The sequence below is a fragment of the Rattus norvegicus genome, chromosome 7, assembly GCF_036323735.1.
Source record: "Rattus norvegicus strain BN/NHsdMcwi chromosome 7, GRCr8, whole genome shotgun sequence".
Classification (NCBI taxonomy): domain Eukaryota; kingdom Metazoa; phylum Chordata; class Mammalia; order Rodentia; family Muridae; genus Rattus; species Rattus norvegicus.
Window position 1 is genome coordinate 109309540 of NC_086025.1, and position 138685 is coordinate 109448224.

The 138685-nt window shown below is 49.1% G+C and overlaps 3 protein-coding genes and 1 non-coding gene across 9 annotated transcripts; 2 read left to right on the forward strand and 2 right to left on the reverse strand.

Annotated features, from left to right (window-relative positions):
* Positions 1-3481: 3481 nt before the first annotated feature.
* Positions 3482-6274, reverse strand: Mafa (MAF bZIP transcription factor A). Its single transcript, NM_001399773.1, has one exon. It carries the CDS (start codon positions 5878-5880, stop codon positions 4795-4797), a length of 1086 nt encoding a protein of 361 aa, NP_001386702.1. The 5' UTR covers positions 5881-6274; the 3' UTR covers positions 3482-4794.
* Positions 6275-11883: 5609 nt separating this feature from the next.
* Zc3h3 (zinc finger CCCH type containing 3) lies at positions 11884-96702 on the reverse strand. Of its 5 annotated transcripts, NM_001134865.1 has the most exons (12): positions 96550-96633; positions 93890-95201; positions 92171-92367; positions 64626-64776; positions 40885-41069; positions 35017-35059; positions 34781-34939; positions 34618-34687; positions 32156-32287; positions 15007-15191; positions 14075-14421; positions 11884-12402 (listed from the first exon to the last, which is right to left on the reverse strand). In NM_001134865.1, exons 1-12 carry the CDS (start codon positions 96593-96595, stop codon positions 12371-12373), a joined length of 2859 nt encoding a protein of 952 aa, NP_001128337.1. In that variant the 5' UTR covers positions 96596-96633; the 3' UTR covers positions 11884-12370. The 5 variants fall into 5 exon arrangements, with proteins under 5 accessions (NP_001128337.1, XP_063119345.1, XP_063119346.1 ...); XM_063263275.1 differs by having other exon boundaries at positions 11888-14421; positions 96550-96702; XM_063263276.1 differs by having other exon boundaries at positions 11888-14421; positions 93890-95231; positions 96550-96661.
* LOC120093992 (small nucleolar RNA SNORA17) lies at positions 17335-17469 on the forward strand. Its single transcript, XR_005487694.1, has one exon. It is a non-coding gene; the product is annotated as a small nucleolar RNA SNORA17 (small nucleolar RNA).
* Positions 96703-113669: 16967 nt separating the features above from the next.
* Positions 113670-118232, forward strand: Gsdmd (gasdermin D). Of its 2 annotated transcripts, none has more exons than NM_001400993.1 (11): positions 113670-113988; positions 114673-114896; positions 115110-115302; positions 115830-115998; positions 116241-116343; positions 116578-116631; positions 116923-117012; positions 117139-117311; positions 117386-117530; positions 117620-117696; positions 117831-118232. In NM_001400993.1, the coding sequence occupies exons 2-11, from the start codon at positions 114677-114679 to the stop codon at positions 118071-118073; spliced, it is 1467 nt and encodes a 488-aa protein (NP_001387922.1). In that variant the 5' UTR covers positions 113670-113988; positions 114673-114676; the 3' UTR covers positions 118074-118232. The 2 variants fall into 2 exon arrangements, with proteins under 2 accessions (NP_001387922.1, NP_001387923.1); NM_001400994.1 differs by having other exon boundaries at positions 113670-113888.
* Positions 118233-138685: the final 20453 nt, after the last annotated feature.

The window sequence follows — 138685 nt, forward strand, 5'->3', positions numbered from 1 at the left end:
TGGGTTCATACACACTAGGGTGTCACACAATGAAAGTGGGGCTCATCTTCATCTATTCCTCCGAGACTGCCCATTAATCTATACATCCGCCAGTTTTTGCTGCACCCCAGTTCCCTCTGCATGGGAAGTTCTTCCCTGGCCACGCCATCCTAGTTCTGACTCTCTGTATATTCCCCTCCCCCCATCACTCCATCCTGCACATCTGCCTCTCAAAGAAGGAGACCTCTGGGTTGGCTCTGTCATGTCCAGAATGGTCCACCTTCTAAGAGCCTGCATCACACTGTAGATGCTCGATCAATGCTCTCCAGGCCCTCTCACTTTTTCCAGGACATACCTGGCAGGAGGCAGGGGCACGATTGTGATGGTGGGTCATAGTATGCCCCACCATCTTACCTTGGCCTGGGCTGGGCTTGAGTCCGGGAGAGTGGGTGGCAAAGACTCAGTCCCTCCACCTAACAGGGCTCCCCTGGCTTCTAGCCTGACTCCATGGCCTCTGGAACTGCTGACTGGGCAGCTCAGATCTGAGGACAGGGCTGGAGCGGGGTGAGCAAGAGAGCTGTAGGTCCTGAAGGACTGGTGTCCCTTCACCATGGCTTCCATGGCTGAAAGAAATCCCTACCTTGAGGCCTGGGTCAGCTTCTTCCTTGCACTTGCCCCATCCAAGCAGCAACTACATGCTCAGGGCCAGGCACCGGGGGACCATCACACATGAAACCCCTGCTCTTCCCCCTTGGCTACTGTGTGAGGCTCGTGGGCCTCATCTGCTGGTGTGTACTCAAGGACCTAGGCCCTTGCTTGGAGTCAGCCTCCTGCATGTGCTGGGATGGGAGGTATCTGTATGCACATTTTCTGCACCCACATGTGTGGCTCTCTGCATGCACATACATAGTCATGTGTGCTGGGGCAATGTCCATGTATGTACACAGCGTCATGTCGTGGTGTGCCTCTTTGTGGGGTGGTGGGGACACTTGGGTCTTGTCTTGCCCCAGCCTTAGAGCCATCTATAGATAAGAGACAGGGGACAGGCTTCAGGGCTTCAGTATGCAGAGGCGGGAGTGGAGGAAGATAGAGCAGTGCCCAGCTGCAGCAGAGATGAGATGAGGGGAGTCCCCAAGTGGCAGCTCTGGAGCTTGTAAATGGGGGGCCCAGAATTATCCAGGATCCAGGGTCAAGATAGAGCTACCTAAAGCACAGTAAGTCTGCTGGATCCAGGTTTACAGACTTTTCTGTGAGGTTAGTCTTCTGGGGTCCACGCTGGGTTGTGAGATCTTTGCAGACCACAGGAAAAGGCTAGGCAGCCCCAAACCTTCCTCTAGGTCACTGCTGTGCTCTCATGCTAGGCTTGCTGTCAGTCATTTTAGTCCCCGTTGGTCCAGAGGAGGCAGGTGGAAGGATGTGGGGTGGGGGGTGTTGCTTAGGTGCAGGGTGTGAGTATAGGCTGAGCAGATCTTGTCTTCAGGCAGCCTTGTCAGTGAGCTATCTCCCCACCCCAACCCACGCCTTGTCCTCAGACTAGAATGGCTGATGGGAGAGGACTGGGGGCCTGATCTGCTCTGAGGCTCAAGAGAACCAGGCTCATGACTGCGTCTTAGAGCATCTACAGCACAGGCGAGACTCTGGATGAACAGTGAACAAAGTTGAATGAAGGCTAATCCCATTGCCTACACTATGGTCACCTTTGCCTTAGTCCCGTAACCACATTGTCCTCTAGCCCAAGCGGTCCAGATAGGTCCTGGTACAGCTATTGCCCTGACACACCAACACAGAATGGGCAAGCGCACACACAGGCACAAGCATGCACGAGTGTGTATGCATGTGTGCGCGCACGCACACACACACACACACACACACACACACACACACACACAGGGCACCTGCAGGACTCTCAAGCCCATCTTAAATAGAGCTATAAGGCTCCCTGATGTCCCTGACAGCCCACCCCAACCTCCAAGCTAGGAAATAGGATGTCTGAAACCCTTCTATCCTCAGCAAGCTCCTCAAAAACACACTGAGACTTCCAGAGAAAATGGAAGCCCTAAGCTTGGTATGGTGGCTCCTTCCCTTAATCCCAGCACTTGGGAGGCAAAGGCAGGTGGGTCTCTATTTCAGGACAGCCTGGTCTACAAAATGAGTTCCAGGACAGCCAAGGCTACACAGAGAAACCCTGTCTTAGAAGATGAAAAAGAAAAAGGTGGCAGCGGGAGGGCTTTGTGTGAGAGTACCCATGTTCTTGTCACAGGCCAGGACTTCCTTCCCTGTGCAAGACAAGGGAAAGCCAAAGGAAACTTCCCACACGTGGGGTTTTCGCCCCGGGTTTCAGAACTCCTCAAAAAACTTCTAGAAAAAACCATGTCTGAACTCCATATTCATTTGTATGCCTCATTAGTCCTAGAGAAAAAGCAGGGTAAAGAGAGAGAGGTAGAGAAGGTAAGTAAACTCAGATCTAGTCCCTCACAAATGAGGCAGGATCATGGGGCAACCCTAAGCCCACAACAGCATCCTGTGGCCCCTGAGTACCACACCCAGCAGCGCTACAGCAGAGTCCCAGATGCTCAAATGGGACAGAGGAAGCCTTGGAGTACTGGACGCTGAGAGGCCAACAGGCCAGTGTGCTGAGCAGGTAGGGTGGAAACAGCTATTGCAATCTTTCCCCAAAAGAAATCCAGTGGAGGTCACTCGTGCTGGACCTGTCTCCGTGTGTCCTCTAAGAGAGAATGGTTCTGTAACAGCTCTGTGGGTCTATGTAATGACTCTTCTGTTCTTAAACAGGACCTGTCTTTGGGCCCTAGCAGCCAAGTTGCCCTCAACTTAGATCCCTTCTCAGGGAGACAATTTTTGTGAACTTCTGCAGCAAGGCTGGCTGGAACCTGCTCTGAATTAGTTCTTATAGCTCAGCCCCCAGGTTCCTTCCCTCTCCAACATTTTCTGCCCACAAAAAACTGCAGTTGCTTGAGCAACTGATGTGGACCTTCCGACTTCCGACTGAGAACTGAGATCGAGGCAGGAGCCTGGCTGGCTCCAAACTTGCCAAATTCAGAACTTTACACTCTGCTCTGATGGAGGGAGGGAACTGTCATTTCAAAGTTTGCAGCTGCCCAGAGAGCAGGGTGAGGTTTTTCAGAGCTCTCTTAACTACCCAATCTCCATCCTTTGGAGAATTGAAGCTGGGCCGCCCCTCGGGAAGGAACAGCTAGCAAGAATGGCTGGGACTGCTCAGGCCATCAGGACACAACTGCAATGTACTTGGAGTCACCACCAAGGCCGCCTGGAGCCTCTGTCCTGACCTGCTTCGATGGGAGCTCCTAGCCGGCCAGCCACAGAATGTCTTGGTTGCTGACAGACACATTTGCCTCTTAGTCAATTCCTCCCTGCTTTTGCCTATCTGGACATGCCAGCTCCCGTAAAACCCAATCCAGAGACTTTTGTATTTTTCTATTCCAAGAGAAACATGTACAAAAATGAAAGTCACAGACACAACAGGTTCCAGTGACTTTTGGATCTAAACAGATTTATTTTTTTTAATTTCTTCCTTTCCTCAGTTTTGTAACAAATGGAAAAAAAAAGAACACAACAAAAACCAACAACACAAAAAATTTTCCCCAACGATTTGTCTAGCGTCCTGTTCAGAAGGCTCAGCAGGAGCCACCTGGGAGCAGCAAAGGACGAAGGAGCCTCAGAGAACCCGGGATCAAGCCAGAGCTCAGCCGGTGCAGACGCGCCCATCTCAGAACACCCTCCACCGGGCCTCTCTTCCGGCTAGTCCAAAAAAGCGACCAAGCTTTAAAAAAGATTCCACAAACGAAACACAATTTAAATTAAATAAAAACACCTTTCCACCCGCCCATGCCAGGAGGTTCAGGCCTAAGCCTCCTCTTTAAAAAAATTTTTCTTCTAGAACTGTGCATTACTTTTTAAATTCTTTCACTTCTCTGGAAGGTTAAAATAAGATATATTTCCCCAGGAGTCATAAATACGATCTGGTGCATAGAGAAATAGCAGCGCGGGAGTCCGGGCCAGCCCCAACTCGGCTGAGCACGGCCACCCCCCACCCCCCTCCCCCAGTCGAGTATAGCAGGACAGTGGGACCAACACGCAGGTAAGTTCCTCGGCTTCCTCTACAGGGAGCAGCGAACAGGGTGGGGACAAGCGGGTTGGAAGGCAGGCAGGGCCGGACCCTTCAGAGCAAATGAGCGAGGAGGGGGGCACATGCGGGCACTCGCCGACCTCCGAGGGCGCACGGGGACCAGGGAGTTCCTCCGGGTTTTCTAATTACCAAGCAAAATAAATATTAATGTTGCGAAAATATGACCGCTTTAAAAAGGAGGAGTAGGAGTAAAAACAGGGCAAGAAAACGGAGGCAGAAGGAAAGACGACAGAGGAGCGCCGGGCCGGCGGAGGCTACCGGGAGCTGGTGGCGGCGCGGCCCCGCTGCGGCTGGGCTGAGGTTGGGACGCAGAACTGCGCTCCACGTCTGTACAAGTGGAGGCTGCCAAGGAAGTCAGATCTGGCTCGGGCTTCCCTTAAGTATTCACCGTTCTCGGGGCGCCGTGGGACCCCGGCAAAGTCTAGACGGCGACCCTGAAGACGCTCGGACCGGGGCCCGGTGGGAGAGGCGCACCGCGGTAAGTACCTGGAGCTGGGGCTTCACGGCGGGGCGCGCAGGGCGGACCGGAGGACCCGGGCTGCTGCGACTGCACCGCCGGAGCGCGCGTCCCGGGCCTCAGAGTCCGAACCGAGGCCGGGGCGGCCTGCGCAAACTTGTCCCCGGCGGCGACGAGGCCCAGGGTCCCGCGCTCACAGAAAGAAGTCGGGTGCGCCTTTGGCTGCCCCGGGGCCAGCCTGCGCTGGCGAGGGCTCCCGAGGGAAGCCGGCCCCGCCCGCGCCCCCCGGCCCGCCCCGGCCCGCCAACTTCTCGTATTTCTCCTTGTACAGGTCCCGCTCCTTGGCCAAACGCCCCACCTCCAGCTTCAGCTGCTCCACCTGGCTCTGGAGCTGGCACTTCTCGCTCTCCAGAATGTGCCGCTGCTGCACCCGCTTGAAGCGGCACGACTGCGCGTAGCCGCGGTTCTTGAGCGTGCGCCGCTTCTGTTTCAGTCGGATGACCTCCTCCTTGCTGAAGCCGCGGAGCTGCCGGTTCAGCTCCCGCACTGACATGGACACCAGCTGGTCGTCGGAGAAGCGCTCCTCCAAGCGCACGTGGTGGCCCGCGCCGCCTCCACCGTGACCCGCGCCTCCACCGTGGTGGCCAGAGCCTCCGTGGTGGTGGTGGTGATGATGGTGATGGTGGGCAGAGTGGTGGTGGTGTGCAGTGTGGTGTGCGCCGTGGTGGTGGCCGGCACCCATGTCGTCCGCGCCGCCGCCGCCGCCGCCCGCGAAGCTCTGGCCCCGGAAGGCCTCATAGGCCGCAGCAGCCGCTGGGTGATGCGCGCCGTGGTGCGCGCTGTGGTGGCCGCTGCCGATGAGCGCCTCCACCGCGTCCTCCGGCGTCAGGTTGAGCGCCTCGGGGTTCAGGTGGTGCTGATACCCGCTCATCCAGTACAGATCCTCCAGCACCGCTTTTCCTGAGGCGCCCCCGACAGTGCCGGGGCCTCCACTCGGCGGCCCCGGGGCGCCCCCGGCCTGAGCCGCGCTACCCCCGCCGCCCGCGCTGCTGCCGGTGCCGGGGCTGGGTGCGCAGAAGCTGGGCGAAGAGGGCACCGAGGAGCAGGGCGTGCTGAGGGGCGTCGAGGATAGCGAGCCGGGTGGCAGGCGGTGGCAGAAGCGCTCGGCCTCGGGCGGCTCCTTCTTCACCTCGAACTTCATCAGGTCGAAGTCGTTGACGTACTCGATGGCCAGTGGGCTGCTAGGCAGCTCTGCGCCCATCGCCAGCTCCGCGGCCATCGCCCGGGGCCCCAGCCCCGCCGCTGCCGCGCCGGGCCGCGCCCCGACGGGCGGCGGGGGAGCGTGGGGGGAGCCGCGGGCTTCTCTCCCCCTAGCTCCCCCCGGGCCGCGGTGGGTGCAGGCTCTGGTCGCGCCGCCGAAGGGCGCAGCAAAAGTTTCGTGCTGTCAACTCTGCGCTGCGCTCAGGGGACGCCGCGGGCCAGGCCTCTCGGGCGGCCCCCCGGCCCGCTGCGGGCGGGCGCAGGGCCCCGATCTTGCGCTCCTCCTCCTGCTCCTCGGCTGTCCTGGCCTGGAGGGTGCAGAGGCCGCGCCCCGGGCTCTGCCGCGCTCGGGGCTCTCCCGCTCGGCCCCGCCCCGTGCCCCACCCGCGCTGCCGGCCGGCCCCGCCTCCCTCGGCCCAGCGCAGAATGGCACAAGCCTTTATAGAGACGCGCTTCTGGGCCCGCCTCCCCAGGTGGGGGCCGACGCCCCCGGGCCAATCGGAGCCCCAGACCTGCCGCCTTCATTTGCCTATCCCCATGGCAACCCGGAGCCCAGCTGTCAATCTCCTGCGGGAAACAGCTGTGGGGTGGGGAAGGGCCGCTGGCAAGAGGAGTGGGCAGGGCCCCCTGGTGGCCGCCGCATGGGACTGCACAGCAGAGGGCGCGAGACCAAGTGTCAGAACCTGAGGTTCCAGGATCGCAGTGGAGCGCAGGAGAGCTGGGGAGGACCTCGTCCAGGGGACTCCCTCGGTGTCTGGGATCCATTAAGTGGCCTAGCTGGCTGTGTCCTGTACCAGACCCAAGTGGCCTGGAGTCCCCAGAACGGGGACCTCTAGCTATCTTGACACCGGTGACTCCGAGCTGCCCGGGAGCGCCGGCTATTTTTATCCTGTGGTTGGGACCGGTTCAGGAATTCAGTCAACAAAGTTGCTGGCACCTCGGGCGGCGGGATGCTCGGTGGAACCGCAGGCCTCTGAGCCACGGTGTGGTAGGTGGAGTGGGATAGACGCCTGTGGCCACCACGGGGCTTAAGGAGCAGGTCTTGGAGACTACCTGCGTAGAGGGCCCATTGAATGCATGGGGCTGGTGTCTCTGGACGCCTGCGGAAAGGCCTGCAAGGAAGCTCAGACACAGCTGCCCACTGGGAACGTTTAGAGGGGCCTTCCTGGGTGGGCGCGAGTCGAAGTGACACGTTGAACACAGATTGCTACCCTCACACTTGCTGAATGTCTCTACACACCTACTAGGAGGCCAGCTCAGAGCAAAAGAAAGCCAAGCCACAAGGAGAACACGGAGGGTGGGTGACGAGATGTGAGTTCTGTGACCCTCCCAGAATTCCAGATCCAGACCGAAGATAGAAAGGGAGTGCACTCAGGAACAACAGCTGGGCATGCCCCAGAGTGGGTTTTTCTCCTCTGGGTTATCTATATTCTTATATGCTGTTGACTATTAAAAACATCAGCCGGGCAACGGTGGTGCAGGCCTTTAGCTGCAGCTCTCCTGAGGTAGAGGCAGGAAGATTTCTGAGAGTTCAGGCCAGCCTGGTCTACAGAGCAAGTTCCAGGACAGACAAGGCTACACAGAGAAGCCTTATCTCGAAAAACCAAAAATCAATCAGTCAATCAATCAATCAATCAATCAGTCCTTAAATATAAACCATTTGTGTACAGAAAAAAAAAAGCCTAAAAGGATAATCACAGGATTCCTATCCCAGGACGTCATGGTGCCAGCAGCTCTGCCGGCTCCCTCTGCAGGTGCCTGCTATTTTACAGGGGATGCCTGGGAGCTAGGAGTGAATAGCTCCTTCCCTCAGTGTCTGGACACTCCTCACCTTCATATTCATCTCTGCAGGGCTTGGTTTTCAGGAACAAACAAACAAAAGCACAAGGAAACCCCTACAAGAGTCTCCCCTTGGCCTGTTCCAAAGGAGGTTTCAGGGGGCCATTGGTGGAATGTTTATCTTTGAGGCTCTACAGTGCCTAGGTGGGAGCTACAGCTGTCAGTGTAATCGTGCCCTTTCTACGGAGGAGAAAACAAGGCTGTGAAAGGTAACTGGCTTTGTCCAAGATGACCTGTGGCCAAAGGGGAGCCTTTGAATTAGAGCATGAAGTCTCATCAAGTGAGCCAGCGTTTCAGCTCTCTGTCTCCTGCAGCATGGCAAAGGCATTGGACCAGGGAACTCAGCCTGAGTCCCAGCTCAGGGCCTGAGGACGAGCTGTGTCCGGGTACAGCATCCCATGTAGTCTTGGGCACACTAAAAAGGGTCCAGAGGAAGGAGACGATGAGATTGGACAGCCTGCCTTCTCTGGGCCCCACTCCTGGTGTGGGTATGGGAGCACACACCTTTAGTCCCAATACTTGGGAAGCAGAGGCTTGCAGATCTCTGAGTTCAAGACTAGCCTGGTCTACAGAGTGAGTTCCAGGACAGCAAGGGCTACAAAGAGAAACCCTGTCTAAGAAAAGAAAGGAAGGAAGGAAGGAAGGAAGGGAGGGAGGGAGGAAGGATGGACAGAAGGAAGGAAAAGAAAAGAAAGAGGAGAAAGTTGATGTGTTGATTCCCTTCCACTGTGCCATCACAAGCTTAGCACCTCAAGAAGAGCATGTTCCCTCACTGTTTCAGGGTGTCAGGTCAGGAACCTAGGAAGGGCCCAACAGGGGCTTCCCTGTTGGCATTCCCCAGGCTGCGGCGAGCTGTGGTTCATCTAGGACAGGGTATTTTTTTTTTTTTTTGACTCCAGGACAGTTGCTGACTTGCTGTTGGCTGGTAGCTGCTGAGTTGGCTGAGTGAAGTGTGGGGAGAGCAGAAGAGGCAGGGGAGCCTCAGAAGTGAATGAGGGAAGGATGAGCCCTGAAAACAGGGGTAGGAGCCTGGATTGGGAAGGACCGCTTGGCGGAATGGTAGGACAGGTAGACTAAGGCTAGACTTGCAGGGGTTTGCCGAGGAGGAGCCTGAGAGGCCGTGTGTGGCTCAGGGATTCCCCAAGGGCTCTGGACAGAGGGGAACTGGGCTGTGAAAAGTGATGGGGACATTGGGGTGCCCGTCAAGCCACCCACAACAACCAGTACCTTCTACTTCCTACGAGTAAGTACCTAGTGCTGCTGGTTGCTATTGGCTTGTTTTGGGCTCACTGCCCGAGGGGCTCAGCTCAGCAGATCCAACAACTACTGGATGGCACCAGCCACGTACGGTCATTGCACGGGGCGTGAGTCACAGGCAGAGCTGATCTAACTTCCACGGGAGGTAGAATTTCTAAACATCGACCCAGCAGAAAGCACTGTGATGTGTGCAAGTGTGGCCTGTCATGCTGGATTTAATTCACGGGAACATGGTCACTGAGTGAGGCAGTGTCAGACTACCCAGAGCCCAAACTACACTTTGCCCCTTGTTAGAAAAGCTCTTTGTAAAACAGAGTTTTAATTTTTCTTCTACCTGCGGAATACTGGGGTTACCGTAACGTACCACCATACCAGGCCAGAAAGTTCTAAACTTCTGTTTCAGGTTAGAGATCTGGCTTAGCTGCTTGTCTGTCATACATGAAACCCCGGGTTTGATCTTCAGAATCTCAAAGCTGGGCATGTTGGCACAGGCCTAAAATCCCTGCTCTCAGGATGTGGGGGCAAGAGGGCCGGAAGTTCAGGTCATCTCATCTACATACTGAGTTCAAGACCAGACTGGGACAAATGAGGCCTTGTCTCAAAACAGCAAAAATATCCTGTCCCACAGACACGCTGAGTAGTTTCCCGGTGGAGGCTGCACAATCCCACGGCAGCTAAGATGAGGAGACCTGCTAGGGACCATTTATAAAGAAACAGACTGGGCTGTGGAGACGGCTCAGTCAGTTAAGTGCTTGTCTTGTAAGCATGAAGACCTGAGGTTGAATCACTGGAACCCAAGTAAGAAGCTATGTGGGGTGATACGCTTGTGACCCCAGTGATGGCCAGATGGAGCGTGGAGGAAGAGCCCTGGAAACTTGCAGGCCAACTAAGCCTGAACTACATGATAAAGTTATAGACAAGGACAGAATCTGTCTCCAGCAAAGGGTGGAAGGCAGCATCCCAGGCTTCTGATGAGTCCTTGGCTTGGTCATTGCTCTGCCCCATCCTTATCCCCATTCCTGGCTATAATCCAGGCACCATTAGTGGGTGCACACTCCATAAGGAATATAAAGGGACACCAGTTGGGAGCAGTAGGCCCAATCAAGAGGCCCACTGGCAGCCCCCAGGTAGCAGCCAGTGACACCCCCTCCCCGCACCCCCAACCCATATTCCCATCCCTGGTCCCCATGGCTTCTTCTAAGCACATAGAAGCAGACCTCTACAAATACACCTCTGGGCACATTCTCTACCTTAGGGCCCTCCACTTAGAGGAAGAGAAGCCGTATCTGGGCCCTCTGATCAGTGTAGCTGCAAGGCTCCTCAGCTGGGAGGTAGACAAGCTGTCTGGCTAGTCTCAGGGGACCAGCTTTGGAGCACATAAATTCCTGATGTGTGGTTCTGTCCAGCAGGCCCTGCCCCTGGGGCTGCTCACATACACCAATGTCTCACTAAGTTCCTTGGGACTTAGAGCATGTAAGGATTAGCTGCATGCTGCTTCTGAGGTGGAGCCCCTCCAGACAATGCAGTATGGTCTGTTGTATGCAACTCTTGTCAGGTGCTTGCTAAGTGCTGAACACAAAGGATGGCTCCACCATGGCTGTCTCAGGCTATGTCAGAAGTAGGTACCCATTCAGGACCCCTACCTATAGTGATGCTCACTGGGGAAGTGAGGGTGTGCTCGCTTAGAACTTACCTATGAAGCTAGAGTGCTCAAGGATCCTAGCCTGAAGCCAGCCATGTCCTTTTGCCAGCCCATGGAGCATCAGCCATAGGGCAAGAGGTGGGAGCAGGGAATGGGTGAGTGCCACAGCCTGGTATCCTGCAGCTCTGCTTATTTCTACTTCTACCCAGGAAGAGGAGGGAGACCAGAAACTTTGTTCTCATAGGTGGGAACCCCAGAGGCATGGGGAGGATGATGCAGGCCCAATGGTACTGGATGGCTGTGGTATAGATGCTTCATTTTGGTGGACTTAGTGTCTCACATTCTAGGCAAGCATTCTACCTCTGAGCTACACACTACCTCCAGAAGGCCCACCCTGCCCATGAAACTCCAGGGCTCCAGTATCAGGGGACTCCAATCCGTTCACCGACAGGTCTCGTGCTTTTCTTCTAGACTGGTCTATGTTGCTAAACTTGCTACAGCAGGCCCTTGATAAAGTGATGCAGTGATGGTGAGGGGTCTCTGCGTACACGGCTAGACCTTCCAGTGTTGGACATTTTCATGGCTTGGCCTCAGTTTTTTTATTGCAGCCTGGGTGATGGAACCCCCTCCTGGGCAGGGGCTGTGGTAGAGTGTGAAACAGCGTACCTATACCTCCTACAGTCTTAAGGGCAGACAGAGGTCACTGCCACCTGTGTGTGGGGTGGGCACTAGGATCCTGAAGGACAGACTTGGTACAACAAAGGCTGAGGGGCTTGGGGTATTAAGTCACTGCAGGGCGTATTGGACTCAAGCTACTACAGGGCAGCGTGAGGCAGTAGCTGACTGGTACAAACATCAGTACAGACACCAGGGCATGGCTGGCCTGCATCACTGCAGGCCTGTAAACAAATTCTTTGATGATACATGTCTCATCCTTGGAAAGGCCACTTGAATGACCCTGTGTCTCCAGTCTTCCCCATCCAGCATCTCTGTGGGAGGAAACAAGATCTCAACCCAGTCTTCTAGAAGACACCTGCAGAGGGGAGGTCTATCCAAGCCATGCCCTTCCCCAGGGTAGCCAGGCCTTCTCTTCCTGTGCCTCAGTCCCAGCCTGTCCCATGTAACTTGACGATAACCTGCAACCCAGAACACCCCATTTACACTGACCTGGCCAAGGGGAAAGGTTGCCTCTGAGCCCCACAAGAGTTGGCAAGAGCAGGCCATACTCTTGTGTCCCTGACATGTCCACAGTCCTGTGGTTGTGTGGTAGTCAAGACAGCCAACTAGACACAGGATAAAACCTTTATTGCTGAACATAAAATGCCCACCAGAGAGGCCTGGCCAGTAGCCTCTTCCCTGGGCAGGAGTCCTGGGTAGGGAGGGTTGGGGACACCAGTCCTACAACTACTGCCACTGCCACCACCACAGGAGACAGGCTAGGATGAACTCACATGGCATCCTTATGGGTGGGGAGCCAGGGACAAGTCCTAGAGTGAGGCTGGGTGCCTTGGAGGGGAGGAGGGGAAAAAGGGAAGAGGGGAAGGAGAGGAACAGGGAACGGACAGGGCCTTGGCTTGAGGGAGAACAAGGCCTGGGCACACAAAGGCCTCCAGCGGCTGTGAGCCAAATGGGAGGAGCTATGTATCCCTGCTTTTAGCCCCAGCTGGGCTCAGTGGCAGGCTGCTTCTCCTCAGGAGCAGTGGTGGGTAGAGCCTCCATTCTCTCCAGGGGTGAGGGTCTGAGGTAGGTGCGGGCTGGTCCCCAGGGAGCCTCACAGGCGTGGTTTGATGTGTAGCGGCTTCCCTATATAGAGAGCAAAGGTCAAGCATCAAGCCACTCTAACCCAGCAGGAACTTCCCCACTTCAAGTTTCTGGCTGAGGCTCAGGCCTCTCGGAAAACTACCAGCCCAGGCCTGTCCAGCAAAGGTCTGCAAGGAGCCAGCCCCAGGTCTTATCTACCTCCTCAGTTCCTGCAATGAACCAGGATCTGAGGAGAGGAGCAGAGAGAGAGGAAAGGGACCAGGATTCTGCCAATTCAAGGTCTTGTTGGGCTAAGTGGCAGCTTAGGAGGGCCAGGCAGCCCTTGTGCAGTGGGCGGGCCCACAGGTAGGAGCCACAACACTCTGCAGGCTGAGCTATAAATACTGGTGCGCGCAGACACGCAGGCACATGCCACACTCACACCTGGGAGCAGGCTGCCAGACACAGGCAGGGCAGGTGTGCTTTCCACAGGGAAAACTGAGGCGTATGAGAGCAGGTGGCCCCAGACGGTGGGCTGAGTAGACCAGTAGAAGCTGACAGGTCTGAAGGCAGGAAGGTCCCTGGGGTGCAATATACTGAGGGCTCCTGCCTGGAGGGAGCTTTCTTTTCATAAATGTTCTGTGTCACTCTCCCAGGTGCCAGTGTCCTGATGGTCACAGCTATTTCAATGTGGCTCTGTGGCATGGCCCACATGTCCCTGTAAGGCCTCTCTCATGGCGGGGTTCCTTTCTCCAGGGCTGTTAATTCCATTCACTGTTCAGCCAGCCAAAGACAGGAGTGAGGCCCAGCAGCTGGGCCCAGGCCTGCAGAGTCAACAGCCTCGGCCAGGTTAGCCCCCATTTGTCCCCTGGGCTGCAGCAACAGGCACAGCCAGGCTTCCTGCCAGAGGCTGTCCCAGCGCAGCTGCACTTGCCCCTCCAGCTCCCTTCCTGGCTGAAGAAGCCTCAGGAGTTCCTGGAGCCCTGTGCTAGTCTGCCCAGCCTACACACAGGGTACTCGCACCCTGTGATTCCTTTCCTCCTGGGATTAACTTCTGGGTTCCTGCTCTTTAAGAGACACATGCTGCCTCAGAGTCCCCAGCTGCTCCCCAGACAGTACCACCTACACGGAAGGAACTGTTGTCCACCTAGGTTCCAGGTGGGCAAGGGCCTGGCATCATCTACTCTGCACCCAAGAAGGACGATGTAACCAGGAGGCAGCCCCTCCAGCAGGCACTTCAGTGTGCTCAGTGGGGCTGTTAGAGAAGCCTGCAGCAAGCATCTTCCATTAACATTACGGCCGTGAAATATGACAATAAAATGATAGCCGTATGGTCGCAAATTTGCAGCCCGCCGAGCTGCGTGGGGTTTATCGTCACTCAAACGCGCAGAGAGCTGTAAAATGTTTACAGAAAGGGTCGTTTGCAGCCATAAAATCCTCTTTTCTCTCCTAAACAAGGCTGAGTGGGGCCATTTACCAGGCCCCAAACGCTCATTGGGGAGAGGAACATCTGTTCTCTCCAGGAGTGTGCGGTGATCTTCCAGAACAAATTAACAGAAATGGGTGCTTTCTAATTAAATCAGCCCTCGCTGGGGTGGTCTTCAAGGCGGCCACTGCTGTGCTTGCTCCTCAGTGGCCTGCCCTGGGCACCCGGTACACTAGTTCCCAGGCCCTACCCAGAGATGCCATTCTGAGTGTACATTTAAAAAGACCCAGGAGGGGCCAGACTGCTCACCTGAGTCCTTCGGGCGGGGGCTCCTGGGGGCCTGGGGCCCAGTCTGGCCTCCTGGGCTTGGAGAGGAATGCAGGGAGATAAAGGATGGTAGCTTGCAGAGGCTGCCAGAGCCTGTTCCTGAGCCTGCCCCGCCTGTCCCAGAGACAGCTTCTTCCTGATCCAAGGAAGGGGTGGAGGAACCAGTGGAGGGAGAAGAGGAAGGAGAGGAGGCAGCAGTGGCCTTTGAAGACAGGGTAGAGGTGGAGGCTAATACCCTTGGGGAGGGGGGAGGGGAGGCTGGGGCCTCCGTTCTGGAAGCCAGACCACTGGACATCTGTCTGGCAGGGCGCGGAGTAGTAGTGGGCTTCCTGCGGGAAAGGGGGAACAAAAGTGAGGGTGAGCAATGTTGGAGAGAGAGGGTGCTTGCCAATTATTTACATGATACCGATCCTATAATAGGGCTCCCAGTCCCTGACTGCCCTACCTAACCCTAGAGGCCACTGGGCATGTCTATACAGATCTAAGGCTGGCCTACAGTCCAAGGACATGCTGGTTTCAGAGACTTTCACCTGAGGCAGATGGGGCTAAAGCCTGTGAAATTCCAGCTCTATTTCTCATCTTCTAGAGCCCAGGGTTCATCTGTAGGGAATCCCTAGAATCCATAGGCTATGGGCACAACTCTGATAGCCCTGTCCTTCAGGGGCTCATGCCCTTTCTTGTAGAGTGGGTCTCAGAAAGCCTCCATGCATGGGGGTGTTTGTGAGTCTGCACACTCAGGGATCCAGAATGTAGGTATCTTAAGGCTCTTGCCTCCAACTGAGATTCCCTTTTGGATCTAAAGCCCACAGTGTTGGAGGAAGACTTTACCAGAGGGTCCTAAATGTCCTTAGAGCAGGAATGGGCCACCTCCAGCTCACATAAACTCACATATGCAGCACCCACTGATATGTCACCTGAGTGCATGGCCGGCTGAGGCCTTGCTTCTGGGGGTTCCATCACTGGGCCCTGGGATAGGAGGTGCAGCTGTCCGCCGGCCATGTCGCTTCTGGTTACGATGAAGCAGCTGGCACTGGGTGCCACGGGGACAAACACCCCTGCGGGCAAAGTCAGGACACAGCAGTGTGTGCTTCTTCTTACACTAGGGGAAGAATTAACAGTTGATAGGACTGTGGATACGAGGCTACACACGGAGAGGAGGGCCAAATACAGCCCAGTGAGAGCCCACTGACCCTGTAAGCTGCCCACCAAGTCTCAGATCTAAAGGCGGCTTGCTGGAATGATGAGGCCACCAGGCTAGAGCTGTTCCACCTGGACACGCACTGAGGGCAGGGCCAGGGCCAGCACCTGCCTGGGGATTCCCAGAGTCTGAGGCCAGGCTACTGCTGGGGCTTTGCCTGTCTGCTCTGTCTGCTTGTCTCCACTCCAGTGGGTGTGTTTAGGGCAGAGGAAGGTGGGCGGGGCTTGAGGCCTCAGGGGACCTCATGGGATAGGGTTTGGGCTAGGAGCCCAGGCTAGCAGGGAAAGCAGGTCGGCTGAGGCCGGGCATCACTGGGTTAGGGCTGGGCCAGGCACTCGATCCATGGCACCTGTCATGGGGCTAATTATACCAGTGTAGAGGGGAGGGGGAGGGCCATGCCAGGCAGCAGGTGTCCCAGGCCAAGGCTTAGACTCAGTTCTGTCTACCAGACCATATCAGGGCCTCCAGAAGCCTCTGCCCAGGGTATAGTGGCAAGGCCAGCCAGGGGGAGACTCAGGGATGTTGACTGGAGCTCAGTGCACCTAAGCTCTACTCTGTAGCCCTCCTGCTACAAATCCAAAGCCTCTGCAAAGGAGGGGTTCCCTCTCCTCATAGTTCAGATAGGCACAACTTGGCAGAGAGAGCCAAGTCTAATTAATTGTGGGCATCCAAATTATACCTTCCATTGAACCAGGAAACAAGAAGCCACAGGTCAAACTGAAACACCCCCACTGGACTCATGGGATTTGCCAAGAATTAAAATCCAAAATCTGACATGATACCGGCGCAGCCCAAGTCATGGCTACAGAATGGAAGGCCAGCAGGAAGTAGGTCTCACAGTCTTAGAGCCACATCCTCACGGGTCTTATGACCTCCCTATTGGAATGTATCACATGAGGGAAGGGGTGTCCCTACCCTGCTTTCAATAAGTAGGACAAAGCCTGGCAGAGTGCCTCACACAGAGTGGTATATACACTTCTCCACAGGTGTCCGGCTGCAGTGAGAGGAACTGGACAGAGCATGCACCCTAGAATGATTTACTCCTGTCATGTGGGTACCCCACCTGCTCCACAAGCAGGCACAGGCAAGGTTCCTCCCTCACAGACTCACTTATTCATTCTTAAAGGACGTGAGCTCCTATGCACCAGGCCCAGCCGGCAACCTGGGCCTTAAAACTAAGGGCAGCTTGACAGGCAGAGGGAATGGAGGCCGGGACGGCCAGACTTGCTACCAGCACGAATGTGAGCATGTGGCCACGTGAGCCATCGTGGGTGTGTCCGATGTAAACAGTCACATTAGAGTGGTGCCAAGTGCCCCACAGACATGCTTTGTCAAAGCTATAACAGACCACCAGAGCTTGGCTCCGAGGCAGGCTGGGCCCTACCGCTCTGTACTACGACCCACAAGCACCTAAAATGGATGTCAGCAGAAATGCACTGCAGAGGTCAAACATGATTGACCTTACAGTATGTACAATATGGAATTATATTTTCCATTGATTACATGTTAATCTTTGATAGATTGAATGAAAAATAACTTAGTTTCTCCTCCCTTCACATTTTTTTTACACATGTGCATTCTTCCCTGAAAGTGTTTTAAGCTAGTCTAATACTCCTGAAAAACTCCTAAAACTCTAGGAAAAAAGTGAAGAACTTCCTTACATTATCCAAGAGCTATGATGAAAATTCTTAGGTAGCAGAGGCAGGGACCACCTCCCTCCCAGGCTGCAAAGGCCTGACCAGCAATCTAAGCGAGGACCTGGGGTTAGGCTCTCACTATTACATAAGCAGAAAAATGAACCAAAGAAATGAGAAGGAAAGAAGTAAAACACAGCAGGAATAAAAGCCAAGAAACTCAAAAGGTGCACCTTCTCGTGACTAATAACCAGGAAGCAAGGCATGAGGACAGAAGCAATGGCAGCACAGGAGCGAATCCCATCCAGATGCTGGGGTGACACAGAGATATGAGGCAGGCCACAGCTCACTGGCAGAGCGTAAGCCATGTCTGTAAAGTCAACCATCTACACTAAAAAAAGAAAAGACCACCTGCCCCAGAGGCCTTGCAGGTGTGGCTGCTGTGTCATACGTGCGGCGTGTCAGTAGGTGGCAGAGAGAAGGGACACGATGTTCATGCTCTGGGTTCTGACCTCTGACATCTGAATGATTAGTAGTCTAATATTCCCTGAAAAGAATGAACCTAAGACATTTTGACACTTCCAGTCATCCAGGACAGAGAGCAAGTAGAGACTAGAAGATTCCCACCTAGGACCATGGCTCCAGGTAGGAATGAGCTCAAGACAGATGACCTTTGCAAGGGTCACTCAGGCAGACCGAGCAAGGAACAAACCAGTGCCATGGGGGTCTGGACAGGGTGCCAGCCTGTGATGAACACCAGTCTGGTGCCACACAGGCCTGTGGGGGGAGGGGTGGCAGACCACTCCCCAGATGACCCCTGTCTGGCGCCATACTGCAGAAGTGGGACAGAGCACTCCCGAGATGACCCCAGATACCCCAGGCACCGCTAAGAGGAGCAAGTAAGTGGTAGGAGATGGAAGAGAAAGAGAAACAGAAGGATGCGGGCACAATGAAGAGAGACAGAACTGGAGATTCAAGGGTAGTGAGGAACAGCCTGATGTGAGTAGCTAGCTGGTGATGCCACCTGGGACTATAGTGGGGTGCTGTCATCAGGAGCCACATCTGGGTCCATGGTTCTGCAGCAGGAAGAGTCTGTTACCACCAAGGGCCAGACAGGCTTCCCTGCTCTGGGCTGCCAACTTGGACCATGTTGATGTCTGAGGGCTGCACAGAGCTGGCTCCACTCTTCACCTGGGCACTGTCGGAGAGCTTGCCCCGGGGGCATGAGAGCAGGTAAGCTTTCCCTACGCCTCACTGGCTGTAGCACTTGGGAGAGTGGGCCCTGTACCTTGCCTGGGTACCACAGTAGAGCTGGCCCCAGATGTAAAGGTTGTCAGTGAGCCACCCCTGAGGGTGTGAGCACAGGAGAGCTGGCCCTGCATCTCCTCCACTCCCTCACCCCTCACCATCTATGGCAGAGGAGAGCTGGCCCCAGGGTCTTGAGAGTGGGAAAACTGGCTGTGTCCCTCACCAGCTGTAACATCCAGGAGAGTGGGCCCTGTACCTCGTCTGGGCAGCAGGGTAGGGCTGGCCCTGGTTGTGGGCATTGTGGTGAGTAGGCCTTGAGGTCATGAGAGCAGGAGAGCCAGCAGGGTCAGATCAGACACCTCTCAGGCCCAGATCCAGGGCTTTGAGCTGGCCCACCCCAACATCTACCCCATCCATGGACCGCAGGAGGGCATGAGGTGGCCAGGCCTACAGATCCGAAACTAAGGATCTCCATGGCACAGGGCAGCAACAGGAGGAGTCCAAGTGAGGTTCCAGTATTTACAGTGTAGCAGAAGCCAGAAGCCTCAAACCAGACCAACCAGTCATTGCAACGAGAATTTGCAAGTGAAGAAATGTGGACAAAGACTACACTGTGGGACACTGTGACGCCACCGCTTCCCTGATGGGATTGTTCTTCTGTTGGGGGTGTGAGCTGCAAGGGTGGGTACAAGGGGAGGGGGAGATGAGTGGGATTGGGGTACATGATGAGACATTCATAAAGAACCAATAAAAAGTTAAAGGGGAGAGAGAGAGAGAGAGAGAGAGAGAGAGAGAGAGATCTCATTGTTAAGCTTTGTGTGGCCATCAATCTGAATACACAGGTAAAATTAACAAGGAATAACAAAATTTGGATGTTCTTATTGCCATAAAGGAACTTCAATTAAGATTTAAGAAAGTTCCAACCCCAGGGGGTTTTCATTATAGTTTTCCAAGAATTTACAAGGCGATCCTATTTCAGGAACAAATCAAAGTCATAGAAGTTCGGAAGAGAGAAGAACCACTCTCTATGTGGCCAGAACAGTCTTGAAGAAAAGAATTTGTCATGAGGAGATCATCTGGGCCCACACTGAGCATCAGAAGCTGCATGAAGAGACCTAACCTACCAGGGCCTCGAGGAAATCAAACAAAACAACCAAACAAAAGGCAGAAAGCTAGTTAAAGACAGACTTGGGGATGGCAAGATGGTCCTGTGGGTAGAGTTGGCCCGGAAGCCTGACAGATTGAGTTTAACTGCTGGAACCCACAAAGGCTTGGAATGAGAGACCTAACCCATGGAGGCCATCTGACTTCAACATATATACCATCACAAGAACAAAAACACCAGGGCTTCATGTATGCTAAGTGAGAGCTCTACAATTGAGTCACATCCCCAGCCCATTCTATTCTATTTGTAATAGTAACAGTGTCACTTTAGTGGCTGGAAAGCACAGTGATAATGGCCTATGTCCACTCTCACTGCCCTGATGCACAGACGGAACTCCCAGTGTGCCAGGGGTGGGAGGTCCACCTGTGATCCCATCACTCAGCAGGCTGAGGCAGGAGACTCCTGAGTTTGAGGCTAGCAAGACTCTGCTTTCAAGAAAAATATAAAAATAAAAAATAAAAAAGGAAACCAACGAGCAAATAAAACAACCCAAGTATCTTTTTAACTTGACAAAGTGGGGTTGGGGATTTAGCTCAGTGGTAGAGCGCTTGCCTAGCAAGCGCAAGGCCCTGGGTTCGGTCCCCAGCTCCGGGGGGAAAAAAAAACTTGACAAAGTGACTCTCAACTTTACATCCTGGATCAGTGGTATTACACCTGCCCAGCACAGGAAAAAGGAATGAATGAGTGAATGAAGGGAGAAAAATATACTTTTGGAAGAATGAGGGTGAATATAATGAAAACTAGCTGGTGTGGAGGCACACAACTTTAATCCCAAAATCGGGAAGCAGAGGCAGGTGGATCTCTCTGAGTTTGAGGCCAGCCTGGTCTACAGAGTGAATTCCAGGACAGCCAGGATTACACAGGAAAAACTGTCTCAAAAAAAAAAATTTTTTTTTTGTTCTTCAAAAATATGCCAGAAAAATAAATGAAATAATATTTTTTTCAGAAAAAGAAAAACATTCTAATAAGGAAATCACACAGGGTGAGTCATGCCTGTGTTCCCATCCGTCAGAAAGCTAAGGCAATTGAGTCTGAGCAAGCCTGGGCTATGTAAGAAGACCCTGTCTCAAACAAACCAAGCTGCACCAAGAGGGAAAGGATGGCTAGCAGCAGGGAAGAGAGAAGGTGAGCACTCGCAGTGAAGGTTCGCGCTAAGATCACATCCAGGATGCTTAGCGGCTATTCTTACAGGCCTATGTCCATGTGCTAGCAAACCTCTTCCAAGTCAGTAAGGCTAAAAACCCAAAGGGAGACTATACATTTGAGCAAAAATTATCAGAAAGAAAGGCACACAGGGCTCACAAAGCAAAACAATCATCAGAGAAATACAGCTTAACAGTCCAAGAAAACTCCCAATGCCTCCAGTGGTTGGAAGGAAATGCCAACATCTGTGAGGCTGCCCAGAGAGAAGCTGGCAGAATGCTGGCTGAGCATGTTTATGGATGACAGAGCTGGGTGCATACACCCTGCCCATTGTCCTCTGCCTGCAGCTTCCCACAATGGCTCCAGGCTGTCCTATATCCAGCTTACCCTATGGAGAATGTGCCACAGTGAGGGCCACTGCCCATTCCCCACAACTGCCCACTCTAGACTAGCACAGGCATGGCGGCAGTTTTACTAGCAGGCAGCTTGCACTCCTGTAGCTACTGTGAAGGGTGAAAGGATAAAGATCTGTATAGAATGCTTCCCTGCAGCCAAGAACAGGCTGTCTCCACAGGCCTGTGGACAACAACTGAGCTGCCCGTACCTCTAGTTCCTGACGTCTACATCTGCTAACTTTTCCTGAGACCCAGCTTGCAGTCATGGCCAGCACTCTCTCCACCAGATGGCTTGCTCATGGCCCCTATCCTCAGAGAAAGCTCTAGCCTCATTCCCACCATCTAAAATTAGAGCTGCATCCACACCTTAAAGCTCAGATGGACCCTCTGAGAGCCCTGTCCATTCTTGCTGTCCTGTCCTAGTCACAACCACTCACCCAGCCTCCTTCACCTGAAACTGGTGAATAAACGCAGTGGAAGATGGGTGGGAAGCTGAAGAAGCCCACGTGAAGTGTGTTCAGATGGTGACAGAGGCTGGCAGCAGCAGGTCACATAAATGGAGCAGCAGGCCTCTCTAATGGGCTTTTGGTTTGTTCCACAAGTTCCTCCTAGCTGCTGACCAGACATGGGTACAGAGGTATCAGCAGCAAAGGAGCCACGAGTGACCACGGGATCTTTGCATACCTTTGGTAAATCTATAATGATTCCAGAGTAAAAGTTTATTCATCATGTAAGTGTCTATTGGCACCAGGTTTGGGAGAGCAGGGAACAGCAGCAGCAGTGTGGGAAGTGTACTCGAATCACAAGTACAGCCTTGAGACGGGCCCAGATTCAACCAGTACTGGAGAACACCAGAGCACCAAAGCCCCACAGGGCAGGGTCTGAGTTTCACATCAGGAACAGTGCATGGGGCAAAAGGAAAACTGTGCTTCTTAGGGACTTCCAGGTTCAAGGCCATTAGATATGGATAGCTGATGAGAGTGTTTCCTGGAACTATCTACTTCCAGATGGGGCTGGGCTGTACGGTCCCTAGGAAATGAATTGATGTTCTAGAGCAGAGACTGAGGCCTTTGGCTGTGAGGGAGGTGCCAATTTGAGTGAGCTGGACATGCAAGATCAGCAGGGTCTGAGGAAGCAGGCAGAGGGCAGTTGTGTATGTGATGGGGAGAACAGCAAGGGGTTTAGAAGAAGAGAACCCAACAAGGACATAGGACTCTGCCAAAGGGACATCACAGGAATGACAAAGTAAAAAAGTTAGGTAGAAGACCAAGATGAGGGGAGAGGCTGTTGTTAGGTATGGCTCTGGGTTGAGGGGCAGTGTGCAGAGACATTTTGTTTATTTTTGAGGCAGGGTCTCCTGTAGCCCAGGCTGGCCTGGAACTTGCTATTGCTATGTAGCCAAGAATGACCTTCAATTTCCAGTCCTCTACCTTTTAAATAAGTAGTTACAGACATGTACTTCCATGTATGGCAAACTCAGGGCTTCCGACCTACTGAGGCAACACCCCCAGAAGCTTCTGTCTTCAACTAAGGAGGACAGTAGACAAAGAAGACAGAGCAGTCAGCAGTTTTACCCCATGTGATGATAGCGAGGAGACCTAACTGCCCTGTAGTAGAGGACACAGAACGGAAAAAACAAACAATAAACAACAACCCCTCAAATACATAGTGCAAGAAGTATAGTGAACTCCAAACTGGACAGGCTAAGAAATCATCCTAGAATGCATGATGATCAGACCTCATACAAGTTGAAGACAAAGAAAGACCCCTGAAAGCAACCAAAGAGAAATAGCATAGCCTTCTTCAAGACAAAAATGAAATAGTGCTAAGCCAGAATCTGTCTGTCTGTCTGCTTTCTGAAACAGGGTCTCACTGTGTAGCCCTGTTTGTCTTGACCCTTGCTATGTAGACCAGACTGTCCTCAAACTCAGAGATCAGCCTTCATTTTTTGCCTCCTGAGTATTTGGAATTAAATGCATGCTCTACTATGCCCAGCTTTCTGTCCTCTTTTGAGCTTTCTAAATTGTGTTTGAAATGAAAGTTAGAGTGTTGAGTGTGCTTTAATTTTTATTTACTTATTTTGCCTCAGGCAGGGTTTACTATGTAGTCAAGCTTTCCACAGGCCAAAAGCAAGCCTGCTCCAGCCTCTTGAGTGCTGAGATTTCATGTTTGACCCTACATATTAAATATAAATGGTACAGACTCACTAATTTAAAAAAACAAATATTGGCAGAATGCATTTTAAAACATGACTTAGTTTCTGCTGTCTATAAAACTGAATAGACAAGCTAAAAACACAAATATGCAAGTTGGGTGTGGTGGTGTGTACTTTTAATCCTAGCACCTGGGAAGCAGTGTGAGTTCAAAGCCAGCCTGCTATAGCCAGCCAGGATTATATCATTAAGGCTGGTTGGTGTGTGTGTGTGTGTGTGTGTGTGTGTGTGTGTGTGTGTGTGTGTGTGTGTGTGATCTCTTGTGTAAGCAACACCTGCCAATAAAAAAGCCCAGGCAGGAAACAGGAGGTAAGACGCCGGCAGGAAGAAAGGATTCTGGAAAATAGTGAGAGGATAAGAGAGAGATTCAAGAGAGCCCCAGAGAAATGGGCATAAACCACCAAGTAGCTGAACTCAGGCTATCCTGAAAAGACTAGAGAGAGATCTGAGACAGCCGCAGAAAGTTGAACGACATAAAGCAGCAGGTGGATGAACTCAGGAAGACGCTGACAGAGATGCTGAGGAAGAAACTAAGGAAGAAGTGGGCCGAGACTGAGAGAGGCAACTAACCAGGTGGTAAACATAGAATAGTCTGAATGGGTTAAAAAAGTTATGAGCTAGTCAAGAAATGAATCAAAGCTTATGGTCTATGCATTTAATAAATAATTAGTCTCAGAGTCATTGCTGATAGAAACTAAGTGGCCAGGAAGAAAACAGTTAGTTTTTTTTTAAAACAAACACACACACACACACACACACACACACACATACACACACACACACACACACGTGCACGTGTATATATACAGAGAGGAATTAGAGAGATGGATCAGTGACTTGGAGTATGGGCTGCTTTTCCAGAGGACCAAAGTTCTGTTCTTGGTGCCAATGTTAGGTGGTTCACAACTATCACTCTAGCTCCAGATAAATCTGATACCTCTGGCCTCTATGGATACCTGCATTCACACGTACACACACACACACACACACACACACACACACACACACACACACACACACACAAGTTACATGATTAAAAATAAAATGAAAATGAAAAAAGATGTGTGGATGGGTGCACGCTGGAGAGATGGCTCAGAGAGGTTAAGGGCACTGGCTACACCCACAGAGCAGCCTACAGCTGTCTGTAGTATAGTTCCAAAGGGTCCAATGCCCTCTTCTGGCCTCACAGGGAGTGGCTCACAGGGAGTGGCACTAAGACACTACATGCATGCAAGCAATGCGCAGACAGACAGACAGGCAAATACTCAAGACACACACAGTAAAAACAAATAAAACCAGTGCTAGGTGGTGGTGGTGCATGCCTTTAATCTCAGCACTCAGGAGGCGGATGTCTGTGAGTTTGGGTCCTGCCTGGTCTACAGAGTTTAGTTCCAGGACAGCCAGAGTTACACAGAAAAAACCCGTCTGGGGGGAAAATCAAACAAAAACAAAACAAGCAACAAACAAATTTTTGATAGACACACATACATACATTTGATAGACACACATACAGAGAGAGAGAGAGAGAGAGAGAAGGGGGGGGGGGAGGAACGGCTACAATCCAGTCTGAAAGGGAGGCCGCAGATCGAGGAAAGCAGAGCCAAAAGGCCTTACACAATGATAAAAGGACAATCTCTAAGAGGGAGCGGCAACTCCAAGCATGCGGCCTGCCTGGCGTGCTTGCACTTGCCTGTAATCCCAGCACTGAGAAGCAGGAGCAGAACCACTACGAGCTGGAGATGCGCCTGCTCTAAATAGTGAGTTCTAGTCCTACACAGACATCCTGTTTCAACAAGCCCAGCCTAATAAAGTAAAACTCAAAAGGCAAATGTACCAAACAAAAGAGCTTTTTCTTAAAAACAAAACACTTTATGTGTATTAGTGTTTTGCCTAAATGTATGTATCTGTATGATGTGTATGCTTAGTGCCTGCAGAGGTCAGAAAAACAGCAGATCCACTGGAACTGGAATTACCAATGATCATGAGCCAACATGTGGGTGCTGGGAATCAAACCCAGGTCTTCCAAAGGAGCAGCAAGTGCTCTTATCTGCTGAGCCATCTCTCCAGCCTTATAAAAGAGCTACATGGGAACTACAGAGACGGCTGGTGTGGTAAAGCACTTGCAGTAGAAGCTGAAGAACCTGAGAGTTTCTCCTAAAACTTACATATAAAGCTGGGCACAGCAACATGCTTATAATCTCAGTGACAGGAAGGCAGAGACGGGATGATCCCTAGGGTTTACAGATGTGCTCCAGTTTCAGTGAAAGGCCCTGTGTAGTGGTTTCAAAGAAAATGGCCCCCATAAGCTCAAAGGGAGTGGCACTATTAGGAGGTGTGGCCTTGTTGGAGAAGGCGTGGCCTTATAGAAATAAGTGTAGTGTTGGAGAAAGTATGTCAGGGAGTTGGGCTTTGAGGTCTCAGATGCTCAATCCAGGCTCGGTGTGGCATTTACTTCTACTGCCTGTGGATCGAGATGTAGAACCCTCAGCTCCTTCTCCTGCACGATGTCTGCCTGCGCTTCACCATGCTTCCTGCCATGATGATAATGGTCTAAACCACTATTTTCCATTATATGAAATGTTTTCCATTATAAGAATTTCTGTAGTCATGGTGTCTCTTCACAGCAACAGAAACTAAGACATCTTGTCTCAAAAACTAAAGAGCAACCAAGGAAGACACCCAATGTCACTCTCTGGCCTTTACATACATATGCACACATGTGAACTCATGCCAGAACACACACACACACACACACACACACACACACACACACACACACACACACACACATGCATATGTGTATACACAGCAACCACAACAAAATCGACTGACGCAAAGGAGAGATGAACTTGATACAAAGGGCTAAGGACAGTCAATCGGCAGAATGCTTGCCTATTATGCACAATGCCCCAGGTTCTGGTCTCCCATGCCACATAACTCAGGCAAGGGGACACATACCTGTAATCACAACCCTTTGAATATAGAGCCAGGAAGATCAAATGTTCAAGACCATCCTTAGCTACATACTGAGTTAGAAGTCTAATTGGGCTACAAGACACCCTGTTTCAAAACAAGAAAGGAAAGGAAAGAGAAAAAGAAAGCTAGACAAAAACTCAGAAAGGATTCAATACAGAACTCAAAATATCTTTAGGACCAGCAAGACAATTCAGTGGGTGAAGGAGCTTGATGGTACAAACCTGGCCACTTAATAAACATACACGATACAGTCGTACATACATACACATACAATAATAACAAATTTTCAAAAAAAAAACTTTCAACAGCAAAATCTATTATGCAATCACAGAATGTTTTATCCAACAAAAGAACAAGACATATTCCCCCAGGCACCACAGCACCTCCTTTTTCCTTACATGGTGATGTTTGTTGAGGCCTAATGTTCTCACAGAACAAAAGAAAACTGGCATTTGTGGTCTAGGATGTTTTGAAGCACAGCTGAGACAAACTGTAGTTTCATCATTGGAAAACAAATAGGTTTGAAGTTTGAATTTAGTCTTGGCTACATAGTTAGATTTTTGTCTCAAAAAAAAAAATCCAGTATAAAATACACAAGGAACACAAGGACACAAATGGACAACGTATCTGAGACTACAGGTGAATCGCTAGTTGCTTCTAACTCAAGGTCAGCAAAATAAGCCACGTGTTTTGGTCAGAAACCAGCAGTTAAGAAGGGAAGGTGGGTCCTGGGACTTACACTTTCCCATCCTGTTCTAATAGAAAAAAATGCAAGACAGCTCATTCCCTGAGCTACAAAAACAGGCCCCAAAAGCCAGGCTGTGGTGGGGCATGCCTTTGATCCCAGCACTTGGGAGGCAAAAGCAGGCAAGTCTCTGTGAGTTTGAGGCCAGCTTGGTCTACAGACTGAGTTCCAAGACAGCCAGGATGAAATAGAGAAACTCTGCCTCGGAAAAAAACAAAAACAAAAACCAAAACCGAAACCAATCAAGGAAACAGGCCCAAAGAAACACAAATAGTTGGGGATATAAGGTTACTTAGGGTAGAGCATTTAACTAGCATGGGTCTGAGTCCAAGCTGGATAGAGGATGGGGCAGAGAGGAATACTAAAATTATGCAGAGTATATTCTTTACTATAGGGGCATTGAATCAAGGCCAGAAAGACAACAAGAAACATTTCTAGAATCCTGAAAACTGAGCAGTACACATCTAAATAACCACGGGTCAGAAAGCGGCAGCACAGAGACAGGCAGTCCTGCCTGAGAGCACAGCAGGACAGCGCTGGGGACACAGCTAACCAAATATACTTAGACAAAGGGAAAACTCAAGCACCTAGAGGAGGAAAAGGGCAAAATAAATGCCAAGCAAGCAGAAATAAAAACGAAAAGAACAAAAAGCAGTGAAACTGAAAAGGGAAGAAAGCCCCAACAGAACAGTCAATGAGCCAGAGAGGTTATGTGGAAGTCTAGGGGATCAGCAAACTCCAGCCACACAGGTGAGAGGGAAACACACCAAGTTCAGGAAAGGGGTACTCATTAGACCCTGGACACCACAAACAGAATTAGAAAACACTTCAATCACACACACATTTGACATGATGAAACTAGTCCATTTCTAGAAACACTTTCTATTGACATTGACTCTCACACAGCACTGAGTAAAAATACTTCCCCAGGGAAAGCCTGCGACTGCAGACTGTAGGCCCCACTGGTGAGCTCTACTACATCATTTAACAAAGAATCAGCACTAATTTTTCTCGAACTTTCCTAACTGGCAAGAAGGACATATCTAAACTTCTCCCATAAGGTCAGCTTTACCTAGAAACCACCACATCACACTTCAACAGAAGCCCACGGCCAGCAGCACACCCAGTGGCAGAAAATAGGAAGAGGGCTCCCCTGGTACCACCTTGACTCCACAGGATTGACTTTCCAGCCAGAACAACCAGGCAAAGAAAAGAAACAAAAGGGGTTGGGATTTAGCTCAGTGGTAGAGCACTTGCCTAGCAAGCACAAGGTCCTGGGTTCGGTCCCCAGCTCCGAACAAAAGAACCAAAAAAAAAAAAAAAAAAAAAGAAACAAAAAGCCTTTTGATTGAAACGGGAGCAGTAACATTTTGTCTGCCTTCAGATGATAGATCTTATGCTTCAAAAATCCTAAGGAACCCATAAAAAATATTAGCGTTAACAAATGAATTCACAACATGTGGTGGGGAAGATGCCCTGTTTATAGAAATATGAAATCGTCCAGTCACCATGAACCCAGTTTGGCAGGTCTACAAAAAGACAAATATAGGATTGACATATGATCCAGCAAGGAAGTAAAAGCAGATATTGTATGCCAGTGTCCGTTATAGCATCATGCATAGCGGCCAAAAGGTGGCACTAACTCATGTCTATTTACAGATATGCAGGGATGAACAGAGGGCCTGTCCACGTGTGATGGAATATTATTTGGCCATAAAAAGGAATGAAGTTAATATATATATATATATATATATATATATATATATATATATATATATATATGAGAACCCTGAAAACACTATGCTGAGAAAGAAAAAGAACCTACATGCCAGACACGGGAACAAATACTGCCCGAGTTTATCATGGAGAATGCCCAGACAAGGCTGCCAGAAGCTGGGGATAGGGAGGAAAGGGAGCTGCCGCTTACTGTATTTACAGCCTTTCAGTCTGAAGTGCTGAGAAGGGCCTGACAATATTGCACAGTGGTGGTGAATGCAGACTACTGTGAAGAGTTATTTACTTTTGAGATGGACCTTGTCACCGTGGCTGGCCTAGAACTCAGTATGTAGATCAGACTAGGCATAAATGTGTATTGATCTTCCCAAGTCTACACCCCAAGTGTTGATTCACTATTGTAAATCTAATTAATCAATGGCAATTGTTGCCTTAGGAATGGATAAAATAGCAAGCCTTGCTATGTGTGTTATAACACAGACTTGTTTGGGGTTCTGGGATTCACACCCGGGGCCTTGCTAATGCTAGGCAGGCTCTTTACTATGGAGTTACATCCTAGCTCTGTTTCACTTCATGCCATAATTAAAAAACAAGACACAACAAACCATGAATGACAAGGGCTCATTTCTGTGGTGAAGTGCTTGTAGTGTGCATGAAGGCCTAGGCTCAATCCTAAGCACTGAAAAGAAACAAAAAATAATACACCAAAGGCCATGACACCGAAACAAGTGGGCGCGCTGTGTGAGTTACAGGTCAATGAAGCTGTGCTTTCCGCTAAGGGACAGGAAGACAGGTTAGAATGTCATTTGAAATACATGCTCACTACATAAAGACGCACTGAGTGCAGGCCTCATGAGATAAGCAAATCAACAACAGCGCGTCCCCAGGGTGTGTGGCAGCCTTCACTAGAGATGGTCAGCTACCATATGGCTCTTTCACCAGCACATGTAGGAATTAGAACCCACAAGAGGAAACATCCCTAGTGTCATGACCTATGCAGGGTCATGGCTGCAAGTGGCAGTGCAAGCTGGACTGGGGTCTGACCCCTCCTTACCCACAGTCACCTCAGCACAGCTAGTGGAGTCAGCAGTACCAAACATGGTTGCTCACTACGATTATAGCTGAAGATAAGCCCTTCAACAGACTCGGCATACAGACTATGGGGAAAATGGAAGGGCTGCACACAAAGTAAGGCTCTGGGCTGACTGAAGGCAGAGACAACAATGGGCAGGGAAACCAAGGATGCTGTGGGAGGACTCGGTGCTTCAGTAGCCATGAGTGTTGGGGATGGATTAGTGCAGGTGGGAACCCAACTCTCTGTCCCGGGGCCTGAGCACATGCAGGGGATGAGGGAGTAGGAGGCACTGACTGGAGAGTGGGGAGCCGAGTGGCAGGTTCAGCAGGAAGTGGAAGAACCTAGGACACACATTCTGTCTACACACATGCACATACAGATAGAAGGATGGTGCCCAAAGGCCCACACATACCAAATACACGGGTAAACATTATACAGAAAACAGATTCCCATGCCCTGGAGCACGCGCACACAGCACACTCATGATCCAAGGAGAGCCATGGTGAAGCAAAGCTGGCACCACACCCAGCTGAGTGATGAAAGTGTGCCCTAGGTCACAACCAGGGGCAGGAAGAAGTGACACAGTGCCACCCTTGCCACTTTCTACTACAGTGAAACCCTGACCATGACGGTGAAAGGCACACTACAAAACAGGCAGCAACCTGCAGTTACCAATCTGTCCACAAGTCCAAGAGGGTTGGCTGCCAGCTGGCAGAGGCTACCCTCTGAGTGGTAGGACCTGGAACAGCCCCGTGGTCCCCAGAAAGGGAAGGAGCAGAGACTTACTCCCAGCTAAATTATTCAAAAGGAAAGGGAACGTGCCTCTTTAACAAGCCCTGGCTTTATGAAGCAAGGTTAACAGTTTCACTTGATTCAGTGGAATATTATAAACTCTCCAGGGCCCATTTGAGGACTTCTACTTCAGGCGCAAGGTGACGACTCAGCACTTTTTATATTATTTAGAGAATAAAATTAACCCTCACAGGCCCAGACTGCTGCCTCCCCTCCTGCTGGATCTGGCCTGCTCAGCGCTTTCCCCCATATATAATTACAAGCTGCTATCCATCATGCAGCAGGGACGCAGCGCTGACACGCCGAAAGGGACGCAGTAAGCACTTCCACTAATAGAAGCAGGACTTAAATATCGCTCTGATATCTTCATTTAAATTGAAATATTTTACAATAATCAGCTGCAGCCTCCATGGGGTCTTGCCCCTCACCTGGGCCAGCACCTAAAAGTGCCCCTGCCAGGGCCTGCCAGTCCGCACCTCCCCGGAAGGGCTTCCTTGCCAGGGATCAGTGCCCTTCAAGGTGACCTAACGGCTCCTGTCATGCTATGGTATCAGTGGCAATACTGAAGCATCAGTGAGCTCAAGGAAGTCATTTCTTGTGTCCCTGGAAGGGAGTCTCGAGCCACTTTGTGGGGGGGCAGGATAAAAGACAGAAAGCATCAAAGAGCTCAAGCAACTTTATGCCCAGGTATGATGGGGCACATACACTGTGCTTCTGCTGCCCCCTGTGGCGTGAAGCTCCTAACAGAGAGCTATCCCGTGCCACAGGGTTTGAGGGATAGGGGCTGGCCTTGCACTTAAATACCCTACACTGGCTGTTAGTCTTGATTTCACTTCACTGGCAAAGTGAGGTTGGGGACAGGAAAGACAGCAAAAGCGTTTTCCATAGGTCCTCGAGTGGTATGTAATGGCTCTACTGTAGGGTACTAGGGGCTAAAGGACACTCTCCAAGAGTACTTAGCCATGTTTAGGCCCACCTCAGGCATAGAGCCTCAGTATGAGGAGCTGAAGTATAAGAAGCATGGAGAAGAGGGTTAGGCTCCTGGGGCTCTTCTGAAGATGTGCAGTTGGTAAGATCTGCTGGCTCAGCTATAGAGTTTCCTGTAAGAGCAGGGAGGTAGGCCTGAGCTGCCTGGGCAGCCGAGTAAGTAGTCTTGTGCATCTAGGAGAGGGCAGCATGCCAGCTTCCCAGGCATATGGTGGCAGCCCTCCTGACCATTCCCTAACCCTTAACTCCATATTGGGTATGTATCTCCAATGGGCAATGGAATCCAGCCCTAGCCTCTTGGATAGAGGATAGCTGCCCTCTATCAAAGGTGAGATGGAAGTGAGAGATGTACACACACGCGCACACTCGCGCGCGCACACACACACGCGCACACTCGCGCGCGCACACACACACACACACACACACACACACACACACAGCATCAGGCAGTCACCTCAGTCCTATAGAGCTTCTAACATTTGACATCTGCTTCAGTCACTACTAGCCTTAACCCTCAGCAGTCTCCTTGGGTTTGGCTGTCTGAGCCACTATATCTCTCTCATAACTCCTTGTTGCCCCTGCAAGAGACCCTGGGATACTGTGGCCCTGGGGGACTCTGGGCAGTTTGGTGCACCTCTCAGTCCTTTGTGAGATGGATGGAATTACAGTGACCACCTCAAAGCTGAGCAAGACTACAGAAGCCAATGCAGAAGGAGGCACAGTTTATCAATCTGTCCCATGCCAACGGCAGACCTCACCTTCGCACCCAGTGGGCAATAGCCTTTGAGGAAGTCACCGCAGACTTCGGCCTTGCGGGACACATACACGTGGCTGTAGGGGCAGTTGCTGTTGCTGCAGATCCCCTTCAGAAAGTAGGAGCACACAGGCATCTGTGGGGAGAGGGGAAGAGAAGTGGGCACCCAAAGGTACTTTGTACCATACTCACTTTACAAGTCAAAATCCCACAATTTGTAGGCCCTTGAGAGGGTCCCACACCTGGACAACAGCCACCAAGAATCTGCCGGAGATCATCACCCCAGCCCTCCTGAGGGAGAAATGAACACAGGGCTGAGTGTAATGGCGCACACTTTTAATCCCAACACTTGCAAGGCAGAGACTCAGTGAACCTCTGAGTTCCAGACCCACCTGGTCTCCTCAGCAAGCGCTAAGCTAGCCAGGGCTGCATAGTGAGATTTCAGTGCATGGAAGGTGGGAGTGACAAAAAGAAAAAGAAAGAAACACCCCACAAGAAATGAACACACATGCCAGGCAGCAGCAGCTGGAGGCCAGGGAGCCACCTCCCCATAGCAGACCTCCACTTCCCTCACCTGCTCTAACTTTATACAAAGGAAGAGCTAAGCAGTCTGTAGCTGTCACTTTCCCAAGGTGTGCTATTCTCTACATGTGAGCACAGGAAACAGGGCTCCCAGCCACGGATCCGTAGGGGCTCTGGGAACTGCGCCTACTACCTACTTGGGGCATAGTTGAAGCTGGACATCCAGTACATCAGGCTAGGTACTGGCCACTTGGTAGCACTAAGGCCTAACCTATCAGTAGGTTGGGTCCTGGAGCAAGCAGTCTGGACGCACCCTAGCAGCTGTGGTAGACAGGCCTGGGCAAGCAACTCGACCCAGGAACTAGATATACCCTGTTCCTTTCTCAGAAGAGAGCTCCAGCAGCCCTGGTGACTGCTGGCCACAGTTGCATGTGGCCTAGAAGGGGAAGAAGGGCAACCCAAGATGAGCAAAACCTGTAACACAGGTCCTGGATTGAGACCACCCACAGTAGAAACTACCTCTGAATTTTCCAGGCAACTTTGTACCTTCCCTTCCTGTGGGACATCCACCAGCCCTCCCTGGACTGATTGGAGAATGGCATTGTCACTGTCCTGGCCCAGCATGTCCTCCTCCGCTGCAGGCAGTCACTTACACCACACACTGCACACCTCAGCCTTCTGACAGGCAGTCCACATTTGGACTAGCAATGGGTCTGAGGAGTGCTTCCCTGTCCCAAGGAGCTCGTGGACTTTAAAAGTCACTTTTCTGGGGCAAGGTGGGAGGGGAAGGCAGGAGCCTATCTGAGGCTAAGGAAGAAGAGGCTGGGGCAGCAGTCCTGGAGTAGAGAGAGGAGGGGAAATCGAAGAAACAAAGGGTGATTTACTGAGCAAGAGTTTATTTTTAATTGTCTTTTAACTGCAGCCACAGAGGGGAGAGGGGCTGGGGGCCCCGTTTGGGCTGGTGCTGGAGAAGCTATAGACAATTCCCTTAATGTGGTTTTTGATATAGAGCCCAAATTAGGTCTAATAAAAAGGGATAATAAAGCCAACTCTTGCACCAAACAGAGCTCCTCCTGGCTGTCAGAGCGGGGCCGTTACCAAGAGGAAACTGCGTTCTCATTTCAATTAACCTTGTTTGCACCCCGCCACGTCCACACAAATAACAATAACATTAATTCAGGGCGCTGGTGCGGCCCACACATTAGACAGCTTGGAGTGCGCACGGGCTTTGGAGCTGGCGCTTAATGAACCTGAAACTCGACGTGAATTTCCAAATTGCTCACGACAGAGTTTCGAAGCTCGATTAGGGAGAAAAATGCTGATTCTCTCCAAGCTTCTCAAGGGGAAAAGCTGTCGGAGCAGCAGCAGACCTCACCCACCCAGCTCCTCTGTACTGCGGCCCTGGCCCCAGGCCCTCCCTCACACTCACAGCCATCTTCTCAGAGGGCAGTGGGTAAAAGGAAGGTCAAGTGGTCTGTGACTAGCACTGGGCCCTGACTGCAGTGCTCTCAGGCTTTCCAGGCTGGGCACACCTGCGCATGGCAATCATGGCTATGCTGCCATGCTCTCCCGACCATTATGCCATCCATGGCAGGAGCTGGTTGAGACCTTGGTCCCATAGTCTAGGAGCATCTATTAGGCTTCCCTCCCCTGTGCGTGCGGTGGAGCTGGGAAGCAGTGTGGTACCAATGCAGGACCTGGGGCAATGGTGACGACAGAAGTAGACTTTGAGTGTGGAATGCTGGGGCCCAGGCCTGGTGCTACTTCCAGCTGACGAAGAGGCAACACAACACAGCCAGGGCATGGCAATGAGCAGGGGTCGGAGGGACACATGAGGAGGGAGCCTCTAACTCAAGACCCCGGAAAACCACACAGTGCAATCTGCCTGGAGGCTGGCTGGCACGCTGTCTGGAAGAGAGGGCCTGCGGACCACACAACACTCACCTTTTCCTTGGACACATGATGAGAGAAAGGGCAGGACCCATCTGTCTTCTTGCACGTGCCTCGGACAAATCTGCAGCATGGGATAGGGTTTGGGGAGGGCTGGTAGCAGGTTCTGCCACAACACCCCCTCCCCCCAAGTTGTCAGGAAAGTAGGACAGGGCACCTGGTGCACACGGCCACCTTCTCAGGGTCATGGATGTAGGGGCAGCATTCGCCACGGTTACACCTGCCAAAACGGTTGTAATACATGCAGTACTCTCTTTTCTTCTCTTTCTTCTGCTTCGCCTGCCGGATGATAGCCAGACTCCGCTGGATGGCCCGGCTATACACAGGGAGAGGGGTTTGTAAGCCCATAAGTGGGCAGGGAAGCCCTTACCTTCCCAGCCTCAAGGGACGCACCTGGCCAAGGAACGACTGCTGGTAGTGGCAGGGTCCAGGCGTCCTATAGAGAAAAGGAACAGGCCCCATCAGGCCACAGGCCAACTGTAACCCTTACCTACCCTTCCCTGGCTGGCTCACACCTTCTTCCTATCAACCCATCTTGGCAAAGAGTTCTGAACCCCCAGCGCTTAGCCCAGGCATAGATGCTTCCTCCAGGAGCCCTCCCTGAGGGCCGAAGTAGCAAGAGTGGGGGAACTGCTGGGCCCTGTGTATGGCTTATGTCAAAGGTGGGCAGCCTTGGATGCCAGGACAAGGACTAGAACAGTCTGCCAGCCCCTGATGCCTTCAACCAGCTAGGCTCCCTAAGATCAATTTGTTGCTTACTGGTTCCCTACTGGCTTCCCAACTTCCTGCTCCCCTCAGTGTCCAGGTGGCTCATGGGGCAGGTTCTTGGACTGAGGTAGTGGCTGGCCATGGAAATGTTTCTAGGCTCTATCCTTGGCCTGGCTACCAAGGAGGCCACTGTGCAAATGACAAAGGGTGATGGCACCTCACTTTGTCAAGCCTGGGAAAGAAACAGAAAGGGCGGCTTATATCAGGGTAAAAAAGATGGACCAGGATATACAGGAGAAAAATTGGTTTTAGACTTAGAGGGAGAAGAGAAGAGGAAAGAGAAGAGAGGGAGAAGGAAGAGAGGAGGGGGAAAAACAGGAAACAAAGGAAGATGGTAGAAGAATGGGAGGAAGAGGGGAAGGATGATGATGGGGAAACAAAACAGGAGGAGGAGAGGGAGGAGGGAGAGGGGAAGGATGATGATGGGGAAACAAAACAGGAGGAGGAGAGGGAGGAGGGAGAGGGGAAGGATGATGATGGGGAGACAAAACAGGAGGAGGAGAGGGAGGAGGGAGAGGGGAAGGATGATGATGGGGAGACAAAACAGGAGGAGGAGAGGGAGGAGGGAGAGGGGAAGGATGATGATGGGGAGACAAAACAGGAGGAGAGGGAGGAGGGAGAGGGGAAGGATGATGATGGGGAAACAAGACAGGAGGAGGAGAGGGAGGAGGGAGAGGGAAAGGATGATGATGGGGAAACAAAACAGAAGGAGGAGAGGGAGGAGGGAGAGGAAGAGGAGAAGGAGGAGGGAGAGGGGAAGGATGATGATGGGGAAACAAAACAGGAGGAGGAGAGGCAAGAAGGAGAGGGGAAGGAGAGGGAGGAAGGAGAGGAGAAGGAGAGGGGGAAAGGGACAGAAGAACAAGAAGAGGAGGAGAAGACTGAAGAGAGAAGGGGATGAGGGAAGGAGAGGAGAAAGACACAGCACAGTGGTTGCAGACAAGGGTGTCAGGGTCTGAGGTGTCTGTGTGGCGTGAAGAAGACAATGGCATGGGGATGAGGATCCCTGAGAACTTCCAGGATCCACAGGGAGGGGGATGCCCAGGCTCACCGCACAGCTTTGCCCACTTCTTAAAGACACAGGCCAACCCCAGGATCACAGGGCAGGCAGGGGAGGACCTGCTCAGGATGGCTTCCCTGGTTCCTCAAATACGCACATGACCATTCCCAGACCAGATCCAATTTCCTACAGAACAGCTGCTGAAATGAATACAGCACTAAGAGGCACAAATGACATCATTCTGAAATTCTGAGGACCTGAGGTGATGACAAAGCCATCTAGGTTTTAAAAGGGGATGTTCTAAAGCACCTGAAGCCACAGAACCAGGACCTGCTCCTCCATGAGAACATGTGATCGGCTCCAGAGCTGCACTCCTCAGTCTACCCCAGATCCACTGCGGCCCTTCACGCCTCACTGGTTGAAAACTCAGACCCTCTCCCTTGGAAACCCTGGAAGCTACTTGGCTCTGAGAGCTCCTCACACTCTTTTAACATCCTCCCTAGGCAGGGCTGGGTGTTCTGCTGAACCTTGATACCTTAGGAACTTTGGGCCTAAGACAAGACCAGACTTACTAGGGAAATCTGCCCGGTGCTAGGAAGTACCTGGGGTATCTGCTTAAATGAACTACGAGTCTGGATAGTGCCCTCCTGGGATTTTGTGGGATTCTTTGGCCAGAGGACAATTGTCCTATACTTAATCTCGGTGCCCTTGAGTTTGAAAAGAGCATCTGTGGGGTCCCAGTGGGAAGCAGAGACCCTGTTGAATAACTATGCCAGCTCAGGCAGTTGGGGCATGGATGTAGGTAGGTACAGGGAGCTGAGGGCACAGGAAAGACTACAGGGTCTGAGGAGAAAGCAGCAAGGAGAAAGGAAGGAAGACCAGGCTTTCAGGGCATGTAGAGGCAAAGCATTTAAGGTGGCCTCTATTTCCAGTGAAGGACACCTGTCCTCAGGGTGGCAGTGGAGTACTGTCTAGGTGGCACAGACACACACTCACACCTGCCAGTCTTTGTAACCAGTGACGTGCAATGTGATAGTCTGTCAATGAGCACTGGCTCCCGGGCTGTCGCCCAGCCTGCTGGTGGCACTGGCACCATCTGCTCCCAGACAGGGACACGCGGGCATCACGTGCCACCTGTCAGGACCTGGTAGGGAGCTGCTTTCTCCTCTTTCCACTTTCTGCTTTTAAAAACACATCAGCGTGGGGTTCACGGTGGGAGTTTTGACAAGGATAGGAGGCACCTTTCCAAATGCTTTGCAGTGTTAAAAATGCACATAAAGTAGCTGGCTTGAAAAGAAGCAGCCAGAGGTGCAAAAGGCATAGCCCTGACCTGGGAGCACAAGCTGCTGCTTCTGCTGTGCACTCTGGAGCACTTTCACTTCCTGAAGCTTCCCAAAATAAATACTGGCTCCCTCCAGCTCCACCCTCGCTTAGTGCCCTGTCTGTTCTCTGGTCCTCAAAGGGAGCTCATCTTTCTGAGAGGTCAAAGCCTCCTTAGCATGTGGCTACCACTCTGGCAGAGCCCCTCAGGCAAACAAGGGACCAAGCTCAAGGTATTTGCTTGAGTTCCATTGCAGAGCTGACTAGTTGCTCCCAGGAGGTTAAAGCAAGGGCCTCCCGAAGCTCAGGTCTGCTTGGCTGACATTCTGCCAGGTCCAGGCAGGGCACATCCAACAAAAGCACAGAGCTGCAGTCTTGGAAAGAAAACCAAAATGGCAGAGGAACTGTCAGTAGGAACGGCATATGAGCAGGTTCTCCATGACCCAGCAGTTCTGCCCCCCTGGAGCGCAGCTGACAAGGCTTCCTTCCCTGCATGTCCCTCTATATAACCTCCTGGCACCCAGGCAGGGCAAAAAAATTAGCTACAGAGGGCTAGGTCTGGTGGTACACATTTTTAATCCCAGGACTCAGGACGCAGAGGCAGGTGGATCTCTGTGAGTCTGAGGCAGGAGTTCCAGGGCCTCCAGATCTATATAATAGAAGGACCTATCTCAAAAAACAAAAGAAAAAGTTACAGATACCTCATTTGCTCAGGAACGTGTAGGTAGCTAGTCAGCAGCGAAAAAAATACAGATCACACACCTGCCTTTCTCTGGCCTGAGAACCCAGGAGTCCCTCAAGAAGCCAGGGCTAGCCTGAGACTAGACTTCTTTACGTCCCTCACTGAAGGAGCTGACAGGCTCTTTGTGCCCTCAGCAAGTCCAGCCAACCAAGGACACAGGTCCCAGGCCAAATTACAGGGCAAGGGTGCAGGAACTGAGCCATCTGAATAGCAGGTAAACCTGAGAAGGTGGGCTAAACCTCAGAAAGTCAAGAAAGCCATGGCTAATGCTGACTCTGTCCTTAAGGGGCTGGAGGGGGGCCAGGAGAGGAGTCAGTGCCCCATCCCTCCTGTGAAGGGTTGTACTTTCTTGAAGTCAAAGGTTTGCTGACACTAGGGAAGGAAATTTATTTCTTTAATTATGACTACTGTAAGTGGGCCAGTCAGCAGTAGTACACAGTTGGGAGCAATATCCCTTCTTCACTGTGGGGTGGGGGGTCTATGGAGGGGTTGTCTGGGCATCAGGTGCTATCCAGCCCACAGATCATCTCCCCTGGCTCAGAAGGTTTTGCCAGGCTGTGTGTCTCTTATCCCATTCCAAGGAGGGAAAGCCAAGCCCCAGAAGGGTCCCAGAGTGGCTGCCAAGGCTTGGTCAGGCTGGAAAGTCGGGGACCATGATAGTCTTGACTGCAGCAGGTTGAGGCCTTGGCAGAGCAGGGACAGGAGTAGAGATAACAGTAGAGAGGCCCACTGGGACTCCCAGCCTGCTCTTATCACGTTCCCTTAGGTAACTGGTTGAATGGAGACAGGCTCTGGGCAGATGCTCAGGTATTGGGGAACACGGCTCCAAGGGCTCATGGGAACACAGGTTCCTTCATAGCTGGGTCTATAGCAAAAAAAGGGCCAAACAGACAGACCCAGAAGAACTGCTCACAGCACAGTGATGTGGATGCTCTGAGTGTGGAAGACAGAAGGACAGAGTCAACAGAACTCAGCACTGGCCCCTGGGTCACAGGAGCAGACAGCTTCCCAGTAAGGAGTAAGAGGGAAGCAGCCCAGCCCTCTTTGTAGCTTAGAACCCAGTGAAGGACACGACTATGAGGGGCCAAATCCAGCACAGCCATCTGCCCTCCAGAATTTACATCTCTCGTCTCCACCTGCCCAGACAAGGGAGGCAAGAAGCTCAGGTGGCTAGTGTAGCCCCAGGCCCTAGGCCCATCCAGCCTGACGCAGTTTAAATCAAGATGCAGCACAAGATAGCCAGTCCAAGTATCTGAGGACGGGATCATACGGCAGTCACTATGGTGGTCACTACAGGGAGAGAGATGAGAGGGCTTATTTCCCAGCTCAAGGTTCTTCCTAACCCAAGCCTGGTGCTTAGGAAGCTAGAGTACGAGGCAGGGCAAAGTCACAGGCACAGGGAGACCACAGTGGGTACTGGTAGGGAGGCAGAGACCCAAGGGCATGTCAGAGTCAGGGCAGGAGCCCAGGCTACTACCACAGCTCTCAAGTCAGTCTATCAGCCCCACCCCACCTCCATCCCCCCAAGAATACACCCAAGGGATACACCACAGTTGCCATGTTCCCTGTGCGTCATGTCCCAGAGAACAGCACCTGGAAACACCTTTCCTCAAGAGCAGCTTTCAAGCACAGCTTGGCAGGGACAGAGAAGCCGGCTGCCCCAAATGGAATGTGTCTCCTGCCCTGGGCACTGCTGTCTCCCGGGTTGAGCCTTGCTCCTTTCAGCCCCTCTGGTGAGCAAACAGGACTACTGGGCACAGCTGAGCCTCTGCGATCCCATAGCAATCCACAATCTTGCCATATTTTTTGATGGGCAAAAAAAGAGGGTAAAATTGGACTGAAACCAAAATACTTTTCTCGTTGATTTGTACAATAAGCACATCCAAAGCATTTCCTTCTCCTCAGCCTGTCCCCAGGCTGCGGGGGGCTTGCAGCAGTGGTGGTGCCTGCCTCCAGATGCAGTTGGTGAGGCATCACCAATGTGATTAAGGGTGCCATGGCCCCAGGTGTTCGCTCACCCGGGCATGTTTACTATACCTGGTTCATCCTTTGTCCAAAAGCAAAACACAGGCGCTCCTGCATCGTCTCCCATAGAAAATCTAGGGCTGCTCAGCCAAGCAAGAGGCAAGCGCCATTCTGACTCCCAGGGGGCACTAGGGTTGCAGGGCCTCCAAACACTGCCCCACTCTGGCTGCCCCTTCAGTTTCATAAGGGAACGTTCCTAAAGCCCTGTGTCTATCCAGTTCTCTGGGTCTATCTGTTCTTTAGCTGAGACGTTCCAGGGCCCTGGCCTCATGCTCCTTACATGGTTATGCCCACAGCTGAAAGCTTCAGGGTAGAACCAAGGTCCAGAGAAAAGAAACACTAACATTTGGTGTCTACTCCACCCCTCACCCCACCCCCTTACTCTTCACCATCCCAGCTCACTCACCTGTTCGGAGGAGGGCCCTGTTGCTGTCACTGGGCCTGCTGGAGGTCTTGGAGAGCTTGTTGGCAGACACCTTGTACAGAACCCCTCCAATGCATCGGTAGCCTTTGTTACGCCATCGAGGGGAACCAGGTGGTGCTTTCCCTCCCCCAGTGATTGTTGGACGAAGGCGGTTCAGCACTAGAGACCTACAGAGACAACAAACTGTTTATCAGACACGGCCCAGAATAAGCTCTAGATCTGGTAGTTAGGGCTAAACCCAGCCTGAAGCACTTGCTGTATTGTAGTTGGGAGTGGCTGGGGGGGGGGGTCTTTGGTCCAACTGTTGCCAAGAGACTTCTGCCCCCTTCCCTCTCATAGAGACACTTCTGTAGCAGTAGCCAAGGAGTTCCAAAGCACAGTATTATACAAGCTGGCTAGGAAATCATGAGCTCCCAAAGGGCCCCAGAGGGGAATGGAGTCTTCCAACACACTCTGTCCTTGGAGACTGTCTCCTAGCCTGGCCACTAGTGAGGATCCCTATACTGGGGAGGTTCCCTGGGCACAAAAGAAGGCAGATGTCTGGGCACCTATATTTTGAAAAGTTGTGCAGGGCCTTGGCCCCAACACCAGTATATGACACCTACTTGGGCTTCTGCCAAGGTTGGTGCAGACCCTGCCCCAGGACAAGAGATGCCATGGGACCAACAGGGACTACTGTTCATTATGCCCTTCTCTTTACCCACTGCTTAGAGAACTCTGTGCTGACAATGTATGAGGGCAGTCCCACCACCCTACAGGCCCACTATACAGAATAAAAACTACTGTTCAAGCCAGGCAGTGGTGGCACACACCTTTAACTCAGTACTTGGGAAGCAGAGGCTCACAGATCTCTGAGTTCAAGGCTAGTCTGGTCTACAGAATGAGTTCCAGGACAGTAAGGGCTACACAGAGAAACCCTGTCTCAAACAAACAAAAGAGGTGGGGGTGGGCGGGAAGGAAAGAACAGGGAAGGAACTGCTATCCCAGAGTCTGAAGTAGCTGTAGGTGGACCTCAGAGGCCTCCCTATTGCCCTTTCCAAGATTTCAGGTCTACCAGACACCCTAGGACCCCTGGAGGGTCAAGCACTAAACAAGATGAGGAAGGGCCTTAAAGTTGCTATCACTTGGGGAGAAGGCCTCTGTCCTCCACCAATGTGACACCCCCTGCTTAACTGTGATTCGAGCAGAGTGTCCCCAGGGAGGGAGGGAACTGTTTTGGTGGTGTCTTATTTATGTAAATCAGACACTACTTATCACATGATCACAACTTGCAATCACTGCCCTCTAGTGGCACGTGGGAGCAATGGGCACCAGCTATATATCAGCAGAGCACACAGAGGTCTTCATAACAGCAGTCCCCATTCCCCAGAGAAGAGCTAAAATTGAAGGCAAGGCAAGCATATCCTGCCTGGTACAAGGCTGTGACCCATCTCTTCCAGATCTCACAGGGTACTCCCACTGTCTCCCATGGCCCTGTAGCCTATTCAGGCCTAGCTCCTGAGAGGTCTGAGATCCCACAGCTGTAAAAAAAAAAACCTACCTTCTCCAGCAAACTAGGGTCAAGGAGGTTATCCCCAGAGCTGAGCTGTAGAGTAATAGCCAGAGGGGGTTTGCTTGCCTGCCTTGCCAAGACACCTGCAGCACTGTCCACCATAGCCTACCCTGCCACCCACAGTGGGAGCTGCCCAGAAAGAAAATCACTAGGGGAGGGTAGCCATGTACTTGGACTCAGCCACCACTCTAACGTTCAGCACCATACCCACTTCTTTGAGCGTTAGTCTCCTCCTGCCAGCCAGTAGCCTCAGAGGGCTCATTAGTGAGATAATGTGAGCAAAGCGAGGCAGATATCAGGGGACCAAAGCTGCGGTGTAAGTACAAACACAGTGGTGGGGAGGCCACAGAAGGCACTTAACCCAGTTTCTCTTAATTAAAATTCAAGTTCACAACCACCAATCTTGGAAAGAAAGAGGTCTCCAAGAAGCCAGGCAGTAGTGATCAGTCTGCTTGGCCTTTCCCTGCCCCACTATCACACACTTCACTGGCCCTGTAGTGGGTTAGATGGGGAATCCTAAGAGGCTGGGACCTCCAGGAGCTAGTCTATCAGACTTTGTACCCTTGGCTGTCACTGAGTATGAGGAAAGGCCCAACCACAAACGATTTTCTACTGTACCAGCCCCTTACTTGTCAGTCTTAGAGGCTTAGTGGTATGCAGGCCTTCCCATCAGATCTGTGTCCACTTCACAAAGGGATGTTCAACTTAATTTTCAACACTCAGTTAGAATAAACTGGGACTAGAGCAGCAGCTGATGGGAGTCTGGTCAACCTGAATACAGGGAAAATATCCCTGCACCCACCAGGCTGGGGCTAGAGTAGCATTCTGAGGAAGAGGAGACTGGGGACTGGAGAGTACCATTCTGTAGTGGTGACTTCTCACCAGGCTTCTGGCCACCCTACAACTGGAACTAGAAGCCAGCTCTGATCCTTACCAAAAGACTGATGAGTCCCTGACTGGACTCTATGCAGGCTCTCTTCTCATAATACTTCTCCTAAACACTCCATCCCTATAGCCATCTATATGAGCAAATACACAGCCACCAGAAATACAAGGGTCAGAAGATAAGCACACTCATGCTCAACTACAGTCTTGGGTCCTGTGAGAACATACCTGATGCTCTCCCTCTGGAGGCTTCTTAGAGGGCTGTGCTAATGCACAGCGAGCCCTGAATGGGATTCCCATCTACTCTTCCCTAGATATAGCCACAGAAAAGGACCACAGGCTAAAACATTGTGAGGCAGCCTGAGACCTAGGCAGGTCCAGCCAGAACTGTGGAGTTCCTTTTCTTTTTCAAGGATTTGCTTAAGAAGGAGGCCTGAAGTCCCTCCCTTATGCATGAGGAAGTCTTGAGTTGGAGACCGTCAAGAACCTGCCTCAAAGAAACAGGAGTCAAGAGCCAGCATGGGTATAAGGTTGGGCTAGGAATGCCTCAGCTCAGACCTGGTTCCCTCTGCCTTCACCCTGAGGTTGAACATGATTGGTCTTGAGAGCTGTGGTTACAGTTCTTCCCAAAACAGTCTTAGTTATTCTACCTGTTTATTTTGTTTTGGTTTGCATTGATTTTTTTGAGACAAGGTCTTACTGTGTAGGGCAAGATGACTTCAAACAAGAGACATTTCTCCCTCAGCCTCTTGAGTGCTGGAATTACAGGTATATACCATGTATGGCTTGACATGTTTAAATTCTTATTGATGATCAGGAAATATCCATTTGTCTCTTTCTCTTCCTTTTTAAAAAACAAACAAACGAAACACTGCTCATTATGTAGTGATAACAACTGTGGGCTATATGTGGATCTCATTGGACAGGATGCAGAACAGCAGCCCCTCTGTTCTTATCCCAGTCTCTGTGTGCAAAGGTCTGTGAATCCAGGTTCTGCATGGAACAGGGACAGGTACTACCTGCTGCTTTGCTCAGCCAAGAACCTGGAAGCCTTGTACGGAAAAGGCTACATTTGGGGCGTTGATGTGGATGAGCACTCAAGGAGATCTGGCTGGACCCTGGGGCTTAACCCGGCAAGGCAAAGGCCTTTCCCTCACCCAACCACCCACACCCCTGCTAGCTCACTGGCTTTGGAAGCCACAACAGAGGGCGCCAGGTGGGGCCTTGTAGCTTTTTACTGCCACGGGTGTCACAGCACTCCAGTAAATTGTTACCCTAATGGAGAGGACAGCCTTTGGAAACGAACTGTACAGAGAAGAGGGGATAAAATTAATGAGATAATAGCAGGGCCAAGGACCCTGCAAGCGCCTGCCCTCACGGCACGGCTCTGTAATTCCTTTTCTGCAATAGGAGCCGCAGATCTAAAGGCTTCTCCCATCCGTCCAGCAGGCCCATGCCGCCAGGAAATTTCATTAACGCTGGAAAATAGGAAAGGTATTAAGCGTGGATAATGAAGGCCAGGGAGGGAACAGTGCCTTAAGATAGTCTTCTTTCTCGCCTTTGTAATGGGAGGCATGAACTTTCCCTTCAAATCCATTTCTAATCCATTTGAAATACTACAGCAAATTATCTTTCCTTCAGCCCGAAAGCGGCCAGCCAATTTACTCCGAATAGAAGTGACAATGCCCCAGGATTTATCACCATAACCTTGACTACACCAGGGTGAGGCTGGGCCTCCCCTCTTACCCTTGGGGGGGCACACAAAGGATGGGGCAGGGGAAGATAACATTTTAAATGAAAAGCAGTGATAATGGGGAGAAAGACACACACCTCAAAAGTAGGTTTTTCTTTCTTTTTTCTTAAAAAGAAAGAAGGGGGGGGGAGTGCTGTGTCCACTTCCTTATGAGCAGTGGAAACTTCCAAGCCTGAAGCTGACTGGCCTGGCAGAGAGGTAGTGATGTGGTGGGGGGTACTTGGGTGGCTAAGCCTGGCATTCCCTAGCCTTTATAGGATCTGCACACAACAGGATACTCCAACTCTTGAATAAGCAGCAGCAGCCTGAGATCAGTGGACAGGTATCTGGCCAACAGCTCTTCCTAACAACTGTCTAGACCCTCCTAGGCAGCCTGGCCTCTGCGACCCCACACTCTGGGCACTATTCTCCTGACTCTGTAATCTCATGCATGGGACTTCCACATGCAACACATCCCTCTCTCTTAGAGACCAGTGTGACCAGTACAGTTAGTAAGGAGGCCAAGGACCTCTGGGCAAGGGACAGTCAAGTGACATGCAGAGGCCCAGGCCACAGCCAAGTAATTCTAAACTCGGAAGCCTATACACACCAGGTCCGATGGCATCTTTGAACAACAGATACTGAGATCAAAGCCAGGTCTCTACTGTGACTAGTGCTGAGGGAAGAGACTTACTCTAATAGCTGAGGCAAGTAGTATGGCTCTTATGGAGAAGAGGCCCTGAGTGGCAGGGGAAGGGAACTAAGATTCATTTCCTTCCAGCATACCAAACTGCACAGATAGAAGAAATCCGACCCCTAACAGTAAGGGTGAAAACCACGAAGAGTTCTACCCAGAACCTTCCTGTCCCGCCCAGCTCTGCCCATACTCACTCTCTTGCTCTAAGCTGTCCACTTCCATCCCCAGTACCTTTTGCCTCCCAAACCTCTAAGAAACAAAGGCCTTGCTGCTTCCCCTCCAACCCCAGGCCTCATCTATTTGTCCTCTGCTGACGCCCTAGAGCCCAGCCTGGCTTCCAATGAGTCAGGTTAAGGGTCCCTTCATCCACTCTTCCCTGACCATTTGTTTGAAACTACACAGTTGATAAGGTCCCTTCACTTTCCTCAGTCTATGTATTTCACAAAGGGTCCACAGGGCTGGGCTGTTTAGTCCTTGCTAATCATGTTCAGCACCCACCCCTCCCCAGTCTAGAAAGTCAGTTTTCCTAGAAAGTGCAGAGCCTACGAAGGATTGTACTTCCTGGTACTGGACCTCATGATGTCCCTCTGCCTAAAGTCATGATTAGATCTGGATCCAAGCTCAGGTATTATGTCCCTGAGGAAGCTTTTCCTCAATACCCAGTGACAGTGAGACACTCCCAGACTAGGAAAGACATGGGTTCTACCTAGCTATTTGTCTGTCATCTAGGACTCACAGGGGACAGGGCCTATGCTGTGTGGAATGTGGGAAGCTCTAGAAATCTGTGCTAATGGACACATGTCAGATGGAGCAGAGGTATATAGTATGGGGCTCCCAGGATATCTCAGGAAGGGCAAGGATCAGGGCATCTCTGAAAGCTCTAGTCAGTTATAGGCAGGGATAGCAGGAGACAGAACAAGGAGGACTTGCTAGAGAGGGCAAGAAGATCTGGCAAGCAAGGTACCCATCTGTGCATCAAAGGCTAAGCACCAAGGAAGCAATAGGCTGGGAAAGAAGAGGAGGAGGGTCAGAGGACACATGAGGGCAGAATGGTGACCCCACCACGGCTAGCCAGAGAATGTGGGACCAGACTGCCCAAGCTGGTGGTGATGGAGCAGGAGTTAGGCAGGCTGGCTGGGGAGCAGAGAAAACAACCAGGGAAGCATTTTTCAGGAAATGGAGCACGGTTTTTGAAGCTTGGAGCTGAGCGATAGAGAGTGCGCAGTCAGCAGAAGAGGCAGCTTGCACGGCGAATCCCCAAGTAGGTCAGGCGGAGCCGCCGTGACAGGCACTAAACTGCTTAGCAGGGCTTTCCACCAGAAACAGACCGCCCCACCCGAGCCATTCAGCTCAGGAGAGTGAGCTAGTATGTGTGCCCATGTGTATGCAAGTACATGAGCATGGGTGGGGGAGGGGGTAAACACTCCTTTTCCCTAGTGCTGTCCTACCTAAGGGTTTCAGTGTCTGCACATCTTGGGCAGGGCAGCACGTGAAATGCTCTGGAAGACAGAAGCCTTGCTCAATAGGCTTAGCTCAATGACTTGGACAACTCAGCATCTCAGGTTCCCAAAATGGGACAGTCCTGGGAAGAAGAGTGCCAGGGCCATGAGGTTTGGGGTGACTAAGAAGACTTATTATTATCTCTGGGGTACAGGTACCATGTACAAAGGAAAGGAAGGGGCACTCTTGCCCCAGAGGGCCACAGTGAGGGTAAGGATGTGCATAGAGAAGGCTGACTGTGTGTACTGTACCAAAGGAAAGAACTCAACCTGGGACAGGTGAGACCACCTGGTAGGCGGGGATGCAGGTGGATGCTGTTGGTGAAGGAGGTGGAACAGAGTCGGCTAATTAGGGCCTGAGGCTGACCCATGAACTGGGCTCCAAGGAAGAGCTCTACTCTGTCACCCAAGGACTCTTCAGGTGTCACTCCTTGCAGGATCCTGCTCCACCCCAGTCTCACACTCACACTAATGAGTAACAGTAATTCAGGGGCACCCCTTGCCAGCCCAGCCCAGTGGTGGTGGGTAAAGCTAATTGCACTGCCTCCATTACAAACACCACTGCCCTATTACGAGGGGCTGGGCGATTTTATGTACTTTATGTGCTCACATCTATTCAATTGGTATTTCGATCAATGGATACATTACAAGCTTTCCCTTTAAGAGCCTAATAAACAACAAGATGGAAAGTAAAATTCTCCATAAAATGACACTTTTAAAAATCCATTTCAGCTGAAGCCATTGGTGTTTTGTATGTTAGCTGCAAAAAACAGGTATTGCTAGGCCTTAATAGCCCTACTCAGAGTGCAGAGTTCAGCAACATGGGTAAAGAGGCTGGAGCCCAGTGGCCAACACAATTATCCTTGGTGGTAATGGCTGGCACATACCACAGGCAATGCTCTCCATCCTCTGCAACTTGGCACCAGTTTTCCCACATCATCAGCACAGGACTCACTCAATACCGATGTGCCAGATGCTGAGGGGCATGGCTAGGCCCTCAGGCATCCACAGGTCATACTATTTAAGTTGACCATAACAACGCTCTTCCACTATGCCATGGGAGAAGCCCTCCAAGACTGTATAGCAAATCCAGTTGGCTCCCTGTATGAGGGGAGCCTCCTGAAGAAGTGGCTTCTATAGCAACACCAGGGAAAGACCACAAGGCTCAACAATAAAAACTCATTAGAATTTGAAGGATGAGCGGGTAAATGTATGTGAGAAGCAATATCCTTCCAAGATTCAACAAAAACCAGGTGGAATACAGAAGAAAAAGTAGTAAGAACTCAGAAGAACTTCACAGCAGGTGTCAGGCCCACATGGGGGGGGGGCACAGAGGCACCGCCCCCTCCCCCCTCCCCCCGGCAGCACTGACAACAGGAAACACGCACAGCAAGGCAGAGCTTTCCAAACTGTGCAAGAAGCAGAACACTAAGAAGAAAGTTTGGTTTTGAGGATGGTTGTTAGGGAAGGCTACAAACAGGACCTAGTATACTTAAAGTTCACCTGAAAGAACAGTGTTAAGGAATGATTTCAAGGACAAGGCATCTATTGGTAAAAAACAGAGAGCATAACAGTCCTAGTGTTTAAGAGCCTAAATGAAAGCTGAATCCCATGTACTTGGGTGAGTTAAGGGAGCTCCTTTTTCTATTTCCTTTGGGAGACAAAAGAGAGTTAACCTACCCCATAAAATAAAACTCAGTCCAAGAAGGATTATAGACTTGGTTGTGACTTCCAAGTTTCTGGAAAGAAATATGACTGTGGATAGGCTAATTTTTCTTAAACAGGATACAAAGAGCACTATTCATAAAAGAAAAGAATGATAAATCAGAGCATTCAAAAGCACCCTCTCAGACTGCTGGTGTAGCTCAGCAGTAGAGCGCTTTTCTAGCATGTGCAAGAGCCTAGCTTCATCCCCAGTAATACAAAACACAAGTTTTACAATACAAGAAGACATCTAGGAGTAAGTATCCATAACATACACAGTACTTTGGCAAATCAATAAAAAGGCAAACACATACAAACCCAGGAGAAAGACTTGACGAAGCTCCATGAAGAAGGACCACCACAGGATGCTAACTAAGTGTGGAAGGCACTCTGCACCATTTACTTGTCAAGATGTACAAATGAAGACCTCAGGGAAAGGGCTGGCAAGATGGCTTAGCAGGTTAAGGCTCGTGCTGCCAAGCCTAACAACCTGAGGTCAATCCCTGGAACTCACACAGTAAAAGGAGAAAATAGAACACCACAAACTGTCGTCTGACCTCCATTTGTGTACACACACACACACAGAGTGAGATGCTACCACATGCCAGCAGCATGGCCACATTTATGCTATAGTTGACTGTGCTGTGGGCCGGCAGCATAGGAGCTAATTGTCTCATCTACTAATTCTTTCATCCACCCCAAGGCTGAGCCACAGACGTGAAGGTTCTCTGTCACCTAAGACATGCCCAGCAAGGCTGACAGCAGCTCTGTGGGCAGATGCCAAGGCAAAAAGTAACCAAGACACCCATCAATAGCAAAATGGACAAGCCATGAGAGAAAGCTAGTACCACACACAGCACCTTGGACAGCCTGAGGACCAGTGAGTGGTAAGGTACCTTCCTCAGGTTGCCCCACAGAATGCTGCAGCATGGGTGCTTCAACAACAGAAACATGCTTTCTCCTGAAGCTGAGAGGCCCAGACCCAGGTGCCACTGACTGCTCTCAGGGGAGATCTCCCTTCCTGGCTCTAGAAGGAACCTTCCCACTGTTGTCACCTGGCTTTTCTACAGGTGTGCATCTGTGTCTCTTCCTTTTCTTATATGACACCAGTCAGACTGGATTAGAACATGTGTGACCCCTATTATTACTCACACCCAGAGACATCTTCTCCGAATAAGGTCACATGAGGGTCAGGGCTTTACCTTATGAATTCCAACAGGACACAATCCAATCCACAGCAAGGGGTAAAAAGAAGTAACTTTGTAGGCTGCTGCATGTTTCTAGTCCCAGGACAGGAGATCAGAGTGTAATAGGAAGCAGATGGGTGGGTTTCTACAGAGCAGGGAAGGCTGCTCTATAGAAACTGATGCATGGAGTCTTAGGAAGCAAACTCCACAGCATAGAAAACAGGACCTTCTGCCAGATGACCTTAAACTGAAACTGAGGTAAATGGCAAAGATGGCACCCTGAACTCTAAGAGGGCCCTACAACTCCATGAGAAACAGGCAAGCTAGACACATGTGAGTAATAAACAAGGTTGAATTCAAGATCCAAATCAAACCTCAGGAATGTACATTTACAGTGGCAGTGGCCAACAAAGACAGGGCAGAACAGTTCTGCAGGACATGTCCACCTCCTGGCTCCCAAAACTAGAATAGCCCTGCACCAGACCCTACAATAATGGCCCAGCCAATGGCACTTGCCCTAGCCAGAGCCACTGCCATCACACGAAAGTGCTTGTGGGAAGAGGACTGCAGGAAGATGAAGAATGGTGACCTTAAAATCAGACCTCAGGGGAGCTCAGCTGCCACACAAGCAGGGGGACAGTCCTCCTCTGAGACGGTTTCTTCGATGCAAATACCAGAGGACAGCATCGGGTGTGGAATAATTTGCTCTAGCAAAACTCAGTCCTGTTCTGTCACTCCTAATGATGACATACAAGGGCTATTCTAGCACTTCATGGCACTGCTGGCCCACTCTGCTAGGATTACCCAGACTTGGGACAAACAGCCAGGAGGAAGGGCTAGGTCATCCACCAATCTCCCTGTAGATGAGACACTTGAGACCACAGGTCAGGACCATCAGAGCTGTCCCTCCAGCTGCTGCTTAGGCTCTATGGTGAGGCCTTACCCCGCCCAGGCCCAACCACCCTGACCCAATGTGGAGGGGAGGAGGGACCATAATTTATGCTCCCACCTATGCTTTATGGCTTTCTTAATTCAGCTCCTGCTACTATTAATGTAGTTAATGCTGAGATTATATCTATTTTCTGGCGTCAGGCAGAGATTTATTCAAGCCATTTTTCCGGTGGAGGCTCCCACGCTGTTAAATCAAGCACCTTGCCAATTAAGTGCTGACTTGGGAAGTGGACGCAATCTTAACAGGCATCCCACTGCAAATTACACAAGGGACTACAGCTTTGAGGAGGGGCGGTCACCCACCACAGGCACCCTGCTGACTTGGGGAAAGCCTTCAAGAGCCTGGCCTGGTACTGGCAGTTCAACATGAGTTGGGGTCCCAACCTACCCACACACCTGCAGGCTGACCAGGGTACCTGTGCCTGCTCCTGATACAAACGTCTACTCCAATCCATATACCAGGTCGATGATGTCACCAGCAAAACACACCTCAGGCCACCATGAGCCTTAGCTGCCCAGGAAGCACATGAAGTACTAAGACCTCCAAGAGCCAAAGCAAATACCAGAGAGAGACAGGTGCTGTGGAAGTCAGAAACTGAAGCACCTAGGAGGAGGCTCTCCCACAAGAGGCCTCAGGGTAGAGACAGGATATCACCCAGATCCCACATCCCCAAACAAAGCATTAAAAGGGGGTAAATACAAACGAGAGATGGGGAGGCAGGCGAAAGAGACAGGACAAAGAGGGCCTCACTAGCCTGAGAGCCCATGCCCCCTGGGGACACTTACACCCCATGGAAGTGTCACTTTGTCTTGGAAGTATTGTAAAGATAGAGCTGCCAGCCCTGGCCACCCTCCTCCCCAGCATGATACAATGGGGTCACAGGGTGAGTCCACCTGGATGAGCACCTGACAGGGAGCACAAGAAACAGCATGATCCCTTCAGATAGTAGCTATCGTGGGCACCTATCCATAGAAGTGCCAGTTTCTCAAGTTCTAAGGTAAGGTCACTACCTACCAGACCCAGCCATGAGAGGTGAAACATGTTTTGAGGTAAGATCAGCTGGAGGATGATTTATGGGAAATTAGATATGGTATTGATTATTTGAATGACACTTTACTACCACCTCTAAAAACTGGCTAAAAGAGGTATTTAAAACAGCATTTAATGATGTAAGACACCCAGGTGGCACTGAGTGACAAAGATACTTTTTCTCCCTGTTAGAATAGCATCTCCAATTTTTCTGCTGTATGTATGTCTAAAACTGTCTATTCATCCACAATAGGAAGAGGGACAGCCATCCACAAACCAGAAAGTCATTCCTGTCTGATTGTGATGCTCTTAGCCATAGGCCTATCACAACAGACAAAACGTTAGTCACCCAAACCAATAAGAAGGGTAAAGAAGGCAGACACTTTACACCTTCTAGATCAGGTTCTACCTCATGGAGCTCAGGAACAGAGGCAAATCCCAGTGTCTTAGAAGGCAGCCCCAATCTGAGGTCCACTAATTTCTCAGTAGGTACAAAGAAAATCCCATGACCAATGCCCTAGCCTTCTGTCAGCACCCTAACCCAAGGAGACTGCCCATGTGCAGTAGAGCTGTAGTAGTTTACTCCCATTGGAAGGGAAACCGCTGGGCTGCAAGGTTTCTACAGAAGGCTTGGGTCCAGGGCAGATTGGAGGAGGCTTGAGCCTCCCACTTGTGCTATCCCTCAAGCCTGCACTCAAGAGAACATCATCTGGGGCTAAGGAACCCAGGCATGAAAATTGCTCTTGAAAATCTGCTGGGAAGGCCTTAGCCTCCTTGTGCCTGGCAGCATATTCTGGAGAGCACCTCCCACTTGTGCACAGAGCCTCAAGGTCAGACACAGTTTCACTTAGACAAAGAAGCAAACGTGAAGGCAAGAGAGAGCATGTCACAGAGGGGCATGAGCAAAGAGAAAGGAGGAAGGAAAGACACCACATGTAACTAGCAGGCAGTCATAGGACACACCAGACTGAGATTGAGTCAAGAGACACAGACATCCACAATGGCCGGCAGGAGACAGAACCCATGAGGGGTGTCAGCGCAGAACCCTGAGCAGGGAGAATATGCAGGTTCTACTTTTGTATGGCTTATTGTCCTACCACCTCCCAATGTCCTCATGCTGGTCTATCTATTATCTATCTTCAGTGCTTCACTAGAGGGACAGAGAGACCATGGATGACCAAGTGACACAGGGGAACAGATCATTGTTGCCTGCCCTACCTTCCTTCTGTCCCACAGGGCCTCAACATGGGACCACTCCAAGTCCAAGGCCCTGGACCTATATGTCCAGAAGACTCTTACTTGTACCTGTACCCCTAGCCTGGGAGCACAGGAGCACTGAAGTCTCCTAGGGAATTTTCATGTCTTGGTCATAGGGCCATTCCTTAGCTCACCCAGAAGCCATCACTCAGATGTGGAGTGACTAAGCAAAGGAACAGACCTGAGTGCAGAAGCTCCAGTTGGCTTCCTGCTCTGAGGCCAGCATCTAGGTAAGGTACCTGTTGGGAAAGCACAGTGTTTATGTACTGCTTGTCAGAACACTAAAGAACAGAACAGTAGTAACCAATTCAGCCATCAGCACCAGCTGAGCCCAGGCACCCAAGGGGCTCAAGACTTGAGTCTTGGCTCTATCCCACCAGTTAGCAAGGGCCGAGTTTAAAGATCTCTGAGAAGGGGTAGAAGAGACGGCTCAGTGGTTATGAGGACTTGTTGCTCTTGTAGAGGACCAGAGTTCAATTTCTGGCACCTACATGGTGGTTCCCAATGGTCTCTAACTCCAGTTCCAGGGACTCTGATGCCCTATTTTGGTCTCTACAAGCACCAAACATGCAACTGATACATACACACACATACAGGTAAAGCTCCTTATACATAAATATAATAAAGTAACAATAAACAAGAAGATCTCTAAGAAAGTGTTGTTTTCCCTTCCTGGGAATTGTGTATCCCTCAGGCATCTCCCAGCCTCAATGTTAGTCAGGGGCGAGAAGCTGCCCTTCCAAGACAACTCTCCTGCCAGTCCCTCCTTGAAAGGCTTTGAAAGGGTGTGGGCCTCAGCTCTAGTGGAAGCAGCAGGTGTCCGGCTCAGGAGGATGCCACTCAGCCTTGCAACCGAGGACACAAGCTCAAAGGCCTGCCTGCCTCAAACAGAAATAAATAACCAAGGCATGCTTTGAAATGACTTCCAAATTAAGAGTTGCATCCGTGCTGTCAAACCCCTGCTAGCAACTTCTGTGGCACCTTCCGTGCAAAAACGTATCTCAGCCCATTTATTAGAATGATGAAGGCAAAGGGATCTAAAAATTGCACTCCTTCCTTAATGAGCAGCCGAAGGGATCGGTAAGCATAATTTCAGAAGCCAGTAATATTTTATATAATCGCCGAGTGGTTTAAATTGAAAACCCCCAACTGAATCAATATTTACTGCATTGAAACGAAATGAATAGTAATAAGTCACTAAGCTCCCTGTCCTGTTTCATAAAATAAAAAATTATAAAAATGAGCACAGGCGCAGGGAGGCCATCACATTAACTTTTACAGCACTTGGGGAGCTGTAACCGCCTGTTCTCATAAAATAAAATTCTAAAAAACCTGCCGGAAGAGGCCTCCTTCAACACCACGTGGGGAAGCGTGTTGGGGCCAGAGCAGGAGGAGAGGAAGACTCCAGGACTCATCCTCAAGAGCCCTCCCCTGGCCAAAGAGAATCCAAAGCTCTCCTACTACAGACTGACACCTCGTGCTTGCTTAGCTCCCACACAGAGAAGAACTGCCTAGAATGCAACTCCTGTTCCCCACAGGCAACATCCTACTTTGGCTTCTTTACCTATGTCTAAAATTTCAGAACATCAAATGGGATATAAGTGAGCAGTCAGACAGTGGATACAGGGCCCAAACAGATTCGGTCAGGCCTGCATCTCTAACCAGCCTAGGAAGGGACATGAGTGAGCTGGCAGGGGTGGGACCCAGTCAATGTTCCTTGAGGTCTAAGCGTGGGATCACGGCTTAGAGCACAATGGTGCTAGCAGACAGCCTGCCTGCAAGGGAAGTGTGTGCAGAGTACACTCTGTGTGTGTGTGTGTGTGTGTGTGTGTGTGTGTGTGTGTGTGTACGCGCGCACACGCATGAGACAGGTGAGGGGGAGCAGGTGGGACACACAGGGGGGACAAGCACAAGAATGGGGTCCCTGAAGCCACAGCCTTCTTGTTTCCTCAGCCTCAGCCAATCCATGAGGCTGAAGAAGAATAGGGGAGGGGAGGGGAGAGACATGGTGCTATAAAAAAACCTAAATGTACCCCCATAGCTTAAGAATAACCAAGCTTGAGTAAATGCTCAACATTATGGTCACCAGGGGATGGAATGAGACTGCCACACACTGAGAGTAGAAATAAAAACCCAACCAAAATAAAACAAAACCTAATAATATTAGATATAAGGGGACAGAAAGGATCCTACCCTATGGAAGGAAGATGAGACAATTCCACATACCTAAACACATGTCTTCTCCACATTCCAGCAATCCCCACTACAGGAAAGGGAAGCTCAGGTGTGTACAGCTGCTTAGCAGCCTTCATTTACACCTCTCAAACAAGAATCAGCTCAATGCTCACCCATGGAGAATTCACATCAGTGTGGAATAAGCAAAAGAATGTACAGAAGCCAGAGATGATGTAAAACAGATCCATTGCTCTGTGCAAACAAAGTAAGGGACAGTCACATATGTCTCATTCTAACCCAAATTAATGAGTCCACAGGAAGAAAAGTTGGTTGGGGGGCTGGAGAGATGGCTCAGTGGTTAAGAGCACTGACTGCTCTTCCAGAGGTCCTGAGTTCAATTCCCAGCAACCACATGGTGGCTCACGACCATCTGTAATGAGATCTGATGCCCTCTTCTGGTGTATCTGAAGACAGCTACAGTGTACTCACATATAATAAATCAATCAATCAATCAATCAATCAATCTTATAAGAAAAAAAGATAAAAGAAAAGTTGGATGGGAGCTGCTGGGTTTGGAGGCACTGGAATAGGCATGAGACTGACCGGGGCAACATACAGGAATGTGTCTCTGTACAGGAAAGCACTGTACATACAGCATTCAGCAAGACCCACAAATTCCTACATTTATAGTTCTATATTTCTCCACATGCCAAGAACAAAGTGGAACTCTACTGAGTAAGCTTGCTTTTCTCAGTGCTTAGTTGAAAGAATGAAACTTGCATTCCAGGTGTGAACAAATGAACATCCAAGCACAAGCAGATACTGAGCAGATCAGAAATCAACATGGCTGGGCTGGAGAGAGGGCTCAGCGGTTAGAGCACCCAACTGCTCTTCCAGAGGTCCTGAGTTCAATTCCCAGCAACCACATGGTGGCTCACAACCATCTGTAAAGAGATCTGATGTCCTCTTCTGGTGTATCTGAAGACAGCTACAGTGTACTTATATATAATAAATGAATAAATCTTAAAAAAAAAAAGAAAAGAAAAGAAAAAGAAATCAACATGGCATGCTGTGTCACCCAGAACTAAATTTCAACACTACTAATACTTGGTCACAGGAAGCTTCTACACACTGCAAAGACTGGTCAAATGTTGACATACCATAAGAGGCAAAGTTTTGTAAAGAAGTGACTGATTTAGGACCATAGAAGGGAAAGTCCAGGGTGAACCTGGAGCACCTTCAGTCCACTGAAAGTCAGTGTCCAGGGAATGATAAGGACTGCTGAGAAACCCAACCCAGTCTGAAGGATAAGACTAACTGAGGACCTAAATAAATAATGACAGAAACAGATTACAGCCTACTTAACAGTGTGAGTTCAGGACCACAGCATTATAAACAAACAAACACACACAAGCAAGGGGTCACTACTTACAGGTAGAGTTCCATCAACCCATCAGGATGAAGGAGGGACTGGAAAATCACTAATAGATCCAGATGATTGGACAGCAACAATTCGACAGGGAGCATGAGTCTGCCAAGTCTTCACAATCTCCTACCAATGGATCAGAGTAACATGCACAACACAGGCCAGCCAAGAGCTCCTGGACCATGTGGCTCCTCCACTGAGCAAGCCAAGAACACATAAGAACCTCTACAACATTCCCGCCCAACAACAAATCTACACAGATTCTAAAGAGACATTAAAAAAGCCCAGTAAAGGAACATTCCCACAACACCTGGGCCTTTGCTCTCCAAGTACATGAGCACAGAGACCAAGTTAGGCCTCAGACATCCCTCCTGCCTAGAGACTTGTGCAGGACCACAAAGACAGTCCTTAAGAACCAGTAGTAAATGGTCAAAATGAAAATAATTGGTAGGCGTGGGTAAAGAATATTAGAATACTTTATTATTTCTGTGCCTTTTCTCTAAGTATAAACATCAAAATAAAAAAAAGTTATTCAAAGAAACTAAAAGTAAAAAACTAGTTAGGAAAGAACATGTGAGCCATGAACTAAGGTAACCTCTCTCTCCCTTTCCTGGGCACTACTGACACAGGAGCAAGGAGGAGGCAGCCTGTGGTCCACTGGGAGAGAGGTGAGGAACAGATTCAAAACAGCTTCAGCCCTAGACTAGTACCACTTCTAGCCCAGGCCCAGCAGCTGTGGTTTTAGACCTGCGGGCAGCCATCAACAGGCCACCTCACAGGCCCAGGGGGCAGTGCATAAATGTCAGCAGGGCCCTGCACAGGACAGCGGCTACATTAAGCCCATTCACAGCTATTATAAACACATTGTCACTGTGTAGCAAAAGCCGGGACTGGGCAGCTGGCTGGCACTATCTAGGCCCTCTTGGCCCCTCCAGGGCCCCATAGTAATTCTCTAAACCCAGACTCCTTACTACAGACCCAGCTGAGCATCTGCATTGGTACTTCCCTAGCCTCCCTAGGCTCTCCCAAACTAGCCTGTGCCATTTCCCCTGCAAAAATCCTCTACTATGCCTGTGACCTTTCACATTCATGTTCAGGCTGGCTTCTGCTGGGCTGTAGCTTCCAGGTAGGCAGGTAAGGGAACACACAAGCAGTGATAAAAAGAGCAAGGCGGAACCTTTTAACCATCTGGGCTTTAACTCAGGTTGTCAGGCGCTTCCAATCTAGTTCCTAAGCAGAGAGGAGTCACCCACCTGTGGCCTGCCTGCAACACCCACTTAAGGGAGCTCAGAAGAAAAGTCAGGAAGACGCTGACCTGAGCCACAACACCCACACAGTCAACAAGTAAAATATGGGTGTCAATCAGGTGAATAACCCCAACCCACATGATCACCATTCTATGCTACCGACCAGAGAGCATATACTGCAATACTGGACACTCCTCTTCTGCTGCTAGCCTTGCGTGAATCAGGAAACTTCTAGGCACAGGGTTGCCTGTACCTAGGATCTCCTGACCTGTTTGCATACATGTAATCCAATGCCTCCCGATCACTCCCAATACTGACACTAAGGTGAGGAAAGGGAGTCAGAGCTGGGTGTAGTGGCTTCCAGGATAAACGGTAATCCTTCTAACTACTGTACCCACTATCTGCAGCACCACCCTAGGGATCTTCTTTTGTTACCACCTCTCTTAACACCCATGCTGTAGGGACTGAGCACTCATGCAGGAGTATCAGGTATTCTAAGGACTCTAAGAGTGAGTCTTAGAGCTATGGCCCAAATGTAAGTCATTGTCTTACTGACAACATGCATGGCCTCTGGATGAGGTCCTCACAGTCAGACATTGAAGCTCAAAGCTGCAAAAGCAGAGCAAGTACCTGGTTGTAGGGGAGCCTGACAGTAGAAGAATTGGTTGTCTTGAGACAGGAGGACACGGTGGTCCAACAGTCATCAGCACTGTACTAGCATCAGTCTCGAGGGCCAAAGCATGGCCTGGGCTGAAAGAACAGTCAGAGGGGACCAGCTCTGCCCTAGCGGGAGGAGGGCTATCTTGAGTGGCCCTACCTTTTTCTCCACTACAGCCAGAAATAGGGACACCGTTCACCTGCAGAGCCAGGGGGCAACCCCCAAGGAGGACTTGCAACAGTGCTGCCTCACTGGCAAGCTGCTCCTCACCTGTGGAGGGAGTAATGCCCCTTCTGATACCCCATGATACCCACCACTGGGTTGGCCCAGGAGCAGACCCATAGGCCCCTGCCTTGCACACTAGCCCCTTTCCTCTTAGCACTCTAAATTCTTCTCCAGGCCACAGAAATGCCCTGCTGCTGTGGCCTGTGCTGCCTTTGCCCTAACTCCTGAAAGGTTTACTTCCAGATGGGTCTTCCCTAAGACCAAGTCCCAACCCACCATTTTTGGCAGATTTCAGGGCCTCAGTGTGCCCTACCAGTGGCTACTCACAGAACCACATGTCTCATTTGTCCACGTGCTTCCTGACTGCCATCCTCACTAAGACCTGGGTCCCAAGAGGCCCCTAACCTAATATACCCTTAGCTCCTTGGCAACTAAGACCATCAGTACGAACAGGACCCCATACTGAGCTGAACTAGGGTCTTCGTAAACTCCTAGAGGGCTGTTCAAGACCAGGCGGAGGATGAGGATGAAAACTATCTGAAGAAGAGAGCACTGGCCTCGTAAGAAGTCACTCCAAGCACCTCTCACTCCCGCACTCCCTGGGAGTCAGGAAGCTGTGGGAACTCCAGCTCTAGCTGACAGTGGACCATCCCTGCCATGGATGGACGGATGGATAGTTGTACCCTTCAAACCTCCATGCTGCAGCCCTAGCTTTAAGAAATGTTATTTGGAGGTAGGGCTTTTGGAAGTCTATTCAGAGTCAGATTAAGTGTAAGGATTAAGGCCCTCAGGATGGGACCAGGGTCCTCTAAGTGAAAAGACCAAATAAATTGTCATGAGCTCTCTTCTTCTCCCTTATATGAAGATGTCCCCCAGAAAGCCAAGAGCAAGCCCTTATCACCCTGATCTCAGACTTTGACCTTCAGAAGAGAGAGGCAAATACACACTTCTAAGCCATACACATGGTGACAGTTTGTTGTGGCAGCCCTGGCAGTGACAAGACAGTACCCTGCACTGAGAGCAAGCAGGAGGCAGAACAGGGCAGTTGCTGGTAGCCAGGCTAGTGCTTGCACCTGCTCATTAAGGAAACACATCGAGACAGAGCATAGGAACCAGCCGTGCAGTTAGAAATGCCTCCCATTCTTGGCTGAATCCTCTTTAATGAGACGTCACTTTGGAGAAGCGTTTCACAGCCTTTCAAAATCTTGGCCTAAACCTCGTCAAACTGCACAGAGATTACTTAAGATTTACCGCACAGGCACAAAATAAAATAAAATAAGGCAACCCAGCAAGCAGCAGCTCTGTGACAGGACCATTTGTAGTAGGGCTGGAAAAGCCTCTCGATTCATCTGCTTAAGCACAGTGGCTTCTGTTTATTTCGCACTTTCATGTCAAATGAATTTGGTGAAAGAAAAAAAGTGACAGGCAGTTTAGGGATATAAGTCACATCAGCTTCAGTTCAGATTAATGAACTTGCTGAAAGCCACAAGGACACAGGCAAATCCACAAATCTTAGGGAAAAAAACCACCTGCCATGCAGATGTGTGCCTCTGTTCTGGGATGGCTCCTCTCTGAGGGCCCATTCAATTTCTGCCTCTGCATCTTAGAGCCTAGGACTGAGCAGCATCCTTTGTGTGACTTGGACTGGTTCCGGGCCTGAAACCCCGAGGGACAAGCCCTATTCCAAGACATCAGTGTTCTGCAAGTCTCAAGGATTGCTCTGGGAGGCTGACCTGGGGCCAAGACAGCATGTGCAGTGGGGGCTCCCAGGACCCTGGACTGAACTAACTGAACAACTGTTCCACCCTGCTGGCTCCCCTGGGCATGGGCTGAACAATACATTCAACAGAAAACCTCAGAGCTGAGCCAATAGCCATTGCCAAATACCTGAAGACAGAGATCAGAACTACAGACACTACCCTCAAAGTCAGAGTACCAGAGAGGCCTTCTGTTATGGGCCTTTATGCACTCCCCTGGACAGGACAGCAGGTAAGCTTGCCAACCACAGCCTCAAGGGGCATGGCCATCCTCATAGACCCTGAATGGGAATACCTCAAAGTTCTAAAGGCTTTGCTCAGCAGCCTCCCAGCCTTCTGTCTGGACAGAGACAAGCACTAATCGAAAAAATCTGAGGCCATGAGCTTACTCCCAACATGCCCAGCCCAGAGTGTGCAGCAGCAGAACTCCCCTCCTGTGACTACTCTAAGTATATGCCTGCCAGTTTCTCATGGCCTCATAGTGATCACCTCATACCATAAAATGTATTCAGAGATGGGATGGGAGTTCCCCTACACTGCCACTTTAGGCTCCAAGGAAAGGATGTATAGAACTTCCCAGAAGGGAAGATGGTCACTCCTGCTCTTTCCCAGAACAGAAACATTGCTAACAGCCCAGGGTGTGGATGGCAGGGAGGGAAGAGCATAGACAGGAAACCACAGGATGTGGGAGGGAGGCATAAATCATGGCATTGCCAGCTTGCCCACTCCATCATCCTGGTGACCTAAGGAGGGCAGAGATGTAACCAAGCTATCTGGCTGTCAGGTGGCACAGGCTCACTCAGTCCACTCACTGAGAAGCCCTGCTTAGGATGAGGGCAACAAGTTGTTGTCTGTTGAAGACCTTCCTGAACCCTGGAGCCTCCTTGCCACTCACTATCCATGTCTTCTACACCCACTATCCCGTTTCTTACACTTCAGAATAAATAATGCCAATTCAAGAGCAGATTAGAAACTGAGGCTTCGGGGGTTGGGGATTTAACTCAGTGGTAGAGCGCTTGCCTAGCAAGCACAAGGCCCTGGGTTCGGTCTCCAGCTCCGAAAAAAAGAAAAGGAAAAAAAAAAAAAAAGAAAAGAAAAGAAAAAGAAACTGAGGCTTCAGGCCAAGGTCATTTAGATCAGAAGTAGCCAAATCTCTACCCACAGTATCTGCAAAGGATGAATGAGAAGACGCCATCTCATGCCCATGCTTAGTCACCCCACCACATGTGTTTACCAGGCTTCAACTATGTCCATCAAAACTTCTAAGACTACTAGGGCTACCTACCCGAGTAGGGAAGATGCCCTCCCTCCTTCCCAGGGTAGTTGTCAGCTATGGGCCCAGAAAATCGCACTGCAGCAGTCCTTAGTCTGCAGTGGCTTGAATCCAACCCTGTCCCAATCCCTCCTGTTACACAAGGAGACCTGAGAAGGCTTCAGGGTGAGGGGCATGGAACAAGCCTGGTTAAAAAAAAAATCACTGTGGCCCCGGCTCTGACAGGGCACAGGCAGCAGGCAGCAGGCACCAACTCTACCACTGGCTTTAAAGACACCCTCTTTCTGTTGCTTCAATAAGCCAAGCCCAAGTGTATGCAGCCGACAGAAGCAAGTCAGGCAACTGGCTGGCAGCCACTCTGCTGAGCAGGCAGTGACACTAGGGAATGGGTGACCTTGGGTAAGAGAGGTCTAACCTGTTGGCCACCACTCTCTCTAAGGTTCCTGAGAATTGTACCCATAAGCTTAGTACCCTTCCAAGCCCTAGGCACAGAAGTCATGACCCCCCATGAGTTTCAACTATCTGGCAAAGGATTAAAAATGACCAGGGCGAGTGGTCAGGAAAAAGTGGAAGGGCCCTTTACATATCTTCAACAACTGTATCCAAGCTGAACTGTTCCTCTGAGTACAGGGAGAGCACTGAGGCCTGGAGTCCATAAGAGCTAGCCAGCACAGCAAACACATGAAGTCAATCCAGGCAGGCACCCATTGCTGTGGGACCTGGGCTGTCAAAAGGCAGTATCTACCCCACCTCCTGCCCACACATACAGTTGAATCACACCGGGTACCACCCAGGTAGGACAGGAAGTTTAGAGACAAGAGCCAGGTTGACTTGGTGTTCTTTACCTCCTAGACCCCACAACAAACTCTGTGACATGCCCGCTGACTGTGCACCCCTCACCTCAACAAATACCTCCCTTTTCCAGGACTCAGCCCACAGGAGCCAAGGCACAAGTTTCTACATAGTAACTCCTTTAGAGTCCTCCTAGGAGACCATACTGAACTGAAACTTGGAGCCTGTTTGGCTCTCCAAGGATGGAGGGAAAAGATGGCTGGGCCCCAAGGAGCATTACCTTGGGCCCCTATCCATGCCCTACAAGAGGAGGGATTCAGGCCTAATACTGGCTGCAGGAGGGGGAGGTTCTCACTAGCTAAGAATCAATAAATCTGAACCTCATTCACGATGATCTGGGGCTCTTATTAAGTAAATTAATTTAAGTTAATTTAGCTCGATCATGACTCCCGATCACAGTGATTTAGTGAGGGGGAAATTGCATTAGGAAAGGCCATGCTCACCAGATAGAGGAACGGAAGAAAATTAGATCCACTTAGCAATGTGAATTAATATGGAAATAGCAGGTGTAAATTTAACCTTATCGAGAGAGTAAAAATTATCTTCATAAATTTGTAGAAATAGCCCCCAAGTTGCGTATAAATCTATTTAAAACAAAAATATTACAAAAAGTGCAGTAAAATTAATTTAAAATATACTTCCAGCTATTGCCTCCAGAAAAGTCGGTAACAGGGCCAAACCTGGTATGGCTGGTGGTAAGGGAAGAGGCTGGTTAGCCTTAGACATACAAGTTAAATAGGTTTACCCACCATAAGCCCTAGAGTCAGGCAGGACTGTCCACACAGCATGATGTACCTCTGGCCTCAGTCCCGGAATCCTCTGGGTAGCAGCAGGAGCAATAACCAAGCGGGACTATGGAGGGCGGCAGGCTGTGAAACGCACTGCTCAGCAAGTGGGCCTGCCCAGTCTCCAGACCCACATCTCCTCCAGGGCCATGCTCTGCCACTTCCCGCTCCCTACCTACCCAGTGGGATGCCACCCCTTACTGTGTCTGGAGTAAGACACTTCCACCTAAAGTAAAAGAGGAGTGGGAAACCATGTTCTAAAAGACCCAGCCTTCTCCTGGGACCCAGAGGGAGCCCCAAGAATGCCAGATACATTGCTGCGGACTGATACGGTAGCTCCAGCAAGGCCAGTGCGTTTTGAGGGAAGACTGTGTAAGATGGCCAAGGCAGGTTACTAAGGAACCTACATCACCATTCTTGACAGACAACATGTTGGTAGCTTTCAGTCAGGGTGCTCAGGGCCTGGCTTCTCACAGCAGGATATCCATGGGCAGCTCATATAAAGGACCCAAATATATCTTGGGGGCAGCTGTTTCCACGGTGCCTGAGGTCCCACCAATTAGTAGGCATGCTGATATCAGCAGTGGACATATGCCCACACGTACCTTTGTAAACATGCAATATAAGCAAGTTGGCCATGTATATGGTATAGAAACTGCTAAACAAATGAAAAAAAATTAAGCTGTTTGCTACCCAAGATGTTGTCCCCAAAGTGGTTCCTTGAGGGAAACTGAGATCCTATAGCCCAAAGGCCTCGATCTTCAGTCCTCAATGTCCAGACAGTGAACACAGTACAGAGGTTTGCAAAAGCCTAGACAAGGTCTTCCCTACCTTGATAACGAGATGCGCCGGGCCCGCCAGGAGGGTATAGATGAGGGGAAGGACGGAGCACCAAAGGAAGAGCTTGGGGTCTTCTTGACAATGCGGTAGCGGGTCTTGATCACCTTATTGGAGGGCGGAATCCGTATGTGCGCATTGGAAGCTGCAAGGAAAACCCAGGTTTTGCACAGGTCAGCAAGAGCTAGACTATCCTCCGAGTTAGAGGAAATTTCTATCACACCCTGCCTCCAGCCTCACTCCTTATACACACACAGATGTAGCCTTAGCTACCTCTCTCCTTAGCCTGGCAGAGAAGGCTTTAGGAGGTGGCTAGTGTAGCGTCCAGGAGAGCCTAGAACATCCTCACAGCCACCAAAACAAGATGGGGACACTTAAGAGCAGAAGTCCAGCAAGTGAGCCCTGGGCAATAGAGAGGCCTCACAAGTGAGAGTTCATACTAGGAACCCCCAAGACTCCAAACTCCAGGGGTCCCAAAGGCCAGAGCAGATAAGTCCAGCATGGGAGGGCACCAGAACACACACTTCCTCTGCAGTCCCTCCCAACAACATGCCCAAATAGATTTATGTACTTAATCACTGTTTTCATAACATTCTGTGGGGTGATATCCACGATGGCTTTTTCTTGCTGAATGTTTCTTGCAATTAGTAGGGATCTGTTTTGCCTGAGTTCCCTTCCACTTGATAGCCAGCAATTTCTCCATAGCTTCAAGGAACACGCCTAATTGCCCGACTTTCATAATGTACAGCTCTAACTGCCCAGATAATTAAAGCTAACACGGCCGCCTCTCATGGCTGCTCCCCTCTGACATGAGGCACAGGGCCCTAAACAGAGCCGAGTCAAACGTAGCCAGGTGGGCTGACCCCCCTTGGTCTGTGCCTAACTCCCTCTTGCCCCAGGACCCTCAAAGACACTACTCTGTCTCTGCTTAGCCCTTAGGCTAGGAGTAGCTCTGGGTGACCCAGCAGCAACTGTGACAGTCCTGAGATCAGCAGAGCTCCCACATCCCAACCTCCTGCGGTAGCACCTCAACCACACAGCCTCTGGAAAGACCAGGGAGAGGAGCTCACAGGCCCACTGTGCCCACACCACAACTGCCCTTCTTCTTTTAGATATAAGCAAAAGCCCCCCCCCCCACCACCACCTCAGACACTGATTGTCCCACTTGCAACCAGTCACTTACTGAAAAGTCTTCCAGGGCTTCCTGAAAGTCTCAGGGTCACTTGGTCAAAGCCTCTGGGTTGTGTTGAGGTTGAGTGACCCTCAGAGTGACAGTTCAAGAGCTATTTGGTTCCAGAGAATAGAGGCAAATGCCAGCCAAAACAATGCCATCACAGCATCTAGAGGCCTCATCCCAAACATCTTCCACCTGCCATCATGCCCTTGTCAAGAGTTTCTCTTCTCTTTTCTTTTCTATTAAAATACTGGTAAGAGTGCATTACGTTTATTTATTACCTGGGTAGGTGTCTGCACACATGCACATGAGCCACATCACCCACACGGAGGTCAGAAAACAACTTACGGGAGTCTCCTTATACCACGTGGGTCCCAGGGATCAAATTCAGGTCCTCACGTTTGGCAGCAAGTGCCTTTACCCACTTATCCACCTCACCAGCCTTCTGACTTTCATTTTTTCCTCCCCCTTCTGGTTCTCTCTGTTCCCATCTTTATCTGTCTCAAGGAGACCAAGGGGAAAACAGGAGTTCAGAGTTCAGGAACCAACCAAAAAAAAAAAAAAAAAAAAAAAAAAAAGCAAAAAGGGGCTGGGGATTTAGCTCAGTGGTAGAGCGCTTACCTAGGAAGCGCAAGGCCCTGGGTTCGGACCCCAGCTCCGAAAAAAAGAGCCCCCCAAAAAAAAAAAAAAAAAAAAAAAAAAAAAAAAAAAAGCAGAGTTCAGGAACCAAAGCATTAGAGTGGAAAAGAGGAGTCAGCAGCTAACAGCACACACTATTCTTGCAGAGGACCTAAGTTTGGTCTCCAGCACCCACATCAGGCAACTCACAACAACCTATGACTCTAGCTCCAGAGAATCTGACGCCCTGTCCTGCCCTTCATAGGCACCTACACCCTTATGAACATACCCAGACACAGACAGACACGCACGCACACACACACACACAAGATACGTCTTTAGTCTCAGCACTCAGGAAGCAAAAACAAAGGTAAGCAGATCTCTGAGTTCAAGACCACCCTGGTCTACTAGTGAGTTCTAGATCAGTCAGAGCTACATAAGTGAGGCCATCTCTCAAAAAACCTAAATAAATAATACATCCAAGACAAGCTGCATCACCTGGAATTCTGTGATCCTGAGTTACCCAAACGAATGTGCAACTCTGAGCACTGCCCGTAACTCACCATGTGAAAGACGCAGGGGAGAGCCTGGTGTGTAGTAGGTATCATTAAAAAAATGTTTGTTGAATCGAATTTTCAAGGTCTTAGGAGCAAGGAGAGGCCAACAATCAATCAATACAAGCTTGTTTCAACTAAGAGCTCAAGAATACAGGCATTCTCATTGTCAATAGCCCCAACATGACTTCACCGCCTGCAAGCCCAGCCCAAGGCTCGCTGCTTCTTCTGAGATGAGAATGTGGCCTACTGGAACCATTCTTTCCTTACATGATGCCAGTGCTCCCAGTAGACAGGGGCAAGTCAGCCAGAGCAATGCTCAGGTCCTACCTGTTTGCTCCCTATGCTAAGGTTCCCCATAAAAAACGGCTACAGGGTTCCCAATTAGTAGCTAGCAACTTCTGTTCAAACCCCGCTCGTGGGTCTCCTGAGCCTGCATAGCTGAGGTACAAATCCTAAAACCCTCCCACAGCCTAGAGCCAAAGCTTAGTCCTATAGCCCATGTGCTCCACAGCAGTCCAAGCTGGACTGGACTATTCCGGAACCCAGACTCCCTCTGACACCCTGGATTAAATCAAAACCAGCTCTGATTCCATTCCATGGCCATCTTTTTAGCTAAAAAGCTTTTCTTATCCAGCTTCCTCTAGGACGTTTTACACCCCCACTGCCCACAGGACTGAATTCTATGCAGCAGCTCAGAACAGTCAGCACTCTGGGTGGCAGTGGCTTCTGCTGGTCTCATCCCTCCTGCTAGCAAACCTGGGGTCAAATTTCTTCACTAACTTCCTGTATTACACTTAGTAGTGACCAACTGTCACATCAAGGAAACACAAGGTAGACTCTGACTCACTGACCTTGGATCACTGTAAAGCAAGGTGGGGTATTTTCTTACAACCTCACACCTACAATGGTCCCAAGGGACAATCCTCCCATGAGAGTGAAATTATTTGAGGGGTTCACAAAGAGGATTAGTCACTCAATAGTTAGTTGGGTGACATCTCCCTAGTCTGGCCACAAACTACTCTCAGTCCCTGGCCTTTTCCAGATGGACGGCTCAGATATATTCATAACAATGACCCTGGGGACACAGGGCAAATTGTCAGACAGATGGGCTACAGGAAGGAAAAACCTCAGATGTAGTAGCAGCAGGAGAAAGAGTTTCTAAGACTACGCTTAGCACACAGGGACCAGACAGGCTTAAAAGAGGATGGGCCCCTCCCTGGTGGACAGGGGATAAAGACTTAGAGCTACTGGGCAGCCAGACTGACAGTCAGGAACAGCCTCAGCCCTCCTCCCAGAGGACACAGGTGGGGGCAGCCCACCCCGCCTTGCTGGCTGAAGGGTTTTGTGTAGATAATCATGTTATTTAGATAGGATGTTGGTTTAATTCCCTTCATTACAGACTCCCAGGGCTGTAATTTTTTTTCTCCGCATGATGTATCCCCTGTGGCACGCTTCACTCAAATCAAGCCCCTCGCGCCTTTATTGCCTACGCTGCCCTAGCTGTGTTATCAGGCCCACACATGCAGCCCTCTCCGTCCGCCGTCCAGAGGTCACTTCTAATGACTAATCGAACTCATTAGCTTTCCTAATTAAAAACTTTACTACCGCAATGGAAGACAAACTACAAAAAAACTGCTGGCATCATATTTGAATGGGATATGAGCCCCATCTATCAGCAGGGCTCCAGCTCCTGTCCGAGACTGAACCTTCTGGCAGTAAGGTTCAACACCCTCATTCCCAGGCTGGGAGCTGGTCAGGGGCAGCTCAAGGGTACCCTCAAGAGCATGGTTTGTACCCTCATCCAGGGACATCCTACCAGGAGGGAAGGAGGGAGACCACTCAGCCCAGGAAGTCTGGACAGCTCCTAAGTGGATGAGCAGAGGGCCTAGGAGTCAGTCACTGTCCAGCAGCACTGCCCTCATTCTAGAATGCTCCACCACAAATGGCAGAACCCTCCAATGGACGTCATGAGGCAGGAATTGAGAAGCTGTTCAGACTTTTATGGAACTTCAAAGGGAAATGACTAGGAAGAAAATAAGTCGCTAATTTCACAACCAGTTAATAAATAGGATAGTTTAAGAATTAGCATTTTATGCAAAGAAATGCCTAAGGTAGCCCAGGAAAAAGCTGCTTCCCCACCTCTTGCTCCAGCTAGCTGAAGAGTCAAGGTGACTGTCCTCACCACAAACCCCACACAAACTCCCTTCAGGAAAAGGGAGGACACTTAAATGGAACCTGCCCTGACAGGAGCAGAGTGCAAAAGACTTCTGAGCATGTCCAATAGTAGTGTCCACCAACCCCTTAGCTGGGGCCCCAGAAACAGGCAGGTAAAACATCAGCAGCTTCTATGGAGGTGGCTAACACAGGACAGTAGGAATCATCAGTGGCGTAAGAAAAACTCCTTCTGCTCCAACTGGATGAGGGGGTCAGCTAAGGAAGAGACCAGAGATTGGCACCTGAACACAGACTGTGCCCGAGTCAGAGTGAGGCAGACAGGCCGGTGGACAAGTAGGGCCTACAAAGGAGAATATGACCTTGTTGACAGAACCATGAAAATCTCTCCAAGTTCTTGACATTGGGACGCTTGGGAGTTGGCAGGCAGGGGTCAGATCCGCTGGGAGACTGCGTGAGGATGCGTGAGGACAGGGCCGAGACCCGAGGTTTTCTGGGGCTGGCTTCTCAGAGCTGTTATAGTACTGCCCAGGTGGAGGACAGGCCACAGAGATGGCTACAGGACTGAGGGCATCTTGCCCAGTCAGGCTCTCTGCCCCTAATTCTGTACGATTCAACTTTCTTCCTATATTGCCTAATCTGCTTTTTATCAGCAGCTATGCTGACACTTCTTCGATATCTTCAAACTGCCTATACTCTTCGCTGGCTGATGACAACTCTGAGAAGTCATCATGGATTAGCCCTTGCAGAAGCCACATTGATTTCTACTCTGCCCCATAAACCATGCTCCCTTCCCATTCGGCTCACCGGCTACATGTCCTGTCTGCCCATCAATAGTATCTTCTTCCAGGTCCCCAACAGCTCTCAGTGGCACTCGCTAAATTTATACATCCAACTCTCTTCTGTATAACTCTTATCATAGTTTCTGGTGAGGTGCAAGCTCGAGGCTAGCTCAGGATCTGTCCTGATGCACCTGGCCTGAGACAGCAAACATGAGCATGTGGCAGAAAGGCCCCGTCAGCAGGAACCAGTCTGACCCTTCTCTAGCATGGACAGGTGGTGGTGAGCTACAAGAGCCTTCAGGGACATGTTGACAAAGATGCGGCTATGCATATCACCTTGGCCTGGCAAGTGCTCCCTAATAATGTGACCCAAGACTAGCACGGGCCTTCATGCCCACCCATCTTCCTATAAGCCCTTTTCTTCTCCCTTATGCATTATTCTTGCCATCCTATAGTTCATGTGCATGAGTCCCCACAACTGCCGAAGGGCTCCAGAGCTAAGGCAGAGGCACTCTCCCGTGAGAGCAGACTTCTCACAATTAATTGCCTAATTAGTTGTGTTACAATAGATGGTGTTCCAGTGCCATATGTACACACAGCGGGCAAGACAGGAAACATCATTCCAGATATTACAGAACAACCTCTGAACTGGTTCTGAAGGGGCAGGAGTAGCCATGGATTACAGTCACAGGCCAGGAATAAAAAAGGGACTTCTTCAAGCAGGGACAGTTCTAGACAGCAGAACCCTAATCCCTGGTTAAAGAGAGAGACAAAAAGAGACAGAAAGACAGAGAGAAACTAGAGATTGACAAAAACGAGAGCATACTGGTGGGTACTCAGAAATACTTGACAAGTCAGGAGTCTTTAAGCCTGGAAGTCCAGCTCATGTGAGTGTCTTGTCCCTCCTGCTGGACTAGGAAATGGCTAAAAGGCAAAAAGGTCCAGCAGCGGAGGGGCAGGAATGGATCCCTTGCCTGTCTGGGATGAACAAGATCCAGAGAGCAGAGGTAGTGAGAAGTCATTTGAGCTTAGTGGCATCTGAGCAGACTCTCAGCTGAGACAGCACAGTGGGAAAGGGACACCGTCATATCCCATCCAATTCCACTTCCCAGAGGTCCCTCTCTTCTGCTGCAGTCAGCATGTGCCCTAGGATACACCAGTCCTCTCCAACAACTCATCCCCCCTCAACAACCCCTACAGAAAGGCTACATGTTACACAGAGATGAGCCTAAGAGGCCAACACTCAGGTCCGACTCTGTAAAGCCGGTAGAGTGCACCCTGTCAGCACAGGGCCCATCAGACTGCCTCTTCACAAACAACTGCTGAATTGCACTCTTGGGGAAATGGCCACAAAATTCTAAACAGAACATGCAGCACACATTTCTGAAAGGCCTCTGCTCCTACATTTAAAACCGTGACGTACCTCTGAGCTGTCTGCAAACCCCATGAGCCTGGAAGGAACACAGTGCCCACTAGTGCAGCAGGAGGGAGCAGAGGCAATGTCAGCAGGACTTTCTGTCACTCACAGAAAGCAGGGCAGGCAAGAGCTGCTCTGGAGTGAGAAGGCTCTTCCTGGCTTATGCAGGCATACCCTACCCTGTAAGGCCTGGGGATGGGACCTTACAGATATACAACACTGTAGTCCACACTGTAGCCAGGTGGCATAGTCAGTGACCAGAGCTTGGGGACATAGCAAGAATTAACCAAAACGAGGACTGGAAAACCAGCCACTTCTTAACCAGAAGAAATCGCCTCAGCCCACAGCTCATCACTCTTGGGGAATCCAAAATCAGGACCATATATGATGGGTGTGTGTGTGTGTGTGTGCACGCAAGTTTTAGCCCCTGAAGTAGCTGAAGGTCAGACAAGGTAGGCTCTGGCACTCCTGTGCCCTAATGGAGAGAGAGGATCCACAAGAGACTATTCTCCTTGGGGATCCCCAAGCCATCTAAATCCATTCCCGTGAGACTTGGAACCTTCTCTGGCTCAAGACTATTTCTCTCCCATTTCTGATATAACAACACATGCTTAGAACCAAAGCAGAGTCAAATGCCCTATCTCAAGTGCTGCCTCAGTTCCTCACCTCCCAGTGTCAAATTCTGGCTCTACCACATAGGCTTCCTCCAGCACAGACATGCAACACACACACACACACACACACACACACACACACACACACACACACACACAGAGCACACACAGCATACACACAGACACATGCACACATGTACACACATGCACAGCACACACAGCACACACATGCACAGCACACACACATATAAACACACAGCACACGCACACACACACACAGCACACAGCACATGCACACACACATACACAGCACACACACATGCACACACACACATATATACATACAGCACACACACACATGCACAGCACACACATATACACACAGCACACGTACACACACATATACACACACAGCACATGCACACACACATACACAGCACACACACACTCACACACACATGCACAGCACACACACATATACACACACAGCACACGCACACACACATACATAGCACACACACTCACACACACACATATATACACACACAGCACACACACACATATATACACACACACAGACACACACACACATATATACACACACAGACACACACGCGCACACACAGTACACACACACACACAGACACACTATAATTTCCTTTTTCCGTAGCTCAGTACTATGACACCCATAGCTCCTGTATAAGGCAAAACTAAAGCTCCAGTTCTCATCCTACCAGCATCTTCAGTTTCTGTGCCACCAAGCTACTGCTACTAGAGCTGGGACATCCTGCTCTGAGGCTACAAAGGAAAGCACAGCTTCTACTGAGCCTAGCCCTGAAGCTCTGAGCTCACGCTTATGAGTATACCTGCATAGGAACATCTGAGTACAGCATCAGCGGTCAGGTTCCTACCGACACCAGGTAAAGTCAAAGACTGATCACACATCTCCCAGGCCAGAGGCACAGGGGTCCCTTTGTATGTCCATCTCCAATCTTTCGGATCCCTGATCATCTCCATCATCTCCTCTCCTCTAGGTAAGAAAGGAGGGGAAAGGAGATGAGAGGGAGGGGATAGGAGGAGGAGGGAGAGGAAGCTACTGTCAGGATGTAAAGTAAATTAAAAAAAGAAGAGTGCAGGCAGGCTTGGCTGGTTCAGTGTGTGGCTTCTGCTTCTAGAGAGCTGAGGCATGTTACCAGGTCCCATTCACTCCACCAGCAGTAACTCCCTCCACTGGACCATGGACGCGTAGAGCCAGCATGGCTTCCTCTCCCCCCTCCTCCTAGTTATCAGTTCGCACCTCTATACACCCAGACAATATAAGGGCCAGTACTACTAGAGGTAAACAATGTGTCTACTGGTCGATCCTTCACACTAGCTAGGAAGTTCTAACTGCTTTTCTTTTCCAGACACCAAGGATGGAGGATGTACTGCCTCTAGCCCTCAGTCATGGCAGCCAGACAGTCAACAGCGCAAGGCCCCTCAGAGTACAAGAGATAATAATCAGTACTGATGAGTACTGCATCCCAGTCTGCTCATGCATGACATCTGCCTCCCTGCTGGTGGCACTTGCAGGCTGTGGGGACCAACGGCTGTGAGAGGAAGCAAACTCAAACCAGAAAAAGCTAAAGGTCTGACCCTGCCCCCTGGCTTCCCAAGTGCCCTAGACGCTCAACTATTTAGGAAGGCAAAAGTCAGATGATCGGACATCCCTGTCATTAGAAGGAGAAAGTTCTCTGCCTCTCACACTCTCACATAAAACAATGTAAATCACATGGTAGCCCTGAAGGCCATGTCAGCCCCTCAAGATACTGATGAGAAGAAGACAGCAAGACTTACAGGAACTGAGAGCAGCCTGCCTATACTACCTAGCACAGGGGCTCAGGCCACGTGGGCACCAGGTCACACCGCCTTTCTCAGAGTCTCTAAAAGGCACACGGGGCTCAATTCCTACTATCACAGCCTGGCAATAATTACAGAGGCACTGCATCCCCATCATGACAACTGCTAGAGTCAGGGCCGCCCATTTGAACTTGGCCTCCTATACCTGTCCACACCTCTACCTATACCCATGTCTTCGCCTATGTCCACAGACAATAGGCAGTTTGCTGCCTGTCTGCACATAGGTATAATGCCAACCTGAACTAGCCACAGAGACCACTCATACTTTGTGCTCCAACACCCGACCCAGCCCAGGTCTTTAGTACAAAGAACTCCACCCACCAACTCTCACCCATAAGGACACGGCCCAGGAGGTTACAGCTGTATTATCACAACAAAATTCCTGCCCTCCCACCACCCTCCTTTGAGAAAGAATCATTCATGTGCTTCCAGAGCCTGTCCGTCTGTTTTTCTAAATAAGGCAGGATGGCAGCTAAGGCACGGAGTGACTGGTGAACCCTCCCCATAGCCACGCTGGCGCGGCAGGAGCTGCCAGGGACTGTGCTCTAACAAGCTTCAGATGCGGGATGACTGGAATCACAAAGTATGAATTTTTATGAGTCTAATAAATCACTCTACTTTTCCTGTGCCTGATAGTTCCCAGCAAATCAAAAGGGAAAGACATGCCACAAGCAGCCAGGTCCTTGGGTCTGCAGGTGGACACAGGCAGCACAAGGGGCATCTCAGGCCCCTCCTAAGCACCTTGGCTCCGTACTCTAAGGACAGGCTAGTATGTCCAGAAGGCCCCTTTGGAACAGCAGCAGAACAACATGCAGGCAGAAGTTCATTAGCTCTAGAAAGGCCTGGCCAGAATCCCAAAATGGTAGAAAAATATGCCTCAAGTTCTTGCCAGCAGATAGGACCTATAGCCCTACAGGCAGCTATAGAAACTGGTCTTCTAGTTCCCAGCTTCAGAAGGGACAGTGACACAGGTGTGCACCTAACACTGAAATAGCAGCAAGAGCCAGCCCTGTGAGAGGAAGAGTCTCTTGGGTGTCATCTCCCAGCACAGGTTCCTGAAGACCTAGAAACGTCAGCCACTCTGTCTCTTCAAGTGTACATGGTCAAGTGACTGTCCACATCTCCTAACCCACAGCAGGCTTGTCATCAGCCTTTGTTGCAGCACCATGGAAACAAGAAATCCATCTTTGACAAACATTTACAGATTATCAAATCACAACAGCAGCCCCAGACAGAGCCATAAGTCACCCTAAGCAGCCATTCGCACTGCAGTCTGAGGAGTTTGGGCAGCTCGGTGATGATAAATAACCGCTGTCAGCCACCCTGTCCCCCTGCGCAAGATCCGTGTTCTCTGTTGTTCCACACTACCTGGTGTTTAATGACAACACTGTCAGCCCAACATTCAGCCACCAAAGCGGCTGCCGCCTCAGACTGTCAGAGCCCTATTAGAGGGAAGATTGAGACCCTACTCTTCCTAAAGTCACTCAAGCAACACAAGCTGCTAGTTCCTGTAATTATTGTGCGCTAGCCATCGATCGTGCACGACACCTGACCCGCCTGTATGAAATGGGAGTAGTTTGCTGTGTGACAGTCGCTATAGATTATGGGGGGTGAATCTCCCCTCCCCTTCTAACCATCACTCTATCCGACCTTAAAGGCTGGTGAGAAAAGAAGGAAAGATAGTGCCACCCACCATCAGAGAGCTGCCACCAACATAGTAGAGGTGGGCCTGCCCTGCACTTCTGGGGACCACTCAGATAGCCCCTAACTGGCTTACAGCTACACCCAGTCAACTTCAGATCCCAGGTGACTAGAAGGTAGCCTGTTCCACTTCAATATTCTATAGGGCATATGGGAAAGGACCTTCCTTGTATTGTGAGTCCTGGCTGGATTATGGATCATGATGGCTTCACCTTGTTGATCTGCTGCGACACTAGCTCCAAATAAGCAGAGGCACAGTGCTCCTCCTGTGCCACAGGACCACCTATAGCCCCCAAACCATAATGCAGCACACACCAGAGATGGTTTAGAGATGCTCCTAAACCTGATGCTCCAATCTCTAAAGATAGGTATAGCCCCAACTCGCCCAGGTGGGTTCATCGTTGCTCCATCATCCCTGTGACCTAGAGACCCTGTGACCCTCTTTCTTGGGATGTTTACGTCCCAAAGCCCTCTAGAGACCAAGCCCTCACATGGAAGCTAGTCAAATCACAGACATGCATGGGCAGAAGCATAGTGACAGAGGACAGGGCCTGCCTGTGTCAGCACTGCACCTCCAAGCTCTGAGTAAGGCATAGGCAGAATGCTCAGGCCCTCCTCACTCAATTTCAAGGGACAGGCCATAGTGACCTTTTAAATCAGATTCAGGTCCCCTCAATTTCTGTTAGTCACAGCTAACTAAATCCCCAGAACTCCAGACCAGCCATGTAAGCACCTTGAACATCATGGTGTTCAAGGCAAAGTAGGAGGACAGGGCAAAGGACAGGCTGCATCTGAGGCCCCCAGAACCTGAGCTCCTAAAGTCATTAAATAATTTCATTGAAAATCTGAGGAAATAGATTGGAGCTGAGGAAACAGCCTCAGCTTACCCTAAAAAGCCATAGATTGAACCATCATGAGGCTAATTCCCTCCTATCCATAGCAGTGAGCCACATGTAACCTTCCTACTAGTGGAGCCTGGCTAGACTCAGAAGTCAAGAGGATAGATCTCAAGGCTGAGTGGCTGCCAGATTGCCTGAGGTTCTAGCTCCATCTTGTAAACCTCCCCTGAGAGCACAAGCATCCTGTTCACCACTACTTGGCCTTTTCTTGGCTCCCTCTTCTTACTACCAAGAAAAGATGCTCTGAAAAGAAGCCTGAAAACCACACTCTAAAAACAGGCACAACTAAGAAGAAGCTGTATTCCTCTTGTTAACACTGAGTTACCAGGCCCTTCTTGGCCACTCTTCACTTTCCTTCTGGGATACCCTGGCCTTCTACTATGGAGCAGTAAGCCAGCTGCAGAGGGAAACCCTTAGAGCTAAATACTAAGTACTCTTTGGGAATATGTCACTGAGTCTGCACTGTGTACTACACTCTCAGGAAAGATCTTGTTCATATCACAGCTTTCAGAAAACATGTTCACCTGTACTTCTGCACATTCACACTTGTGTGTGTGTGTGTGTGTGTGTGTGTGTGTGTGTGTACACTACCCACAGAGCTGTCGATACAGACTGGGGTCTTGAGAAATCAGCAGGAACCTCCCTAACCCATAGCCCAGTGTAGATCCCGGCAGGCAGCAGGGCTCCCTCCCTGGCCTCAAATGAAGCCCACTGGTAGGATAAGCACCATCACCCTCAAAATGTGAAAAGTAGGGCTGGAGAGATGGCTCAGCGGTTAAGAGCACCCGACTGCTCTTTCAGAGGTCATGAGTTCAATTCCCAGCAACCACATGGTGGCTCACAACCATCTGTAAAGAGATCCGATTCCCTCTTCTGGTGTGTCTGAAGACAGCTACAGTGTACTTATATATAATAAATAAATAAATCTTTAAAAAAAAATGTGAAAAATACATTCTTTTCCTCAAGAGTCTCCCAGCCAGTAGCAATGGCACAATCTGCTTCAACATCTCCTGGTAACGTCTACCCTGGAACAAAGAACCTGCTAGGGCCTAAGGCCAAAAAGCAGCAAATGCTTATGAGGCCAGGGAAAGGGTGTCCTGGAGAGAAAAGGTCCTCAACACAGCACAGCACCTGTGGGAGCCAGAAATACTTCTGACCACAGGAACCTCCAATGAGGTAGGAACAGGGAGGGAAGGAGCAGAAGGAACTATGCTATGGTCTGGAGAAGGGCTGAGGGGTGCAAAGCCCACCAGGTAGTCGTCAACTCGAATTAGGTAGACATCTGTGGTGGCAGACGGATGAGTGATCTGCAAACAGCACTGACACCCTCCCCCCCCCACACACACACACAGGTGCAGCCCTCTAATTCATCTACAGAGCCCAAGGACTGAGGGTTCCAGGGTGAGGCCTCCTCTGGGCTAACGGCACCACAGGGAAGCTTCACACAGTAGCAGTAACCCCGAATCATCCCAAAACAGTGTCAACAACCCAAGCCTGCTCCCGTGGCCCACCTGACCACGAGACCTACAGGAACCGTGGGATCTGAAACCCAGATATAAGGGCAGAGCTGCTACTGCTGCCCTTGCCATCTAGGAGGCATAGTCAGAAGCCAGGTGGGCTTCTCCAAGACGCAAGGTGGGAGCTTCTGGAGACAGACAGGTGTTAAATTGGCCTCTGGAGTCGGGGGAGGTAGGGTCTTGAAAAGAATAAAAGAAATGAGTGCTCTAAAACTATACCTCCCAGGATGGCAAGCCCAGCATGGGCTCCTCAGCTGGGCTTGAAGAATGCTCACAGCACTACTATGAGTGGAGAGTGGCAAATAGATGGTCTGAGCCTGGCAAACAAGTCTCAGGAGACAATCTCTAAAACACTAGTCTAATTTCAACCTTCTAAACATATGCTGACAACTGTACACAGGACTAGACTTGTGGTGTGGCCATAGCTCAGAAGGGCTCGGTGTCCTCGTGTGAGCTATTCGGAATTCCAGGACGTTCTGAGAGACACTCATGAGGATTGTACTGCCAGCTGCTAGACAGCCCTAACCTTTCCAAACCTTTCATCTCAGGTGGCTAGGGCTCAAAAAGTACTAGAGGTCTCGCCCCAGGGTTTATGCTCTGTAGGTGACACGGACCCACAGCAGGACAAACAGCAGACTACATCTGGGCTACTTATCTGAACTCTAGTGTCCCAATTAGATACAATGCCCCACAAGGAGGAGGTAGAAAGAACACAGAAGATTCTAGTCGGGCCCTATGTTGAACTACACTACCTGGCTGAGATACCCAACTGAGACAGGAGGCTCAGAGTCAGCTGTGCCCCAAGCCTACTCCACACACCTCAGACTAGAAGAAAGCCAGGCAGTCTGTGGCTGGTTATGTGACAGGTACCCAAAAAAAACTAGCCCCCCTGAGTGCGTGCGTGCGTGCGTGCGTCTGTGTGTGTGTGTGTGTGTGTGTGTGTGTGTGTGTGTGTGTGTGTGTGCGCGCGCGCCAACATCTCCACCTAGGCAACACCTTCAGGACAAAGGAGAAGCTTTATTTTCTTGCTTGGGGCTAGAAGGCTCTGGGACTCAGTATTGTAGGAGAGAATGGAGAAGACAGTGGTTGGCTTCTAGTCAGAAGACTCCCCCACACAAGTTACCCATCAACCTACCTAAACTAGATGCTTTGTACTGACCCTGTAGGGCCAGGCACCAATGGAAATAAGCATGCAGGTCATGAACAGCTGCAAGCCTCTAAAGAAGCCCGCGAATCCCTGGGTTCGGTCCCCAGCTCCGAAAAAAAGAAAAAGGAAAAAAAAAAAAAAAGAAGAAGCCGGCGAAGACTCACAGATGGATCAAAAGTATCAGAACGGAGATTGGGACACAGGCTTATCTCCAAGGCCAGGGTTCCTATCTGCCAGGCCTAAGAGACAGACACTCAAACAAAGCCACAAATAACTGGACACTTAATGATCACAAGCTGCTGGATTTACAGTCATCGGACCCAGCTATAGATTTTCTTTGCAAATTCCATCAATTTCTATGCATTTAGACTAAATCTTCAATTTGGAAGCCATGAGCCCTAAAACCCCCAGCTATATGACTGTGCTGCTTTCTTGGCTACTCCTAACCTTGAAGACTTCCTCTCTAGCAGCCTAACCTATGCCTTGTTTTCTCCTCCTCCTCTTCTTCCTCCTTCTCCTCCTCCTGGCAAGACACTAGCCTCATACAGAGAATGAGAGCCCTTTACAGTAAACAAATCCTTATTGGCAATACTTAGCCACCACCATGCCCGTGGCCACAAGGGAAGGAAGGGATGAGCGATCAGAAACTCCCTAACAAGCAGAAGGCCACAATGGCTGCAGTCTCCTCTCCAGGGTTTCCTATGCTACCTAGATGCTCTGACAACAGGAGAGACATACAGAGCCTGGCCCTGAGACAGATCCTGTACCTAAAGATCTTCCTTTGGCAGGATCACCAGAGGGACCCCAGCATTAAGTGAAAGAAAGGCACTCAGCTCCAGATTCCAGTGGGCAAGCTATCATGAGAGGCTGGAACTCCATCTGGGTCATACTCCCAAAGAGGATGTGAGTCAGGAAGACTGCAGATGTCAAGAGGAAGGCCAGCAAGGGGCTCAGTCTAGGGAGTTCCAACCAAGAGCATCACAAATGGCCTCCCAGCCTGACCTAGACTCTGATTTCGGTAACTCTTCAATGAGCAAGGACACAGCAAAGGCCCTGCTGGTCTCCTGACCAGGAGTGGCCCCATCAGCCTCCAGCTCTTTTCCCTGGCTACCTTCTTGACAATAGCACTAGCCTATCTATAATGGGCTACAAGAACAAGGAGCAAGCTGTTCAGGAAACCCAAGACCCAACCTACCCAGGCCTTGCTTGTTATGGGTTATCCCTATTTATTCCTTTGCTGTACTCTACAATGTCCCTGAGCCAGTCAGCACTTAAGCAAAACATAAATTAGTACTGGAGACCACTCACCACTTCCTCCCAGGCCTGAACATCAGAGACCACTGCCCTGGGCACTCCAAAGTCCTGACTCTCCCTGCAGTTCCCTCAGTTGCTATCAGTACCAGTACCCACTACTACCCTGCAACTAGTACTCAATCTCATCCAGCAGCCCACTCTATGAGCGATGCGCAAACACAGAAAGTCTCACCCAAGTTCAGCTTTATCATTAGTCTCCACTTGGACCAAACTCCGCAGCCTCACACCTCAGGTCAGCTACAGTGGATACAGTGGATTCAGAATCCTAACCAGGCCGGACTTCTCACAAGCCTCTCCCAGGGGCCTCGAGCTGGAACAAGGAGAAAGCTGCAGGAAGAAGGCCGCCTCCAGGATCCCAAAAGCTGCCCTACTCACCAAGCAACCCTCTCACCACTCTGCTCCAGAAACTCTTAGAAGCCACAGGTCAGTGAGCTACACACAGGTCACCAAGACACAGCAGCCTTCTTCTGTTAGTGACAATTTGGGCTGAGCACCTCACACACCCAGCCTGCCGATGAGAGAGTGAGTCCAAGGCTTATAAAGCCACAGGGCTTCACTAAGGGGTTCCTATTGTTCTCTCTCCTCCTCTTCCGGAACAGACTCTGCTTGCTGCTGGTTTGATGTAAACTTGACACAAGCTAGAGTCACTTGAGAAGCAGGAACCTTAAATGAAAACAATGCCTCCACCCCCAACCCCAGTGACCTGGGGGCAAGGCTGTAGGGCATTTTCTTGACTGGTGATTGGTAAGGGAGGGTCCAGCTCATTGTGGGTGGTGCCACCTTTGGAGCTATGAGAAAGCAGGCTGAGCAAGCCATGAGGAAGAAACCCATAAGCAGCATGCCTCCATCCTCTGCTTAAGTTCCCTCCTCCAGGTTCCCACCTTGAGGTCTTGTGTTGATGTCCTTTAATAATTTCTTGCAGTGATGTAGAAGTATAAGCAAAATAAATCCTTCCCTCCTGAAGTTGCTCTTGGTCATGGTGTTTCATTGTAGCAATAGAAAGCCTAGCTAATATAGACTCGGCTCAGCTAACAGGCCATCAAGCACAGTGAACTCTTGATCCTACCAGCATCCTTGGACCTTAATGGACCTATACCCCAATTCTTCCTGGGGCTCAGTAAAAAATATCCAGTCAGAACTGTCCAATGAAGAGTCCCTCCCTGGCAGGACAATCATCCACTGGCCCAGAAGACTGACTCTGTAGGTCCGCTCATAAAACTGAAAGAAGACATCCATCCTCAAGCTGCTTCAAATCTCTCATACGCATTGTCTACTACTCTCTATAAAATAACCAAACATGGGAGCAAGTCAGATTTGACTCAAAACTAAGGAAAAAAACCCACACACAACAGACAGCAAGACATCTTAATGTTTTTAAAAGTACAGTGGCACTTTCAGCCATTTTCCAGTATCTCGCCAAAAGGACAAACACAAAAGGAAAGAGGAGAGGCACTCAGTCTATGTTCTCTAGGCCTTTAGGAAACACGGAGTTGGTCCTTTGTCCACACACATGCAAATCCACAAGAAGGGTGATGTTGTAGACATCAAAGGAATGGGCACTGTTCAGAAAGGAATGCTTCATAAGTGTTACCATGGCAAAACCGGAAGAGTCTACAATGTCACCCAGCATGCCTCAGGCATCACTGTAAACAAGCAAGTTAAGAGCAAGATTCTGGCCAAGAGGATCAATGTGTGGATTGAGCACATCAAGCACTCAAAGAACAGAGACGGCTTCCTGAAGCAGGTGAAGGAGAATGATCAGAAGAAAGAGGAAGCCAAAGAGAAGGGCACCTGGGTTCCACTGGAGCACCAGCCTGTGCCACCCAGAGAAGCCACTGTGGGGACTAACAGAAGAGAGCCTGAGCTGCTGGAGCCCAATCCATATGAATTCATGTTATAATGTACAAAAAGGAAATAAAGGACCCGGACTGCAAAGTGTTTTCCTTAAAAAATAAATAAATAAATAAATAAATAAATAAATAAATAAATAAATAAATAAATAAATATGAATAAAAGGTGAATGCTGAGCTCAGAGCAGTAGAGCATGCAAAACACCTTAGGAGGTCCTGGGTTCAGGCTGCAGCACATCGAAGTTAAAGTCCAGACTTGGACTTGAAAAAAGGACTAATTGAAAGCCAGGTGAGTTGTACCTCTGATCCCAGGACTCAGTCCTCAGGAGGCAGAGCCAAGTAGACCTCTCTGAGTTTCAGGCCAGCCAGAACAACATTCTTTTCAAATGCAATTTACACAAGTTGAGCTACAAATTTGCAGAAACATTCAATGGCCTGAAATCCAATTGAACACACAAACTGAAGTAAAAAACCATTAGTTAAAATAACTTCAAAACCCCCATGTCTGCAAATTAAAAAGTACCTTTTATAACCCACAGGTCAAAGGAGGAAAATCACATTAAAAACTATGAAGTGTCTGGAGAAAAACAAAAATAATTAACTTACGGAAAACAACTAAAGCAAGCCACCAAGATGGCTTAATATGTAAAAGCTCTTGCCACCAAGTTGGTTGACCCGAGTTTAATCCCCAGGGCCCACATGGTGGAAGGCATCCTGTGACCATCATATACATGGTATGGCACGTGTGTGTACACACACACACACACACACACACACACACACACACACACCCCAAGAATATGAAATGTAGTAATTGTGAAAAGCTACACCTAGAGTGAAATTATAACAGACTGCACATTTAGATATCTAAAGCCTGGGTTCCATGCAATGCCTCTTCAGACCCTCACGCTGACTGGCTTCTGTGGTAGGTGGGGTCCTACCATGAGCCCCTCCCTGTCCGGTCTCCTTGCCTGCTCACATTTAAGCACTATAACCCCAACCAGTCCTCATTCTCTGGTCATATCAGGGTCCATGACACAGGAGTCAAGATGAGCTTACAGCCCTTGCCTTCAGGCGCTCACCAACCATGCCCAGCAGCCCTGATGCCCAGATCAAGTTATGGGTGTAGGAGACCATCCTGAACTAAAATCAGATGAACCCCACCCAGGCATGTGTTTCCCTTAAAAATTAAGAACGCCCATGCATGAAGGAAAGGCCAAAGAACAGTTTTAGAGGGTTTTTTTGTTTGTTTATTTTAAGAACAATCTTTCTGAGCAAAGCATATTCTTTTTTTTTTTCTTTTTCTTTTTTTCGGAGCTGGGGACCGAACCCAGGGCCTTGCGCTTGCTAGGCAAGCACTCTTACCACTGAGCTAAATCCCCAACCCGCAAAGCATATTCTTAGAGACCCTTGACACAGCTGTCAGTCCTAAAGCCCAGACCTACTTGCCCAGCCAGCTGGCTGCTCATGTCAAACTCAGACACACCCTGGGTAAATTTCACCATTGGGCTCAAGCACAAGTGTCAAACAGGGTCTCTGTGCATCCTGCAAGCAGCAATGGCAGTCATACCCTGCTCCTTTGCACAAGGCCAGCCCAAAGAGAGAGCTAGGCTCTCCATTCAGCCCCCAGTCCAGAAGCCTCAGCAGGCATTCCCTATCCCCATAGGCCTGCTCATCTTCCTCAGCCAGCCATGGCTGGGGTGCTGCCCTGGAGTTTCCAGTGGAATTCTGCAGGAATAACACCCTTTCTATTTAGTGTCCTTGACCAGAGGGACCAGGTCGAGTCCTTTCACTGAGCGGAGGCAACCCAGGAAGGCTCCCTGGCAAGAGGACAAGAGGAGGCCCTGCCTATCCTGGAACACTCTCCAGGCTGCTTTCCATGCCCAGGTGTCTTAAGCAGGAAAATAACTCCTCATGGGATGCTCTCAAGCCCATCACGAGCACCCCTTCTAAGCCAGGCAGCTTCCAGCATCATTCCGTGGCTCATGTCCCTGAGCACCAAGCACAGGGCTGCTGCCCCTGGCTCTGCATGGCTCCAGAGGGAAGGCTCTCCTATGAAAAGGTAGACCTGAGAAGAGCTCTTGGGCAGCCTAAGCCATGAACTGGTGACCCAAACCAGGTTCCCTGTCACACTATGCCAGCATTTGACACTTGCTGCTGTAGGCCTTGCTAACTGTGCTTGAGGATAGACCAGGCCATAGGGACAGTGTCTAGGACAGTTCTTATGCCATGTTCTCTGAGAAAACTCCTGGGTACTCAGTAATGTAACCTTAAGGGAGTCATCAGCTTCTGTGGGCAGATGGACAAAGCTTAACTCTGCTGCCCAAAGCCTAGTATGAAGCTAATCTCTGGAGACCCTTAAGTCAGCCATGCTCAGTGGCTAAGGGGCAGTATTTGGTCAAAAGTCAGTCAGGACCTAGAGAAGATAGGCAATTCTTTGACCAGGAAGAAAGTGACAAAAGAAGAAAACTACTCTCGCTTCGATTTCCAGAGGAGCTGGCCAAACTGTCCTAAGCCGGAGGCGAAGGCCTGCTGTCTTAAAGATATAAGCACCAGCCACCCTGATGCCACCATCTTCCCAAGCCAGGAGTCAGAAGGGGCAAGCTCACCAGGAGTAGCACACACGTGTGTTCATGCCAATTCTTGTGGAATAATTAATTAGCATGGTTGCAACAAACGTAAAATTGGAGGCCTCCAGCGTGCCTGATAATTTATGCAAGATCCAAGGATCGCTGCGGATGCCTTTCTCAGAACCTAATTCAGCATTTTCTTTTTTCCCTTATGAAAGCAGGACTCCAGATTTAACTGTTCTCATGCCCTTTAATAGTGTTTGCCATAGTAAAATCGAACAGTCCAGCTGCATACAGTGAGCAACAATGGATCGCAGACCTGAGGCACTGGACAGGGCTTCCCAGGCAGCGGCAGCGGCCACCACATAGCACAGAGCAACACCACAGAGCAACATCACACAAGTCGGGAACACCCGGAGGGTCCAGCTCCTTGATCTGCATGGAGTCCCTGTAATTTTATGGATATGTTTAAAAAAAAAAAAAAAAAGACAGTAGTGCAAAGAACACAGAAGATCCAAACTCCCTCAGAAGACAATGGCACCAACCAGCCTAGAGAGGATGTGTACTTTATGTGTACAACATCTCAGGCAAATCCTAGAACTTGAATACCAGATGTGGCTGCTCCCAGCACCCACCATTAAAGGGTATCTATCAAGCCCAGCCTCTTTCCAGATCCCTGCCCTGAGCCCTATCCCACCACATGCAACCAGCCACCGTGTGTACCCTAAAAGTACCTGAGGCTTCAATGCACTTCCAAAACCCTTCCCATAGCATCTGCTGCCTCAGTGTAGTTATGACTAGAGAAAAGCAGCATGCATCCTTGCTGTCTAACTTGGGATCCCGATTGAAGCTCTCGGCTTCGCTGCCTTGGGCTGCACTGGAGAAGGCAGCCAGTCAAGACCACCAAGAGCTACTGCCAAAGCCTAGGTCAGTAGGAAAGGATGCTGTCACAACCACACTGCCACACTGCTCTCTGGCTCAACTCTATTGGAAGTCAGCTCCCCAAAGGCCACAAGGCTCAGGGACAAGCAGAGGACTGGGCATCTGAGAGACCGCAGATCACACTGCTGCTATATAGCCAGTCTGTGAGCATTCTCATCTGCTAACCCTCCTGCTCCCAGATTTCCCCAACTGCCCTCACTGACACAAGTGGTGAGACAATGCCATTCCATAGCCAGCCGGAGTTATGGGATGTTCATAAACCCTTCTAGCATGCCACTACTGGCTCCCACCCACCAGGAACACTTGGCACAGGGCAGGAATAATATCCCAACAGGCAGGCCTGTTGTTTCTCCTCGCAGGTCAGTCCCTTTCAGACTCTCAGCCTCAAAGGCTGAATACAATGATGCTCCAATAGGCTAGGCCTTGGAAGGACCTGAGATCTCCCAGTGAGCAGAGCTGCTTTCAAAAGGCATCAAACATGCCACGATGCACTCCTTTCTGCCCACATACTGACCAAGCCCTACCCAGCTTAAGTCAGATGAAACAGGTATCCTCCAACCAGCAGGGTTGCTCACCCAATAAAAGCTTTGGGTTGAAGCCAGAAATTGGCTTCTAACATATGTGGTGAGAAGTAGAGAGAAAAACCTTCATCCAGAATACTGTGCAGAAGGAATCCCTGTCCCAGACAGTGCTTCTGAAATGGGATACGCTACCTTCTTGCTCGGCACCAAGAGACTCACATCTATGTGACGAGAGTAGGACGAAGCCCTCATACAGGGCCTTTCTAGTGAAGCAATACAGACAATTAACACAGAATCCACACAATACAGAAAATGAAGCAGGAAGTGGGAATTCCACGGTGATCTTAAAGCAGATAGGCTTGTAAGGCTGACCATGGGCACTTAGCAGTTGCTTGAATAAAGGCAGGAACCCTATATATCTGCAGAAAGTAGGCAAATGTGGAGTGTGGAGGTATGGCTAGCCAGAGAAGGTGGGGCCTACTCACAGAAAAGGAACATCTGACTGGATATGGGAAAAGCCTTCAGAGGCAGGGCCTACTGAAGGGGCAAAGTCTAGTGTCTGGCCAGAAGAGGTGGGACTTGACTGACAGGGGTAGGATCTAGCCCATGAATGAACAAGTCCTGGCCAAGAAGGAGTAAGGCTTTCAAAAAGAAGCAGGCTTTTAAAGGACAAAGTCTAGGCAGAGAGAAGGCAGGCTTAATCAGAAGCAAGAAGTCAGGATGGTGGCTCATGCCAATAATCGCAGTACTGGGAGGCAGAGGCAGGAGGTTCAGGAACATCCTTAGCTGCATACGTAGCCTAGGTTTTAAAAATACACATCACAATTCAAGGCCTCTCTGGGTTACAGTGTGAGTCCAAGGCCACACTGAAAAGATTAGTAACACTCTGTCTAAAAGTAAAAAGTAGGGGTTGGGGATTTAGCTCAGTGGTAGAGCGCTTGCCTAGGAAGCGCAAGGCCCTGGGTTCGGTCCCCAGCTCCGAGAAAAAAAAAAAAAAAAAAGTAAAAAGTAAAAAAGAGAACTGAGGATGGAGCTCAGTGGAAGAGCATGTGCTTGTGCATTCAAGGCCCTGAGTTCAATCCCCAGTATCACGGATGAGTGGGCAAACTAAGTGTGAAGCTATGAGCACAGGAGGAATATGGGTAGGTTTCCTCCCATATCCCAAACCACCTGGCAAGCAGCCCTTATCCCAGAATAGCTAAAAAAAAAAAAAAAAAAAAAAAATCATGATTCATGATCTGAAATGATCCATGACCCATGTATACCAAAAAGCCTGCTTGGGAACTCTGCCAGGACAGGGGATGCAAGGCCTTTTTAAGGGCCAAAGAATGAAGCTGATGGGCAGGGCCTAAAAGCACACAAAATCAGGTCATCAGACTTAAAAACATTTGTCTAAATGGCCAGGAGGGGCAACGGAGAAGCTGTCCTACCACAGTATGGAGGCAGGCCTCACCCAGACACTAAGAAAGATTGGCCAGAGCTCTGGGGAGGCTGCCTTCAGAATGGCTAGAAATGAAGGGTAAGGTCAGCTCTGAGAGAACACTGAACATCTAAGGGGTCCTCAGTCCTCAGATTGGTTCCAGTCCTAGGCTGAGGATGGCAAAAGAGCGACCCAGTTTGTAGCAGGGTGAGTGAAGCTGACAGAGCATATACTGGGAAGACTCCCTGAGCACTTCCTTAAAAACCATTGAATGTGGGAATGAACACCCATCCCAGCAGGCTTTCACCATAGGCAGGACAAGAGGACCTTCACTGAGTGATCTATGGCCAGACAAGGAGCCAAGAGCCTTACTTATCTTTATGCCAGTAAACTAAGGGATGGTTCCTGCCACAAGCTGAAGAACTCTGTCCTGGAGGTAGGTAACTATCCCCAGGAGGCTCAGGTGAAAACCTAGGAGGCTGGTAGGCGTCAGTCTGCATGGTGAACTCAAAGTTCACCTAGCCCTTATTATCCAGTCGTCTAGCAAGCCCTAACCCAGAACCCACCTAATTAATCCTTTACCAAGAAGACTATTTCCAGGGCAAGGACAAGGTTTGTTGAAAGAATTCTTAAATTTTATTTTATCATTTGTTTATTTTTATATAATTCATTCATTTTATTTATTTTTGGTTTTTCAAGACAGGATTTCTCTGTATAGCCTGGCTGTCATAGAACTGACTCCGCAGAAGTCAGAGATCTACCCACCTGCCTTCGCCTCTAGAGTGCTAGGACTAAAGGCATGTACCACCACACCCTGCAATTCATTTTATTTTTAACAGTGTGTGTGTGTGTGTGTGTGTGTGTGTGTGTGTGTGTGTGTGTGTGTGTGTTTGTGCACGCCATGGGTGTCAATGGAAGCTGAGGGTGTTAAGATGTCCCAAGAACAGGAGTTACAGGCAGTTGTGAGCCACCTAACGGGTGCTGGGAATCAAACTGGAGTACTCTAGAAGAGCAGTACATCCTCTTAACTGCTAAGCCATCGTCCCGGTCCTGTTTTTAAAAACATTTTATTTTAAATGATCTCTGTATGTGTGCCCTTCTGTAGGTATGTGTGCATGCATGCACATATGCATGAAGTCCAGAAGAGGGTGACAGATTCCCTGGAGACGAAGTTATAAGCAGTTGTGAACTGAATTTGAGTCCTCTGCAAAAGCAGTAATGTTTTTAACTAAACCCCAAGACCAAAATTTTAACATACTTATAGGAAGAAAAGGACAGGCAATGGCCACATATCCACCATGTGCAGATAAAAGAAGAGGGCCTTCCTATTCACGCCTACCCCTGAGAGGTGCTAACACACAGCCTGTCTACCCACAATGGCTCTTTCTTGGCAATGGACAGCTAATGCTTCCAAGAGGCTATTGGTTAGAAGCCCATGACTTACTGGTACTAAGGTAGAGCAGTAGGTGCTATATCAGATTAAACAGCACCCATGCACACAGCTCTGGGAGCCAAGCCACATCCTAGGCCTAGGCCACACCTCATGAGTGAGCGTGGGAGCTCACTCCAAGCCTCCCAGGTCCCACATCCCCACGCTGACCAGAGGAAGAGCAACACATGGCAACTACCAATCACCATCCCTAAAGGTTCATCTCTCCCCAGATGCCTTCTCTAACATTTGTTCATGGGAGGCAGACTAAGCAGGTCTCAGCAGCAGACCGAGCACACATGCCTCCTTGACCACCTCAGGGCTCTCTCGGGGGCTCATCCCAGCCCATAACCAAAGGCTGACCAGAAGAGAGACACTACATCAGACTGGAACCTTCCTGATACTCTCAGTCCCCAGGCCTGAGCAGCCCCATGGCTGCTGAACAATGCAGTTTTGAATTCAATTAAAGCGATTATCTGTTGTGCCAAATAAATTGTGTACAGCATATATCCTACGGCACTTTACACCTCCAGGCTCATTATTCCCTAACTGTTTCCTCCTGTTTATGCGCTCTCAAATTAAATTGCTGATAATACGCGCCAAAATAAAAAATGAGCGCACCTTGTCCCAAGAAAATTGATTCTCCTTCTCCTGAACTGGCGATTGCCAGGTTTTATATACTCGGTTCCTGGTGATCATTAGTAATTCAATTTTCTTTTTATTAGCCCCCTTATCTGCTGAGCAATATAGTGGCAGCGCTGACCTCTTTCGCACGGGTAAATGTTTAAAATCTTTTCCCTGATTAATTTTGCCAGTTAAGAAAAAGAGGAGAAATGGCCCGGCTCTTAGCCATCACAATGAATAAAGCTTAATGTTGATTGTGATGGAATTTCTAATGCCAGGGAAATTGATTGAACGCGGCAATTACGCTGCAAGAGTAACTCGAGGGAGATGGGATCGCTTTCTTCTGGCCGTAGCCTTTTGGTTATTTAAAACAATCCAATTTGCAAGGATAATTATGTATTAGTGTTTTATCTGCCACTTGAAATGAACAGGGGAGTTTCGATACTGGCCCAGCATTAGCAGGTTATTGCTGCAAATTACTTGATATCTGCTTTCTTTCACATAAAGAGGAAATTAGGCAATCAATTACCAGAAAAAGGTGGAAGGAGGGATAAAAGGGGCAAGTGCGCCCTCTGCTGGCTACTAAGCCACAAAATAGGACCAGGTAGGGACCTGGAGGAGGGGTTGGCCAGAGCAGTTAGGCTACCCAATTCCTTGGTACACAAAGTCTACTGAGCAATCAATCAGGTCCCTCCCTAGACACCAGCGTACTGGCACCAAGGAAAAATCTGGAACTAGGGCTAAATGTTTTCTTGGAGGAAAGCAGAAAGAGAAGACCCTAAGCACTAGCTTAGGGGGCAGCCCCTATCCACTGACCCCACCTATCTGGGGTCATAAGCTTGGGGCTGCACCTGCTTGGAGATAGAAAAGCTCTAATCAGCAATACGGCAAGCACTCCAGACCAGGGAATCAAACAGACTGGCCAGAGCTGGGATTCTTAGACAAGCAAGGAAGGAGGCAGACAGTAAGTCTTGCAAGAGGAAGCTGAGGAAACTACAAGCCGGTTCCTAAAACAAGCCAAATCCATCCAGGCTCCAGCCCAGAGGAATTACTGTCACTCCCATCTCCTCCCGTCTCCTGTACACAGCCCACCCTGGGCTCTTTGTCTATCTAGAGTAGTAAAGAGTAGTAGTCTCTGGACCTACTACCTGAGGAACACAGGCTTAGCATCTTCTGTTTCCACAACTCGTTTACTGCTTAGATGATGATTCTCCCTTGAGCTCACACACAAGGCCTTGCATGCTAGCCATCCTGTCTACTCCAGCCTGCTAGCCCAATCCTGTCACCTGATATTCCCAAGAGCAGCAACACAGGCTGTCTCCCGGCTCCCTCATCCATCCTTCCCTGAAATCACAGAACCTATTCCCTTTCATTACTGTGGCAAAAAAGAGCTTCCCCCATTACCGAGTGCCCTTTCCACTGGGGTAATTAATCCCCTTTTCTGATCCCACAGAGCACATTGCTACATGGTCTTCCTTCCACTCTATGTTCCACCAGTGTCTTCACCTGCAGAGCTGAGCGCTATTTCCTCTCCTCACTCAAATCTCCTCAAGAAACACTCCTAATGCCTGCCTAGTGCTTACACACTCCCTGTAGCCCATAACTATATGCTCTGCTTTCTTGTTCTCAGGACACCTTTACCACCCAAAGCCAACTGTCCAGGCTGTTGACAAGGGCTCAGACAGCCATTCGTCTCCAATAGAATGTGGCTCAGTAACCCAGGAACCAGCATGACGATTCTTGGCCCCAAGGTGCCCATCACATGCTTAGTGGGTAAGCCGGTGAATAATGGAGAGAAAGATTCCCAGAGCCCTTCCTGCAACAGAAATACCAGGGACACTGTGTGGTCATCACTTCTGTCTATAATTAGAGACCATCCATTCCTCCACTTGTAGTGGAGTCACCACCAACAGTTTCAATGGCCCCTAACATATCCAAGGCACCATGGGTAGAGCCATTGAACTCAAGACCCCTCACCCTTCACTCTTCTCTGGCCACCTGTGGGGCAGGAGGACACTGCGATGCCAGCAGGAGACAATCTCTGCTGTTCCCAGTAGATATGTCCATAGACTACCCCACAGACACAAGCAAGTGGTGCTATCCTAGAAGATTCCAGTAAGGACTCCACAGCTCTTCCCCACACAATGCCAGGCAACAACACTAGCAGACTATACATCTTCTCTACCCTAAGCTGTAAGCCTCTCAACCCATCCTTCTCAACTGGCCAAGGGGAACCCAGCCATGTCCAGCCCAGCCCTCTCTCTAGCCTTTCACTTGGGTCCCATACCCCACTCTGCTAACATGGTTCCTGGTCATCCCAGTGCAGTGCAGCCCACCCTCATCCAGTACCGAGAGCTCTCTCCGCGTCATACCTTCCTTGCTGGAGAGGTGGGTCCGGCTGGATGGCACACAGCACAGCCGATGCCTGTTGACCTGCATCAGACCCTTCTGAGGAGTCTTCCTTAGAATGGGGCTACTCTTCCCCCGGAGGGCCTGTCTCCGTCGCTGGGTAAGATGGTTTTTGTTGGTGGTGGCAGCTGAGGGGCTGATCTTCTTGTCCCCAGGAAGGCTATGAAGATAAAACACAAAAAACTACCAACAGGGTCACTGGGTAGATCTGCCCAAGCATCTCTGTCATGTTGGAGACAGAACAGGTTGCAATGTTCTCCAAGCAGAGCAGAGTGGCTTCAGACCCTCCCCTGTCCCTGTCCCTGTCCCTGCCCCTGCCCCAGGCCTTCTCCAAGCCACATGGACTTTTAGTACAAGATTTCAGTACAAGACTACAAGAAAAGGTGACAGAGAAGGACAGCATTCCTGAAAAAGAGGTGCCATCTCCCAAGCACATCTTCAAGGATGCCACAAAATCCCCCCTCTGAGGTCCCCACAACAGAGGAAGGCACCAGTATGATAAGAAGAAATCTATTCTCTAGGCACAGTGAACATGGCAGTCAGGCTCAGAAAACCACAGACAGCACATGTCTGAAGCACAGAGGCAGAGGAAGTGAGCATCTAGAGAGCCAAGGACCAAAGTAAGACAGCAGAAGAACTTCCTTAGTGGGACTGATGACAAGGACAGTAAATATCTTTTAGAAGAACACTGTCTTATAGCATAGACAGGTCCTCTGTTTGGTAAGCAGACAATACCTTTGCCATCAGTGGCTGAACTGAAGTTCCTGACCCCTGACCATATACTCTGGGCTATGATGCCATCTTATAGTTTCCTACAAGCATCCAAGGGTAAGAATCTCAGTGATGTGTGCTCATAAACCAGTAGCTTGGCCTGGTCACTTGGCTACCAGCAAAGGGCCAGCAGAGATGTAAGGTCAATCTGCTTCCTCTGGAGCAATGGACGCCCAACGGTTCAGGACACTTGGAAGGTGGCAACCGAGCACAAGGCAGGAAAAGCCTGGGATAGCAGTGCTACAGTCCCTTTCACAGACACTCCACATAGCACAAATGGTGCATCCTTCCGTCTGGACCCGGGCAGAGTGCTCCACAAAGCCTGACTTCCTAGAACCTAAAGCCCCCAAGTAAAAACAGAGCAGGAAAGTCTAGGCACACCTGACCGAGCCCAGCACCCTAGTCCGCCACCCACAGCTCAGACACATGCCCACTGCTCTGGCCAGAACAGTCATACAGCATTCACCTACTGCTACACACTGGACAGACCCAGGGTGCTGCTCCCCAAGCACCTAACCTGGCTTGGCACCATACGTTTTTGAACCCTGCTCACCTAGAAGGGAAACAACCTAGTTCTCACCAAGAGAAGAAAGGATGGGTCTGTCAGCATTACCAGTGCCAATTGCTTCCCCAACCCTACTGGGGCCCCATGCAAGCCCTTGAATCATTCATCTGTACCTGACACATCTTTATATGACAACAGCACTTCCAGCCTTACTCCTACTAGAAGCATGACCCAAAATCACACTCAAAGCTCCCAGTAGGTCACACATCCGTGGTGCTGAATAGACCCAACATGGGCTTTTTTTCCCAACCTGGAAACTAAAATCCAAATTCCCTAATTTAGGAACCAAAAGCACTTACTGAGCCCCGCCCCACCCACCTAGACAGCACATTGCAAAATAGCACACCTGGTATTGCCCCGCCTCCGGATAATCTTGGTTCGGCTCTTCACTTTGTAAGCTGAGAGCTGTGACTCTCCAAAGAGGGGCTTCGAGTTGCTGGGTACCCCTGCTGGTCTGTCCCCTGACGGGGGCCTAGATAGAACTGGGGAGAGCTGAGAAGTATGGTCCTTGCTGCCAGCCTCAGACTGCCAACGGAAAGAGGAAGAAGAGGAGGCCGAGGGGCTGGAAGCCTTCCACTTGTACTTGCTGGGAGAGGCTCCAGCCTTGGCTGGTGTGGCCAGTTTCTCAGGCCTCGCCCCTGGGTCAACCTTATGCTGTGACTTCTCGGTCTTTACACCCATACCGAAAGCGGCCTTGTTCACACTCTCCAGAGTTGTTCTGGGACTGAGAGCTCTCCGAGTGACCCGGGGGCTCTTTTGTGAGGCAGCTACCCATTTGTAGTTGTTTTTCCGAAACTTGCTGGTTCGACAAGACACTAGCAGTGAGGCCTCCCTGACCTGCCTGGTTCCCGTTGCTGGTCTGACTGGAGCCACCACTGACCCCAAGGAAGCTAGTCGGTCTGCATGGCCAATATTTGCTTTTTGGTCTCCAATAAACTGTTCAGAATAGCTGGTAGAATGAAGGCCGACCTTCCGGCCCAGAGCCACACCAGTGCGTTGGGGTAGGACAGAGGATGGGAAGTGTGCCTTGATGGCAATTTCACTTTCACTGACTGTCCGTCGGTGCTCAGGAGAGCTGTCATTAATTCTGCCCACAGACTTCACTACCCGAGGCTTGCCAGGCTCCTTCTGGCAGACCAAGAGGGGGTCGTCCACACTGTAACCCATCTTGGTTCTTCCTGGCCTTGGAGGCTGCAGCTGTCCACCAGGGACCTCAACCTCGCTTCCTTGGGGTCTTTGGTCACTCCAAGAGGGGTCATCACAGTCTTCCAAGGAACCCCGCTGGACCCCTGAAACATTGATAGACCCTGTCTTTGATGGTGGCTTGATCTTAATGACCATATTCTGATCTGGACTGAGCTGGACCTGTCTCTCCAGGACGTACGGCTGGGGTTCAGGATGCTGGCTATCCTCACGGAGGGATGCCTGCAAAGCATGATCACTGGCTGGGTCAGAAGATTCCAGAGGCTGATTCACAAGGGAGTATTTCTTGCGCCATGAAGGGCCATGGTGTGAAGAGAAGCCCCTCCGATTTGGACGGGAGTAGCGGGAGCCAAAGGTCCTGCCACCCTGGAACACAGGTGGCTGCCACCGAGTAGCTGATGAGGAGCCATGGGCAGGGCCATTGCCGTGGAGGGTTTTATAGTCGTCAATTAGACCTGAGAAGGCAGAATCACAGGCTCAGTTACCTAGGAGATATGAATAAAAACAGCAACAATCAAGACTACTACCCCTACCCTAATACCCCAGACCCACTCACCTTCCTGAGCCCCTTGCTGACCAGAGAGTTCAATCCAAATCTCTAGGCTTGTCAATTCTATAAACGCTTCTCCATCAATATTACTATTTTGTCTGCTTATCCTGAAGATGGCAGCATTGAAGACAGGTATAACTGCTTTTACTCACTGTCCTACTAGGCCTACAATGTTTTGAGAGCAAGTGTCACTCCCTATACAAAACAAAAAAAAAAGTCAGGGACCCGAAAGCTGTGGTGCCTGGGTAAGAACAGGACAAGACTTCCACTGAGGCCCTGTGGTTTACCCATTCAAGGGAAAAATGCAGGACTGCACCTTAGTAATCTCCTCAGAATGATGTTTCTCTAACCCAGTACTTGACAGACAGAGGAGAAAACAAAATAAAACAAAAACAAAAACAAAACAAACAGCAACACATATACCCACTGACGACCCAATCGCAAACATCTCCTACAGACCACACCTGATGCCAATACCACAAGGATTTTCCAATGAAATGACTCATAGAGCACTGGAGGAAGAGAGAAGGATCGCAAGCAGGTTCACTGGGTCCCCAATAATCAAACACCTGCCACCTGCCTCAACCCTGCCAGCCAACCACCCCACCACCACCACCACCACCAACACACACACACACACACACACACACACACACACACACACACACACACACACACACACACACACACACACACACACACAGCCTGCCTCAACCCTGCCAGACACCTCAGGTGGGGTGTTAAGGAAACCCAAGAAGCAGCCCCAAATAGGCAGACCACCTGGACTCTCCTTAACACATACTTTCCAAACCCCTAAGTATTTTCTGTGGAGAAAACTTTGGAAACGACATGAACACTTATAAAGACCAACTTGGGTCTAAAAATTTGAAGCTAAAGAAGCTGGTAGTCAGCCCTAAGTACAAGGGGGCTGTGCCTGAATAGGGCCAAAAAACACTCAACGGCAGCGGAAGAGAAAGGCTTCCGAACCAGCCGAGCCTGGAGGTCAGCTGACGCGACCACCCGCGGGTAGACCACCGTGCTGTCGACTCCTGACAGCCCTCTGAAGTCCAGCCCGCTCATTTGCCCAGAAGCCTGGTGGCTTCTGTTACCCGCGGGCCGCACCCGACTCGGCCGCTCCGATGCCCACCCATGACGACCATCAGGAGACCGCAACCGACAGCACCCGCTTCTGAGAGGGTCTACGGCGATCACAAGAAACAAGTGAACACACGCCGGAACCGCGGCCCGCTCACCCTGCAGGAGGCGTATCTGCCGCCGCAGCTGCTCCTTTTCCTCCATCTCCGGAGTCCGCGACGCCTAGCCAGACCCCCTCAACGTCATCACTGCGCGACTGTTTCCCGCGGGCGGGGCCGAGAGAACGCCGATCTTCACTATGCGTTGATATGGGGTTGGAAGGCACCGTCGCCCCGGCAACCCTGGGAGGGCGCCTGCGCAGAACGAGAAAACTCATCATCTTGATGCGCCCGGAAGTAGCAGCCGTCTGGCTTCTACACCAATTCCTGCCCCTCTTTTCCACCGCTGGTGGGGGGGTGGGGTGGGGATTCCATGGAAGACTTGGAGGAGATGGTTTGGTAACAGTTTCTCCTACACCCAGAAATTCCTTTTATCAACTTATTTGTTTGACACAGGGTCTCACTATGTATTCCTGGCTGGGGAGAAACATAAATGGGGGACTCGCTATGTAGATAAGACTGACCTTGAACTCGCAGAGGTTCACTTTCCATTACCTCCGGACCTGGAATTAGGAAAAGAATCGGAGGCTATTTTTTGCGGCTATTCTCGAGGTCATTTAGTAGGAAAGGCTAAAATAGAGAAGAAAATTCACGAGAGTTACCACGTGATCAAACAATGCCACATGTAGTTGTATAACCAAGGAGTAGAAAACATCTATTCTAACATACTTGTATGTCATCATTTATATTAGCTAACCAGAAGCAACCCAAATGACTGTTCACATGGAAATGGGATATTATCCAGTGTTTTGTTTTGTTAGAGACAGGGTCTCACTATGTAGCTCTGGTTGTCCTGGAGTTCACTATGTAGACCAGGCTCATCTCGAACTCTCAGAAATCTGCCTGCCTCTGCCTCCCAAAAGAGTTTAAAAGAGTGCACCACTACACGAGGATGTACAGTATCTCTGTAGCGCTAAGGCCTCAAGTCCAACCAAGTCTCTACCAGTGAGCTATATCTGCACAGTTTATTGTTAAACCTGAAAAAGAAGTTCTAGAAACTGAGCTTGGTAGTGCATGCCTGTAAGACCAACATTAAGAAGTAGGGGTAGATAGCTGGGCAGTGGTGGCACACACCTTTAATCCCAGCACTCTAGAGGCAGAGGTAGGCACTCTGGAGGAACTCTGAGTTTGAGCCCAGCCTAATCTACAGAATAAGTTCCAGGACAGCCAAGTTAGTCAGTGAAGGAGTTGGAAAACAAAAGGTTGGTAATAATGTAATAGAAACAAGGGGCCCATGTTCCAGCTCCAGCAAGCAGCAGAACTCAGCAGCTTCAGCCATGTGGCTCTAGCTTTAGAGTCAAGAATAGATAACCAAGGTTGCACCTCGTGCTGGTAGACAGACTTGGTAATGTATAAGAGTCACCCAGGTGGTACTGGTTTGGAAGGCATGAAGAGTCATGGAGAGCAGCTGAGGCTTGGCACTGTGAGAGGTCAGGGAAGGCCATTGGAGAAAGTGAACCCTCAGTTGCAGTTGATGGCCCAGGACTGAAGGGGGCATGCAAAGAAGCTGAGGTAGGGCACTGTAAAGGGAACCTATGAGAGGCTATTATTGGTGAAGCCTCATTGCAGTGAGAAATCCCAGTGTTTTAGAGATGGTAGCACCATGGGATGACCACCAGGAACAGCAGCAACAGTGGAGTCAACCAGAGCCTAGAGTGCTACAGAGGACAGAGCTGGGGATGTGACCCAAACCCTTTGGAGGAACCCAAAAGATTGTGTGTGGATCCCAGTCATTGGGGAGAAAAAGCTGTAACAATGAAGTTGCCTTGAAGACCCCAGGATATTCCAGAGGCCAGAGTCATGGGATACCTGCTGAGGAAAGCTGCTACCAGGGAGTGGAACCAGCCAAAGAGAATTGTCAACAAAACATAAGTGAGTTGGAATCAGACATGGAGATGCAGAGTTTGGAGTTTTCCAGCTAGCTTTTGGTCCTGCTTTTGTTCAGGATTTCCTCACTATGACGGTTTGGAACGGTAATGTATATATATCCTATGATGTTGGAAGTATGTGATCTGCTTTTTGATTTTGATTTATAAGGGATAAGTTCAGTGTGTGGATGACTCTCAGAAGAGACTTTGAACTTTGAACTTTTAACATTGTTGAGAGTGTTATAGACTTTGGAACTTTTGAAGTTAGATTAAATGTATTTTGCATTATGCTATAACTAGGTGTGGCTGCCTTAGAGTCAGGTGTTTGACCAAGCCTGTGGGGGCCAGGGAGTGGAATGCGGTAGTTTGAATATGCTTGGCCCAGGGAGTGGCACTACTACGGGGAGGTGTGACCTTGTTGGAGGAAGTGTGTCACTGTGGGGGTGGGCTTTAAGATTTTCCTCCGAGCCAGGAAACAGTCTGCTCCTGGCTTCCTTTGAGTGAAGGCAATAGAACTCCCAGCTCCTCCAGTACTGTGCCTGCCTGGCCACTGCCCTACTTTCCGCCATGATAATACTGACTGTGTAGGCTACCCCCAATTAAATGTTCTCCTTTCTAAGTTGCTTTCATCATGGTGTCTCTTCACAGCAATGGAAACCCTACCTAAGTCACAGACTGCTGCAATTTCCCAACCCCCAGAATTCTGAGTGAAGCCAACACCAGTCAAGCAGCTCAGGGGAGAGGGAGACCTATTGCTTCCTGCTTAGCTGTAACTCTGTGGTGAGCTGTAAACTCACCTCATACTAAAAATGAACCCTAACAATTTATTTCCTACACATCCACCACAGATCTTCACAATAAGTAAAAGTAAAGGAAATTTCTTCACACTGACTATGGGAACTCAGTTCTACAGTAATAAAAACAGGGAGTGGAAATGTGCTAGTTAAATGTAAACATCTTACTCAACAACAAATATCTTCAGCAAAACATTTTATGTATGAAGGGATGTATAGAATGTATAATGTAAAAATGTATATAATGACTCAGTAGATACGGGTACTTGCCAGCAAAGCTAATGACTTCAGTTTGACCCCTAGAATATACATGGTGGAAGGATTCCTTAAACATGTCACCTGGGGCTGGAGAGATGGCTCAGTGGTTAAGAGCACTACCTGCTCTTCCAGAGGTCCTGAGTTCAAATCCCAGCAACCACATGGTGACTCACAATCATCTGTAATGAGATCTAATGTCCTCTGCTGTGTCTGAAGACAGCTACAGTGTACTTATATATAATAAATAAATAATTGGGCTGGGGATTTAGCTCAGTGGTAGAGCGCTTGCCTAGCAAGTGCAAGGCCCTGGGTTAGGTCCCCAGCTCCGAAAAAAAAAAAAAAAGAAAAAGAAAAAAATTTTTTTAAATAATTAATTAATTAAATCCTTTAAAAAGAATGTCATCTGACCTCCAGGCACATGATGGGTGTGCAACCAAACACACATACACAAATAAGTAAACTCATGTTTCTATAACTAACCATATGAGTAAAATGCCCACAGTGTCAAGGATTCACATGAACTGTGCTTCTTTTTTTTTTTTTTAAAGATTTATTTATTTATTATATATGAGTACACTGTAGCTGTCTGCAGACACACCAGAGGAGGGCATCAGATCTCATTACAGATGGTTGTGAGCCACCATGTGGTTGCTGGGATTTGAACTCAGGACCTCTGGAAGAGCAGTCAGTGCTCTTAACCACTGAGCCGTCTCTCCAGCCCATGAACTGTGCTTCTAACGAAGGATCTGCTCACACAGGCAAGGATATAACCCATGGCCTGAACCCCACCCGCTGAAGCTCCCATGGCACCTACATGCAATGACAGGGACTTTGAAGATCTCTGTGATCATGACACAGTGGTGACACATGCCTTTGGTCTGAGCACTTGGAAGGCAGAGGTAGGTGGATCTCATAAGTTCCAGACTAGCCTGGTCTACAGAATGAGTTCCAGAACAACACAGAGAAACCCTGTCTTGAAAAAAAAAATCAAACAAAAGACTGCAGGTAGAGGTCTGCATGCAAGACAGAAAGCCTGGCTTTCCAGATCAAAAGAACAAACAGGCTGGGGAGTCTTGGCAGGAGGATGGCCCACGCAGAGGCTTCAAGAAGTAAGGTCAGAAGCCACTCTCATGCAGGGCATCTCTCTGGAGAGGTCGAATCTACCAGAACCATAGTTGCTTCCTGCTTCCTTCTTTACCCAGTCCTGTCTGTCTCCCACCTCACTCTCACACTCTCAGCTGAACTTTGGAATATTTCTGATTCTTTCCAGTCACTTTCAGCCAGTTGTACCCAGGGAGTAGCTAAGGAAACAAGCCCATGAGAGACTTATATGCCAGGAGTGGTAACCATAGGTTGGCCCTGCCCTCAACACTTATGAGACTTAAGCCTTGGCAGACTCAGAAGAAAGAGGTAATATCCCAAATTGTGTGAGATGGACTCTCCACTTGCAGTCTTTTAAGATTGGATGTGTTTGCTTTGTCTGCATGTGTGCCTATGCACCACATCTGTGCAGTGCCTAAGGGAGCAGGAAAAGGGCAGTGGATCACCTGGACCTCTAGTTACAGGCGTTTATGAACTGCCACGTGGGTGCTGGGAATCAAACACAGATCCTCTGCATGAGCAACAAGTGCTCTTAAGCTCTGAGCTATCTCTTCAGACCTCTACTTGCAGACTTCTATTTTTCTTCAGAAGCACTTGTACATTAGCCCAGCCCAGCCTTACTTCCCATAACTCCCACACTGCCATCTTGTAAAGAAGTCAAAGTTGGCCTCCTGGAAGGAAAGGCCAGAGAGCTAGCCCATTCACCACCATGTGACGACAGCAAGAAGACTGACCCTTATAAACCGCCCAAGGATGTAAGCCCTTGTGGTGCCTCATCTTAGTTGACAACCTGACAGCATCTAGAATCAGCTAAAACACAAGCATCTATCTGACCACTGCTGTAGGGGCTGCTGGTCAGATTATTTGAGGAGGTAGAGTCACCCTGAGCTTAGGTGGCAGCTTCTGGTGGCGGCCAGATAAAAGAAAGTGGAAGACTGAGACTGTCTTTTGCCTCCTTTCTCTCACTGTCCCTGGCGAGTTCACCTATCCTGTTGCTGCAGCACCTTCCACTGATACTGGAACGAATTTCCTTGGGTCTCCCAAGTAGACAAGGCAAGACCAGCCCGTCTCCAGGAATCTGCCAGGTCCTGTTCCATGCACACAGCATCTGTTCTTGAGCTGTGGACTGTGAGAAATACTTTAGTCTAAGTATCTAGAGCAGTCTTAGCTGGCAGGCCAGTTTAGTAGCACTGACAGCCAGCCATCTGCCACATGTGTGAAGCCACTCTTGTCTTGTGAGCAGAGGACTTGAACGATGTCTGGGGAAACAGATGGAGTCATCTCTGCTGAACCCTGCCCAAACTACCAACTCCCAGAATTAGTGGCAGATTTAAAAACTATTTTTAATTTATTATTAATTTTTTTAAATGTAGGAGAGCTCTGTCTACATGCCAGAAGATCCCTTTATAAATGGTTGTGAGTCACTATGTAATTGCTGGGAATTGAATTCAGGGCCTCTGGAAGAGCAGTCAGTGTTCTTAACCACTGAGCCATCTCACCAGTCCTTGTTTTCTGATTTCTGATTTCTATTTTGTTAAGCAACTAAGTTTAATTTTGATTTATTTGCAGCAAAAAAACTGACAGGCTCACAGGCCCAGCACTAAGGTGCGTTCTTGTCTGTGCTGGATGAATTCTCAACTCCTGGGATCCAGTCCTGACATCACAACAGAGCCTTGGGCATTTACTAAGAGGACAGGGCTTGTGGACTTGTCCAAGGATGGGAAACTGTCAATGAGATGGGCAGTGTCAGAATTATTTTACGGAAAATGATCTTGACAGTTATGCTTGTCATATTGAAGAGAAAAGCAATCCACTTCGGAGGCCAGAAAGATGGCTCAGTGGGTATAGGCACTTGCCACCAAGCCTGACAATCTGAGTTCAATGTCTGGATCCCATGTGGTGGAAGGGAGAACCAATTCCTGAAAATTGACCTTAATAGGCACTCTGTGGCATATGTACATACACACACATACATGCACACTAAATTAAGTTGGGTTTTTTTTTAAAGATTTATATCTATTTTATGTATGTGAGTACACTGTTACTGTCTTCAGACACACCAGAAGAGAGCATCAGATGCCATTATAGATGGCTGTGAGCCACCATGTGGCTGCTGGGAATTGAACTCAGGACCTCTGGAAGAGTAGCCAGTGCTCTTAACTGCTGAACCATCTCTCCAACCCAAGTTGTTTTTTGTTTTTGTTTTTGTTTTTTTTTAATTCACATCTAGCGTTGACAGCAGGAGTGGAAGTGTATGGTCCAGTCATCTCAAGAGCCATGTCATTTTTCTGAAGGGTAGTTTGCCATGTGAGTCAAGACCTTAGCTACCTTTAAAAGAAAAAATATGGGGTTGGGGATTTAGCTCAGTGGTAGAGCGCTTGCCTAGGAAGTGCAAGGCCCTGGGTTCCGTCCCCAGCTCCGAAAAAAAGAACCCAAAAAAAAAAAAAAAAGAAAAGAAAAAATATTTATTTTGATTATTTGAATGTATGTATGTGAGTGGCAGTGTATGCACATAAGCAAGGGTGCTTATAGAGGCCAGAGGCATGGGACATCCCAAGAGATGGAGTTATAACCGATGTCTAGTCTCCCGGTGTGAATGCTAGGAATCAAACTAGGATCTTCTTTTTTTTTTTCTTTTTTTCCGGAGCTGGGGACCGAACCCAGGGCCTTGCGCTTGCTAGGCAAGCGCTCTACCACTGAGCTAAATCCCCAACCCCTGGGATCTTCTATCAGAGCAACTGTTGAACTATGTCTCCAGCTCAATGATGCTTTTTGAGTATTTTATTCTTAGGAAACAAGCGTGGGCAGGGATAACATAAAAATATCAAGTGCCACATCGTTAATGAATTCCAAAACTATGCAATCTGTTTATAACATTTTACAGAAAATTAACATGATGTGTACACATATGTGTGTGATAGGTGTGATCTCAATGAAACTTAGAACAGGGAAGGGAAGATATCCAAGAATGACTACATTGGGATCTTCTGTCGCAAAGATTAAAAAGCACTTATATGGGGGCTGGAGAGATAGCTCAGTGGTTGAGAGGACTGGCTGCTCTTCCAGAGAACCCAGGTTCCAGTTCCAGAACCCACATGGCCACTCATAATCCCCTGTAACTCCAGTCCCAAGTGATGTGATGCCCTCTTCTAACCTCCACAGGCACTGCAGGACAAAACATGCAGGCAAACACTCATACACATAAAAGCCAAAAAGTTAATTTAAAAACCGCAAATTGGCCAACCCTTGTGCTCAGCAGGCTCGCCACTACACAGCCACATCCCTGGGTGTGACAGGCTCAGTTTTCTTTTTTTTTTTTTCTTTCTTTTCTTTTTTTCGGAGCTGGGGACCGAACCCAGGGCCTTGCGCTTGCTAGGCAAGTGCTCTACCACTGAGCTAAATCCCCAACCCCCAGGCTCAGTTTTCACAACAGCCCCATCTCATGCAGACCTGGAGGCAACATCTGAAGCCAGTATTTCAGTTAGAATGTCGGTCGGGTTCAGCGCCCACCCACCAAACATGATGCTGGCTCAGCTTCCTGTCCCCCAGCTCAAAGGACAGCTGTGCCATCTCCCGTCTTGCCTACCCTGAGCCAGTATGTTGTGGCCATTGACCCATGGCCTGCTCTCCCTCTGGGTTTTCTGCCCCCCTCCCGCCCCCTTGTTTTTCTAGACAGCATTTCTCTGTGTAGCCCTGGCTATTCTGGAACTCATTCTATGGACCATTTTGGCCTCAAACTCAGAGATCCACCTTCCTCTGCCTCCCAAGTGCTGGGATTAAAGGCACGCGCCTTCATTGCCCTCCTCTGCCTTCTCTGCCTCCTCTGCCTGTGTTTTTTTTCCTCCATGAAGTATGCCTGCTTGCAGAGAAGCCCAGATGCACGTTGTAGTGGAGAACAGATCCAGCCTTTCAGCAAGCAGAGAAAACTGAGTCACTCATCCATGTTGCCCACGCTGTAGTAGGCTCCTTCTTGTCCTTGCCCAGGGAACATTTGTGTCTGGTCCCTCGCCATCCCCTCTGCTTTTATGCACCATCTCCTGCACTCTTTCCACCTCTTACAACGCAAGAGCTTCCTCTGGCCTTCCCACCTTCATCCGGATCTGGTCCCAAGTCATCCTGAGTGTGCCCTAGGCCTGGTCATACATATCTTCCCAGCCTCAACTCCCAAGACCTCTCAGATACTGCCTCAGTAAAGTGTGTCCCGGCACTAGTCTAAGGGGAAAGTGTCTCCACTGGACTTCCTGGTTGGGCCTCAGCGGGAGAGGATGTACCTAGTCCTGCTGGGACTACATGTCTCAGTGCCCAAGGAGGGCTCCTCCTCCTTTGAGGAGAAGGGGAGGAGGAAGTGGGGGGGGGCAGATTTGTAAGGGACTTGGGGGGGGGGAGGAAGGGGCTAGAATGTAAAGAGAATTTTTAAAAATCAACTTTTTTTTTTAAGTATTTTTTATCTGGAGAATGTGGACAGAATGTTAGATCCTCTGTTTACGTGTGGTCCGCAACTGCACATTCCTTCAAAAGCATCTACTCCCCCCTCCACTGACTCAGCCTGCACTCAGTTTGGGAATTTTTTCCATTCCACTCTCAGGGTGTGGCTCTTCAGCCTCCTCCCTGGCCAACTCAACAATCGTCAGCAAGCTGGGGCCATCAGATGAGCATGATACTAAATGCTGCAATGGAAAAGGCCCGTGGCAAGCTGTCCTACACCTCCTGGACAAAGGAGAGCACGAAGTGACAGAAAGGGAAATGGGCAGAGAGAGCCAGGACCCAGCATACAACACGTCAGCCCCCATTGCAAAGCTTCTCAGCCACACAGAGTGACTCCTGGCTTTCCTGGCTTACTTTGTTAATGTGAAGGTGGATAATCTCAGATGAGCTCCCTCTGGCTAGACTCGGTACAACGAGACACAGTAAGGCTTCAGCTCCATGTGTCTGAGACAGTGGCTTTCTCAGGAGTCCTCCCCCCCAGTAAACATGTACCTGTGCTTTGCAGGCCCGGCCCACAACGCATAGGGGTGTGTGTGTGTGTGTGTGTGTGTGTGTGTGTGTGTGTGTGTGTGTGTTTTAAAGAATTATTTGTTTTATGTATGTAATTACACTGTCGCTGTCTTCAGACACACCAGAAGAGAGCATCAGATCTCATTACAGATGGTTGTGAGCCACCATGTGGTTGCTGAGAATTGAACTCAGGACCTCTGGAAGAGTAGCAAATGCTCTTAACCACTGAGCCATCTCTCCAACCCATAAGAAACTATTTAGAAGGGTTGGGGATTTAGCTCAGTGGTAGAGCGCTTGCCTAGGAAGCGCAAGGCCCTGGGTTCGGTCCCCAGCTCCGGAAAAAAAAAAAAGAAACTACTTAGAATCAAACTTCCACTATTTATTTATTTATTTATTTATTTATTTATTTATTTATTTAGTATATGAGTACACTGTAGCTGTCTTCAGACACACCAGAAGAGGGCATCGGATCCCATTACAGATGGTTGTGAGCCACCATGTGGTTGCTGGGATTTGAACTCTGGACCTCTGGAAGAGCAGTCGGTGCTCTTAACCGCTGAGCCATCTCTCCAGCCCCAAACTTCCATTTTTAATGGTGGCTGAGTAAAGTTTACGTTCCTTGACCCTAGAACGGGGCATTCCACCAGGCTCTTGGGGATATGTGGACGGTATGAACTTGTCAGAGACAGAAGGTATAGCTCCCCGGTGTCACCCTCAGCTGCCTGAAGAGTTCCCTTAGACTCTTAGGGACCTCAACTCAGACCAAATTTGGATTTGTACCTTTGATGCATTAAAGAATGTCAGGACTAGCCAATATGAATCCGAGTTGGGGTGTGATATACATATTTTACGATAGGCTTAAGCACCAGAATTAAACCAATGAGAGGGGCTCAGATGGAAAGTGTGACCCTGAGGTTCTCTTTTCTTTTTTTTTTTTTTTTTTCTTTTTTTTTTCTTTTCTTTTTTTTTTTTCGGAGCTGGGGACCGAACCCAGGGCCTTGTGCTTGCTAGGCAAGCGCTCTACCACTGAGCTAAATCCCCAACCCCGACCCTGAGGTTCTCAAAGAGAAATCACTCAGAGCAAGGCACAGGCTCCTCGGGGACAGCATAGCTGCCTGCCTTACAATAATCAGATATGGGATTTTGGTGGGATTTGAAATTTTCTTCAAAAAGCTGCTAAGAAATCTGAGGCCCCCAGGTGGTTCCTCAGGGACAATCTGTTGTGCGCACAAAAGTCCTCGTGCTCACAGACCAATGGGGAAACCAGGAATAGTAAACACTCAGGGGCCTCATCTCAATGGAAGATTCAAAATCCCTGTTTTCCCATCCTGAAGGCTAGGAATGGATTTTGTTTACAACCTGATGGTGTATCTGTAGAGGCAGCCCTCAAATTCCCCAGAATGATTGTCCCAGAACACTTCCTCCCTGGGCCATTACTCATCCATAGACGAGACATCCCACATACTCTATGGCCTGCTGACCTCTATACTATGTCAGACAAAGCCCACACTAGATACTAGGCTTTGAGCTACAGAACTCACCCTCATGGTCACATGGTCACATGGACTTTGTAAAGGAATTTATATGTGGGCACACACCTTAAGCTTTTTTGTGCATCTGGAAGTGGACTGGTTGTTGCCTGAAAACCTTTCTCTAAACTGTACTGTTTTAAATCTGCTGACCATAAACTGCCTGTCATTAGACTCCCGGAAGTCTGATCCAGGTTGACAAGTCGGTCTGCACGGGGTTCTCATTCTCATCTCTCCAAGCCTTTTGCTTCCTTGCCTGTCACCTGCAAGGACCTGTGGACAATGAACAGTAACGAGCGAGGCCCTAGCCAGTGATACACATTCAGGCCTTAGACCTGGCATCACTACTTTCACGGTCAACTGCCTATATATGAGAATATTATCTCTAAGTCAGTGGCCTTTACTGCAAATGTTAATCTTGCTTCTCCGCTGCTGAGAGGTTTCCATCGGACCCCAGGATGAGTGAGGGGTGTTCTTTCCCTTCCTGTGGCCCTCACGAATTTCCATTTTGCTATCCTGCCTCAGCCTCATTGTCCAGTCTTCCATCTGCTAAGTCCTGGGCCTTCAGGGATCACCAACGGATGAAAAACAAGCCCTACTCCCAAAGCAGTGTCTGGGGCAGAAAGACATGGGGAAGATGCTGTGGGTCGGTGGGGGTATCCCACCCAGCCGGTTCTGGGATCTGACTCCCTCAAGAGGAAATAGAACGAGAAGGACGTGCTAGGTTTGGGCACTTATACAGGTGGGTCTGGGCTACTTGAGGTAACATGGGACCCCTTTAACCTCCACTGCCGGTCTCCAGGGGACAGCTGCTAGGCCACTTTCCCTGCACTCTTCCCTCAGAACCTTGGGTCTTTCTGCAGCCTCGCCTGACCCCTCCCATCCCACCTGGACCCAAAAGCCTATCCCGTTGCTCCCACCGCCGCTGTCTGCTCAGCTTCCGCTTCAGCCACCCATTGCTGCTTGCCAGATGCGCTGAAAGCTGAAGGACTGGAGGAGGAGCTAAACTGTTGACTCCCTCCCTCCCGGGCCCACCATGCAGCCTAACCAAGCTCTTAGGAACTAGACAGAAGCTCCTCCCTACCTCCTCCCTCACATTCCTAGATCCTCTGGTTACAGAGTCCTGACCATGCTCCCCCACCTCCACCCCAAGGCTGGCCTCTGGACTAGTCCTGAGTCCCTCTTGTCTTTGGCCTTGTGTTCCACAACTTGTCTCTGTGACCAGGGTCGTTAGTCCCTGAGTTCATTGCTGTTACTGGCCGGGTGCCAGCGTTCTTGACGCAGTGCCAATTCTGGCAGGCGGAGGCTGCGCAGTATGCTTCCTCTTTAACAGGACCATGAGTACACAGGCACACCTCGCCTAAATGACCCTTCTCCCACTCACCACAGAATTCTGATCCAAGGGTCCCAAGCCCTGGTCACAGTTCGACCACAAAGGTCTGTCCAGATTTTGCCCAGAGTGGCCTTGGACACCCCCCATGGACTCCCAAACCCCATAACCTAGTCAGAAAAAAGAAGCCCGTCACACAAAGTGCCTGGGAGTTGCCTCAATGTGTCCTAGACTCCTGGACACTCAAGAGGAACTAGGGCCCCTCAGCCTGTGAATGGGGCCAGAGGGAGGGGGTGTGAAGACTGGCCCTGCACACAATGGCTTCCTGCTGTGCTTCTTCACACCCTGTTGTCTCTGAGCAGCCATCTGGAGCCAACAAGTCCTGCACTTTTGGTTTGGGATTATTATTAAAGAACTGAAAGTGTGAATAAGGGACTCAGCAGCAGCAGCAGCAGCAGCAGCAGCAGCAGCAGCAGCAACAGCAACACAAGCATCCAGGCCAGTGGCTACCTCAGGCCACTGTCTACAGAGGTCAGGCACAATGTGTCACAGCCTGCTTTGCCCTCCCTGTGGATGGCAGGCACCTACCTGGCCTCCATGCCTAGAAAGTCCTGACTCTCCACACACTGGTGTTCTAAAAAAGTAGACTAGCAACCAGCAAGGTGATTCAGTGAACAAGGCACCCACTCCCAAGCCAGAGCACCTGAGCTTTAGTCCCATGGCCAGTTCTGGAGGGCCATCCTCTAACTTAACAAACCCACTGTAGTCATGTGTACATATTTGCACACACACATGCACGTGCACACACACACACACACACACACAAATACATCAGGTGTAATACAAATTCTTTTTTAATATATATTTATTTATACATTTGTTTATTTATTTTATGTATATGAGTCCACTGTCATGCTCTTCACACACACCAGGAGAGGGCATCAGATCCCATTACAGATGGTTGTGAATCACCATGTGGTTGCTGAGAATTGAACTCAGGACCTCTGGAGAAGCAGTCAGTCCTCTTACTAAGCCATCTCTCCAGCCCCGTAATACAAATTCTTAAAAACTGAAAAATAAAAACGGAAGTGAATCAGAGCTTATCACAACCTGCTGGAAACCCACAAGACGAAACCACCCTGCACTCAAAAGGCCACTTCCAGTAGGATGCTGTGGCTCGTGCACCTAATCCCAGCACTTAGGGAGACACAGGCAGGCGAATCTCCACAAGTTCGAGGCCACCCTGATCTACATAGTGAACTCCAGGACAGCTAGGGATACATAAAAAGACCCTGTCTCAAAACAAATAAACAAAGACTACTTGCTGCTGTCCCTGGACTAGAGCTAGCCCTGCTGGAGAGGTAAAAATAAGGAGCAAGGCTGGGCAGGGCTCCTGAGAGTCAGTACTGCTTAGAAGAGGACCAGGGGGAGATTGAAGACCTGGTGTGTGAGATGGAGTCACTTCCTGCAGTGGACAGCCCTGGCCTGGCACAATCCCCACTGATACACTCAAACACATGCATTGTGTGCAAATGTGCACACATAAACACAAATGCATCTATATTTCCAGATACACACACTTGCACATGCTTATATTGAAACATGAACACATACACTTAGGGGTACAAACACACAAACAAGTAAACATGCATGTGTCAATATAATACGCACAGATATAAAGACATACTCATACAACCATGCACGTACCGTTTGGGTTTGCTTCTTCTTGCTGTGGTAAAACACTCTGGGGAGGAAAGGATTTCTTTGGTTTGTGTGTCTCGGTTCATTTTTGAAGGAAGTTAGCACAGGGGCTCAAGCTGTAGCACATACCAGGGAGGAAAGCGGCCTGCTGGCTGTCTCCTGGCTCACTCCCAGGCCTATATTCCTATAGTTTTCTTATATAGCCCAAGCACATTTAGAGATGCCTAGGGATGATACCACCCACACAGGGCTGGCTCTTCCCACAGGAATCACCATTGAAGATGACAGCCCTACAGACATCCTCAGGCCAATTTAATCTAGCCAATTCTGGAGGTACCCATCCCAGATGACTCTCGGTGGGATCCAGTTGACAGCTGAAGCAAACGAGGACACATACATCCATACTCAGCCCTACACTCCTTGAAGACTCCCACTGAACCAACAAGGAGATGGACTCATGACCAGCAAATAAGTCCAGTCAGAGCTCAAGGTGTGCCCAAAGCCCCACAGACCTCTACCTGATGAACCGGGGTTCTGGAGTTTTGTCAACACAAGATGTTTCCCTTTTGCCTGGATCTAATTTCTCTTTTGTCTGAACCTAACTGTATTTTGTGGCAGTGGCAACATTCCAGGGACACTAGAAATCACCTGCAGGGTAGGGCAGAGACCTCTTCATCACTAGAACCTGCTACAAGAAAACACAGAGTCCTAGCTTAGTATAGCTTGTGTCTTTAGCATAGTAAGTATGCTAATTCATACTTTTGCAGACCCTTCAGGACAAGTCCTAGGCCAGGCACAGGGATGCATGCATATGTGCGCACACACACACACACACACACACACACACACACACACACACACACAGAGAGAGAGAGAGAGAGAGAGAGAGACAGAGACAGAGACAGAGACAGGGACAGAGACAAAGAGAGAACAAGTCTTTAAGGTAAAGACTAAAAGCAGCAGAATGGAGTAGCTCAGGAAGGGATAAAGGGATCCATTGCCTTGGCATCTCTGCCCTGGGTAACCCCAGCCAGATCCAAGGTCAGGTTGCAAGGTCTGCATTAGCAGGGGGGCAGGGTTTGGTTTACATCCCCCTTGTCCAAGGCAAGATGCCAAACCCTCAGGAAGGGACAAGGCAAAGAAGATAAGCCTCCAATACCTAGAGTCAGGAGCCAAGAAAGCCAAAACTTTTCATTCCAGATTATTCTTAAAGTACCAAAAATGTGAACAAGGAATTGCACCAGACAAGCTCCCATCCAGACCAATGCCCAGTCTTCATCACGGAGAGACCACACCAGATTAGCACCACATGTATGGGCCCTCCAACACGGAGGGCCTACGAGTCCCTAGAATCAGAATATGAATGAGCTTCTTGAGTTCTGAGGTCTTGGTAGAGAACAGCTCTGTTTAGCAATATGTTTGAAATGTTAGATGGGGGCAAACATCCCTGAAGAGCCAGGAGATATCAAGGAAAGGACCTGACAGTAGCCTGTTCCTACCATGGCCACATCTGGGAGAGGGGACACTCTCAAGAGCCCTACATAAAACCTGGGGCTCAAGACACAATGTTCCAATCCACAGCCTAAGAGGCCTAGGAGGGCTGGTTTTATGGAACTGTGTGCTGGGGGTAGGTTCACAGCACCTGATACCAGAACACTATGGCCCCGGGGAGCCTGTAGCTAGATTGAGTGCTTCTACTAAACTCCAGATGTATTTTAAATTTTTTTCTTTATTTTTATTTTATGCTTTGTTTTCTTGTATGTCTGTGCACCATGTATGTGTGGTGCCTGTGAAGGCCAGAAGAACTCACTAGATTGTCTGGAACTTGGTCAGTAGCTACCATGTGAGTGCTGGGGACTGAACTAGAATCCTCTGTGAAACTGCACAAGCCCTTAACTCCTGGGCTGTAGAGATGGCCCCAAGGAGTCCAGAGTTTTTAAAATAAATACCGGTATTGAGAAGCAATTTATATACCATATACTCCAGCTACTTAAAAGTGAATAATTCTGTGAGTCTAGTATATTCAAACATATGTAGGCAGGGTGGTTCATGCCTTTAATCCCAGCATTCAAGAGGCAGAGGCAGGTGAATCTCTGTGAGTCCAAAGCCAGTCTTGTTTATCTAGTGAGCTCCAGGCCAGCAGGGGATACCTAAAGAGACTTGGTCTCAAAACTAAATTAAATAAGCAAATGCATACATATGTAAATGTGTGTGGCTATTGCCCACACCCCAGAAAAACACTCTAAAACCATTAGGAGTTTCTCTCTCTTTGTCCTTTAGCCATTGGCAACCACTAAAAGATTGGCTTGTGGGGCTGGGGATTTGGCTCAGTGGTAGAGCGCTTGCCTAGCAAGCACAAGGCCCTGGGTTTGGTCCCCAGCTCCGGAAAAAAAAAAAAAAAAAGATTGGCTTGTTTTGGGAATTTCATACAAAATGATTTGCACAGTAACATGTGGGTTTTTTGTTGTTTGTTTTTGTTGGGTGGGTGGTTTAGCTTTGGTCTGGCTTCTGCTTGTGACTGTGTTTTCAGGGTTCAACCACAGGGTTCTGCAGTGTATCTTAGAAGTATATTCATGCCTCCCAGTTGCCATGCAAGCACCCTATCGTGGGTTGGTGACAGAGCTTAGTTCTTCCCTAGTCTGTGCAGGGGCCAGAACTGGACAAAATACTGCGCAGATTTACTATTTTTTAAATCTACGTATGAGTTGACGGACATTCAGGTCACTCAAGGTTTATTTGCTTGACTCTTTAAAATGTTACCATGGAGACCTGGAGAGATGGTTCAGGGTCTAAGAGCACTTGGTGCTCTTACAGAGGACTAGAACTCAGTTCCTGGCACCCACATATGGTGCACATTCATACAAGCAGACAAAACACTCACACACACATAAAATAAAAAAAAACTTTAAATCTCAAGAAAAAATGTAAACATTACCATAAACATTGGTGTACGCATATCTGTTTGACCTGCCCCCCTGCTTACTTTTTAAGCAATGCTTTACCGTTGATAGCCTGAACCCCAAGATGACCCCTTGCTTTGGATATGCACCTACAAGTCCTATTGCTGGGTCACCTGGTAACTACATTCACCCGTTTGAAAAATTGCCTGTGTGTTCTCTAGAGCAGCTCTACTGTTTTCAGTTTCCTGTCGCAAGAGCTTCAGAGGTTTGTTTTTCTACAGTCTTACTACTATTTACTTAGGATGACAGCCAGACAGCCTAAAGGCCTTGATGCTATCTAGTTTTGATTTGCATTTTCCTGATAACTAATGATGTGCTTGCTGGCAATTGATACAGTTGTAAAACTCTAGAAAAGCCCATTCAGATCTTTTACTATGGCCCCGGTGTTTAAGAAAGAATAAGAGCTGCGAAGTTGTAGGAACCCGGACCAGAAGAAACCGCGATCGCTATTGCGATCGCAGGGGCTTCCCGAAGCCCATGGGGGCTCTCGAGAGGAGGAGAAGGCTAGGGCAGGCTGCGCCGCTGTTCCGGGAGGGAGGGCTCCTTGAACGCGCCGCTACGTCGGGCTGCAGCTTCACAGTTTCACTTTTGTGTCCTGACTCTTCGAGAACCGCTCTTGCTGGTGGCTCCCCGTGGCTCCCGTGGCTCCCGTTTCTCCCAGGGTGAGCCGACAAGAGACCCCTCCTCAGCACCCCGGCACAGCCCTGCTACGCTTGGTGGGCCCAGATACCTCAGCAGGGGTGAAGATCGTGGTGAGCCACCCTGCTATTCAGCCCTCCCGGAACCCAGCCGCCCCTACTCTGGTTTGTCTACTCTATTGCCTGGATGCCTGCTTGTTGAGTTGGGGATTCAGCACTTCCCAGAAGCCCCACTATACCAGACAGCTTGAAGAGACCCTAAGAGGTATGAAGGCCACCCACTAGCGATACAGTGGGACCAGCCTGGTTTGGGCTTGACAATAGGGGGTTTGAGGGAGGGAGGCGGGGAAGGGGGGGCACTCTAGGCTTCTGGGCTGAATGCTGATTCCCTGGCGCATAAGTCCCTCCCTGATCCCCAAGAGCCTTCCTTCCTGCCTCACTCTCCACCGTTAGCCCAGAGACCCAGTTTCCTAGGGGTAGAACTGTTCCTCCACACTACACAGGTTGTCTGTCCCATGCCTGTTTTGGCTTCTGACCCATGAAGGTTCAACCAGGTCAGATAGCTCACAGAGCTGTACATGAACGCTCTGGAGGGAACCACGGAACCCTGGAACACTGGCTGTGCTGTGGGCTCCTGTGCCAAGTTCCCCAGAACTGGGTGCTCGTGTTCCTTCCCTGGCCTTGGCTCTCAGCCAGGGAGGGCAACAGGGTATCTTAGACTTTAGCAGGCGGCCAAGGGCTACACACAGTAATTAATGGTGTGGATAGAGCAGGACCTGCTATAGGCTAGCTACCTCCTCCTCCTCCTCAATCAAATGCCGATGGCCCCAGGGAGAGACAGATAAGCGAGCCACAGAGTGGAGAGACTAACAAGGCAAGACTACTTTGATGGGATGGGTACCTGAGTGCTGGAGGTGACTAAGTATGGACTTCTGTCCTCTGCCTCCAGGATCATGCCGTCAGCCTTTGCGGGAGTGGTCAAGAATGTGATCAAAGAGGTGGGCGGCAGCGGAGGAGAGCTCATCCCAGTGGACTGCCTTCGGAATTCTACCAGCTTCAAGCCCTACTGCCTCCTGAGCAGGAAACTCTCAAGCTCATGGTTCTGGAAACCCCGTTATACATGTGTCAACCTGTCAATCAAGGACATCCTGGAGCCCAGTGCTCCAGAACCAGGTATCTCCTTTCCCCGCCCCCTCTTCCCCATCCTGAGATTGAGTAGAAGAAGGGAGTGGGCGAAGCCCAGCCTGCCATTTTACTGGGCATGTTCAGCTCTACTCCTCTGGTCCTAGTTCCTGAGTAGGGAGTTCTTTAAAGTCCTCATTGCTACAGAGGACAGACAAGGCAGTGGCTACCGGAACAGGAACCTCAGAGCTGGTCTTGTTTTAGAACCGGAGTGTTTTGGCAACTTCCAAGTCTCCGATGTCGTCGATGGGAACATTCAGGGCAGTGTGACGTTGTCAGGCACGGGACAAGGGAAAATTTCTGGTGGGGCTGCAGTGTCTGGCAGTTCCAGTGCCTCCATGAATGTGTGTATGCTGCGTGTGACTCAGCAGACCTGGGAGATCATGCAACGTGAAAGGTGAGCCCCTGAAGGGATGACGTCTCTCTTACCTTGAACAGCCACGCTTCTTGGGAAGGTGGCTGGTTTCTGGGCATCAGAAGGGTTCTGAGGCAGTATCTCTCAGCACCGAACAAGGGGAGCCCCAGAGGAAGGGAACAGTAAAAACAATGGCAGGTTGGGAAGGATGTTAAGCCTTAGTTGTCAGGACAGTGTCCTGAAGATCAGGATATGGAAGCAGGGGCCAAGACCCTTAGAATCAGGCTGAGCTCCTGGTTGCTATGGAAAGGGAGTGACATGGACTTGGAGCATTTATGGGTTGTCCATAATGGAGTTCCTCCACAGGTACACGTGTCCACTTCTCCATGGTTGAACTTCTCATACCCCAACAACCACCTAGACACTGTTGGGGGTACCCTGGGAGGGTTCCCAAGTGTGGGATCCACAGACTCCTTGATTACGTAGCCTTTCCATCTCACCTGTAGTAGAATGGTAGGGAGGGAAGCTAGTCAGTCCATAGTGGGCAAGGCCCGGCACTCTTTCTGTAGGCACCTGCAGCAGCCTGAAAACAAAATCCTGCAACAGCTGCGGAATCGTGGGGATGACGTGTTTGTGGTGACCGAGGTGCTGCAGACAAAGGAGGAGGTGCAGATCACCCAGGTCCACAGCCACGAGGGCTCAGGCCAGTTCACACTGCCTGGAGCCTCGTGCTTGCAGGTGCGTGGCTAGCCCTAACACCTGCCTCTCCCTGCTTGGGCACAGAGCTATGGCAGGAGCAACATCACAGGCAGTGGTGGAAGACTCTTCTAAGACCCCTCCAGGAGCAAGCCATAGCCCCACTTGCCCAGTTAGCTGGAACTGCTAAAGGCTGGATTGGCCATTATTAATGACAAGCCCGTCACCAACACTCCACTCATAGCTATTCACTCTACACCCCTGAGACCATATCCATCCTTCAGGGTGAAGGCAAGGGCCACCAAAGCCGGAAGAAGATGGTGACCATTCCTGCAGGCAGCATCCTTGCATTCCGAGTGGCCCAGCTGCTCATTGGCTCTGAATGGGGTGAGTGGCAAGGGACTGTCCCTAGAGCCCAGACTATGTGGTAGAGAAGCAGGAAGTCTGGGAAGCTTCAGGTAGCCAGGGGATGCTGTGAGCATCTGGCTGCATGATCTCCCAGACAGGATGGTCAAATGCACCAGGAACTGATAGTTGGGTGATAGGGGCGGGACCTCATGAGGTCCCAGGAGTCCTGGGGATAAGGGAGTTGGTGACCTGCTTGCTTCTGCCTGTTGCCAGATATTCTTCTCATCTCAAATGAGAAAAAGAGGACCTTTGAGCTGCCCTCCTCAGGTGAGGCCCCAGACCCTCTGGCCCTACATACCCCCGAGCTTTGAGGCGTTCTGTGCTCAGGGCATGAGATGGGTACATGCCACACATACACGTGTACACAATGGATGAGGTTCAACTCAGGTGATGCAGCTAGGCCTGCTTAGCTTTCCATCTGCCCTGGACTGCCATTAGTAGGAAGGATGAATCTGAGAGGGGTCCAGGAAAAATCTCAGCCCTCTTTGACACAAGACAATGGTCCCTGGGTCACTGTACAAAACAGCTCTTTTCCCACCATCCTCTTGTGCTGCCTAGGCCACAAAGGAGCAGTGGGCCAGAGGCGGCATGACTTTAGTCTGCTTGCCGTACTCCATTCCATCGGGGAGCGGCTGAGTCTCAAGTCAGGTCAGTATCCACTTGACCATCATGGGACTCCATGGGTTCTGCGTCTGCTCCCTGGATCTCCTGCTCCTAACTGATGTCCCCCAAGATGTCAAGGGCATCAGGTGGTGCTTCCCTCTGTCCCTCCAGATGGAACCAATGAGGAAGAAGTAATCAGGGAAGACTTCCAAGGCCTGCGTGCGGAGGTGGAGGCAGGCTCTTCAGAACTGCGGAGCTTAGAAATGGAGTTGAGACAACAGCTACTAGTAGACATCGGGAGGATTTTACAGGACCAGCCCAGCATGGAAGCCTTAGAGGCCTCAGTGAGTGAGAGTGTTGGAGGTGGGCAGGATCTTCCCAAGCCTGCTCAGCCTCACTTACCTCATCCCTTCCTCAGCTAGAGCAGGGTCTGTGCAGTGGTGAGCAGGTAGAGCCTCTGGAAGGCCCAGCAGGCAGCATCCTTGAGTGTCTGGTGCTCGACTCTGGAGAACTGGTGCCGGAACTTGCAGCCCCCGTCTTCTACCTGTTGGGAGCACTGGCTGGTAAGCAGCCCATGGAGGGGACAGGAAGGAAGGACTGGGTTCTATATTGGGCATTCTGGAACCCTCTCTCAGCCCAGATCTCCCCCCAGGGTTGAGTGAAACCCAGCAGCAGCTACTGGCTACTAAGGCTCTGGAGGCAACGGTGCTGTCAAAGGAGCTAGAGTTGGTGAGAGGACATGGCATTGGGGGATGCGATGGGGCCCTGGGTACAGCGAGGAAGGTTGACACAGGCAGGCGTTGCATCCCTCAGGCTCAAACTACAGGCCGCATCTATAACCTCTTACACTCTTCTGTTGGTAGGTGAAGCACGTCTTGGAACAGAGCACCCCATGGCAGGAGCAGAGATCTGTGCCCCTGCCCTCCAGGCTCCTTGGGGACAGCTGGGATGAGGAGGCTCTCACCTGGGTCTTGCTAGAAGAATGTGGCCTAACGCTGCAGGTGGAACCCCCCCAGGTATACTGGGAACCAACATCTCAGGGCCCCATATGTGCACTCTATGCCTCCCTGGCCCTATTGTCAAGTCTAGGCCAGAAATCGTGTTAGCCTGCACACCACCCTTCCCACAACATCTTCATATCCTACCCTCCAGGGCAGAAACTTGCCAAGTCCAGCCTCTAGGCCAAGAACCTAACTCAGTCACAGGGTTAGAATGCAGCAAGACCCAGGAGTTGGGAAAAACTCAATAAATGTACAAAGAAAAAACCCACAGTGCTGCGTTTTTGAGGGGTACTGGATCATGAGTAGGATGGAGAAGGGTGGGATCTGCTCCACCCAAAATCAAGACGGATATGATGGCTATCACCTCATCTGTCTCCCTGAGAGGCCGAAGTGAGCCTGTCCTGTTGTGTGACAGAATTTTCCAGGGGAGACATGAACAATTGTCTGCTTACCCCGCGTCTTAGTTAGGGTTTCTATTGTTATGACGTGCCACCATGAGCAAGGCAACTCTTATAAGGGAAAACATTTAATTGGGGCTGGTTTACAGTTTCAGAGGTTCAGTCCATGATCATCACGGTAGGAAGCATGGCAGGTTGCAGGCAGACCTGGTGCTGGAGCGGGGGCTTAGAGTTCTACATCTTGATTCTCAGGCAGCAGAAGGAGCCTGGGTGCCACACTGGGTGTAGCTTGAGCATAGGAGACCCCCAACAGCGATGTACTTTCTTGAACGAGGCCATTCCTACTCCAACAAGGCTACAGCCCCTAATAGTGCCACTCCCTAGGGTCCAAGCATTCAAACCAAGTCTGAGGAGGTTTTATCTGTTCAAACCACCACACCCCAGTTAGAGAACCAGGGACAGTCCAAAGCGTGAGTATAACCAATGTATGACTTGGTGAGTTAACTGATTGTATTGGGGTTACTCGAAGGAATATGGGGGAGGGATAACTTACAGGAGCAAAAATGACTCAAAGACAGCTGCATCACCAAAGGGTCTCACCAGCATGGGTGACAACTCCTGGAAGCTGGAAACCCGGAGCCTGCGGGTAGCTCAGTAGTTTGGAGCGCGTCCTTACCGATTGACTGGTCTGAAGTCCTCCAGGCAGCTCAGCTGATCTTTGCTTCTTCTGGGCAGTTCTTTGGCCTTTGTCTGTTTGGCAACTGGGCTTGACAGGGAGTGACTGTTCGCACCTTTATTGTTCACACACTCTTGGGGAGGGAGGGAGCTAGTGAATATGGTTCACTTCCTGTCTTTTTTTTTTTTTTTTTTTTGGTTCTTTTTTTCCGGAGCTGGGGATCGAACCCAGGGCCTTGCGCTTGCTAGGCAAGTGCTCTACCGCTGAGCTAAATGCCCAGCCCCAAAAAGAAAAAGTCACTTCCTGTCTTAAGGAGCTTTCTTGAAGGATGGAAAGTGCTATACAACACCTACATGTGGGACATGGCCGTACCCCCAACATGCCCACACGTACTTCCCCAGAACAGTATAGGGGTAAGTCTACATGGGACAGGATGACCTTCTTTGCTTCAGGGGACAAGGGGCACACAGCTAAGGTAAGCAGACTTCTTCCTGTGCAACAGTGCTATGTCACAGGCATACGAGTGTGACCTACAGACAGGCAGATTCTGCGAATCAACAGGTCTCATGGCACAGGAGGGGGTAGTTCGTGGGTTCTGTGTCAAGGGAGAGATGTTCCTAACTGATGTGGACAAGGGGTTCTGGTCATCTCTGGGAGCTTGTGCGGCTGGGAGAAGTGTTTGGTACTTGGTGGGGACCACACCACCTCCACAGTGCAGCTCAACATTAGTTCGCTGAGAAGTGAATAAGCAAGAGGTTCTTTCTGGTGGGATTTTTCTCTTTCTCAGTGATGCAAACATAGGCCAGATTAGACCAGATTAAAAGTAGATAAAGGCAGGTTTCTTAGGAGGCAGCTCTCGGATGGGTTCACCGATCTCACAGGTGGAAGCCAGTGAAGTTGTACATCCAGGCTAAAGCAAGGGTGCTTTAGGGTTCTAGGATGTGGGGTGGTGACATGTAATCTAGGAGCTGGGATTGTGTCCAATCCATGGTCAAAAACTGAGACCCTGGCCAGAAACTCTGAGATGAGAAGTGATGACAAGTTAGCCCAGAATTTTCTCCAAGCAGGCAGAGTTGGGGGAAGGAAAAGCATATGGGGTTTCCTAACTTGTTCCAGAGATGAGCAGGGGTTCCAGATTAACATCCCAACCTCTTTAGGTCTAGAGGCTCCCTCCCGTTCAGATCTGGCTTCTTCTTGCTGAAGAGGGATAGCCTGGGGTGGGAGGGTCAGGAGTTGGTGGGTTCATGCTCAGGGGGAGGGAGGTATGGGTGCAGAAGCAATTGGTTGACTGATATTCTGGAGACTTCACAATTCCATTTGTGGAAGAAGAGGAGAAGGCATGGGTCTAGAAGAAAAATAGATTCTTATCCTCGGGCCCGTGAACGGGCTAGGCTTGTGTGAAGAGCAAAGGCTGCGAAAAAGAGCGGATAGAGGGGTTGGGGATTTAGCTCAGTGGTAGAGCGCTTGCCTAGGAAGCGCAAGGCCCTGGGTTCGGTCCCCAGCTCCGAAAAAAAAAGAACCAAAAAAAAAGAACCAAAAAAAAAAAAAAAAAAAAAAAAGAGCGGATAGAGCTGTGTCCTGGTTGCATGGGTGGAGTTCTTTAGACAATTGTGGAGTGAGTCAATCTGGGTCTCTGTGAGGCTGGGTTTTCCCTGGATCATGCAGGTCTCACCCTTATCAGTCACGAGGAGGTTAAGATCCTCTAGTTTTGTAGGGCCACTGAAGCTTATAAGAATCTTATTAAACTGGAAAAGAATCTTATTAAGTTTACAAAAAGGTAACTTTTAGACACATTTGCATTATCTTTTGTACTGGCTGGTTCTGTGTGTCAACTTGACACAAGCTGGAGCGATCACAGTGAAAGGAGGAAATGCCTCCATGAGATCCAGCTGTAAGGCATTGTCTCAATTAGTGAGCAAGAGGGAGGGCCCAGCTCATGGTGGGTGGTGCCATCCCTGGGCTGGTTGTCCTGGGTTCTATAAGAAAGCAGACTGAGCAAGCCAGGAGAAGCAAGCCAGTAAGCAGCACCCCTCCACAGCCTCAGCATCAGCCCCTGCCTCCAGGTTCCTGCCCTGCCTGAGTTCCAGTCCTGACTTCCTTCGGTCAGCAATGTGGAAGTGTAAGCTGAATAAACCCTTTCCTCCCCAACTTGCTTCTTGGTCATGATGTTTTGTGCATCATTGTTTCTAATCTATACTGAAATTCACATTGTAGAAATAACAGTAGACTCATACCTTTGTGTCATAGTAGAGGCTTGGAAAATTATTGTGGGTTGAAAGCATGAACTGTCTTTCAGGCGAGCTCAGGAAAGACAAACCTTCCATGAAACAGAAGGGGCAAAAGCTCCCTTGATCGTGATTTGTAGTATGATCAGACACCGTGAAGGAGGACTTCTTTCCTCTATTCAGAAGGCCGGATGCATATAGATTAGACATACCTTTTTAATGAGAGACAATTTTTTTTTCTTTTTTTCGGAGCTGGGGACCGAACCCAGGGCCTTGCGCTTGCTAGGCAAGTGCTCTGTCACTGAGCTAAATCCCCAACCCCAATGAGAGACATTTTTTAAGTCTATATTTAGAAAACAACCAGAGGGGCTATAGAAATGGCTCAGAGGTTAAAAGCACTGTCTGCTCTTCCAGAGGTCCTGAGTTCAAATCCCAGCAAACCACATGGTAGCTCATAACCATCTGTAATGAGATCTGATGCCCTCTTCTTGTGTGTGTCTGAACACAGCAACAGTGTACTCACATTCAGAAAATAAATAAATAAATAAATAAATCTTTAAAAAAAAAGAAAACATGTATAGGAGGCTAAATAAGGCTTGTTTTGGTAATCACGACTATAAGTATAGATATGAACATATTAAAGAATTGATTACTTGTGACATAATTGATAATTAACTTTTAATTTAACTTTTTAAATTATTTTTAATAGTTCATAAAATTAGGTTTAAGCTGAAGGCAGTGTCAGGACAGGAAAGGGTTAATAAGTTGGGGGAAATGGCAAGGGTCCTGGCTAAGGGAACTGTTATCACAAAGTCGGAAGTTATATTGTAGCTTATTTGGTTAGCAACAGTATAGAATTTAGCTTTAGGAAGGGAGTCAGAGCCGGGTTGGGGATTTAGCTCAGTGGAAAGACCCTGGGTTCGGTCCCCAGCTCCGAAAAAAAGAAAGAAAAAAAAAAAAAAAAAAAAAAGAAGGGAGTCAGAGAGTTAGGTTGGATTGAAAGAAGGGGGCATTTAAAAAAAAAAAAGTGAATACACTGAAGCCGTTTTCAGCACCAGAAGAGAGCATCAGATCACATTACAGATGGCTGTGAGCCACCATGTGGTTGCTGGGAATTGAACTAAGGACCTCTGGAAGAGCAGTCAGTGCTCTTAACCGCTGAGCCATCTCTCCTTTCCTGAAGGGGGCTTTTTTGAGCCATGTCAGTGAACATGCATGGGACTGTTGGAGTGGTTGAGCTGGAACAAGTTTTAGGACCCATGTCGGCAGACAGGGAGGGGGGGTGGTTGTAGAAGGACCAAAATAGCCCTTCATGGGCCTAATGTTAGTCCAGACTTTTTTCCAAGCAGGAGGGGGAGTTTTCTCTGCAGATGGGATTTGGAGAAGAGCTGATGGGATTTCCTAGCTTGGGGAGGGTGCGACAGGGGAGTTGGGAGAGGGAGATGAGTAGGGGTTCCTGCCTAACACCTCCAAGCACACCACAGATAATGCAGCTTTCAGAACTAGCCAGAAGGGTTTAAACATTCACTGGGGCTGGAGCATCAGACTACTGTCACAGACATTGTTCTATTGCTGTGAGGTGACATCATGACCAAGGCAACTCTTATAAAGGAAAACATTTAACTGAATCTGGCTTATAGATTCAGAGGTTTAGTCTGTTATCATCATGGTAGTGTAAGGGTCCATGATTCATCAAAGAATGATACCTCAGACTCAAGTAGTATATAAACACAAAGAGTATTTTATTCTGCAGAAGTCCAGCGTGCTAGGGTCTCCCACTACTAAGATAGAGAGACAATTAAGTGAGCTCACACTTTGGGATTCCGAGGCAGATGAGCTTTATCGTACTCTATCTCTAGGCATTCCGGAACCATTATTGGGGCATGAAGGCCGGGCCTGGGTTTTTTTTCTATTAGTAATTGACTTGCTTGGGCTTGTCTGGACTTGCCCTGTTCTTAGGCCTAATCTTCTTAACTTTCAATTTGAAGTCTGTCATGGAATCAGCCTAGACTTCTCATTAGGAAGTATGGTGGCAGGGCTGGGGATTTAGCTCAGTGGTAGAGCGCTTACCGAGGAAGCACAAGGCCCTGGGTTCGGTCCCCAGCTCCGGAAAAAAAAAAAAAAAAGAAGCAAAAAAAAAAAAAAAAAAAAAAGGAAGTATGGTGGCATTCAGGCAGACATGGTGCTGGAGAAGGAGCTGAGAGTTCTACATCTTGATCTGCAGACAGCAGAAGGGGATTGTGTGCCACACTGGGCATAGCTTGAGCATAGGAGAACTTTGAGGTGAGCCCGCCCCCACAGTGACACACTTCCTCCAATAAGGCCACGCCTCTTTTTTTCTTTTTCTTTTTTTCTTTTTTTTTTTTTTTGGAGCTGGGGACCAAACCCAGGGCCTTACGCTTGCTAGGCAAGCGCTCTACCACTGAGCTAAATCCCCAACCCAAGGCCATACCTCTTAATAGTGCCTAATAGTGCCTCCCTATGGCCAAGCATCTAAACACAGGAGTCTATGGGGGCCATTCCTATTCAAACCACCATATTTACAATTATCATCATGACAGGGAATATGGTGGCAGACCTGTTGCTGGAGAAGTAGTTATGAGCTACATCCTGGGGCATGAGAGATGGCTCAGTGGTTAGGAGCGCTGGCTGCTCTTCCAGAGGTCCTGAGTTCAATTCCCAGCAACCACATGGTGGCTCACAACCACCTGTAGTGTAATCTGATATCCTCTTCTGGTGTGTTCGAAGACAGCCACAGTATACTCATATGCATAAAATAAGTACATCTTTAAAAAAACAAAAGAGGGGGGGTTGGGGATTTAGCTCAGTGGTAGAGCACTTGCCTAGCAGGCGCAAGGCCCTGGTTTCGGTCCCCAGCTCCGAAAAAAAGAATAAAAAAAAAAAAAAAAAGAGGGCTACATCCTTGTCTACAAGTTAAGGGGGGTAGGGTGGGGTGGGGTGGGGTGGGGAGGAGGATAGTGGGCCTGGCTTTGGCTTTTGAAAATTTAAAACCCACCCTCAAGGACACACTTCCTCCAACCAAGGCATAACCTGCTCTAACAATGCCACATCTCCCATTCCTTTGAAATAACATCACTTCCTGCTGACAAAGCAGTCAAATATATGAGCCTGAGACTGATTCTTACGCAAACCACCACAAACATCAGGAGAACTAACAGTGGAAATAACATTAGTTAAAGGGCCCCAGAACAGCCTCACGTATCTGAGGGCCATGTTGCAGATAGGCCTTTCATCTTAGCATGCTCACATAGTGACCAACTACTTTCTAGCCCACCCTTCTCCTTTAAAAACATGTTACTTTCTCAGGTTAGCGCACAGTGATGGTGTTGTCCTGGTATCTTTATACAGTGTATCGTTAAACCCGGTTCTCCTTTGTTCCCCAACTCCACTTCCCTTCTCCACCTTCCTACTGATTCCTTTCTTCTTCATAGTATTCCTCACTTCTGCTAGCCACTATCCCAGTGATTCTCAACTTGTGAGTCATGGCTCTCCTAAGACCATCAGAAAACACAGATATTTACATTATGATTCAAAATTACAGTTACAAATTAACAATGAAAATAATTTCATGGTTGGATCACCACATTCTGAGGAACTGCATTAAAGGATCACAGCATTAGGAAGGTTGAAAACCACTGCACTGTCCTGCCTCACAACTTCAGGTCCCCTTCCTCACTTCTCATGATGTCCTTTCTAGTCCTGTCCCCCAACCCCCACCCTTACACAAAGGTTCCATAGGGCTGGAGAGATAGCTCAGTGCTTAAGAGCACTTGCTCCTCTCACAAAGGACCCAGGTTTGGTAGCTTATAACCAGCCACCTGTAACTCCAGTTTCAGAGAATCCAACACCTTCTTCTGCACCATTTGTGCATAGACATACATGCAAATAAAACACTCATACACATAAAATAAAAGTAAAAAGCAACACACATTTAAAGCTGGTGGCTCATGCCTTTAATCCTAGCACTCAGGAAGCCTACAGACAGATCTCTGTGCATTTGAGGCCAGTCAAATTCCTATCAAGTTTCAGGCCAGCAGTGGCTACATAGTAAGATTTTGTCTCAAAACAACATTAATAAATAAATAACATTGCAGACACTTGAAGGATTGAGGTAAGTCACTAAGAGAGTTAGTGTAAGTTACAGAGAAAGTAAGGTTAAAGTGTGGTTCAGGGTGAAAAAGAAAGAAGGCAAAAACGGCAGGAAGCTAGGGAAGAAAAGAGACAGAAGAGAAAGCTAGAGAGCTAAAGAGAGATAAAAGACAGGAGAGAAACTTGTACTGGCCACAGTAGTTAGAGAGGCTAGGAAGACAGTACCTAGCAACAGAAGAGAATTTCTGGCTAAAGATCAGTGGACCTATTGTAAAGAAAAAGGACACTGGGTCAGGGACTGCCCCAGGATAGAGGGAAGCCCAACCAGTGTATTGTGAATACAGGGGCCCAACACTCTGTGCTCCTACACCCCAGTGGGCCAGTGTCCATCAATAGACCTTGGGTACAGGGGGCTACTGGCAACAAACAATACTCATGGGCTACCCGAAGAACAGTGGACCTTGGCATGGGCCAGGTAACCCACTAGTTCATGGTCATCCCTGACCGCCCCTATCCCTTGCTCATGAGAAATTTGCTCTCCAAAATGGCTTGCGTGGGCTAAAATGGCTGGGTGAGGCCATGTGTATGCATATCTGCAGACTGTGTATGTGGAGTTTAAGACCTGTCTCAGTGCACCAATACCTGATGCTGGGAGATGTGTGACTTAGTGCCGTTCTGCCTGGAACACACTGCTCCTGACAGCCGGACACTAACAATTATTACCCAATCCAGGACTTAAACTGTGGTAGAGTGGCTGATGTTTTGCCTTTGAATGGAATGTCCCAGAGGATGGGACCACTGGTCAGCTGCCATGGACTAGATTCTCCACCGGTTGGGGGCAATCTGGTCACCTTGCGCCCAATCCTGACCTGAAGCCACCACAGCACGAGTGTCAAGTACTGGCAGAAGCCCATGGGTGGAGGGAAGACCTCTGGAACTGACCAATCGACCCCTGCTGAAAGCTGAAGCTACTTTGTCTACAGACGGGAACAGTTCTCTTCATGAAGGTCAGAGATGAGTGGGTGCTACCATAGTGGACAACACAAATGTCATCTGGGATGGACAAACCTCTACCCCCTAGCACATCAGCGCAGATGCCTTTGCCATCTCTTGGATGCCCTGATGAAGCCAACAACTGTGAGTATTATTTATTGCCTAGGACATCAGGAGAGAAGAGATTCAGTGGCATGGGGCAGTAACAAAGCAGATCAAGTGGCTCGAGAAATGGCTATGCAGGAGCCTATCCTGGTTGTGGGCCTGCAAGAGACAGCCACTGGGAACTGGGATCAGACTAAGGGATGGCCTCACTTAGAATGTACAACAGAAGAAAAGGCCCAAATTGCTTAAAAGAGAAAAGACAATGGCACACTTGAGGGGAAAGCTATACTCCCCAGAGAACAAACGAAAGATTCACTTTGCCAAATACACAAATGGACTCATTTAGGAGATAAGAAGCTTATCCAAGTAGTTAAGGTATATGTAATAGACTTTAAGATTTAGCCAGAGAGGCAGTAAAAAAGGATAAGGTATGTCAACAAGTGAATGCTTAGTGAGCAAACAGGGCAAAGAGACCTAGGGAGTTTAGTGAGAAGTCCAAGTGAACTTCCCTGAGATAAAACCAGGAAAATATGGTCACAAGTATCTCCTAGTGCTTGTAGATACCTTTTCAGGAATAGATAGAAACTTTCCTCACCAAGCAAGAGATGGCCTCGGTAGTCATCAAGAAGATACTGGAAGAAATCTTCCCCCAATTTGGAGTGCCCAAGGTAATTGGGTCAGACAACAGCCCTGCTTTTGTTGCCAAGGTAAGCTAGGGTGTGGCCAGGTATTTAGAGGTCGATTGAAAATTACATTGTATCTACAGACCTCAAAGTTCAGGACAGGTAGAGTGAATAAATAGAACTCTAAAAGAGACCCTGACCAAATTGACCATGGAGACCGGCGCAGACTTGGGAGCACTACTTCCCTCTTGCTCTCTTCAGAGCAAAAAATATCCCTTCCAGATTCAGCCTTACACCCTTTGAGATCTTATACGGGGCCTTGGCTCCTCTGACTGTATTAGATGATGCTATTAAACCAACATGTCATAGTAATAATGATTTGTATGCCAGGCTAAAAAGCCTACAGATGAAACAGAAAGAAGTCTGGTCATAGCTGGCAACAGGCTATGTCCTGGGGACCCCTGAGATATCTCACCAGTTCCAGGTCAGAGACTCCATCCACGTATGACAACATTGGGCCCAGACACTCGAGCCTCGCTGGAAAGGACTGTACCTGGTGCTGCTGACCACCCCAATAGCCGTCAAGTGTCAGCCCTCACCAGCCTCGTACTAGCTGTTGGAACTGGGTTGGGGCTGGGACCTAGAGGGACACTCAGATTTTTAAAAGCTCCCTAGACTTGCACATGAGACGTGACTGGGAGGTTACTGTAATGCTCACTTGAGGCGTGTGCTTTGGAAACAAAAATTTCATGTTAGCCCTGGGCTCCATCGAGATAGGTCCCCCAATCGCAGGTGTGGGGGTAGGCTTGATTTCTATTGCAAATGATGTAACATCCCCTTACAATGAAGGCATTACGTACGTAAGTACTCCTAACACTTCTTGGGACTGTGCCTCAGGGATCACAACCTGTATAAGTTTAGAAGTTCTAAAAGGCAGTCATGACCTTTGTGTGTAGGTTCAGATAGTGTCCAGATTGGAATCCTGATGCTAAAGATTTAGTAAGATGCAAAAGAGAGTTGGAGATTACTCTGGCAATTATCTTAGGGCTGAGTTTAGGTACTGCAAGGGCAGCTACAAGGACATCTGCTATTGCCCGTCAACATAAGGTTTATGGGGAATTCAGAACTGCCATTGACTTAGATATAAAAAGAGTAAAAAAGACTTTTTAGCTGACCTCCAAGAATCCCTAACCTCCCTCTCAGAGGTAGCTTCAGAATAAGAGAAGATTAGACTTGATATTCCTTAAAGAAGGAGGTCTGTGTGGTACACTAAAAGAAGAATGTTGCTTTTATGTAGACCATTCAGGAGTAATTAAAGACTCCATGAATAAACTTAGAGAAAGGTTAGACAAAAGACAGAGAAATGCATCAGGGATGGTTTGAGAGCTGGTTTAGTAGATCTCCTTGGATGACTACTCTGATATCTTCCCTTATGGGACCCTTCTTAATTTTGCTTCTGCTTCTGATTATAGGTCCAAGTATGTTAAATAAACTAGTTACCTTCATTAGAGAAAGCATAAGTGCTATTCAGATTTTGATATTACGCCACCAATATAGCGCTTTACAAGGTTAAAAATAACCCAATATTATGAAGATACTGAAACTTAGTTCTATGATTAGAACTAGCCACTAGAAGAAGTAGGGAGATGAAGGACCAGGAAAAATTCTTGCTTGTTTGCCTGCCTGCCCTGCCTTCTTTCTTTTTTCTTTTGTTTGTTTTGGGTACATGTTTGTTTGCTTATTTGTCTTTTAAGACAGGGTTTCTCTATGTAGCAGCCCTGGCTGCCCTGGAACTTGCTCTGTAGACCAGTCTGGCTTGCAATTCACAGAGATCCACTTGCCTCTTCCTCCCCAAAGTTGAGGTTAAAAGTGCGCACCATATCTGGCTGTCATTTGTTTTGTTGATAATGACCATTCTGACTGGAGTAGGAAAGACTCTCAAAGAAGTTTCAATTTGCAACTCTCTGCTAGCTAAGAATCTTAAACACTTCTTTCTTTCTTTCTTTCTTTTTTTTTTTTTTTTCCGGAGCTGGGGACCAAACCCAGGGCCTTGCACTTGGTAGGCAAGCGCTCTACCACTGAGCTAAATCCCCAACCCCTCTTAAACACTTCTTTAAGTACTTACTGTCCATTTGCATTTCTTTGTTTAAGAACTATTTGGTTCAGTACTTCATTCATTAAATAATTTTTATGTGTATGCCATGTGTGCAGGTACCAAAGGGGATGTTGGATCCTCTGAAGCTAGAGCTATAGATGGTTGTAAGCCTCCTGATACAGGTGCTGGGAGCTGAACTCTGGTCCTCTGGAAGAGCAGGAAGAGTTCTTAATCTCTTTCCTTCTCTCCATCATCTCTCCATCTTCTCTCCATCATCTCTCCATCATTTGTCCATCTTCTCTCCATCATCTCTCCATCATCTCTCCATCTCCTCATCTCTCCATCATCTCTCCATCATCTCTCCATCTCCTCATCTCTCCATCATCTCTCCATCTTCTCTCCATCATCTCTCCATCATCTCTCCATCTCCTCATCTCTCCATCTTCTCTCCATCTTCTCTCCATCATCTCTCCATCATCTCTCCATCTTCTCTCCATCATCTCTCCATCTCCTCATCTCTCCATCATCTCTCCATCATGTCTCCATCTTCTCTCCATCTTCTCTCCATCTTCTCTCCATCATCTCTCCATCTTCTCTCCATCATCTCTCCATCTTCTCTCCATCTTCTCTCCATCATCTCTCCATCTCTCCATCATCTCTCCATCTCCTCATCTCTCCATCTTCTCTCCATCTTCTCTCCATCATCTCTCCATCATCTCTCCATCTCCTCACCTCTCCATCATCTCTCCATCATCTCTCCATCTTCTCTCCATCTTCTCTCCATCATCTCTCCATCTTCTCTCCATCATCTCTCCATCTTCTCTCCATCATCTCTCCATCATCTCTCCATCATCTCTCCATCATCTCTCCATCTTCTCTCCATCATCTCTCCATCTTCTCTCCATCATCACTCCATCTCTCCACCCCAGTAGCTTGTTTTTTTGTTTGGATGATTGATATTTTGTAGCATAAATTTTGCAATTCTTTAATCTGTTAGCTGATATGTAGTTGGTAAATACATTTTCCCATTGTGCAACTGTCTCTCCACTCTTGTGATTGTTTCTTTTGCTATAAAGAAACATTTTAATTGCATGTAATCCTATTTGTCAAGTCATGGGGGGGGTGTTGTCCCCTGTGCTGTGGGAGTCCTGTTCAGAAAATCCTTGCCTTTACCTGTGTCTTGACAAGTCTTCATCTCAGATTTTCAAAGCTTCAAGCCTTACTTGTGGTCTTTGATGAATTGTGAAGGATTTTTCTTTTTTAACCATTTGTTAAAGGGGCTGTCTTTCCCCACTCCAGCATATGTTTTTGAATTTTTTACCAAAAATTAGGTGTATGTCATGGTGTGTGTGTGTGTGTGTGTGTGTGTGTGTGTGTGTGTGTGTGTGTTATGTGTTTATGAGCGTGCACATATGTATATGTATGTGCCCTGCTGAGTCATCCTCCTACTCCATTGGTCATGGGTATTGTTACAGTGGCTCAGTACAAAAGCTGAGGATCCAGTACTGTCATTTGTCCAGCACTGCTAGGAATCCCTTGAACTAGGACTGGAGAGATGGCTCAGCGGTTAAGAACACTGACTGCTTTCCAGAGGTTCAAGTCCCAACAACTACATTGTGACTCACAACCATCTGTAATGGGATCTGATGCCTTCTGGTGTATCTGAAGAGAGCTACAGTGTACTCATATACATTGAATAAATAAATAAATCTTTTTTTAAATTTTACATCCACAGAGGTATGATACAGTAGTGTCCTACATCTATAATACTAGAGGATACAATTTAAAAGGCATTATTTGAGACTTGATTCTACTTTTCCAGCAGAGGGCCCAAAGGATGGTGTGACACAGCTTTGTAAAGAAACATACTCTAGACAGGATTTCCTTTCACTAGTGGCACACTTCTAAGGATTCATTCTCTCCATGAATGTCAGCTAAAACCGTTATTAAAAAAATGAAATATCCCTAGAACAAAACCTTATAACCACCGGATTCACATGAAGATGACCTAGTGGAGACAAGCTGGACCTCACCTTACCAACAAGCTATCAAATCTGTTATGTTTAAACAGTGAGACCTCCAAGGAAGGAGATGCCAAGTAGTGCTTCAAAGCTTCGGACCACAATCAAACACAGCATCCTTTTCAACAGAAGCAGAAGCTCATCTGAATATGCTCATGGATGCTGACATCAACATTTAATCATCTCCTCACTCATCCAGGAAGAGGGGGAGATCAGTTACTACTGTACTTTATTGTGTTCAACCAAATCACCATGTTACAAAAATAGCAAGCTGCCATAATAAAAAATAAGGCTCCTCTATCCAGCACCAGATAGCATCATTTTACTTTCAAGCCTAGAAATTGCACACTTGTATATAAACCAATCGAAGATGAGGATTGAGAGTTCATCTTGGTGGATTTTTCCTTTGATGAATATGAAGTGTCCTTCCTTATCTTTTTTGATGACTTTTAATTGAAAATTGATTTTATTTGATATTAGAATGGCTACTCCAGCTTGCTTCTTCCGACCATTTGCTTGGAAAGTTGTTTTCCAGCCTTTCACTCTGAGGTAGTGTCTGTCTTTGTCTCTGAGGTGTGTTTCCTGTAGGCAGCAGAATGCAGGGTCCTCATTGCGTATCCAGTTTGTTAATCTATGTCTTTTTATTGGGGAGTTGAGGCCATTGATGTTGAGAGATATTAAGGAATAGTGATTATTGCTTCCTGTTATATTCATATTTGGATGTGAGGTTATGTTTGTGTGCTTTCATTCTCTTTGTTTTGTTGCCAAGACGATTAGTTTCTTGCTTCTTCTAGGGTATAGCTTGCCTCCTTATGTTGGGCTTTACCCTTTATTATCCTTTGTAGTGCTGGATTTGTAGAAAGATATTGTGTAAATTTGGTTTTGTCATGGAATATCTTGGTTTCTCCATCTATGTTAATTGAGAGTTTTGCAGGATACAGTAACCTGGGCTGGCATTTGTGTTCTCTTAGGGTCTGTATGACATCTGTCCAGGATCTTCTGGCCTTCATAGTTTCTGGCGAAAAGTCTGGTGTGATTCTGATAGGTCTGCCTTTATATGTTACTTGACCTTTTTCCCTTACTGCTTTTAATATTCTTTCTTTATTTTGTGCGTTTGGTGTTTTGACAATTATGTGACGGGAGGTGTTTCTTTTCTGGTCCAATCTATTTGGAGTTCTGTAGGCTTCTTGTATGCCTATGGGTATCTCTTTTTTTAGGTTAGGGAAGTTTTCTTCTATGATTTTGTTGAAGATATTTACTGGTCCTTTGAGCTGGGAGTCTTCACTCTCTTCTATACCTATTATCCTTAGGTTTGATCTTCTCATTGAGTCCTGGATTTCCTGTATGTTTTGGACCAGTAGCTTTTTCCGCTTTACATTATCTTTGACAGTTGAGTCAATGATTTCTATGGAATCTTCTGCTCCCGAGATTCTCTCTTCCATCTCTTGTATTCTGTTGGTGAAGCTTGTATCTACAGCTCCTTGTCTTTTCTTTTGATTTTCTATGTCCAGGGTTGTTTCCATGTGTTCTTTCTTGATTGCTTCTATTTCCATTTTTAATTCCTTCAACTGTTTGATTGTGTTTTCCTGGAATTCTTTCAGGGATTTTTGCGACTCCTCTCTGTAGGCTTCTACTTGTTCTCTAAGGGAGTTCTTTATGTCTTTCTTGAAGTCCTCCAGCATCATGATCAAATATGATTTTGAAACTAGATCTTGCTTTTCTGGTGTGTTTGGATATTCCGTGTTTGCTTTGGTGGGAGAATTGGGCTCCGATGATGCCATGTAGTCTTGGTTTCTGTTGCTTGGGTTCCTGTGCTTGCCTCTCGCCATCAGATTATCTCTAGTGTTACTTTGTTCTGCTATTTCTGACCGTGGCTAGACTGTCCTATAAGCCTGTGTGTCAGGAGTGCTGTAGACCTGTTTTCCTGTTTTCTTTCAGCCAGTTATGGGGACAGAGTGTTCTGCTTTCGGGCGTGTAGTTTTTCCTCTCTACAGGTCTTCAGCTGTTCCTGTGGGCCTGTGTCTTGAGTTCACCAGGCAGGTTTCTTGCAGGGGAAAAGTTGGTCCTACCTGAGGTTCCAAGGCTCAAGTTTGCTCGTGGGGTACTGCCTAAGTCCTCTCCGCGGCGGCAGCAACCGGGAAGATCTGCGCCGCTCTTTCCGGGAGCCTCCGTGCACCAGGGTTCCAGATGGCGTTTGGTGTTTTCCTCTGGCGTCTGGATGTGCACAGAGTGCAGTCTCTTCTGGTTTCCCAGGCGTGTCTGCCTCTCTGAAGGTTTAGCTCTCCCTCCCACGGGATTTGGGTGCAGAGAACTGTTTATCCGGTCTGTTTCCTTCAGGTTCCGGCGGTGTCTCAGGTGCAGGGGTCCTGCCGCCCCTGGGCCCTCCCCTACGGGAACCCAGAGGCCTTATACAGTTGCCTCTTGGGCCAGGGATGTGGGCAGGGGTGGGCAGTGTTGGTGGTCTCCTCCGCTCTGCAGCCTCAGGAGTGCCCACCTGATCAGGCGGTGAGGTCTCTCTCCCACGGGGTTTGGGAGCAGAGAGCTAAATAAATCTTTAAAAGGAATTCCTCGAGCTATTTTGGCATTTTTGTGCTTAACATATGAATTTTTGAATTACTGTTTCTAATAGAATATCATTATATACTTGATGGAAATTGTGCTGAAATCTATACATTGCTTTTGGTAATGTAGTCATTTCCATTTTGTTATTCCACCCACCCATGAGCATGGAAGAAATAAGAAAAAAGATTTACTTTATATATAAGAGTACACTGTCGCTGTCTTCAAACACACCAGAAGAGGGCATTGGATCTCTTTACAGATGGTTGTGAGCTACCATGCGGTTCCTGGGAATTGAACTTAGGACTTCTGGAAGAGCAGTCAGTGCTCTTAACTGCTGAGCCATCCCTCCAGTCCTTGTTTTGTGTTTTTTAAATTTTAAAATTACATACATTATTTGTGTGTGTACCTGTAACCTAGAGATTCTGGTAACTTATGCTTTCATTTTGACTTCTAGAAACTTGCAAATTTCTTCCTTCGGCGATGCCCTAGTCTTTGAAAGGTGTATCGTTCAGTCTCCGTGTATTTATGGAGTTTCTGTACTTTCTCATATTACTGACTTCTAGATAACTACACTATACCCTGATGCAATATAAGAGATTATTTTGATTCCTTTGTACTTGGAAAGACTTGGTTTGTAGTCTGGTCAAAGTCTTCCAGGGCACACTGAAAAGGTGTGACTTCTGCTTCTGTTGGGTGGACTACTCTGTCATTCCCTGAGACATTTGTTAAGTCACTCGTTCTATTGTACAGTTCATCACTGAGGTTTTTTGATTTATCGGTTTGGATTCCATATCTAGAGATTAGTGTGGGGCATTGAGATCACGCACTATTAATATATCTGGCCCTAATCCGACCTTATATGTTAACTACTGTTTGTCTTACAAAACCCAACACTCCATGCACTCATATTCACAATTACTACGTCTTCTAGATGGGTGTTTCCATTTATCAACATACAGTGACCTCCTATACAACAGTTTTGAAGCTTATGACATTAGCCATGCCAGCCTGTGCTGTTTCCTTTCATATGGTGGGTTACCTCCCCACCTTTGACTGTCTTCCTTGGGCATCTTGAAATAGATAGCTGGATCTAGTTCTTTAGTCTGAGCTTCTATAAGAAAGCAGGCTGAGCAAGCTATGATGAGCAAGTCAGTAAGCGGCACCGCTCCATGGCCTCTGCATCGGCTCCGGCCTCCAGGTTCCTGTCCTGCTTGAGTTCCAGCTCTGACTTCCCTCAATGATGAACTGTTACTTGGGAGTGTAATCTGAAATAAACCCATCCCTCCACAAGTTGCTTTGCTCATGGTGTTTCTCTGCAACAATAGTGACCCTAGCTGAGACAACGGCAGGATGGTGACTGGCTCTGGGAGAGCTGATGGGAAAAAGAATCAGAATGGGAGAGAGACTGTCAGAAATAGTGGGAAAACTTGGAAATCCTCAATGACAATGAAAAGATGGGGGTGGGGGCAGAACAAATGTGTCTCACAGAGAAGAACACCTAGCACAGCTTCACCTGCACAGGTCCCTGGCTGAGGGAGGGCACTGAGAAGCTTACCAAAAGGCAAGGCAGACTAAACCTGACCCCCACAGTCCCACACCCCATCCAGGACCCCTGGCTATAGATAGGGTGGCCTAAGAGGAGATAAGGAGTCAGTGAGGGAGGAGTGAATCAGCTGTAGTGGTCAGGGGAATCTTGTAGCTCTGACTGACTAGCAATCAGGTTGCTTCTTTATTTACATAGGTTTCATAGAATAAAGGCAGATGAAGGCTGGAGAGGTGGCTCAGTGGTTAAGAGCACTTAACCAGTGCTCTTCCAGAGGTTCTGAGTTCAAATTCCAGCAACCCACGATGGCTCACAACCATCTGTAATGAGATCTGATGCCCTCTTCTGGTGTGTCTGAAGATAGCTACAGTGTACTTATATATAATAAACAAATAAAATTTTAATAAAATAAATAAAATCTTAATAATAAAATAAATAAATAAATAATTGCTAGGGGAAATTTTAAAAAATACAGACAAATGATTATCCAAGAAATACAGATTATATCATTTTTGTCTCTGGACATGTGTGGGGTTACAAGTTCAGTCACAATTAGAAAGTACAAATAGAACAGATTTTATTTTTATTATCAGCCCTATAACTTCAAAGAATCTAAGGAATGTCTCACACATTTATTATATGATAGCCTGCTTTAGGCTGGCAGCATTTGCAAGTTTAAAAAACTCCAGACAAACAGAAAATATCTGAATCCGTTTTTTTTTTTTTCTTTTCTTTTTTTCGGAGCTGGGGACCGAACCCAGGGCCTTGCGCTTGCTAGGCAAGCACTCTACCACTGAGCTAAATCCCCAACCCCCCTGAATCAGTTTTTTAAATAAATAATTCTTTACATCATTTTTATTTTTTTTTTAAAGATTTATTTTATATATGTGAGTATACTGTCACTGTCTTCAGACACACCAGAAGAGGGCATCAGATCTCATTACAGATGGTTATGAGCCACCATGTGGTTGCTGGGAATTGAACTCAGGACCTCTGGAAGAGCAGTCAGGCTCTTTACCTCTGAGCCATTTCTCCAGCCCCCTGAACCAGTCTTTTAATGAATACCAAATACTAATACATAATTCCTTTTACTGTATAATTTCATCTTCTACGCTATAAAGTAGGAAGTTTATTTTAGTCAGTCTATCTTACTTGTTCTATTCCTCCTGGGGTGTGCCCTGTCCAATGTCAAAAGTCCCCATAGTCTATCACAGTTTCAACAATGTTTAAAAGTCCAAAGTTCGGGGGTTGGGGATTTGGCTCAGTGGTAGAGTGCTTGCCTAGGAAGCGCAAGGTCCTGGGTTCAATCCCCAGCCCCGGGGGCGGGGAGGAAGTCCAAAGTTCAGGCTGGAGAGATGGCTCAGAGGTTAAGAGCATTGACTGCAAAAAAAAAAAAAAAAAAAAAATGTAAAAGAAAAGAGGGGTTGGGGATTTAGCTCAGTGGTAGAGCGCTTGCCTAGGAAGCGCAAGGCCCTGGGTTCGGTCCCCAGCTCCGAAAAAAAGAACAAAAAAAAAAAAAAAAAAAAAAGAGCATTGACTGCTCTTTTAGAGGTTCTGAGTTCAATTCTCAGCAACCACATGGTGGTTCAAAGCCATCTGTAATGAGCTCTAGTGTCCCCTTCTGGCCTGAAGGCATACATGCAGGCAGAATTCTGTATACATAATAAATATATCTTTAAAAAAAATTCAAAGTTTCTTCTGAGATTCATGCAGTGTCTTAACTATGATCCCTATAAAATCATAATCAATAAGCAGATCACATTCTTTCAACATTTCATGGCACAGGATATAGATTATCGTTCCAAAACTCAGGGAACACAGGAGGAGATACTGAATCAAAGCAAGACCGAAAACTAGCTGGGCAAACTCCAAACTCTGCATCTCCATGGCTGATGTAAAATTTCTTTCAGCTTTGTTGACTACAACACAGTTCTTTCTATTGTGTTCTGTTGGTTCCACTCCCTGGTAGCAGCTTTCCTCAGCAGGTATCCCATGACTATGGCATCTCTAACATCTTGGGGTCTTCAAGGCAACTTCAATGTTATAGCTTCTTGTTCTAATGTCTGGGATTCACACACAACCTTCTGGGATCCTCCAAAGGGCTTGGGTCACATCTCCAGCTCTGTCCTCTGTAGCACTCTAGGCTCTGGTTGACTCCATTTTGCTGCTGTTCCTGGTGGTCATCCCATGGTGCTACCATCTCTAATACACTGGGATTTCTCACTGCAATGAGGCCTCACCAATAATAGCCTCTCATAGGTTCCCTTTACAGTGCCCAACCTCAGCTTCTTTGCATGCCCCCTTCAGTCCTGGGCCATCAACTGCAACTGAGGGTTCACTTTCTCCAATGGCCTTCCCTGACCTCTCACAGTGCCAAGCCTCAGCTGCTCTCCATGACCCTTCATGCCTTCCAAACCAGTACCACCTGGGTGACTCTTATACATTACCAAGTCTGGCTACCAGCACGAGGCACAACCTTGGCCACCTATAGAACATAGCTTCTTTCTGCTCTCAGAAAATACTTCCCAGAAGATTTCACTTCAGTGATGATGGCCTTTTCTTAGTCATTGCTAATTTCTTAGCTCCAGCTAACCAGCACCAATTGTCCCAGTGTCCCCTCTATTTTTCACTCTAAGTGAAAGCTTCTGAGTTCTCCTGCTCGCTGGGGCTGGCACACAACCCCCTTGTTCTATTACATTAGCACCAGCTTTCTGTTTTCCAACTCGCTCACTACCTAAGCTTGGCGGTCCTGGAACTTGCTCCGTACATTGACCTTGAACTCAGAGACCTACATGACTCTGTCTCCTGAATCCTGAGATTAAAGGTGTATGCTTGGGACAAAGCTTTTCTGTAGCTGCTTATATTCTAAAGCTAACTGTGTCCTCCAAAACTGTTTGCAGAGAGGGTCTGCCTGTACCTTCTAGGTACCTGTGCCCAGTTAATTCTGATTGGTAAATAAAGGTGCCAGCAGCCAATCGTAGGGGAGAAGAGAAAGAAGCAGGGCTTTTAGGTTTTCCTGGGCTTGGGACCTCAAGGAGGAGGCAGAGAGGAGAGTGCAGGACTGAGCGGCAGAACCACCATGTAATGGAACTAAGAGAATGTGGCCCAGGGTGCTGCTCAACTGGGTCTAGAGCAGCCATGACTGAACGTAGAACTTAGTAAGTAGTAAGTAGTAAGTAGTAAGTAACTTGGAGTTATCGGTGAAGGTAGATTCTAACAACATGGAGATTAGGCAGCTGCCCAGCTACTGTGCTGCTTAAAGCATATTAGCATATAAAGGCTGTGTGTGTGTCTTTCATTTGGGAACATAAACCATTGAGGCAGGGAGCGACCCTGTGCCAGGATTTATTAAATTATTAATACTAC

What these genes read in the sequence shown, in the direction of transcription:
- Gsdmd (NM_001400993.1), top strand. Translation starts at nt 114,677, where the DNA reads ATGCCGTCAGCCTTTGCGGGAGTGGTCAAGAATGTGATCAAAGAGGTG. An exon ending in GCCCAGTGCTCCAGAACCAG is followed by an intron (nt 114,897 to 115,109) that starts GTATCTCCTTTC and finishes GTCTTGTTTTAG; the next exon opens with AACCGGAGTGTTTTGGCAAC. An exon ending in GAGATCATGCAACGTGAAAG is followed by an intron (nt 115,303 to 115,829) that starts GTGAGCCCCTGA and finishes CTCTTTCTGTAG; the next exon opens with GCACCTGCAGCAGCCTGAAA.
- Mafa (NM_001399773.1), bottom strand. Translation starts at nt 5,880, where the DNA reads ATGGCCGCGGAGCTGGCGATGGGCGCAGAGCTGCCTAGCAGCCCACTG.
- Zc3h3 (XM_063263275.1), bottom strand. Translation starts at nt 96,595, where the DNA reads ATGGAGGAAAAGGAGCAGCTGCGGCGGCAGATACGCCTCCTGCAGG. An exon ending in AAGGTGGCCGTGTGCACCAG is followed by an intron (nt 34,688 to 34,780) that starts GTGCCCTGTCCT and finishes CCCATGCTGCAG; the next exon opens with ATTTGTCCGAGGCACGTGCA. An exon ending in ATTGCCCACTGGGTGCGAAG is followed by an intron (nt 15,192 to 32,155) that starts GTGAGGTCTGCC and finishes TTCTTCCCCTAG; the next exon opens with TGTAAGAAGAAGCACACACT.